The sequence below is a fragment of the Arvicola amphibius genome, chromosome 8 (genome assembly GCF_903992535.2).
Source record: "Arvicola amphibius chromosome 8, mArvAmp1.2, whole genome shotgun sequence".
NCBI lineage: Eukaryota > Metazoa > Chordata > Mammalia > Rodentia > Cricetidae > Arvicola > Arvicola amphibius.
Window position 1 is genome coordinate 84,270,592 of NC_052054.1, and position 141,154 is coordinate 84,411,745.

The window sequence follows — 141,154 nt, forward strand, 5'->3', positions numbered from 1 at the left end:
AATTCAGTTTAGTTTCCCCTGCCTATCTCTGCATTGGTATAGGCCCAAAGCAGTTTCTTTATTAATCAATGGTAATCACAGCATACAGAGGGGAATCCCACATCAGATATAGAAAGATGAGTACCACAAGATCTATTGATATGCAAACTCCTAACAAATTATTTCATCAAAGAAGAAGAAGGAAGAGTAGTTCCTAGAGGTTAGGGAGGGAAGAGATGAGAAGAGAGGATGGGGAAAAGCTGATCCAGGGGCACTAAGGAACACTTAACTAGGAGCAAGAAGTTCTGGTGTGTTATTGCACAGTAGGACCCTACAGATAACAATATATTTTACATTCCAAAAACAAGGGGGGAAAAGGAGCTTGGAAGTTTTGATTTTAAAGAAATGATAACTAGAATGTAGTAGCACATGCCTGTGATGGAAGGCCTGGGGTGGTGGAGGCAGTAGGATCAAAAGTTAAAATCAAGGCCTGGAGAGATGGCTCAGGAGTTAAGACATTGGCCGCTCTTCCATAGGACACAGGTTGGATACCCAACACCTACATGGTATTTCATTACTGTCCTTAATTCTAGTTCCATGTTGTATTCTGGCTTCACGGATATTAGGCACACACACACGGTGCATACATATGCATACAGGTAAAATACAATAAACTGCCCCCTAACACACAAAAAAAGCCAGGTGGTGACACACACCTCTAATCCCAGCACTGGGGAGGCATAGGAAGGTGGATCTCCATGAATTCAAAGCCAGCCTGGTCTACAGTGTTAATTCCAGGACAGCCAGAGCTTTTACACAGAGAAATACTGTCTCAAACAACAGCAACAGCAACAAAAACAAAAAGTTCAAAGTTGAACAGGGCTTCTTAGGAAGTTCTAAATTAGCCTGATCTATGTAAGACCCTGTTTCAAAAGCTAATCTAAACAAACAACAAAGGATAAACATTTGAGAAGATAGATACATCTGTACTGGTTTACACATTATACAATGTAATGGGTAGAACTGAACTTACAGAGCATACTAGATATATTTGTGAGTAAACCAAAGACACAGAAAATACAGTGTATACTCATGTATCATTACAGAATGGGTTGGGGTAGAAGCTGAAAAGATGGCTCAGCAGTTAAGAGTGCTTATTGCTCTTCCAGAAGACACACATCTGGTATTACACAAACTCACAAAGGCACACACACACACACACACACAAATAAATAAGTAAGCCTTTTAAAATTACATGGTATACATTAGGTTGTAGTTTTTGCTTTATTTTGTTTTTCAAGACAGTATTTTTCTGTGTAGCCCTGACTGTTCTGGAACTTGTTCTGTAGACCAGGCTGGCTTTGAACTCACAGAGATCAGGGTGTCTCTACCTTCCAAGTGCTGGAATTAAAGGTGTGCACCACCACCATCCACCCAACTTGTGTATGTTCTTATGTTCTTACATTCTTATGTATCAGGTTTCTTTGTTGTTGGGTTCTCTCTCTCTCTCTCTCTCTCTCTCTCTCTCCTCTCTCTCTCCTCTCTCTCTCTCTCTCTCTCTCTCTTGGCTTTTGGTTTTTTGAGAAAGAGGTTCTCTCTGTAACCCTGGTGGTTCCAAAACTCAATCTGTAGACAAGGCTGGTCTCAAACTCAGAGATCCACCTGCCTCTGCCTCCTTAGTGCTGGGATTTAAGTTGCTGTGCCACTATTACCTGGTTATGTATCAATTTAAGAAAGAAATAGTTATCCATTTGATTGATTATGTGTGTGTTTAACATTTATTTATCCTTGTTTTATATGTATGAGTGTTTGTCTGCTTATATGTTAGCGTACCATTGGGTGCCTGGTGCCTAGGGAATCCAAAAGGGGCTATTGAATTCTCTGAAACTAGAGACAACTGTGAGTCACCATGTGGGGGCTGAGAACTAAACCTGAAACAACAAATAATCTTTAAAACTGATCTGTCAAACCAGGTGGTGGTGGCGCATGCCTTTAATCCCAGCACTCAGGAGGCAGAGGCAGGCAAATCTCTGTGAGTTTGAGGCCAGCCTGGTCTAGTTCCAGGACAGCTAGGGCTGTTACACAGAGAAATCCCTGCCTCGATAAACCAAATTAAAAACAACAACAAAAACCGGAGCCATCTCTCCAGCCCCCACTGTGTACATATTATAAGCTAGGGAGTCACGTAGCCTAGGCTGACGTCTAACTTGGTAGATAACCACAGGTGGCCTAGAATTCCTGCTCTTCCTGCCCCCACTCTCACCCTCCCTGTGCTAGGAGGACAGGGGTGAGTCATCATGCCTGGTTTTTATGAGGTTTTGCTATATAGACCAGGCTGCCTCCAAATTTGTATCCTCCTACCTCTGCTTCTTCCCAAGGCCTGGCCACCACACTGATCAAGTACACACTCACACAGAGAGACATCTATATCTATATCTATTTATATCTATATCTATATCTATCTATCTATCTATCTATCTATCTATCTATCTATCTATCTATCGAGAGAGCTAATAACAACACTGACTACTTACATTTCGTAGGAGGGAGACTGACAGTAAAATAACAACTAAATAGATTTGGTTAAGAGCATTTGCTGCTCTTGTACAAGACCTCGGTTCTGTTCCCAGCACTCACTGATACCTGTAACTTCAGCTCCAGGGATCGGACGCTGTCTACCTGACTCCATGGCACACGTGTGGTGCACATACACACAAGCAGGCAAATGCTCATATACATAACATAAAAAACAATCCATCTTTTAAAACGAAAAATAATAACGACATAATTAAATTATATAATACGTTAGAAGGTAAGAAACACTGAGAAAACAGGAGCAGGGACTGAGAATATAGAGATTGCTTTGCGTTTTATTTCAGGGAGGATAGACCTCATGTGCTCTGGGCGAGCGCTGGACAGCTGATGTACCTCCCTTCTCCATCCTCAGCTGAGAATACTGTCTTTTCTATAGTGTTAAAGAAGGCTTCTCAGACAAAGTTACCTTTGTAAGAACAGACCTGAAGGAGCTGAGGTAGTGAGCCATGATGTGGAGGAAGAGCTCGACGCGAGAACCGGAAGTGAGCTGGGTGTGCTCCAGCGGTTGTCCTCATTGCTGAAAGGAGTTGGACAGCCTGTGAGTGGAATGGGAAAGGGAGGAATCTTTCAGCAACACCTCCTTTTCGTCTACCTTCCTATTTGTTTGATTATTTATGATAGTGTTTGATTATGTAGTCTAGGCTAACCTCTGGCTCTCTCTCCATGCCTGGTGTCTCATCTTTGGCCATGCTGCAAGCATGGGTTCTGATTTTCTCAGAGTCAGTGAATCCTTTCAGAAGTCTAGAAGGAGACCTCGCTTTTACAAATATAAGGATGACAAGAATACTGTGTGTGCGTGTGTGTGTGTGTGTGTGTGTGTGTGTGTGTGTGTGGCCCCCATCCATTCATAGTATGTGTACTGCATACCCTTATGCCTGTTCTGTTCTTTCTCATCTCCAGTTCAGAGGACTAGACAGCGGTCCCTGGGTGCACAGCTCTTTTCCGGAGGGTGGTTAGGATGGGTAGAAGATGGGAATTGGCACTGATTGCTGCTGAGGAAGTGAAGGGGCCATGGAGTTAGCTGAGGGACAGGTACATTTTGCCTCCAGACATTTGGGTGGCATCGAGCGTCTTACTGCCTTGTTCTCCCAGTACTCAGGCACATGACAGGGCCAGGATGGCTGTATAGGTAGCAATCGTAACTGAAACCCGAGTCTGCCTCGCATAGGACTAGGCCCCGGCGAAGGTGGCATTTCCTTCACAAATGAACAATTGAACTTTAAAGTGTGCTCAAGTGCAAGGAGGCGAAGTGGGAAGGCTTTTGGCCCATAGAAGCTTCCGTAGCGAGGGGGCGGAGCCCGGAAGGGAGCAGGATGGCGGCTCTGGACAGTGACAGCGAGGAGGACCTGGTCAGCTATGGGACGGGCCTGGAGCCTCTGGAGGAAGGTGAGGGTTCGATGGCCGGCACAGTCTGCGGGGCGCAGGCTGGGAGTCTAGCACGTGAGCCCAGCAACAGCTCGGCCTGGGCCTGGGCTTGCTCGCTGTGCGCACAGGAACCCGGTGGGGAGGTGTGTGCTCCGCACTCGCGTGCGTGCGGTGTTCTCGGGGCCAGAAGAGGACTCGAATGGGTGGGAGGTGCAAGAATGACTAAGCAACTTGGATATGATGGAGGGTGGTCAGGCAGACCCTTGCCGCGCGGGTACACTTGCACCCAGACTTGAAAGCAAAAGAAACGGGCCCTGGAAAGATCTGGGAAGAAACACTTGAGATAGGAAATCCCCAAAGTGGGAACCCGTTTAGCAATCGAGGGACAGTCAGGACAGGTGTGGTTGACACTTGCAATAGTAAGGAGTTGCCTGTGTATGTGTGTGTGTTTGTGTTGCTGAGGATGGAACCCATGGCCTCTTGCACGCTAGTCTTGCACTTTTAAACCGAGTTACACATCCAGCCCCAAGAATTAGACTCTTACTTTTTTTTTTTTCCAGACAGGGTCTCCAGTAGCTTGCACTACCTCAAACCCATTATATAGTGGAGACTGGCCTTGTACTCTTCTTGACCCTTCTGTCTTTGCTTTCCACGTGCTTGGTTTATAACTGTGTGCCATCACATCCAGCTAGGAGTTTGGCACACACACACACACACACACACACACACACACGATTTTTCGAGAGAGGGTTTCTCTGTAGCTTTGGAGCCTGAACTCGCTGGCCAGGCTGGCCTCGAACTCACAGAGATCCGCCTGCCTCTGTCTCCTAAGTGCTGGGATTAAAGGCATGTGCCACCACCTCCTGGGAAGTATATTAAGGATAGAGAAGTCATTGGTGCAGTTTACACAAGTTACACAAGGAGAGATGTATTTATTTTTTCTATTTTGTGTGAGACAGGGTCTTGCTATCTGCACCTGGCTGAACTCACAAAGATCCTTCTGCTTCTGCCTTCCAATTAAGGGCGTGCACTACCACTGCCTGGCTGGATGTGTAATTTAACCTTGTTAGCTTCAATTTTGAGAATAGCCTGGTTTGGGATGTGCAGAATGAAACCAGGAAAAATTAGCCAAGTTGTGCGGCCTGGAGTGTTGGCCGTGACAGCTGTTAAGTAGCCCTTTCTATGGGGAGACTTGGAAAGTGGGGTCGACTGGAGTTGCTGGTGAGGTACAGGGTGGAGGTGAGATGAATCAAGGTTCTCTGGCGTTTCTGGTCTGTTCCACTTAATGACTGGCCTTACCTACTTGGTGTCCACAACCACTGATGAACCTGCGGGGAAGACAGAGGGATCACATTGGTGGTCCTGGGCCCAGAGGTTACCTGCAGACTTTTGTTGATGAGATTTCTGCTACCGCCTCCCATACTGACCACATCCTGTTGGTTATACTTCTGAGATATTTTCACTGAGACTTTTTCTTACTAACTGTTCTTTTTTGGCAGCTGTGGATATAAGACAAGGGTCTTTCTATAGAGCCCAAACTGGCCTTGGACTTGTTAAGTATTTAGAGCAGGCTGGTCTTGAACTCAGGACAGGTTTCCTTTCTCAGCCTTCCCAGGACTGGGATTACAGATTTGCTTATCACACAGTCCCTTCTATCTTAGACAGTTCTTCTGAGGCAGTCTCACATAGCCTGGGCTAGCCCTGACTTGCTGTGTAGTTTGAGCTTCCCCCTGCTACACCTCCCAAGTGCTGAGATTGTAGGCATGTGATGCATGCCCGATTTATGTGGTGCTTAGGTGAAACACGGGCTTTTGTGCATGCTAGGGAAGCACTCTACGTCTAAGCTACACCCCAGCCCAAACAGTTTCTTTTTCTTTTCTTTTTTTTTTTTTTTTTTTTGGTTTTTCGAGACAGGGTTTCTCTGCAGCTTTTTTTTTTTTTTAGAGCCTGTCCTGGAACTAGCTCTTGTAGACCAGGCTGGCCTCGAACTCACAGAGATCCGCCTGCCTCTGCCTCCCGAGTGCTGGGATTAAAGGCGTGCGCCACCACTGCCCGGCCCAAACAGTTTTTTTTTTAAGATTTATTTATTTATTATGTATACAGTGTTCTGTGTGCATGTATGCCTTGCACGCCAGAAGAGGGTGCCAGATCTCATTACGGATGGTTGTGAGCCACCATGTGGTTGCTGGGAACTGAACTCAGGACCTCTGGAAGAGCAGCCAGTGCTCTTAACTGCTGAGCCGTTTCATTCGAAATGTTTACGGGTTTCTGGCTCTTCCCCTCCCCTCTGCTGACCAAGGAGGAGAAAGGCTAGGCTCTGGACAAGTTCTTGTATGTTTGAAGGTTGCTCTTGTGTTTCCTGAGACATCTGTTTTACACCCACCACCCTCAGTTCTGTAATAAATGTCGTTTAAAGTCCCCTCGGCCCTAATTATAGGTTTCTCCAAGCTGGCCAGGCTGTGGGGTTAAGCAGGATCATCATGCCTGTCTCTCATTCTAGACTGTTTGTTCAATACAACTAAGGTCACATTAGTTTTACTGGCAGGTGCAACACCCTATGAACATAAAGAATCGGTTGATAAAGATCTTCGACTAGAGGCGTTTCAGACTTAGTAAAGAAGAAGCTCCCAGGATTTGCAAGCACTAAAATATGTGATGTTGTTGGATCTTATCCTGCACAAGCTCACAGAGAAGCAGTAGTGATGGCCCAAGAGGGCAGGGGTCATGTGCGCATAGCTCGAGCCGTGTTGAACATCCATTCATATCATTTCTGCATTTCTTTGAGAAGAGATATGCTGTTTAGCCATCAACTGTTTGCCTTGACTTTTCTATTTTAAATTGTGTTATTATTACCGTGGGACAGTATGCACGTGCCACAGTTTGGGTGCAGAGGTTAGGGGATAGCTTTGGGGAGTCAGTTTTGTGTAGGTCCCAGAGAGTAAACTCAGGTTGTCAGCCTGGGCAACAGGTGCCTTTGTCCACTGAAGCTTCTTTCCAGACCCTCCAATTCTTCCTGTTTTTAACAGAAGTTAGAAATGAAAAACTGCTCCAACTATGCTTTTGAGGTGTAAGGAAAGGACATTGATTTGTAGACTTTTCTCTTATTTTTATCTAGAAACATTCTTTTTTCTTTTCTTTTTTGGTTTTTTGAGGAAGGGTTTCTTTGTGTAGCTTTGGCTGGCTTTGAACTCACAGAGATCCACCTGCCTCTGCCTTCCAAGTGCTGGGATTAAAGGTGTACATCACCACTGCCTGGCTAGAAACATTATTTTTTTAAGTTTTATTATATTTATGTATATGTGTATCTGTGTGGGGAGGAGATCTAGAAACATTATTTTTCTAAAAAAAGATTTATTTTATTATTTATGCATATGTGTATCTGTGTGTGTGGAGGGCTGCCAAAATAGGACATTGGATCTCTTGGAGCTTGATTTACAGGCAGTCATGAGCTGCCAGATGTAGGTCCTAGCATCTGAACTTATATCCTTGGGAAGAGCAGCAAATGCTCTTAACTGGTGAGCCATCTCTCCAGCCTCTCTGGAAACACTCTGTAAGTCCTCAGTGTTCGAAGCTTTAGAACTTTCTCCCCACGCCTACCCCTCTCCTTGCCTTCTGCCTTCCTTCCAGGGAACCCAAGGCCTTCCACACGCTGATCCCTCTCTCTCCCACCGAGCTACTTTGCAGCCCCCGATGCACTTTGAAGTTTCCGGCTGCGCTTTACGGCCCAACTAGACCACTAATCACTCTTCCTCCTGCTTTGAAGCTGTGACAGGCCAGATGAACACTGCTAGAGAACTGGCTCCTCTGACTTAATTAAACCTTAATTAAAGTTTCTGGTCCTGACAGCAGGGTTTATTGGCTAAGTATTAGCTAGGGAGTTCAGTGACGTATCAGGAGGGAAGATGTCACCAGTACCTACCTACCTACTCTTCCTTAGACACTATCCCCTCATTCTAGAATTCTCCTCTTCAACCCTGCTAGATGGATTCATTTTAGGCCAGTTTTCCTTCTCCTTGGTGCTGTGACTATCACCCTTAAAGCTGCCCACGCTTCGCAGCACAGAGCACGTCACAGGTCCCATGGCGCCATGCTCAAGGACCTTGTACTGTCTGCCTTTTCTCTGCAGCATCTCACCCTGTTCTAGTGCGACTGGACCGTCTCCTTATACCAGACAGCATGTTCTTGTTATGTGTGTGTGTTTGGGGGGGGGGGAGGATGCTGTGGATGAAACCAGGCCTTTATGCATTCTAAGCCGGAATTACTTTTAGGGTTCTTCTCTCCCCAAGTCCAGCACTGCCCTGTTAGACCTCCTGTTGGCTGATGGAAGCTAAGTTTCTGTTGGAATTGTGTCTTTACCTGTAGCTAACAACATTCCTCTCATCCTGAGGGCCTTCACTGTCAGACCCATGCGCACAGGGCTGTTGGGTTCTGTGTTTAGCTTTTTCTACCAGAGTCTAGAACTGGGTTTCCGCCAGCTGTGAGGCTCTCGTGAAAATCTAGCTGAGGAATAAGTAAGGAACAATGTGGGTGGTATGAGATCTGGCTCAGCTTTGTGCTTATTAACCGTGGACCTCGGGCAGTTCCTTAATCAGTACCCTTATCCAGGTGTGATTAATGAAGCAACTTATCGGCTCCTGATAAGGGAGGAAGTCGCTGTTATTAGTGGCAATGATTACAGTGTGGTTGGCTAAAGTATCACCTCCTCTCTGGAGTTTTCCCATCACCCTGGTTAGAGCCGGCACCATGTCCCCAGGAGTTCTATGGGCCCTGGTTGGTCACACCAGTTGACTCTCATGACTGCCTCCACTGGTCCCCCTTAGCTGTCTGCAGATATTATCCTCCCTTTCAGGATAAGAAGGCTGCATGAATTGCACCCTGTCCTGGCAGGAAGGCCTTCCTTCACCTGAGCTGCTGTTTGTTGTCCAGGTAGGGGAGGGGAGGCAGTCTGCCACAGATGCTGCTAAATATCCCACAGCACTTGGGACATCTCCCGGCAACAAAGACTCACGAAGAACAAACTGTCAGTGGTGCTGAGATTGAAAATGCCAGGAACCATACCAGGGACACACAAGGCAAGGAATGTGTCTGCTAATTTTTTAAGAAATGGAGAAATTTGTTGTTGGGATTATAACTCACTCGGCAGAGTGCTTTCCTGGCACACTTGAAGCCCTGAGTTATCCCAGCACCATATAAAGCCAGCACGTAGTCCTAACCCTGAGGAGGTAGAGGTGGGAGGGTCAGAAGTTCAAGGTCATCCTTGGCTACGTTTTAGGGGTCATCCTGGGTACTGGAGACTCTGATTTTGTCTTTGTCATTGTTTTGCTTTATAAAGAAAACAAAACAAAAGGGGAAAGTAGACTGGGATGGCCTCGAACTCACAGAGATCCGCCTGCCTCTGCCTTCCTGAGTGCTGGGATTAAAGCGTGCACCACCACCGCCCAGCTTGTAGTTCAGTTTTTTAAAATAAAAAAGGCACCATAGCTAGTATTAACTGAGTCTTGCTATGGCAATGCGTTATACATGATTTATTTGTTTATTGGTGCTGAGGATGGAGCCCAGGGTATCTTTCATCCTAGGCAAATGCTCCATCTCTGATCTGTTACCTGGCAATGTTTTTAAAACTCTTACAGTTTTAAAAGCCAAGCTCTAGAGAGATTACATCCTTTGCCCAAGACCACAAAACTAATAGTTGTACAGCAGGGGGATTTGAACTCAGACTACCTGGTCTTTTCGTATAGTTTCCTTTCTCTCTTTTTTTTTCTTTTCTCTCTTCCTTCTTTCCTTCCTTCCTTCCTTCCTTCCTTCCTTCCTTCCTTCCTTCCTTCCTTCCTTCCTTCCTTTCTTTTTATTTCTTGGTAAGAGATTGGGATGGGGTGATGTGGTTTTTGAGACAGGGTCTCATATTAGCCCAGGCTGGACTCAAACTCACAGCAACCCTGCTACCCCAGTCTCCCAAGTGCTGGGGTTGCAGGCATGCACTGCTATGCATGACTTTGTGGTTTTTTTGTTTGTTTGTTTTCTGAGACAAGGTTTTTCTGTGTAGCTCTGGCTTTCCTGGAGCTCACTTTGTAGACCACGCTGGACTTGAGCTCACAGTGATCCACCTGCCTCTGCCTCCAGAGTGTTGGAATTAAAGTCATTCACCACCACCACCCAGCATGCCTGACTTTTTTTTTTTTTTTTTTTTTTTTTTTGAGTCAGGGTTTCTCTGTATATCTCAGGCTGTCCTGGAACTCTGTAAATCAGGTTGGCCTCAAACTCACAGAGATCTGCCTGCCTCTACCTTCCTGAGTGCTGGGAGTAAAGGCGTGTGCCACCACCACCGGCTATGCCTGGCTTTTTAATTAATTAATCTTAATTAATTAATTAATAACTACTGGTTTATTTGTTAAAAAGTAAGAACTGGCTAGGCTATGGTAGGGCACGTCTTTAATCCCAGAATTTAAGAGGCAGAGGCAGACAGATCTCTGTGAGTTTGAGGCCAGCCTGGTCTACAAGAAAGAGTTCTAAGACAGTCAGAGCTATTTTACTTAAGTCATGGATATACCAAGCCTTTGGCGATCCTCACTCATGGTATAAAATGCTAATAGCAAGACAGCAGTAGCAATGCTAGCCAGCACTGTAAAAGTCCTTCCTGTGTGTCCTTCCTGCTGAGTCCCTCACAAGCAGTATCTGATTTCATACATGACTTTGAAATAGCTACCAGTTTCTGTGATATTCTCTAGCACAGAGTGCTCTGTCTTACTTCAGCAGTAGGTGGATCACAGGCCTGCTCCTGTGCCCAAGTACTAGTGGCATTCACATTTTAGAGCTGGGCAGCTGAGGCATCGAGTGGTTTAGCACTAAGGGTGCTGGAGTAAGGGTGGAGTTAGCTTCTGAGATTGTGGGACATTGTGACCATGCCCTTAACTGACCACAAACCAGCTTCCTGTCCAAACGTTTGTGGACAACAGGTGCATGCCACCACAGCTGGATTCTTTTTACATTTTAAATAAATTCAGAACTTTGGAGTTATAGGCAGCAGTTTATGTCATAACACCTAAAACTTGAAGCCTAAGGCACTTTTGCCCACATGGTAGAATGAGAAAATTGACTTTCAAAAGTTGTCCTCTGCCAGGCATGGTGGTGTATACCTTTCATCCCTGAACGTGGGAGCAGAGGCAGGCAGATCTCTGAGTTCAAGGCCAGCCTAGTCTACTGAGTTCCAAGACAACCAGGACTAGACAGAGAAACCCTGTCTTGAAAAACAAAACAGCAAAAACAAAGTTGCTGTGACCTCCACACACACTCCATGGCCTGTGCACACACAGGCAGATACATACTCCATGGCATGTGTGATATGCGGGCACACACACTTCATGGCACACACGCACTCCATGGCCTGTGCACACACAGGCAGATATGTACTCTGTGGCATGTGTGATATGCGGGTACACACACTTCATGGCACACACTCCATAGCAAGTGTGCATCCCTAGGCACATCCACATCACAGCAAGTGTGCACACACAGGCATACACTCCATAGCATGTGTGCACACAGGCACACACACACATAGATTTAAAAAGAGCACATTTATGACTAAGTGGAGATTTGCCTATGTGAAGGAAACTCCTAAGATTAGAGGGAAACGGGTAGGAACTGGAGGGAATGTTCTAGAGTCAGAGATGGTGTTCCAGAAAAGGCACGGAATTGTTCCTTTTCAGGATCAGGATATAGCTCCGCAAAATACATGCTTAGCATGCAGAAGACCCCGGGCCCCAAACAGTGCTCCTACTGTCAAAAAGCTCTTGGGGTCACGTGCCGCTCCAGCATATCACCCCCTCTGTGGCTCTCCACTCCATCTCTGCCTCCCCCAGCGCTGGCTTGTAGATGTCCGCCTTGTCTGTTACACGGGCACTGGGCCCTGCACCGCAAACGCTATCCACTGAGCCATCTCTCCAGCCCAGATTTGGATTTTGTAATGAAATTTAGTAGGAGAAGCAGAACGTTTTTATCTTTGGTGTGCTGTGTGTGTGTACATGTTTATATGTGAGAGCACATGTGTTCCATGGCATGAGTGTGGTGGACAGGATAACCTCGGGTGTAGGTCTTGGCTCTCCACCTTGTGAGACAGGCTTTCCTCGTTTGGGGCTCCTGTGCGCACCAGGCTGTGGACTTCCAGGGATCCTCCTGCGTGCAGAGGAATGCTGGGATTGCACACACGGGACAGCGCATCTGTTGCTGTGATGAACACCATGACTCAAAAACACTTCTAGAAGGGCTTATTTGGGTTTAGGGTTCTAGAGAGAGGGTCCATAATGGCAGGGAGGCATGGAAGCAGATCGCCAAAGCCTGAGAGAGCTGGCTCAACAGCAAGCACAGCAGGGGGAGTGAGCAAGAAGTCGGGGGAGATGATAAACTTTCAAAGCCTGCCCCCAGTGATGTCCCTCCAGCAGGGGCACAAGGACACACCACTGCCACCACTACCTCCACCACTACCTCCTCCTCTCCCCAACCCCATCCCAAAGACCAGGTTTCCTTGTTTAGCTCTGATTGTCTGGAACTCACTCTGTAGACCAGGCTGGCACTGAGCTCACAAGAGATCCACCTGCCTCTGCCTCCCTTGTGCTGGATTAAAGGCTTGTGCCACAATGTTTGGTAAGGCCATACCTCTTAAAGACTCCACAACCTTCACAAATACTGCCACCAGCTAGGAACCAGATATTAAAATACATGAGCCTGTGGGGGACATTTCTCATTCCAACCACCACAGTGAGTTTTGGGAATGGGAACCTGAGCTGGGGTTCTCATGCGTGTATGGCAGCACCCTGCCCATAAGCCATCTCCAGGCTTGGACTTGCAGGCTTTTTTTAAATTTAGATTTATTTATGAAGATTTGCTTGTGTCTTGTGTGTATGTATATATACTATACATATACCTGGTGCTGCGGAGGCCAGAAGAGGGCATCAAATCCCCTGAAACTGGAATTACTGATGGTTAGGAGCTGCCATATGGGTGCTGAGAATTGAATTTAGGTCCTCTGCAAGAGCAGCCAGTGCTCTTCCCCCGAGCCATCTTCCCAGCTCCCAACTTGGACATTCTTGCTGCAACATTTTTTTTTTTTTTTTTTTTTTTTTTGGTTTTTCGAGACAGGGTTTCTCTGCAGCTTTTTTAGAGCTTGTCCTGGAACTAGCTCTCGTAGACCAGGCTGGCCTCAAACTCACAGAGATCCGCCTGCCTCTGCCTCCCGAGTGCTGGGATTAAAGGTGTGCGCCACCACCGCCGGGCCTGCAACATCTTTCTTAAGAGAATAGTTTATTTTATAGACTACAAGCTAATACTAAAGTCTAGAAAGAGCAACTTCATATAAATGGTAATACACGGAGTTATAAGTGAGCAGCAATTCATTTTGTCTAAGAAGTGACATTTTCCCTCAATTCTCTCTAACTCAGCACAGCCTCCTCTCTTTTTTCATTATTTGTTTTCCAGGTGAAAGACCAAAGAAACCCGTTCCTCTTCAGGACCAGACTGTAAGGGATGAGAAAGGAAGGTATAAACGCTTTCACGGCGCCTTTAGTGGCGGCTTCTCCGCAGGATACTTCAATACTGTCGGCTCTAAAGAAGGTACGGTGCTACAGAAGCCAGAGGACCGCTCAAGCATGGCTGATAGGGCTCAAGGTTTCCACTCCGAGGTTTGCTTTGTGTAGCTCAGGCTGCCTCCCGCGTTCTGGGGTGACAGGCATGGCCTACCACGTCCAGATCCCCTCCCGGCTTTACAGAATGAAGTTGTTTAAGCATTCTGGTGCACACACCATAGAACACAGAAATATTCTGCGAACATCTGGGGCGCTCCCAGAGTTGACCTGAGTGCTGTTGGAAGTAAAGAGCTTTCCTTCTATGTTGTGGAAAATGGGGAGATTCCAGCAGGTGACTAAAACCTAATAGTGACTTCCATTCCTTCTGACTTTGCCCTAAGTGCCCTCAGGCAGACTCTCAGCTAATCACGACTGCCTCTGACTCGGTGACTAAGGACAGGTGTCACGGATTTTGCAGATGAGGCAACCAGGGGTCATAGAGGTTAAGGAGCCTCAGTATCATCAGAACTACCCAGGAACCACCTGCCACAGGACTGTAACACACCGGCTACTGCCTGCTCATGACCTGGAGAAAAAGAAATTAAAATGTCACACTAGATAGTCTAATCAATTCTATATTTAAAGTAGTACATGTTCCTTCCCTTCCCTTCCCTTCCCTTCCCCTCCCCTCCCCTCCCCCTCCCCTCCCCCCCTCCCCTCCCCTTTTGAGACAGGGTTTCACTATATAGAGCAGGTTAACCCAGAACTTGCTATGTAGACCAGGCTGGTCTTCAACTCACAGAGATCCACTTGCTCTGCCTCCTGAGTGCTGAGATTACAGGTGTTCTCCACCACCCAGTTAACTTGAATGAGTTTTTCTTTTTCTTTTTCATTTATTTAATTTTGTTTTTTTGAGACAGGGTTCCTCTGTGTAGTCCTGGCTGTCCTGGAACACACTCTGTAGACCAGGCTGGCCTCGAACTCACAGAGATCCACCTGTGTCTGCCTCCCAAGTGCTGGGATTAAAGGCCTGCACCACCACCCAGTTAACTGAATGATTCCTTATTTAGGTGCTGGGGATAGAACCCAGGACCTCGCTGCAGGTAAAGCAGGCATTCCATCACTGAGCTGCATACCTAGTCCCCAAACTGTCATGTAGGAGGAAACCCACAAACTTGAGGCTAGTCTGGTCTACCGAGTGAGCTCCTGGCTGGCCAGACTCCATCTTAATAAACAAAAGCAAACAAACAGCTGATGAAATCCTGTTTAGGATCGTTAACCACCAGAATTCCTTTCCTTCCAGGATGGACACCTTCTACCTTCGTGTCTTCAAGACAGAACAGGGCGGACAGGTCTGTTCTTGGACCTGAAGATTTTATGGATGAAGAGGTGGGTCAGGAATGACACGAGTGTCCTTGGTTGTGGCACCTTCCCTCTGCCCAGAAAGCACAGCAGAAGCTTTCCTGCTTGTCCCGAGGCTTTCGTTTGTAGAGGTTTGCGGTGCTGTGTCCTCTGCACCAGTGACTTCTCCACCACTCAAGTCGTGTCTGTGCTGGGGCAGCGGGACAGCCTCCGAAGTCAGGAATGTCATCTGCAGGCAAATGTCCTTGAAAATCTCCAGTTGCCCAACAGCATCCATGGTGCTGAGCCTGTGGCTTTTCACAGTCACCCAGAAGCTTCCCATGGTTTACAGAACCAAGAGCTAGGGTAAATCAAGCTCTCGGGACCTTAAAACCTAGGCATGGCTCTAACTGTGAGCACAGTCAAGTACAGTGCCAACAGTTAGCTGTACGCTACCAGAAGGAAAAGGAGGCCTTTCAAAACAGAACAACCGAGTCTTGCTATATGGCTTAGGTTGGTTCTGAACTTGCAACCCTCCTGCTTCATCCTCCTCTATAGGATCACAGGCAATTGCCACCATACCTGGCTTCCCCCTCCCTTAAAGTTTTTATTATTTATTTTATGCATATAGGTGTTTTGTCTGCATGTATTTATGCACATCAGTAGGTCATTGGATTACATGGAACTGCAGTTACAGATAATTGTCAGTTGCTATATGGGTGCTGGGATCAAACCCAGAACCTCTTGAAGAATAGCCAGTTCTCTGAACCACTGAATCGTCTCTCCAGTTCCCAGAGTTCTCTCTCTCTCTTGCATATCTAAAGTAATCTCTTTAAAACTTTGTTGTTTTTGTTGTTGTTTTGTGTGTGTGTGTGTGTGTGTTAGTACAAGTGCATTTGTTGCATGTGTGTAAATGAACTAATTCTGTTTTCATTTCTTCTTTGGAGGATCTTAGTGAATTCGGGATAGCGCCTAAAGCAATCGTTACCACAGATGATTTTGCTTCCAAAACCAAAGACAGAATACGGGAGAAAGCCAGGCAACTGGCAGCCGCTGCAGCCCCTATTCCTGGAGCCACGCTGCTAGATGATCTCATCACGCCGGCAAAGTGAGAAGGGTTTCATTCCGGGCGTCGGTGCTTTGCACACGAGTGGTGATCTATCTCAGGGCTAGCTCGGCTACAGGTGCAGATGCCGTCTGCCTGGGAGTCTAAGTGAAGAAAGGGTTTCACGCAGAATGTCTCCCGTGATCACTGCAGTACAATCTCCTAGAGCTCCAGCTACCAGCCAGCCGCTGGGTTCCTAGCTGGAAGGCTGTTAGAAGCTGGAGTGGCTTCCCTTCCCCACCTTCCTCACAGGTCTTGTGGGTTCAACCCCTCTTGTCCTCCCCCCCCGTCTTCTCTCCCCTCCCCCTTTCTATTCTTACTCCCTCCCCACTTCCCATTCCCCTCTCCTCTCCTTATCTTCCTTTCTCCTCAACTTCAGCTTGAGGACAATTTCACTAGAGTTTAAAAGATGCAAGCAAGGTGTGAGTCCCAGTGGCTGCCTAGAGAAGGAGACTGGAAGAGAGTATGGGGAAAAGCCATCCCCTTAAAGCTAGCGTGGGGAGCGGAGCCTTTGAGAAAGAGTAAGGAGGCCCAACATGTTGGTGAAGCCCAAGGTGCAGGGAAAGCCTAGAGGAGAGAAATTACATTTTCCTGACTGAGCGGGCAGACTTAGGAAACTGCATGGCTGTCACCAGCTTTTGATTTCTGTATACTTTGTCTTCGGCTCCTGGGTGTGTGGTCTAAAGTGCTAGCTTTAGACTTTCCTGGTATCCCTGGGCCACAGGCTTCCTTAACAAGGACTACCCAGAGTTTCTACAGGCCCACAGAGGCAGATGTGTGTCTCTGCTAGTATAGACGCGCTGCCAAGCCCAGGCTGGCCCACAGGCCCATGCCGTTGTGTTGTTACTGTGGCATGAACCAGACAGGGCAGGCAGAGGTGCTGGATCAGGAGTCGCCTATTTCTGGTGAAGTTCACTGTCAATGTTTCCATGTCCTGTCTAGACTGTCTGTTGGCTTTGAACTACTAAGAAAAATGGGTTGGAAGGAAGGACAAGGAGTTGGCCCTCGGGTGAAGAGAAAGCCACGCCGACAGAAACCGGGTAAGCCTATTGGCTGTGGCCACTGGTACGGCGCTCATTTGGGTTTGTTTGTTTGTTTAGTTTTGTTTTGTGAGACAGGGTTACAGTTTGAAGTTCAGGCTGCCTGGAGCTCTCAGCCTCCTGAGTGCTAGCATTATAGCGATGTCCCATGACATTTGACTACAGCATTTCCTCTTTTCGAGACAGGGTTTCTCTGTGTAACAGCCTTGGCTGTCTTGGAACTCACTGTGCAGACCAGGCTGGCCTCCAACTCACAGAGATCCACTTGCCTCTACCCCCCGAATGGTGTGTGTGTGTGTGTGTGTGTGTGTGTGTGTGTGTATTATTGGGAGGCAGAGGCAGGTAAATGTCTGTGAGTTGAAGTCCAGCTTGGTCTACATAGCACCAGGCTAACAAGAGCTATATAGTGAGACCTTTTCTTAAAGAAAAAAAAATTATTTCTTTATTCAATTTATGTACATATGTATTTGCCTGGTGAGTCTGTGTGTGCACCACATGTGTGCAGTGCCCTGAGAGGCCAGAAAGGAGTGTCAGAGCCACTGGAACTGGCGTTAACAGGTAGTTGTGAGCTGCCATGTGGGTGCTGGAAATAGAGCCCATGTACCCATGTGGGTAACAAGTGCCACCTCTCCATCTCTACACTGTTTTTGAAAGCTACATATCCCTAGAAACAGACTTGCTGAGTCAAGTGGCATGCACATAGTTTAAGGTTTTAGGTGTAACGCATAGTGACTTCTGGAAGGATTGTACAGTTCACATTGTCACCAGGAGTGTAAAAGTTTGCCTTCCAACCACACCTTAACTGAATCACAGTCATAGTTCATCATTATTATTTCCTCCTCCTCCTCCTTTTTATTTGTTACTTTGGTGCTGGGGATGGAGCCCAGGCCTTCACACATCCCAGGCAAGTACCACATTGCTGCGCTACCCTACACTCCCAGCTTAACACGGTTTTCTGCTTCCCCTGTGCCCTGTGTCCCCAGCTGTGAGTGAACCCTTGGGAGACAGGAATAATTTCCTCTGGGTCCATGCAGCCCGCTCTTGGCACACAGGTCAAGGTGGGCCTGTCATCCACCTGTGACCCTGAGGTCACAGTGTCTTTACAAGCGCAGCTGTGTGTCTCTGCACTTGGGACGGTGTCGGTGACTTGTTTATTTTAGTTGCTCATGACGAATACCTTTGGGATCTCTCTTGTAGACCCTGGTGTTAAGATCTATGGCTGTGCGCTGCCGCCCGGAGGCTCTGAAGGGTCTGAGGTATGTTACAGTCGGTGTGCTCCCGTATGATGCTGAGATCTTAGCGTCTCAAGCAGGGAATGTAGCTCAGCGGAAAACCTAGCATGTGCAAAGCCTGGGGTTTGATCCCAGTCAATGAGAGAAAACATCCAAACAAACAAACAAAACTGCCAAGCATGCCATACCCATATGCATATGCACACCCATAGTCTAAGTCCTAGGAAGGCTGAAAAGAAAGAAAGGTCTAACCTGAGCTATATAGTGAAACCCTGCCTCAAAAAACAGTGAGATGGCTCAGTGGGCAAAGGTGCTTGCTGCCAAGCTGGGACCCACTATGTAAGAAGAGAACCAACTCCCACAAGTTGCTCTTTGACCTTCATGTGCATTCTATGGTATCCATGCCTATGTGCACACGTAATTTCTCTCAAATAAATAAATAATTGTTACTAAAGACTAAAATGCAACAACAATAAATGATCCAGACACCCAAGAAAATAGATAAACAAATAAATAACAAGGTCATAAGCGATTTTGGAAATCTGTTAGATTCCACTATCATGAAATATCCATACCTTAAAGCTGTCATTACATGCCAGCGATACAGTCAGCAACTTGCTAGCACCGTAGATATCCCGACTCTTATTATTTATTGGTTGATTGATTGATTGATTGATTGATTGAGACAAGGTCTCTCTGTGTGGCCCTTGCTGTCCTGGAACTCACTCTGTAGACCAGGCTGGCCTTGAACTCACAGAGACCCGCTCGCCTCTGCCTCCCGAGCGCTGGGATTAAAGGCGTGTGCCACCGTGCCTTGTTTTTACTCATTTCTTGTGGTGAGGTTTGAAACTTACCATTGAGCTAAACTCCCCTTGTTTTAGATTCTTTTCTTTAAAAAAAAAAACTTTTTTTTATTTAGTGTATGTGTGTACCTGCTAGTCTGTGTGTGTGCAGGTGCCCACCAGCATTAGAAGAGGGCATCAGATCCCCTGAGCTACAGGCAGTTGTGAGCAGCCTGATGCGGGTGCTGGGCACTGAGCTCTGGTCCTCTGCAAGAGCGTGCATGCTCTTGACGGTCAGCCGTCTCTCCAGCCCGTTTAGGGTCTCACCATGGTGTTACTTCAGGGTTGGGATCTGATCATTTCTGGCAACAGAAACTTGAGTTTGGTGACTGTTCTGTTTGGAGTTAATCACTGCACTCTGAGGCCTTGACGTCCATAGTGACTCACCTTAATTCCTCACACACGTGAATAGGACGAAGATGATGACTACCTGCCTGACAATGTGACTTTTGCTCCTAAAGACGTCATGCCTGTGGATTTTACTCCTAAAGATAATGTACACGGGCTGGCCTACAAGGGCCTGGACCCCCGCCAAGCACTGTTCGGAAGGCCAGGAGAACATCTGAATCTTTTCGGTGGAGCATCTGAGGGGACGAGCCATCTTCTTGAAGATGTTGGCCTGAGTAAAGGAAGAAAATTGGGAATTTCTGGCCAGGTAAAGGTTTCTGTATTGTATAAGCAGGAACATTGAGAACTAAATACACTTCCCATCTTTGGTTATCCCCATAGTAGGCACTTTGTCCTCTCCTCCCCAGACCCCTCTTTCTCTTTCTCTCTCTGTACTTCTCTGTTTGTTTCTGTTCCAAGACTGGGGCTGGAACCCAGGGCCTCATGTACACTAGGCAGGAACTCTTTCACTGAGCCATATGCCCAGCCCCTTCTATTTCCTCGGAAGTCCTTCCTGGCCACCTGTGATGTATATCTTCCCAGTTCTTCTTTTGCTTTTAAGATTTATTTATTATATATACAGTGTTCTACCTGCATGTATGACTTGCACACCAGAAAAGGGGTTGTGAGCCACCATGTGGTTGCTGGGAATTGAACTGTGGAAGGGCAGCCAGTGCTCTTAACCTCTGAGCCATCTCTCCAGCCCCCACCATGCCTTCCTAATTTTAATAATGGTGCCCTGGTGGAAACCCGTATTCCCAGCTGGAGGACTGTTTTTTCCCTCTGTGTGGGGCCAAGCAGAAAAAAACCTTTCCAATGCTCTGCTTTAGTCTAATTGCAGTCTGGGGCCGCAAGATAGCCCAACAGAAGACTAAAGCTGCTCAGTTCTGAGCCAGCCTCCTCTGCTACTTCACACCCTGAGTCCTTTGACTTGGAGGTTGTGTTACTTTTGCAAAGATAGGAGCTTTAACTTGCTCACCTTCTCAAACGAATTCACAGATTCTCCCTTAAAAGGGATGGATCAGTGTGGCGGCACATGCCTTTACTCTGTGTACTTGGGAGGCAGAGGCAGGTGGATCTGTGTAGTCCAGGCAGCCTGGACTACATTAGCAAGTTGCAGGCCAGCCAGGGCTACATAGCGAGATCTCAAAAAAGGTTAGTTATTTTGTTTCATTGTCTTTTCTTTCTTTGCATGTCTTCCTCACTCTTCCAACAAAAAAATAAGCTTGCTCAGGCTGTTTCCCCCATGTATGTCTTCAGACCTTGACCATGCTGACTAGAGAGAGATACACGTGTCTGCCTTTCTCCTTTCAGAGCCAGTTTCTGCCTATTCAGTGCTGTGTGGGTGTTCTTCACGTCTCTGCCCGTGCTTGTGCTGGTGGCTACTGCTGCGGCTGGAGGATTGTGCCTGCACTTAAGTGTGGCATTCGCTTCTGGTCATTGCCTTCCCATAGACCCAAGGCTCCTCTAACCTGGGCTTTCTGCTCACATCTCTCTCAGTGACGTGGAAGTGCTCGTATGGCCTGCAGGGTCCTGTCCTTAATGCAGTTTCGTCCTGCGGTGCAGACAGACCCTACAGCCTGTGAGCTCTGTTTGAAACCTTGTGTTTTGTAGGCTTTTGGTGTGGGTGCCCTGGAAGAGGAAGATGATGACATCTACGCCACAGAAACTCTGTCCAAGTATGATACTGTGTTGAAGGATGAGGAGCCTGGAGATGGCCTCTATGGATGGACAGCTCCCAAACAGTACAAAAGTCAGAAAGGTAATCCTGGCAGCCGGACTGTAGGACCCATTGTCGGGCTCTCAGAACCCGGGGGTGCAGGCTCTGGTACTGGACCGCCGGACTCTGGAGAAGAAGTTATCGAAGATATAGGATGTGGGGCCGGAGTGTTGGCTCAGTGGTTAGGGCACCGGCTGCTCTTGCAGAGAACCTGGATTTGGTTCCCAGCACCCACATGGTAGCTCACAGGCACCTGTGAGTCCAGTTCCAGGGGGTCTTATGCTCTCTTCTGGCTTTCACATGCACCAGGCACCCTCATAGTATACAGACATATATTTTGGCAAAACACCCACACACATCAATTAAAACTTAATAACCTAAAAATATGCAGGGTGAAAAACTTTGGAAGCTGGTACAATGACTCTCTTATAATTCTAGCACTTGGAAAGCTGAGGCAGGAGGATTGCCTGAGTCTCACAGTGAAGTCTAGACCTACCTGGCCTGTGGTGTATAGGATATAAGAAAGAATTGGGGTTTAAGCCACAGTTAAGCCAGCAGTGAAGAGGGGGTGTACTGGGGATCTGGTCAGCCTGGGACTGGTGCCGTGTTGTGCTTAGACAGCAGTGAGGACTCAGAGTTCAGGGAACTGGCAGGTGGCAACTGCAGCCAACTTAAACAGCAGATCAGAAGACCAGGCTTGGTGACCAAGTGACAGGCCAGCAGTCTGTAGCACACCTGAGCTGGGCCTAACCTGCTCCCCTGAGCACTTAAAGGGCTCTTGTCCGCGTCAGACATGGACATTTCTCACCTAACTTTTTTTTTAAGTATTGTTTAGCAATGTAGCCCAGGCTTGTCCCAGAGTTGTGCTCTTTCTGCCCCCACTTCCCAGGTGCTAGAATTATAGAGGTAATTGTCATAATTATTAGTGTCTGTCAGCACAACTGAAATATCGAGCCAGAGTCTGTGTTGATTAAGATCCTGTGGTTAAACTGGTATTCCAGTCTTGCTGCTTAGAAATGTCACAGGGGAGTAGACAGGATGGAGAATTGGGAGCATCTAATAGAGTCAGTCAGTACAGTGCTCTCAGCTCAGTCCCAGCACCCTCCCATCCCCATGCCCAAAAGATATATAATTTCACATGTTGTAATTATAAGTGTTATTGTGTTATATTATTAATAGTTATGTGCTGATTTATTATTTATGTTATATAGCTAATGTATTGATATGCCATTGAAAATATGTTATATGTTAATTATATAATAATGTAAAATACTAATTACTAATTGAGCATACTCTAGAAACTGATAGAATGAAATTGAATAGTTATCGTAATTATATCAGTAACCAATATGTAATTAACTAAAACCAATATGCAAATTAGCCCCTCTTGGTCTTCAGTAGTTGGTAGTATATTCTAGTCTTCATGCTTATAATATAGTGCCTTTGTCCTGCTGGGCTCCCCCGGAAGCCCGAGCTACGGTTCCGAGTTCCTGGATCTTCCTGCCTGGAAGTGTCTCTTTCACATCTGTTTCCTTCACCGCTCCCAGGGCCACAAAGCCTGCAGTTCGGACTATAAGAGTTTGGGGATATTTTGTCTCTCCTTTTTAAATTTGTACATATTCACTGCATGTGCTCTGATTTTCTTTTGACTGAGTGAATATATCCTCATTCACCCAACCTCCACTGTTGACTTTTAGGATTTTCTTTCTTCCAGCAGTGAACGAGGCTGGAATGAATCTTATGTGTACCCACTCTGCAGAGCGTCATCTTGTGAATCAGAGGGCCTTTGCCACAGGGTAGTCTGCAGCCAGTGGACTGTCCCCTGCCCCAGTCCCAGGGCGTTGGTCACTCAGCTTGCTTCCTTAGTTTGTGGTCTTTATCTGCTGTTAGCATTTCGTTTGCAACAACAGTTTGTCCTAGGGTGAGATCACATCAGACCTGATTGTGTTGCCTGGGAGCCTTATTTGTGCTGTTGCTAAGGAAACTGGGAGACAGCCACCCTGGGGCACTGGTGTGAGAAATGACCCTCACAGTTAGGATTTTTTCTTTTTGCACTCTAGATGTTTTTTTTCTGAGAACTTTAACTCCATAGAAGGATGCAATGTTGCTTTCTTTGGTGGGGAGGGAAAGAACGGCTTGATGGGTTTATGCCAAGCTGTGTTTTTAGAGGTTTCAAGCCGGAGTCCTTGGGCTCCCCATGGGGCGAAACACCATGGTGTTGGCGCCTGTGCAGACGCTGTTCTTTGAGGGCCTTGCTCTGAGGACAGTGAGGGTGCTGTCTTGGCAGCGGAGGGCAGCGGGGCGAGCCTCCAGTCATTGTGTCAACAGAAGCATGAGGGCTTGAATGCCATTCTGTCCCTCAGTGCTCCTTCCCTGTGACCTCACCCAGGGCACTGTTTGTGCTCTGCAAGATAAGAAGTCTTTTGTCTGCTCTAATCACCTCAACTTCTAGAATTAATCAGTGACATCATTTTGTAGAACCAGAGCGAGAGCTTCGATATGTTGGCAAAATTTTGGAAGGATTTTCCTTGGCTTCTAAACCTCTATCTTCAAAGAAAGTAAGAAAACCTTTACATTATTTTCCTGTCTTGGTGCTTATAATGTTTATTTTATTTTAATATATATATATTCTTTATTTTAATATTTATTTATCATATTAAGTAATTAATTGAGCTATATCAATGTACTTATGGGAATTTGATATTTGTGCGTATTCTTCCTTTAAAACTCTTTAGAAGGAAGCGGGGTGTGGTGGTACACGCCTGTAATCCTAGCACATGGGAGCTGAGGCAGAAGAATGTTCTGAGCCAACCCAGGAAACTGATCAAGATCCTGTTTCAAAAAAGGGTGGGTAGGGGACACACGTCACATAGCTTAGCCAGAAAATCCTCAAGACATGAATTCAGTTCCCAAGCCCATGTCGGAAAAGCCGGTGTGGTGGCTGTCCTTGTCATCCAGTGTGTGGAGGCAGAAAAGGACAGACTCCAGGGGTTTCCTGGCCAGCTGTAAGGTCTACTTGACAGGCTTTATGCCAGGGAAAGAGGTGGGGCTGGCGAGGTGGCTCCTCGGTTAAGATCACTGGCTGCTCTGCCAGGGGACCCACGTGTGATTCCCAGGACCCATGTGGCAGCTCACATCTGTCTGCAACTCCAGTTCCTGGGAATCTGACTCCCTCTTCTGGCCTCTGGCACCAGACACACATGTTGTAGTGCACAGACACACAGGCAATACACATTAAAAAAAAAAAAAAGACATTTCTGTTAACAGAGAGACCAGACATGTGGCCCAGTGGTTAAATTCTCAGTACCACAAAACAGAGCCCCCACACCCTCGCACTGTGGTAGAAGGCTGTTCTGTTACTTTCACATCAGCTTTGTGTTTTGGGACTATTACTCAGGCAAGAGTGCTCGCCTACCGTGTGCAAGTAAACGCTTCTCCTCCCCCACCCCAAAGTGCTTAGTAATGCACAGTAATTCCACTGTGCCCTAGGGAACTTGAAACTCCCAACTGTAAGGACAGGGTACAGACTTCAGCATAGGGAAAAGTTCTCAGAACAGCGTGCATGTGAGACTGAATGCTCCACCTGGTGCCGAGGTCAGAGTTGACTTGGTTCCCACTTTCGGGAACTTCTAATTCTAGAAGTCAATGTACATGCAACTGTTAATCTGTTTGTTATACCAAGAGCAAGAGGACCGTTCAGTAGTTACTTAAAATATCTAATGACTGGGTATGTAGTGCACACCTTAATCTTAGCACTCAGGAGGCAGAGAGGCCAGCCTGGTACACAGGACACCCAGAAGAACTACATAGTATAATTCTGTTTACAAACAACAACAACAAACCTTTAAGGCTTAGGCTGTGCTGCAGCTCAGTAATAGAGACCATGTACTGTATGTGCAAGTTTCATCATCCCCCAAAGAAACAATAAAACTTCACTTCCTTTTTAACTTTTCTGTTCTACAGTCATCAATGTTTTCAGAATTATAAATCCCGAAATTTCACAAATATATGTAAATTTCAGTTTTTGTCAACTTTTCTCTCCCTACTCCTCTCTTGTTCATGCTGAGGTTTGGACCTAAGACCTCATGCACGCAAGGCAAGCACTTTAGCACTGAGCTGTACCTAGCTTGTCTTTGTCTTGTGTTGGTGATGGTGGAGGGTGGGTCTAGGGGACTGAACCCAGGGTCTTGTGCCTGAGATACTGTAACAGCCACATCCTCAGCTCCACTCAGGGTCTGAATTAAAGATACTTTGAACTAAGAAGGAAAGTCAGGGCAGGAGACTTCAGGGATGACTCAGTGGTTAAGAGCACTTGCTGCTTAATATTGAGGAGTGGGGTTTGGATCCTAGCACCCACAAATACCTGGAACTCCAGTTGCAAGGGTTCCATGTCCTCATCTGGCCGTCGTAGGCACAGCACACACACACACATTCACAAATAAAATAACAAAAATAAATACATTTTAGAAAACGAAGGTCCGAAGTTTCACTTTAGAAGTGAACCATAGCCTGAATAAAGAGTTTTGAATTTAAAACTACCTAATTTCAAGGGTTTTTTTTTTCAAAGTCTTGAATCACACATTTTAATGTTTGTCTTATAGTGGCTGGGTGTATATGTGGGGCAGGGTGGTATCGTTGGGACAGTGGTTCTGGTGCCTTCAGGGACCAGGCCATTGCTCTGCTGCCCACCTCCCAAGTGTACCCGGGCTGGTCATGTTTTCTTTATGAGGTCTCTGTGATCTTGCAGCCTGGATTTCCTGATCTTTGTTTTGTCTGGTTTTATTAAGATTTATCCACCCCCTCAACTGCCCAGAGACTATCGACCGGTGCATTACTTCAGGCCCGTGGTTGCCCCAACGTCTGAGAACGCTCACTTACTTCAGGTGTTGTCAGAGTCATCTGGGAAAGCAGGACAAGACACGGGGACGCACAGTAGGCATCAACTCAACGCCTCCAAGAGGGGGGAGTTGCTAGGAGAGATGCCTGTTCAAGGTACGTATGATGCAGGAGACTGAACTTGTTATCCAATAGGGTTTGTGGTGTTACCTGATGCCCCTGGTATGCATTCTGTATCCGCAGGCTGTAGGAGCTGTGCCATGGATTATAAACAGCATGTGGCAGTGTACACAGACTTTATTATTATTATTACTTGGTGGTAGTTGTTCTTTTTGCTGCCCTTTTTTTTTTTTTTTTTTTTAAAGATCTCATGTAGCCAAGGATGGTTTTGAGCTTCTGGCTCTGACACCTCTGTGTAGGTGGAGGTTTGTTTGTTCATTTCCCGGCTGCCCAGATCCGAAATAATCATGCAGAAACCATATTAATTGCAATACTGCTTGGCTTATTAGCTTAGGCTTCTTACTAACTAACTCTTACATCTATATTAACCCATTTCTATTATTGTATGTATTGCCATGAGGCTTGTGGTTTACCAGTAAGGTTCCAGCGTCTGTCTCTCACAAGAGAGTCTCCTGCTTCTGCCTCTCGAGTGCTGAAATTAAAGGCCTTTGCCACCGTGCTGGGTGCCCCCTCCTCCCTCCCTCCCTCCCTCCCTCCCTCCCTCCCTCTCTCTCTCTCTCTCTCTTTCTTTCTTTTTTCTTTTTTTTTGAGAAGAGTCTCACTATGTATACCCTCCACTAGTCTAGATTCTTTGTTTTGTTCTATCACCATGCCTGACACCTTTACTCTGAGTGTGTGTGTGTGTGTGTGTGTGTGTGTGTGTGTCTATGTGTGTATGTGTGTGTGTATGTGTGTGTCCATATCACCATGTCTGGCACCTTCACTGTATCTGTGTGTGTCTGTGTGTGTGTGTCTGTGTTTGTGTCTGTGTCTGTGTGTCTGTGTGTCTGTGTGCATACCACCACCCCTGTATGGAAGTCAAGGACACCTTGTAAGAGTCAGTTCTCTCCTTCCACCATGTGGGTCCTAGGAACTGAACTCAGATCGTCCCTCTGATCCATCTTACCAGCCTATTCATTTATTTAGAGACAAGGCCTTAGTCTGTAGCTCAGGTTGGCCTTGAACTCATGATAATCCCGCCTCAGCCTCCCAAATACCAGGATTACAGGTATGAACCATCACTGTTTTTCCACAGCAGGGTGCTCATTAGCTTGAGTGAGAGGAAGGACCTCACCTGCTTCATCCCCCAGGCCCTGGGCCAGCGTCTCTGGGGAGCTGGTGCCCAGTGAGCTTCTGTGACATGAGTGCTCAGTGGGAGGACTGTGGGAGTATTGTAGGAGGACTATGGGAGTACTGTGGGAGCACTGTGGGAGGACTATGGGAGCACTGTGGGAGGATTATGGGAGCACTGTGGGAGGACTGTGGGAGCACTGAGGGAGGACTGTGGGAGCACTGTGGGAGCACTGAGGGAGCACTGTGGGAGCATGACCGTAGCCACCTGTGGTTCAGAGTCCTCGTCCTGGGCACGGAACACAGGGCTTTGCATAGTCTGGGCATTTGCTCTGTCTCAGTTGTACCCATGGCCACCTGCCCCATTATTATGCGAATATATAGTCCAGAGGGATATATAAATATTGATGAGACAGTAAGCATAAACACTCATCTCTGATTATGTACATCTGTGATACTGACTGTGTACAGCAGGAGGTAAATCTGTTTTCGTCTCTTGTTATTTTTTTATCTAGGGTCAGCTACTTCAGTGTTGGAGTTTCTGTCCCAAAAAGACAAAGAAAGAATTAAAGAAATGAAGCAGGTGACTGACCTGAAGGCAGCTCAAGCCAAGGCCCGGAGTCTGGCCCAGAGCGCTTCAATCAGCAGAGCTCAGGCCTCCACGCCGGACCTTGCGGCCAGCCCATGGCACCTGGCCCCGGGCAGTGGGACAGCCACCACAAGAGCCAGCAACTTTAAGCCTTTTGCCAAAGAGCCAGAAAAGCAGAGACGATATGAAGAGTTCTTAGTACACATGAAGAAGGGTCAGAAAGGTGGGTGCTGGCCTGGCTGGGGAGACAGCCTCTCTGTGTTCCTTCTGGTCACAGACTGAGAGCTGAAACTCCCTGATCAGTCATCAACATTGCTTGCCTTGGTACAAACAGTGTGAAAGTTTTGTGCCCTCACATTTGACCCTGAAAAGCAAACATGTGGTAGAAACAGTTAAGCCTAAAACCCCAGCACCGGGGTGTCTGAGGCAACAGGATAAAAAGTTCAAGACTGGCCCCAGCTATGTAGCAAGTTCTTGTTTCAGTAAAAAACAAAACAAAATTACAGAAAAAGGATAGTTTTCTCCCCGAGCACAGGCCGTAGTTAGATGGACCAGTGTCCTCAGCCACGCATCAGTTTTCTGGATCCCTCTGTGCCATTTAATAGGTGGAAGTCAATAAAAACGTCTTACTGAATCGGGGCTGGAGAGATCGTTCAGCAGTTAGGAGCATTGGCTACTCTTGCAGAGGACCCAGATTTGTTTCCCAGCACCCACAAGGCAGTTATAACCACCCATAACTCTAGGTCCAGGGGATCCAACAGGCACACACGGTGCACAAACATGCTTGTAGGCAAAACATTCATGCACGGAAAGTAAGATGAATCTGAAAAAAGAGGAGCATCTTATGAAGGACGGAGTAATACTGCCTGCAGGTAGCTCCCAGTGCAGGCTGTCTCCAACAAGAGTCAGGACATTTGCTCCTGCACAGCACAATGGTGTCTACCCGATGCTCTCCCTCAGACACCGTGTTTTCCCGGGAGTAAAATGACGCCTCATTCCCCGGACACAGATGCTCTGGAACGTTGCCTGGACCCCAGCATGACAGAGTGGGAGCGGAGCCGAGAGCGGGAGGAGTTTGCTCGGGCAGCCCAGCTCTACGTGTCGTCCCACTCCACCCTGTCCTCCAGGTTCACGCATGCCAAGGAGGAGGACGACTCTGATCAGGTTGAAGTTCCTCGAGACCAAGAGGTCTGTCGCCATCTTGTGCCTACCTGGTGAATTTTATTTTGTGTTTTTGCGGTTGTAGGAATTGAATTGAACCCAGGCTTGTACATGTGATATGTCCACAGTCTAACCATCAGGCTACCTTTCCAAGCTCTCTAGTCAGTTTTAATTTGTGTATTTAATTTTATGTGGATGTGCAAGTGTGTCTTAGGTAATTTGATGTCTATGTACATATGTGTATATGTATATGTGCATATGTGTGCTTGTAGAATCCTAAGGTCGGCATTGAAATGTCTTTCTCAATTACTCTGTAATTTACGTAGTTTTCTGTGACAGGGTCTCATATAGGCCAGCTGGCCTAGGATTCCTGTTCGTCCTGCCTCGGCCTTCCAGTTGCTGAGATTACAGGTGTGAGCCACCACATCTGGCTTCACCTTGTTTTTTTGTTTTTGTTTTTTTTTTTTTTTTTGGTATTTTTTTCAAGACAGGGTTTCTCTGTAGCATTGGTGCCTGTCCTGGAACTAGCTCTTATAGACCAGGCTGGCCTTGAACTCAGAGATCTGCCTGCCTCTGCCTCCCGAGTGCTGGGATTAAAGGCGTACGCCACCACCGCCCGGCTCACCTTGTTTTTTTGAGGCAGGCTCTGAACTAGGAGCTCATTGATTGAGCTAGGGGGGCTAGCCAGTAAGCTGCAGGGGCCCACCTGTCTCCCCCTGCCCAGGGCTGGATTCTGGACACAGGCTCTTGTACGCAGTCTTTACATGGGTTCTGGGGATGTGAACTCGCTCCCTCATGCTTATGTGGCAAGCACTTCTGACTTAGCCATCTCTGCAGACCCTCCTAGTTATTAATTTAATTTTAAAATTAAAAACACCATGCACCTAAATATTTTAAATCAGTGAAAAGAGAAAAATGCACATAGCATAGTAGAGTAAGAAATGATTTGATGTTTAGCTTATGAGATATTAAAGCAGTGTAGCAACCCAAACTCTTTGATAGTTCAAGTTTATTTATTTATTTATTTTTGGTAAGAACAATGGAATTAAATTTAGTGATATATATATATATATATATATGTGTGTATATATATACATCTATACATACATACATACACACACACACACACACACACACACACACACACACACACACATATATATGTATGTATGAGTGTTTTTGCCTTCATGTATTTCTCTGTACCACATGTGTGCATGGTGCCCTCAGAGGTTAGACAGTATTAGATTCCCTGGAAGTATAGTTCCAGATGGTTGAACCATCCTAGTGCTAGGAATCAAACTTGGGTCCTCTGGAAGAGCAGCCAGTGTTCTTAATTACTAAGCCATCTCTCCAGCTCTGACCTTTTCTTATTTGTTTGTGTTTGAGACATGGTCTTGCTATATAGACCAGGCTAGCTTGGAACTTGCTATGTAAACAAGTCTGCTTCATACTCAGAGATCTACCTGTCTCTGTCTCCTGACATACATTTTTAAGATTATTTTCATTGGCTTTTAAAAATGCTTCAACTGGGGAGTGGTGGTGCACGCCTTTAATCCCAGCACTTGGGAGACAGAGGCAGGTGGATTTCTGTGAGTTTGAGGCCAGTCTGGTCTATAGATTGAGTTCTAGGACAGCCAGGGCTACACAGAGAAACCCTGACTCAAAAAAAAAAATCATCTTCTTATATGTGTGTATGTACATGTGAGTATTTGCAGGTGAGTGCAGTTGCCTGTGGAGGCCAGGACGGGGTTTGGATGCCCTGGAGCTGGAGTGGTTGTGAGCTGCTGGACTTGGTGTTAGGAATGGGACTTGGGTCCTCTGCAGGAGCACTGTGTTACCTTACCTGAGGATATTTCTAACACAGAAGGCTCTGACTACATCAAACAAACTGTCCATCTCTTCCTAGAATGACGTCAGTGACAAGCAGTCAGCTGTGAAGATGAAGATGTTTGGGAAGCTCACCAGAGACACTTTTGAGTGGCACCCCGACAAGCTTCTGTGTAAGAGGTTTAATGTCCCTGACCCTTATCCAGGGTAAGTTGGATTTGCCTGTGTTTACATCAGTAAAAACTGTATCCACTCTACTAAACCTCATTTAAGAAAAACATTTTTTAGATTTATTTTGTGTTTTGCCTGCATGTGGCCATTGATTCCCCTCGAACTGGAGTTATAGATGGTTGTGAGTCACCACGTGGGTGCTGGAAACCTAGCCTGGGTCCTCTGTAAGAGCAACAAGTACTCTTAACCACTGAGCCATTTTCCAGCACCATCAGGGCTCATTTTATACTCTTGCGTTCCCTTTTTCTAGAGGAACTTAACTTGTAAATATTGGGAGCTGCAAATTTTGGACATTTGCTTGAACTTTAAATTGTGTGTGTGTGTTTGTTGATGTGTATGTATCTCTCTGTGTGTATATGTGAGGTCTCAGAGTGGACAACAGAGAGTGTCAGGTCCCCTAGAGCGGGAGTTACAGGACATAGGTACTAGGAACCCAGCCCAGGTCCTCTGCAAGAGCAGTAAGCGCTCTTAACTGCTGAGCCATTGCTCCACCCCCTTTAATTTTGATTCATGTGTCTGTGCTTGCCACATATATTGTGATCTCTAAATCCATTGCTAAAATAAGATAAACTTCATTCCATTTCTTAATGGCTTCAGGTATCCTTTTTGTTTTTTGGTTTTTTGTTGTTTGTTTTTGTTGTTTGTTTGTTTCTTTTGGGACAGGGTTTCTCTGTAACAGCCCTGGCTACCCTGGAACTCACTTTGTAGATCAGGCTGGCCTCCAGCTCACAGAGGCCACCTACCTCTGTATCCCCAGTGCTAGGATTAAGGGTGTGTCCCGCCACCACCTAGCTCTGTGCCATTTAAAAATGATTCTCATACATTTTACTTTAAAAATGTTACTTACAGCTGGACATGGTGGTGCCTGCCTTTGATCCCAGCACTTGGGAGGAAGAGGCCTGGTCTATGTAATAGAGAGACTTTACGTCAAACAACTTTCCCTTTGTGTGCTTAGCAGCATGCTAGAATCAAACACAGGGCCCTGCACATGCTAGGCAAGCTCTCTGCTGCTGGGCCCCCTCTTCTGCCTAACGCCTTGTTTATTAAATTCTCTTTATACAACATTAGAAATGACTCAGTGGTTTAGAGCACTGGCTGCTCTTGCAGAGGACCAGGTTTAGTTCCCAGCAGCCACATGGTGGTTCATAGCCATCTGTAACTCCAGTCACAGGGGATCTGATGCCCTCTTCTGACCTCCATGGGCAACAGGCATATGTGTGATACACATACACACATACATACATACGTACATGTAGGTAAGCACTCACACACATAAAATGAATAAATCAATTAAAAAAATACAAGTTTAGCTTCTTATTTGATTAAAACATTCCCAGGAAGCATATACTGTAGAATACACCTTGTCTGGAAAATGTATATTCTAGCTGTGGAACGTTCCTTTAGTGTAAAGCCATTTTTGAGGTGAAAAGCTCTAGTCCTTATGCTTTTTTTCTAAGACTTTTTAAGACAAAGTCTCACTGTGTATCCTACCTGGCTTTGAACTCTCAGAGATCCGCCTGCCTCTGCCTCTTGCATGCTGGGATTAAAGGCGTGCAACACCATGCCCAGTGGTCCTTTCTCTAATAGAGAAAACTCAAGGGCTCTGAAGTCATGGGTTCTGCCTTCCTGAACCGCTTTGGGAAGTAGAAATGTTTTGAGCCCCTGTGGCCTAACTGGAGAGCCGATGAGAGACAGCAAGTCTCTTAGGAAGAGGGCTTCATCCCAGCTGTTGTTAAATTTCATCTCTTTCCATTCTTACCCCAACCCCAGCTCAACATTAGTTGGCCTACCCAGAGTGAAGCGGGACAAATACTCAGTCTTCAATTTCCTGACGCTCCCAGAGCCAACCCCTCCGCCCACAGCCCCGACACCCAGTGGAAAAGCCTCACAGCAGCAGCAACAGCAGCAGCAGCAGCAGCAACTGCAGCAGCAGCAGCAGCAGCAGCAGCAGCAGCAGCAGCAGCAGCAGCAGCAGCAGCAGCGGGGTCCTGACAGTGAGTAGAGCTCCCTGGGACCTAGGTTCTGACCCTGGTCTCAGCCCCTGACGGGCTCCAAGGAAGAGTAGGGGGTGGTCCAGCCCTAAGTGTGATTGTGATGCAGACTTCCCCCCTTGAGAATTACTTGTAACTGCTCATCAGCACCTATTAGTCAGGCCAGGCCCATGTTTAACCTTAGAGCTTGGGTCTGCCCCACACCGGCTGTATCCCCAGGGCTGTGTGCAGAGCCTGGCCCACCCAAGGTGTCCCGAGTTCTGAGCTTTGAAGAATTTGCCTTCTGTTCACTAAACCCAGTGTTCTGTCGGGTTCCTGCCTTTTAGAATCCAGGAAGCCATCACGATGGGACACATCCAAACAGGAGAAGAAGGAGGATTCCATTAGTGAGTTTTTAAGTCAGGCCAGATCAAAAGTTGGCCCGCCGAGACAAGAACCCAGCACCTCAGGAAACAAGGAGGAACAGGCCCCGGAGCCACGCCCAGACAAGGTATGGGGCCTCAGCAGTCTCTGCTGGCGACTGTGTCCTGGGCCCCTCTGTATGTGATGTGTTCTCTACTCAGTAGCAGGAGTCTGCTTAAGTAGTTGAACAGCCTCTGCTGCAACTCCCCGGTTCTGCAGTGAGTGTGAAGGATGAAGAAGACCATAGGCAGCTGTGTCAGTAGCTGAGGACACGTGTTTCTAGAACCAACAGCAGATGGGTGTGCCTCTGGGTTGTACCTGGCTTGTGCCCACTGGACTTACGACACAATCGTAGCTAAGACTATTCGAGAAAAGGCTCCATGCTTCCTCTGGCCAGGGCAGCATCCGGTTAGTATAAACCATCGAAACCAGACTTAATGTATTCATATGAGAAGATACAACTTTCTAAATGCTAAGCGGTCATTTTTGTGTCAAAGATGTCCCTGGGTTCCCTTATTTTGTTTACTGTTTGCACATATGTGGTGTTGTAAGGAGGTCGCTTGTTTGTTTCCTGACCACCTGGCAGCTCAGACCCGAAATAATCACACAGAAACTGTATTAATTAAATCACTGCTTGGCCAATTACTTAAGCATATTGCTAGCCAGCTCCTGCATCTAGAATTAACCCATCTCCATTATTTTATATTTTACCATGAGGCTTGTGGCTTACTGGCAGGGTTTCAGCATGTCTGTCTCTGGAAGAGGCTCCGTGTCTTCTCTCAACTCCGCCTTCTTTCTCCCAGCATTCAGTTTAGTTTTCCCCACCTGCCTCTGTTCTGCCCCGCTCTGCTATACGCTCAAGACAGTTTCTTTATTAACCAATGGTATTCACAACATACGGGGGGAGGGGGAATCCCACATCAATGTGGGTCAGAGGGCAGCCTATCAGAGTGGGTTCTCTCCTTCTACTGTGTGGGGCTCGGGGATTGAACTCAGGTCGTCAGGCTGGGCAGCAAGCACCTTTGTTCTCTGAACCATCTCACCAGCCTGCTTTGCCCTTTTGAGACAAGGTCTTACTGTGTAGACAGCCCGGCCCTGAACTCTTCAGCTTCCTGCTCCAACTTCCAAGTGCTGGGATGACAGGCATGTGATTACCACGCCCAGCTCAATCTTTTCACCTTTAACCCATCAATATCATTATATTTAAGTGGATTTCTTATAAATTGCATACCCTCAGGTGTTACTTAAAATGTTTTTGATAATCTTATATTTTAAATATATTAACATAATTATTGATTTTTGATTTAGTTGTCCAATTATCATATGTATAGTTTCTATACCTTTTTTCATATTCATTCTTGCTTTTGAAGACAGTCCCATGTAGCACAGGCTAGCTTCAACCTCCCTGAATTTCTAAACCTCCCACCTCCACCTCCCGAATGCTGGAATTCCAAAATGTGGACCACCACACCTGGCCTGTGTTCACTCTCCGTCTTAGTTAGTGTTGGCACCATGACCATGGCAACTCTTATAAAGGAAAACATTTAATCATGGGACTTGCAGTTCACAGGTTCAGTCTGTTATCTTCATGGTGGGACGTGGCAGCGTGCAGGCAGACATGGTGCTGGAGAAGGAACTGAGAGTCCTACATCTTGAGCCTTAGACAACAGGAAGTGGTCTGTCTCCCTGGGTGTGGCTTGAGTATATGTGAGCCCTCAAAGCCCACCTCCACAGCCCACACTGGGCTGGGCCCCCTACACAGTTAGGGAAAAAGGCAGACTCATGTTATTCTCATGACGAGCTGTTTGAGAGCCGACTGCCTCCTTCACTCCTTTGCTCCTTGCTTACGGAGTCAGGCTCATACAAAGTCACCGCCTCTTCCTTCTGTCGGCCCCAGTGCTCATCTCTCAGCCTTATTTAGGAAGGGCCCTCAGCAATTGCCAAGGAGATGTGTGGCCATTTTAACCCATGCCCTGGCTTCCTTCTTGCTTTGTGGAGAGAGAGGAGTCTCCAGATTTCTCTTAACATTTTCCACACGGCTTTTATTTGCTTTTCTGAGACAGAATTGCACTCTGTAGCTCAGGCTGGCTTCAAAGTACAATCCCCCTGCCTCTGTCTCCCCAGTGCTGGGACTGCAGGTTGTACCACATCAGCTGGTTTCTTCATTATTTTAACATTGGACACCAAAGGCCTGGATGAAGTCTTTTTTTTTTTTTTTTCTTTTTTTTTTCTTTTTTTGGTTTTTCGAGACAGGGTTTCTCTGTGGCTTTGGAGCCTGTCCTGGAACTAGCTCTTGTAGACCAGGCTGGTCTTGAACTCACAGAGATCCGCCTGCCTCTGCCTCCCGAGTGCTGGGATTAAAGGCGTACACCACCACCGCCCGGCCTGGATGAAGTCTTAAGACCACGCAGAGGCATTATCTCAGCTTCATCTGTCTGGGTCCTCCATAGATCTTGTTAATGGCCAGTCTGCAGAAAGGGCCTCAGCTGCTTATGCTTCCTGAGCGTATTCTAGACGAGCCCCACAGAGAGAGGGAAATGCGACGTGCTCAGTTAGGCAGTGGTAGTGGATACCCTAAACCGTTTTTTAAAAATGTGTTTGAGTGTTTTGCCTGCATGCACACCTGTGCATCATGTGCGTGCAGGACCTACTGAGGCCAGAAGAGGACGTCTGATCCCCGGGATGGAGTGACAGGCGGATGTGAGCTGTCATGTGGGTGCTGGAAATCGAACCAGGTTCTCCAGAAGAGCCAGCGCTCTTAACCGCTGAGCCATCTGTCCATCCCCCTAAGGCCAATCTTAACTGTGTGTTTGTGTGTGCCTATGTGTTTCAAGGCATTGAATTCCTTTATTCCTGACTCTTACTTCTCTGTTAACGCAGACTGTAGACAAAGGTGTGGATACGCAGTTGGAAGGGGAACGTAGCCGCCCTTCCATGGATATATTCAAGGCCATCTTTGCCAGTTCTTCTGATGAACAGTCTTCATCCTCAGAGGAGGAGCAAGACGACAGTGAAGACAATCAAGAACACACCGAGGAGGCCAGCTTTAAAAGTTCCCAGGAGGCTGCTGCTGGGGAGCCCCCTGTGATCCATGGTACAGTCACCTCCCTGACTGGGGCACTGAGAGGTTTAGGTATAGTCTTGTTTGTGTGTGATGAGCCAGGCTGGCAGGAAGCCCCATCTGGCCTTAAGCTTTCTGAGTCCAGGCTGGGACCTCTGATGCTCCTTTCTCCACCTCCAGGTCTTAGGACTACAGGTTTGCACCACATTTGGCTTTGCAACCTTAAACTAGGACAATTGATAGTTAGTAATCAGTGATACCTCATAATACACACACGAGTGTGCACACACAGATACTGTGTGCATTTGCATCTGTGTGCATATGTATGTGTGTGTTAATGTGTTCAGGTGTGCCTGTGTGCGTGCGTGCACACTGGGGCCAGAGATCAGCTGTAAGTGTGCCTCCTGAGCCTTGCTTTTTGGGTGTCATGCTTCCATAAACAACTACTTTGCTCTTTGAGATTAGGTCTCATGGGTACCTGGGGCTCACAAGGTTGCCTAAGCAACCTGGCTATCAAGCCCCAAGATCCTAGCTCTGAAATTACAAATGTATGCCATCACACCGGACTTTTTATGTGGGCTCTGGGCTCATGCTTGGGTGGCAAGCATTTTGGGGACTGAGCCATCTCTCCAGCATCTCTCCATCTCCATCCCTCTCATCATTATATTTGAATTTGCATGAGCAGAGTCTTGGTTACTGGTTCTTTTTAAAATCAGTTCACATCGCTGATGTATGCTTTAAAGATAGTTGTGTTTGACATTGTTGTTTTCCCAACTTAGCCTAGTTAAGAAGAATGGAAAAGTACAATTTTTCTTTTAAAAATGCTTTCCTTTTTTTTTTTTTTTTAAGGGCTGTGGGTAGAGCTCAACATCTAGCTTAGGCAAGATCCTGGATTCTTTCTCTTTCTACCTGGTTGCTGAGGGAGTGCTAGAGTTCTGGGAAAACATGGATGTTTAGATTCCACTGTCTATGGGATGTGGTAGGTTTTGGTTGGCTCAAGCGGGTATGGCCTGACATACTAATCCTTGGTAAGAGGGTCTGCTCTCATTTCTTGTTTCCACACTTGCCCAGAAAACTGGCCTGCATGTTCTGTGCATTGTCTTGAGCACTCAAAAAAAAAAAAAAAAAAAAAAAAAGAGGCCATCTGAAGTAGGAGACTTTGGGATGCTGGAGCCATGGGTGGTTTCTCATCTGCATCTCGGGAGGTTCTGTCTGCCCTGATACACCTGAGTATATCCTGAAGGCCCTTGACTAGGAAGTCACACAGGGATATGATACAATGTTTATTTTTAGATGATTGCAATATTGGCTTCTTTTTTCCTGTAGATAAACCCTTATTGTTTTAAATTATAAAGTGAATACTCGAAATCTAAAAGTTCAAAAGTAGGCTGGGCATGGTGGCACACACCTTAAATCCAAGCACTCTGGAGACAGAAGCAGATGGATCTCTAATAAAAGTTCAAGGACAGTTTTGTCTGCATAGTGAGTTCCAGGACAGCCAGCACTACACAGTGAGACCCTCTTTCAACAAAAATGTTAACAAATAACAATATAGTCATGTGGTAGAGTGCCTGCCTACCACACACATACACACACACACACACACACACACACACACACACACACACACGGGCTTAGGTTCACATAGACTGTACATGGCCCAAAACTGGTGTATAGACAGGAGGCCATCCTCAGCAACATAGCGAGTTTGGGATTAACCTGGGCTATGTAAGATTGTCTCAAGAAAAACAAAAACAAACAAACAATCAAAAAGGATCTGAAGTGCACGCCCCCAGCTATAGTGGCTTCCTGTGGACAACCTGCCATGCACTTGGTTCTCTGTGGCCTAGTATGCTGACCTCCCAGCTCCAGTGTCCACAGGCAGAGGTGGCCTCCACCATGTCCATCACTGTGTGCGCCGCACTGGCTGCTTCAGCAGAGCGAACAAAGTGCAGAGTCCAGTGGCAAAGACGCCAGGACTCAAATGCATTAGCGCTGGCAGGGGTTGAAACTAATACACTGCTCTTCCTCAGCTGCTGAGCCAGAGCCCTGTGTGCCCGCAGTGCCCTTCCCCATCCAGAAGGTACAGATGGATGAGCGAGAAGAGTTCGGACCACGGCTGCCTCCCGTCTTCTGCCCCAGTGAGTCCAGACCCCCATGTGCCGCCCCTGCAAAGGAACAGCGCTATTAATGTCCGCCCACTTGTCCCCTTGACTCCACACCCACCAAGTGTTCACATGTGTTTCCGATTACAGTCACCATGGAAACCCAGTGCTTCCACCGAGTGCCTGAGCCATGATTGTTTCTTTAAGTATCGAAGCTCAAAATGCCTTTTCTTCTCAACCTTGAGATGTTGGGAAGCATCTTAAGTTGTCATTTTACAGGGCTGATATGGTGCTATAACCCTAGCACTCGCGACACTGAGGCAGGGGGATCACAAGTTGGAGGCTAGTCAGCCCCTGCCTTAAAAATAAAAAAAAAAAAAAAAAAACAGTTTTGGAAAAGGAGAGTCAGGTGTGGTGATGCACACCTTTACTTCCAGCACTCGGGAGGCAGAGGCAGGTGGAGCTCTGTGAGTTCAAGGCCATCCTGGTCTACAGAGTGAGTACTGAGTACCCAGACAGACAGGGCTACAAGTGAGACCTTGTCTCAAAAAAAAAAAAAAAAAAAAAAAAAAAGAAAGAAAGAAAGAAAGAAAGAAAGAAAAAGATGATGGATGGGCATTGTGGACAGAAGAGTATTTCAGGTTCTGTTGGACTTTGGCTAACAGAGCAAATAAAATCAGCCTGTTCATTCGGCTGTACACCAGGCCAGCCCTCTTCCCCAGCATCTTCAGCAGCTTCTGTGCAGGGGTCACACGCTAACATCCCTGTGAAAATGTTCAGACGGGTTTCTCCCGTGGCTCTGAAGGCCAGGCTAGCAAGTACGATAGCGTGGCCCACTTAGATAAGTGGCCCATGATTCCACTGCCCACCGCGAAGCTTCCTGTGGTATTCCCGCCTAGATACTGGCGCGACTGTCGACCCCAACTTTCAAAGAATGCCAGCAAGCGTGCTTCTCTTGGCTTTGGTCCACGGATCTTTGGTCCGGGTTGATGTTAGTACTTGCTGGCTGAAGTGCTCTGTGGCTTTTTGAGGCACATTTTCCAGAATGCCCTAGCCATCCATTATACAGTGAATAATAACTTGGTCCATAGGTTACTTCGGGGATATGATTTTAAAAAAGTAGGATTAAAAAAAAAAAAAACTCTGGGGAGGTAAAACTTTGAAATATCTGACTATGAGTGTGGTTAGAAAACTGCAGAGCCTTTTAATGGTCGGTCTCCACATCTTCCCTGCTGCTCACGTGTTCATTACACTCCCAGATACTCGTCAGAAACTTGAGACACCTCAAAAAGAGAAACCTAAGAAGAGCAAAGAAAAACACAAGACCAAGAAAGAGCACAGACGGAAGAAAGAGAAGGTGAGTGCCTCCCTCCCAAGAGTGCAGAGACATGTGGGAGTGTCCTGAGAAATCCAGAGCAGTTCCTGGCCCAGGAGGGACATGGGTCCCTCGGTGCCTTGACAGACTTGTTCACATCCAATGCTAACTCTTTTTTTTTCCAGAAACCTTGTTTTTTTTCTTTTAAAGCATAAAATTATAAAAACTAAAAACTAAAAAGTGGATGGATGGGTGGGTGGGTGGGTGGGTGGGTGGGCGGATGGATGGATAGATAGAGACAGAGAGAGAGAGAGAGAGAGAGAGAGAGAGAGAGAGAGAGAGAGAGAGAGAGAGAGAGAAAGAGAGGTAGGTAAGTAGAATTTGGGGCTAGAGAGATGCCCAGTGGTAAGCATACTGGCTGCCTTTGCAGAGGAACAAAGTTTGTGTCCTGGCACCCTCAGGATGGCTCACAACTATAGCTCCAGTTCCAGGGGATCTGATGCCCTCCTCTGGCCTCTGCTGGCACAACATGCATGTGGTGCACCAACATATACACAGGCAGAACACCCATACATGTAAAAATAAAGAAAAAAGACATTAAAAAAGGATTTGAGGCACTTTATACTAAACATTAAATAATAGCACTGCTCCCAGCCGCCTCATTATTACTAAGGACTGAGCTCTTGGTCCTTAGTGGTCTTTGAAGGGAAGGTAACCTGAGAAGAAGGAACGGGATGGATTCCACTGTCACGTCCCCTCTCTTATCGTGCATGTGCTCTTTATGGCTCATAACCTACAGTTTGGTTGGTGATAGTGGTGGTACCTGTGTGGCCCAGTCCAGGCGTACAGTCCGTGAGAAGCCGCACCACACAGAGTGAAAATTCACACAGTGTTGGAAGCCAAACCCATGTGTCCTTACCCCTGCTCTCCAGTGACCACTTCCTCCTCTCTGCCTTGCCCAGTGCTCGTCCAGCCAATGAGTCAGGTGGTAGGAGGATGGAGGTGGAGTCGCAAGGATCCCGCCTGCATCTGTGTGATTCTGCTGTGTCCTTTGTGGACATGTTGGGGAGACCAGCATGTGCACAGTTTAACGTGTCACCGCTGTTAGTGTCTGACTGTCACCATTAGGCCAAAGTGCACTCCAAAGGAGAATTTTAATTTTTTTTAAGTTTTAAATAAAAAAAAAAAAAGTTTTGTTTTCCAGCAACCAAACACATGCCTGGTATAGTTGTTGGGTTTTTTTTTTCCTCTTTCTTTTCAGCCCAGGTCATTTTATATGACAGAGTTCTACCTTTGAGCCAAGTTCCCAGCTCCTCTCAGGGGAATTTTAAGCCTTTAACTGCTGAGCTATGCTGCCAGCCCCTCACTGGTGGGTTCTAGGCAAATATTCTACACCAAACAATAACCCCAACCCCACTTGGAGCTTCTAGACTAGAGCTCTAACATTAGGTCATACCCCATGCCCCTAGGTTAGTGTGTGTGTGTGTGTGTGTGTGTGTGTTTATGTGTGAAATGTGTGAGTTCAAATGTGCATTTGGAGGCCAGAGGTCAGTATCAAGCATCATACTCAATCATTCTACACCTTTTGTATGTGTGTTGGATGTGGTTTTTTTGGTTTCTTTTAGACCGGGTTTTTTAATGTAGCCCTGGCTATTCTAGATTTCACTGTGTAGACCAGGCTGGTCTTGAACTCACAGAGATCTACCTGTCTTTGCCTCCCAAGTGCTGGGATTAAAGGTATGTGCCACCTTGCCCAGCCCCCTCCACCTATTTGAGATAGGGTCTCTCACTGAACCTGGAACTTGCCACTGCTGGGACAGGACAGTAGGCCTGTACCACCCGTGTTTTTTACGCACCCGAGCTTGGTCAACGAGAACTTTGCCGTCTGAGCTACTCCCCAGCCCCTGCTTGCTCAGCTTCATTATTTCACTGAGTCATCCAGGGAAGCCCCTGTTTGTTTCTCTCACATCTAAATCCTTGTTTATATTTTCTTTTCTTCCTAGAAAAAGAAACACAAGAAGCACAAGCACAAAAGTAAGCAAAGGAATAAGAAGTCGGAGAAAAGCAGCAGTTCCGAGAGCGACAGCAGCGACAGCGGGAGCGATGAGGGGGCGATGGCGGACCTGTGCCCCCAGGAGCTGCTGAGACGGTAGCGGGGGAGGGCGGGGTGAGCTCTCAGAGGCTTTGGCTTAGGGGGGTGGCACAGGCCTCACCTGTCACCCCAGCTCTTGGGAGGCTGAGTCAGGAGGGTCTCAAGTTTGAGGACAATATGGGCCACATGGTGTGATATTGTGTCTCAAAACCTCAAAGTGGGAGTGAAGTAGAAACAGAGAAAGAGAGAAAAATTCAGGCCCAACAGAAAATGCTCTCATCTCACATTAACTTCCTCTATTGGTCCTCTGGTAACATTTAAGACTTCTGTACGAACACATATGCACACATGCACACACACACAATCATACACACATACATGCAATCATATACAGTCAATCATATACAGAAACATTAACTATATAAACAGTTATATACATACAATCATACATGCATGCAGATGCACACACATAATCATTACTTTGTTTTCTTTTTTTGGTTTTTCGAGACAGGGTTTCTCTGTGGCTTTGGAGCCTGTCCTGGAACTAGCTCTTGTAGACCAGGCTGGTCTCGAACTCACAGAGATCCGCCTGCCTCTGCCTCCCGAGTGCTGGGATTAAAGGCGTGCGCCACCACCACCCGGCTGCACACACATAATCATATAAACACACTCATACACTCACACATGGGCACAGTCCTATACACAATCATACACACACGCAGTTATAAACGCACATCATATACACATTGTGGTGCATGTTTAATATATTTATTTCAAGATTGATTTATTTTATGTGTGTGAACGTTTCCCTGAACGTGCATGCAGTGCACCCAGGGGCCAGGAGCGGGTGCTGGATCCTTGGAGCTAGACTACAGTGGTTAGCTGCTATGCCGGCACCTCAACCTGGACCAGGTCCTCTGCAAGAGAAGCCAGTGTTCCTAATCTCAGAGCCATCTCTCCAGCCCACCCCAGCCTCCTTTTCCAGACTATAGCACTAATGACCTCTAGCCCAGTTCCCAAGAGAGGCCTTGTTCCCCTCTGAAAGCTCATGCCTGGTCTCTGCCATCCTGCCTTCTGGCCTTCCACACTCCCACCAGACAGTCTATGAAGGTCTACTACAGCCTTTTAGGGTGTCTCTATCTTGCAGCTCCTAACACATTCCTCCCACAAACCAGTTCTAAAGACCTGTGAACCCCATGGTCGGGGGCCCCACCCCTTGGCAGCTATTTTCTGCCTCTTTTCTATGCTGTGATAAAATAAGGGACAGAGAGCAAATTGAGAGGGCTTTTTGGCTCTCAGTCTGATGGTGTGGTCCATCGTGTAGGATGAGCAGCTGATCACACCTGCCTGGATCTGGTAGCAGAGAGACGAAGGCTGGCACTCAGCCAGCTTCCTTCTCTATCCCTTTTTGTTCAGTGTGGGACCCCAGCCCTTGGGATGTTGCCACCTACATCCAGGGTGAATCTTCTCAGTTAAACAACTCTAGGATTACCTTCACAGAAGGCCTAGGATGTGTCTCCTAGGTGATGCCAAATCCAGTCATGTTAACAATGCAAATTAACCACACACCTATTAGTTAGCTCCACTCACACCCAGTTCTGCCCTCCTTGTTTGAGACAGATCTCACTCTCTAAGCTCAGCCAGCTTGGAATTCACTATGTCTTCCAGGTTGGCCTGAAAGCCATGGTGACTCTGCTTTTCCCTGTAGAATGCTGGGTTTGCAGATGTGAGCCCTGACATCTTCAGATGAGCAGGGCTGCCATGGGCAGGACTCTGCTGTGGGAGACTCACCCCGGCACAAGGGATCACCCAGGCAGAACACCCAAACACCCAGGCAGGTGGCTTTGTGCTGCTTGACATGTAAAACTTCTGTAAAGTCTATGGGTGTGGTGGTGCCTGTATTTCCAGCACCTAAAAGGGGGAGGCAAGAGGATCAGGAGTTCAAAGTCATCCTGACCTGCATAGCAAGTTTGGGGTCAACCTGGGCTACAGGAGATCTTATCTCAAAAAAACCAAAAACAACAACAAAAAAGAACAAAACCAAGGAGACAAACACAAGGGACAGAGCCCGAGGGGCAGGGATGTGGTGTGTGCTGTTGGTCTTCGGCCTTCAGATTGCTCTAGACACCCTGTGCTTTCAATCACTGTAACAAATACCCAAGGTAACAACTTGTAGTGAGAAAAGGAGCCTGGGCTCTCAGTTTTAGAGGGTTCAGCTGATGCTCAGATGCCCCTGTTGATTTGGACCTGAAATGAGGCAGCAAACCGGGGTGGGAATGTGGAGCAGAGCGAAAAGGGAGAGGCCAGAGTACCACTGTCTGCCTTAAGGGCAAAAGAGAGTCCTCCAATGACCCGAGACCCTCACTGTCCACCAGCCAACAGTGGGACTTACGTGTGGGTTCCAGAGATCAGACTCAGGTCGCGAGGCTTGGGGCAGGTGCCCTCACCTTCGGAACCATCTTGCCTGCCTTCTTCTTTTGTCCTTTTCCAAAATAGTATCTCAGCCAGGCCACGGTGGTGCACACCATTAATCCCAGCATTCAGGAGGCAGAGGCAGGCGGATCTCTGAATTTGAGGCCAACCTGTCTACAGAGTGAGTTCCAGGATAGCCAAGGCTACACAGAGAAACCCTGTCTCAAAAAAACAATCAAACAAAAGAGATAGTATCTCATTATTTAGCCCAGGCTGGCCTGGACCAGCCTCCTCCATCAGTCCTCTGAGTGCTGCCCAGCTCCTACTAAAGTTTTGTTTTATTTAAAGGAACCATGTGCAATTTAGTTGTGTGAGCTTTTTCCCTTGTTGTATTTACAGTGCTGAGGATTAGACCCAGGATCTCATGCACCTTAGTGCTGTACACTGCTCTAGCTCCTCAAGTCCTGATCGGATTGTGTTATATAAGCTCTCAACAGCTGGGTTAGGAGATGCTTCTGTGTTATCTAGGCAACGGTAGCTGGTTGGTCCTTGACTGTGTAGTGTTCCTTTATGTAAATTAAAAATAGAGTGTTGCCTGTTCTGTCCTTGGTTTTCTCTCTAGAGTGAAGCCCTACTCTGTGTTGAGTCAAGGGGCCATGGACTTCCTTTGCGATCATCTCTTCCTTTTGTTCTTTCTTTTTGGGAGAAGTCTTGCTATGTAGCCCATTCTGGCCTCTAACTTCTGATCTTCTTGGCCCCTGAGTGCTGGGACTATAGGCGTGTACCACCATGCCCAGCACCTACTTTCTTGTATTTTGAAGTTGACATTTCTGACTGATCACTCGAAAGCTTTGGGCCCTGAAGTGACATTTTTGTTCCTTCCTAAAAGTCGTATGTGAGTGTGAAGCCGGCATCAGAAGCTGCTGTTAGAAACTGATCCTGATGCAAGATGTAGGTTTGTGGGTCTCGCTATGTACCCTGAAAATAGTGGAAGAAAGAGTTTACAATAAGGACTAAAGAGCTAGAGAGGCAGCTCATCAGCTCTGCTCTTACAGAGGATCCTAGTCTTGTTCCCAGCATCCAGAGCAAGCGGCTCATTGCTGCTGCCTGTAACTCCAGTTCTAGAGTTCTAGGGGAGCTGATGTCCTCCTCCGGACTCTGAGTACCTGCACACACACACACACACACACACACACACGCATGCACACAAATATACACACACACACATGCACACACACACATAGACACATAATGTAAAAATGATAATAATAAATCTGAACAAATTAAAGCCAGCCGTGGTGATTCATACTTGCAATCGCAGCACTTGGGAGCTGAGACAGGAGGATTTCTGTGCATGTGGGGCTGGCCTGGGCTCTAGTCTAAGCCTGTATTAAGGGTTAGAAGGGGTAGGGGTATGGCACAGTTGTGTCTCATCCACTCCGTCTCTCCTGTTTCCTTCTGCAGACTGAAGAGTCTCCCGCTAAGGAGGCAGTAATGGAGTCCTGCCCTGGCCTGCCTCAGCCTGGAATCGCTTCCATGATGAAGTCCCTTGATTTCCCAGCTCACACATTGTACAGAATGTATTTATATGTAAATCTTGCTGTAAAATAAGTTTTTAAACCTTGACATTTCACAGGCTGCCCTGAAAGGTTGCAGAAATTGATTCCTATTTTTAACTTCAGTCCCTGTTATGGGGCGAGACGACTGAACAGTTTAATTAAAGTGGCTTTTTTTCTATGTGCTTCTTGATTTCTCTTGGGATTTCCTGGAGGTCTTAAAAAGGAGAGGGGCGTGAAGGCTTTTCCTTTGACTGGTGAGTCCATTGAGGGCAGCTGGGTCTCGGAAGAGGAGGGGTGGAGGAGGAGCTCGCCAAGATGGCGTGGGCCCCTCCTGTTGGCGGTGCCTGGAGCAACCTGGGTCCCGCTGGGGAGGCGGGGTGGTAGAACTTCCCTGAACCAGGCTCCGATTTCATCCTAGCACCTTGGTGGTGGGGTGATGACCAAAGTTCAGAGGACTTTACAATCAAACAGAACAACTTCAAAAGAAGCAAGAAGATCCATGCTTTGTTTAACCACATGAGAATTCTCTTTCTCTCTCTCTCTCTCTCTCTCTCTCTCTCTCTCTCTCTCTCTCTCTCTCTCTCTCTCTCTCTCTCTCGTTGTCATTGGAATTGTAACGAATCTTTCCCTTGTAAATACACTAATGGTCTGACCCTGTACCCAGAAGCTGTGTCCTGTTCCATGCAGGTCATTCCATAGCTTATGGACCATTTGTTAGTCACTACCAGACACAAAGTGGGTGTGTTGTGATTTCCTACACAGGTGAAAGACAGAGCCAGGCTCCAGGAGGGCTCAAGGGTAAGGTCCCTGGTTTTGACCTTCAGTCTCCTCCTTCCTCATGTGACCAGAGATCATTTTTTAGGGGTACTCTGCATTGGGGGGGCATCTTCTATTCACCCCCCGCCGCCCCCACTTTCCTCCTGGCTTTCCCTCCCTTCTCTCTATCAAGATTGGGTCTTGTTATGTAGCCCAGGCTAGCCCGGAAAGGAGCAGTCCTGCCTGAGTCAGGAACGGGGCAGGAAAATGGCAGAACCCGATGCAGCACGTGAATCCCAAGGACTCAGCGCGGGTGTGGGCACGCGGTGCCACCGTTCCCTGCTGTGCCTGTGACTGGCCTGCGGAGCAGGACAGGCTCCAAGATGGCCTCACCACCAGCCCCCCGGAAAATCTCGGGGGACGCCAGGAAAGGTTCTGTAGATAACTGGAAGGGTTCAGCAGAAACTAGAAAGGGTTCTAGAGACAGGAAGAAATCTATTGAGATGAAAAAAGACCCTTCCGAGGCCCAGAAGGGTCCTGGCGAGGCCCAGAAGGGTCCTGGAGAGGCCCAGAAGGATTCTGGCGAGGCCAGGAGGAGGAATTTTTCACGGAGGGGATCCACGGGGTCCAAGAAGTTGAGTTTTGGCGAGGACAGGAGGGGTTCGGTGGATAGCGGAAAGGTTTCGGTAGATAAGAGGGTTTCGGTCGTTAGGAGGGTTTCAATCGATAGCAGGAGGGGCTCTAGCGAGAACAGGCGGGGATCCAGTGAGGGCAAGAGGGGTTCAAGAGAGGACAGGGACAACTTGTCGTCCACCCCTACCAGTGCGCGACCCAACAAGTTGCCATGGGTAACTCTGATGAGAGCCTTGGGTCGCTTCAAGCTGTCACTCCCGGATATCCGTCGGGACTATATGCTGACCTCTCGCGACCCCCTGGCTGTGGATAAGGATCTTGGGCCACGTGTGAAGTACCACAAGGTGGTGAGGAGGCTCTGGGGCAACCAACAGCCTCTTGCCAAGGTCAGAACCACCCGCCAAGGTCAGAGGACCCAGATGACCTTCCCACCATCTGAGTGCCCCTGGGTCCACTCTGCACCCTCCCACTGCCAGCCTCTGTGGAGGGCAGAGGTGCAGCACCCCTGAGGGCATGCATGAGGCTACCCGTGCCACATGCCACTTGCTCCCTCTGGTAGTGAAACCTGGAGACTCCTGGAGGCTCCTGGTAGCCAGTGTCTCACCCTACATTCCCAGCCCTATGCACCCCTTCACATGCCAGAGGCCCCTACAACTCTGGTGACTTCATCCATCCCCACCTTCCTGGAAGCAGAGAACAAAGCCTTTTGTCTCCTTCCCTCCATTTGTTTGTGCTCCATCAACTCAGCACCCCGAATCCTGGCACACGGGTACCCCATGATTCTTAGCTATGAGAGGAACAGGGTAAGGGGTGGGCTGTTTTCATCTTATTCCCCCTATCTTTGCTTTTCAGCGTTATTTTATAATTCTTGAATCATACAGTCCCACTGAGCAAGGCATAAATTGAAAAAAATGTCTTTTTTTTTAACATTTTCACATTGTATAACTGTCACAGCTTTGGAACATTTGTTATAAAAATTTATTTTATGTGTACAAGTGTTTACCTGCATATATGTGTGTGCCCCATGTGTGGCAGTGCCTGTAGACACCAGAAGAGGGTGTTATAGACAATTATAGACCCTAGAATGGGGAGTTATAGACAGTTGTGAGTTTTCATATGGGTTCTGGGAATTGAACCTGGGTCCTCTGCAAGAGCAGCCAGTACTGTTAACAATGAGCCATTTCTCCAGCCCCCACATGTTTAACTTAAAAAAAAGATTTGTCTCTAAGTCTATATGTGTGTCTGTATGAATGCATGCCATGTGACTACATACCTGACAAGACCTGAAAGTCTAGTTGTGAGCCACCTGGCGCAGGTGCTGGGAACTGAATTTGGGTCCTCTGCAAGAGCAAGAAGCACTCTTTGTTTTGGTTTTCTCAAGACGGTTTCTGTAGGTGGAGTTTTCCTGTCCCAGGAATGGCTTCCAAATTAACACACAGAGGCTTAATATTATTTATAAATGCTTGGCCAACAGCTCAGGCTTACTACTAGCTAACTCTTACACTTAAATTAACTCATGTTTCTTATCTATGCTTTACCATGTGGCTCATGGCTTGTTACCTCATTTTCTATATGTCCTGCTTCCTCAGGCCGGCTGGCATCTCTTGATTCTGTCCTTCCTCCTCCCAGAGTCCTCTCTGTCTGACTGTCCCACCTATACTTTCTGTCTGACTACTAGCCTGTCAGCTTTTTATTAACCAATGAGAGTGATACATATTCACAGTGTACAGAAGGATTATTCTACAGCATTTCCCCTTTTTGTCTTAATTAAAAAGGTAGGTTTTTTTTTTAACATAGTAAAGCTATGTGTATAACAACAGTTATTAAGTAAGAATTACAGTTACAAACTATCTCAGTTGGTAAAGCATGAGACTCTTAATCTCATGGTCATGGGTTCAAGCCCCACAGTGGGCACCAGTGAAAAGTGTTATTCTAATTATTATAATTATTCTTTATCAATAAAAATTCGGAAGTCAGATATTGGGGTAGGAGCCTGAGAGATCAGAGGAGCAGAGAAGCCACCAGCCTTCCCTACCTGCTCCATTCCTTCCTCCAGACAGAGAGCCATATCCCCTTGCAGCCTGCCTTTACTACTTCTAGCCTCAGTTTTACAAAACTGTGGTTAATTTTGGTCAGCTAGTGGCTAGCTCCACCTTCTAACTCCAAGGAACCTTTATTGTCAGAACACAATCAAAATACCACACAACAGGTCTCACTGTGAATCCCTGGCTGTCCTGGAACTCACTGTGTAGAGCAGGTTAGCTTTCGAATCACAGAGATCTGCCTGCCGCTGCCTCTCTAGTGCTGATTTTAAGACCTATGCCACCGTGCCTGGCACAAGAAGCCCTCTTAACTGTTGAGATGTCTCTCTGGTCCCCATGTTTAACTTTCTAAAGAACTGTTTAACCGTTTTCTGAAGCGGCTACCCATTTTTACATTCCTCCCAGCAATGCGTGTGGCTCTAATTTGTCCACAAACTTGCCGACATTTATTAAGCAATCATAATGCATATGACGTGCTGTCACTCTAAGGCTCGTGGTTGCATTTCCTGGTTGACTAATGATGCTGACAATCTCACCCATCACTGGGATGTCTTTGGAGAAACCTCTATTCAGGTCCTCAGCTCACTTGTTGGTAGAACAACGGTCTATCTGCCTGCCATGTTCAAGACACTGTGTTCAATCCTCAGCATTTCATATGACAGGCACGTGGTACGCGGTGGTAATGTCCGCACTCAGGAGGTCGAGGCAGGAAGGTCGGAAGTTGAATGTTGCGTGTGCAAGACGGTGCAGCAGGTAAAGGCTACCAAGCCTCTTGGCCTGAGTTCAATCCCCAGCCCCACATGATGGAAAGAGAGACTCAGGCCCCTCACTTGTGTTCTGACGGCCACATGTGTACCATTGCACAGTGCTCCCTCACACATACTAAATAAACGTAATAAATAAAGGAAGGGAATTCAAGGTTATCATTGACTATGTAGCAAGTCCAGGGCTAGCTTGGGCTACATGAGACATCTCAATTAAAAAAGAAAGGAAGGAAGGAAACTGGGGCTGTGGGGATGACTCAGTAGTTCAAGTGCTTAGAGTGCAAACAAGAGGACTGGAGTCTGGAACCCTCGGACACATGTGAACTCTGAGAGGGTGTGGGAGCCCAATGGCAATCTCAGTCTCAGCACACCTAGATCAAGCTGGCTGGCTAGCCACGCTAGCCCTACCTGTAAGCTTTGTGTTTGGTGGAAGATCTTTGATTGAGAGACCTTGCCTCAAAAAATAGGGTAGAAGGGGTTGGAGAGATGGCTCAGAGGTTAAGAGCACTGACTGCTCTTCCAGAGGTCCTGAGTTCAATTCCCAGCAACCACATGGTGGCTCACAGCCTTCTGTAGTGAGGTCTGGTGCCCTCTCCTGGCCTGCAAGCATACAGACAGGACACTATATAGATAATAAATAAGTAAATCTTTTTTTTTTTTTTTTTGGTTTTTCGAGACAGGGTTTCCCTGTAGTTTCTACAGCCTGTCCTGGAGCTAGCTCTTGTAGACCAGGCTGGCCTCGAACTCAGAGATCCGCCTGCCTCTGCCTCCCGAGTGCTGGGATTAAAGGTGTGCGCCACCACCGCCCGGCTAAGTAAATCTTTAAAAAAAAAAATAGGGTAGAAGATTTTCCTAATATAAGCTGGGGTCTCCACATGTACACATACACAGTGCACCTCCACAGGGTGAATATGTATATATGCTAATGCACCACACACACACACACACACACACACACACACACACAAAGAAGAAAATAATACAATTAGATAGAATTTGTTTGTTTTTAATCATCGAGTTCTGAGTCCTTTAGCATTTTAAACTCATGCTCCATAGGAAATATTTAATTTCTTGATGGGATCCTTTGTAGCACAAGGGTTTTGAATTGAACTGAATTGAATTCATTTATCTTTTTTGAGACAGGGTCTCAGGTACTTTCGTTTCTGATGCAGAGTTTTAAGACTTGCCACCTTCCTGTTGTTGCTCCCCCTGCGGAGAACACAGGCACAAATGTTTTCAACTGTGGTGATGTCAGCTCAGTCTATTTTTGTTGTTGTCATTTGCACTTTTGGTGTCAGAGCTACAAGGCCACCCCTAAGGCAAGAATGTGAACATTTACACCTTGGCTCCCTTCCAAGAGCCTTGGAGTTTCAGTACGTGGCATTTAAGCCTTTGGTCCAGTTTGATCTTATTTCTGTGCGTGGTGTGAGGTATGTATCCTACCTGTTTTCTTATGTGTAAGAAACCAGTTTTCCCAGAAAAAAAAAAGTGCTTAAAAGGTTTATTCTCTCCTCTTTGTGTGTGTGTGCCATGTATGATAACATATATGTGTTTGTGTGCGTGTGCATTCGTGCGTGTGTGTGTGTGTGTGTGTGTGTGTTCATGTGCGTATAGGCCAGAGATCAACCTTAAGATTCCTCAAACCTCATCTGCCTTGGATTTTTTTTGTTGTTATTAATTTATTTATTATTAGCGTGTGGAGGAGGAGTGTGCACATATGAATGACAGAGGACACTTTTGGGGGACTGGGTTCTCTCTCTCCACCATCTGGGTACTGGTGATTGGGCTCAGGATGGGATCAGCTCTGCCCACTGAGTGCTCAGCAGTCGCGACCTGGGTGTTTTCTGTTTGTTTGGTTTTTTTTGAGACAAGATTTCTAGCTGGACCTGGGGCTCACCAGCTCACCAGGTAGGCTAGGCTGGGTGACCAACGAGTCCCAGGGCTTCACTGTCTGCCATCCATCTTTGTCTTTTTTAAAGACTGTGTTGGTAGTTGAGATCATTCTCCCCATTTATTTGTTTATTTGTGTGTGTGTGTGTGTGTGGCAAACTACATGGCTTCTCTCTCTCCACCCTTCTTTCTCCCAGCATTCAGCTTAGCCTTCCCCGCCTACCTAAGTTCTGCCCTATCAACAGGCCCAAAGCAGCTTCTTTATTTATTAACCAATAAAAGCAGCACATAGACAGGGCCTCCCACACCAGGCTTCCACACATTTTTTCCAGGTCACGTGTTTAGAAGCACTGTTGGGTTTTGCATCTCTTCCCTGAGTCCTGCAACACTAAACCGTATCCATCCTTGTGTTTAGATCCCGTATAAAATTCTGAGCGGGCACGACCAAACCGTGAGCTCCTGCCACTTCTGTATGGACGACACAAGGCTCCTCAGTAGCTCCTATGACTGCTCGGTGAAGCTGTGGGTAGGTGGCCGGGTGACGGGCTCTCCCACTGCGAAGATTTCTCATATGCTCAAGGCGCCTCTCTGGAGAATTCTCCCGCACTGAGTCCCCTGACTAAGGCCCCCAGGTTTTCCAAGGCTTAGGTGCAAGATAAAGGAACCCACCCTAGTGTCAAGTCCTCAGAAAGAGCTTAATGCGGGGACAGGCAGCCCAGGGCTTCTGGACACAGTAGCGGAGGGGGAGGAGACTGATAGCCCCAGCTTTGGGAAGGGGTCCTGGGTTGTTCCTGCACTCTGCTTGGGAGTCACTGATTTATACTTTATTTTAGATGTATTTATTGTATTTGCATGGGTATTTTGCCTGCCATCACATGTGTGCAGTACCTACGGGGGCCAGAGGGGGCATTATATTTTCTCCTGGAAATGGAGTTGTGAGCCTCCATGTGGGTGCTGGGAATTGAACTTGGGTCCTCTGGAAGAGCAGCCAGTGCTCTTAACTGCTGAGTCATCTCTCCAGTCCCAAGTTGAATTTGTTTTTTTGGAGGCAGGCTTTTGCTAATGTAACTCAGATTGGCTTTGCACTCATGGTCCTCCTGCCTCCCACATACAGGAATTAGAGTCCTGTGGCATCCCACCCTTGGGTGGACTGTTACTTCTCTGGGTCTCCTTTGCATCCGGAAAGCTCAGTCTTAGTATGCTGATCTTGTATCCTATGGTCATGTTAAACTGTTTTTGTCTACCCTGTTTTCATTTCATTTTTATTTGTGTGTGTGTGTGTGTGTGTCTGTATGAGTGCATGCCAAGTGCAGACAGGTGTTCTCGCTGGCCAGAGAAGGCCCTGGGCTTTCTGGAATCGGAGCTAGAGGTGTTTGTGATATGCCCAGTGTGGGTGCTGAGAACTGACCTTAGGTCCTCTGGAAGAACAGAAGGTGCTTTTAACCATGGAGCCATCTCTCTTCAGTGCCTTGGTATTTTAGGTCCTATACAAAATTCCTATAGGGCTTAAGCCATTGTGAATTCCTGCTACTTCCATGATGTCCAGACCTTGGGTGCTCACAGAGGACAGATGGGGTTTCAGGTCTGGGACCTGCTCAAGAGGGATGGATGAGGGAGGCAAGCGTGGGGTAAATGAATGCCTGGCCGAGCAGCAGCAGGCCAAGGGATAAGGGTGTTGTTCAGGCAGGGCTACAGAGGGGCAGCCTCTAGACTGCTTCTAGGGCTTCCTGTTTGTGCCTGACAGGCCCCCACGGTCTGTACAAGATGGCAGCGCTGCTGGAGGAGAGGGAACAAGGTGGAGGGCAGCCTCAGCCCTCAAGGGCTTGGCTGAAGGGGACTGTGGGGCTGGGGCCGTAGGGGAGGATGCTCCGTCCTGGAGTTTGCTGTCTTCTGGTTTGAGCTGAGTAGAGGGCAAGATGGAAGACTGTCAAGGCTGGTTCAGCTTCTGGGTTGAGTAACTGGACAGGTTAGATCCCCTGATCCTACAAATGACCGCGGAGGGATATCTTGTCATCTGTGGTTGCTAAGGCCCAGGCCGATCAGATCAGTGTTTAGGACTATTCCAGGTTAGCTCACACCCTGTATTGGGGACCCTGGGTGGTTTCTACGACCTCCTGAGATCTTCTGAATGGCCCCAGGCTCAAAGGACCAGCTGTGTGCTGGGACTGTACCAGGGCTTACCTCGCTCACCTCTGACCCCATGCCCCCACCCCACCCCCCCACGGGCTCCCCACACCCTCTCTGCTGCAGACATCGTTGTCCTCAGAGCCCAGGATGTCACCATTTGGAAAACTGCAGCTTTCTCCGGGTCCCTTAAAGCCTTTCCTAGCCCTCAGTAGTCAGCAGGGGTTCCCAAGGCAAGGGACAGGGGACCTGTCACTGTATACATTTGTTGTTCTCTTCATCTGTTGACCCAGCTCTTGTCTCTCCATCAGTGTGTAACTGCTTGGCTTTTGTTTTTTGTTACACACACACACACACACACACACACACACACACACGTTCATTTAAAGAACTGAGACCACCCAGAAATACTGACAATGAAAGTATAATAAATTTTGACTCCACCAATTTATCACCGTCCCCCCAACCCCCCCCTCCCGATTTTCCTGAGAGTTAATAATTACCTTTCCTCCCTTCCTCATTCAAAACCTGCCTAGTGCCCTGGGGGCTATAGCTCAGAGGTAGAGCGTTTGTCTAACGTGCACAAGGCCCTGCTGGGTTCCATCCCCATCACGAAGAGAAAGCAAGATTTAAAGCTTCCTGGAAAATTAACCAGAACCTGATCAGTATTTGCCCTTCAAACGATCTCACTTTGGAAGCCGTGTCTTTTCAGACGGCCAAGTTGGAGCCTCATCCGTGGCTGCTGTTCCGACTTTTGACCACATGGAGGCACTATTGAATACTTAATCAGCGCAACCTCATAAGGCCTTGAAGCTTAGAATTCCTTGGGTTTTTGTTTTCCCCTGGAGAAACACACCAGCCAGGGAGACTAGATCCCAGGTAGTTCGTACTAACTCTTCTTCCCGAGCCCAGGACACCATCCTGAGTGCCCTGCTTCCCTGAGTTCTATTTGGGGAACTCAGGGCGGCCCTTATCTTTCACTGAGCTTGGAAACGGGCCCATTGGGATTTCCTGAATGCTACCATGTACCTTGTGGCACAGGCATAGGTGGCTGGGCGTGCGCAGAGGACCATTCATAGCAGTCCTGGGACCACCCGGTTTGTAAAAGTCACCGGTAAGCCAGCTTGTGAAAACTACCTTCCCGGAATTGGGGCGCTAATTACGCAGTGTCCGTGGGACTGGTCCCTTTCCGCACACTCTCAAGTTCTGGGCTCTGGCACACACCTTTCTGGTAGACACCATTTCACATGCGCTGCTGCAGGCTGTTGCTGGAGAGGCCGATCCCCAAGCTTGCCCATGAGAAGACTGGTCCGGCATCCTCTGGACTTTGGCCCCAGAACCTTATTTCTTGCTGCTCTTTTCTGTCGTTGTTAGCGCAGGGGACTTGAGGGTTTTGCTTGCGTGAACCCGTATGTGCGCCATGTGCAAGCCTGGGCCTGCTGAGGCCAGAAGAGGGAGTCAGGGTCCTGGAACTGGAGTTACAGATAACGGTGGGCCTGGGAGATGACCTGGGTCCTCTGGGCAGGAGTGCTCGTAACCACTGAGCCATCTCTCCAGTCCTACATAAATCTTTACTTTAAAAAAGTTACATTTTGTGTGTGTGTGTGTGTGTATGTGTGTGAGTGTGTCAAGTGTGTGTGTGTGTGTGTGTGTGTGAAGTCGGAGGACACATTTCTGGAGTGGGTGCTCTCCTTTCACCACGTGGGTGCCTTTACCCTCCGAGCCATCTCACAGGCCCGTATACTTACATGTCTTTAACCACAAATCTGGTTATTATTTCCTTCGGAGGGACACTTCGGAGTAGAATTACTGGGTCAAAGGGCGTGGAATTATATGTAAAATTATTGAGGGTACTGACAATGTGGAGCCTCTTTGGCCAGTACAAAATGAGAAAATGATCGCGAGTCGACTCCCAGCATGGCCAGGGTCCATCAGTGCCTGTGGAACTGTGTGTATATGTGTGTGTGTGGGGGGGGAGTATTTATTGAGGATACTGTGGGTGATGGAGTGTCCCTCACACCTAGGATGTGGGAAAGCCCCAGAGCTTTGCTACAGGCTAGCTAGGAACTTCGGCTGACCCAAGTTCATGACTTTCACACCTGAGCCTTGACCCTGTCTCTCCTCTCTCCCCCGGCTCACTGGAGGACTCTGAGGATGGAACGGTGATGTGGGACTTTCAGCCACGCCCCAACGCTCCTGTTTTAGAATGCAGTATCACGGCTGACAGCAGAAGGTGACATCCGGTCTCTTTTACACTGGTTGGGAAAAGTGAGAGTCAGCGGGCAGGCCAAGGTACCTGTAGGGCAGTGACAGGTTTCTGTTTGTTTGTTTAAGCAAATACACCAACCACTTTTCCCTGTGTGGGCTTCAGTGTTTCCATGGTCTCTGAACAACAAGTGGGTGTAACAAGGTAGCAACATATAGAATATTTACTGTAGTTAAGTACCTAGTCTTCCCTTTCTTTCCTTCCTTCCTTTTTCTCCTTACGCTCCTCCCCCTCCTTCTCCCCCGCTTTTCCCTCCTCCTCATTTTCCCCCTCCTCCTCAACCCCTCCTTCTGCTTCTTTGAGACAGGGCCTCCTCACTCTACAGAACCCGAAACTCACTATGTAACCCAGCCTGCCTCAAACTTGGAGCAGTCCTCCTGCCTCAGCCCCTCCAGGCGCTGGGATGACAGGCATGGCCCATGAAACTTTGCTTGAATTTCCCTCACAAAGGGTCTTTTCTATGGTCACACGAAGCCCGTGGCGGCTACACCAGAGCTCCGTGGTCTAACCTGGGCTCTTGTCTTAGTCAGAATCACTATTGCTGTGACAAGACAACCATGGCCAAAAATCAAGTTGGGGAGGGGAGGGTTTATTGGGCTTACACATTGCAGTCCGTCACTGAAGGAGGTCGGGACAGGAACTCAAACAGGTCAGGAACCCGAGGCAGAAGCTGATGTAGAGGCCATGGTGGGGCGGGGGGAGCTGCTTACTGGCTTGCTCCTCATGGCTTGTTCAGCCTGCTTTCTTACAGCACCCAGGGATGGAACCACCTACAATGGTGTTTTCTCAATTGAGGTTCCTCCTTTTGGATTACTCTAGCTTGTGACAAGTTGATATAAAATTAGCCTCGTTCTTTTTTTTTTTTTTTTGGTTTGGATTTATTTATTTTTACTTTATGTGTATGTGTGTTTTGCTCAGGGCTTGGGAGGCAGTGCACACACTTCAGGCTGGGTTTATTTTAATTTATCCTTAAGTCCATTCACACAGGTGGGAGATGGGCCTTTAACAGACGGGAGAATCAACTGTAAAGTGGATTCGCTGGGCTGGAGGGATGGCTCAGAACCTGCCAGGGGTTTCTCACAACCTCCTGGAACTCCAGCTCCAAGGGTCTCTGACTCCTCTGGCTTCTGCAGCCACTTGAACTCACGTGCATACGCCTGTACACAGACACACACTATGCGCAATTCTTTAGACAACACATCTTTAAGGCAAGTGTGGCACATTCAGGCTTCATGGGGATCTTTTTCTTTTCCTGAGACAGGGTTTCTCTGTGTAGTCTTGGCTGTCCTGAAACTTGCTCTGTAGACCAGGCTAGCCTCGAACTCACAGAGAGTCCACATGCCTCTGCCTGCTGGGATTAAAGGCATGTCCCACCACCAGCCAGTTGGAGTTCTTTTGTTTTTTGTTTTTAGATTTATTTATAATGTATAGTGTTCTGCCTGCATGTACACCTGCACGCCAGAAGAGGGCACCAGACCTTTGGTTGTGAGCCACCATGTGGTTCCTGGGAATTGAACTCAGGACCTCTTGAAGAGCAACCAGTGTTCTTAACCTCTGAGCCAGATCTTTAGCCCCCTGGAGACCTTTATAAGAGGAAAATCTTGGCCATATGCCACAGATTAGACAAAAGTACACATGCTAGTCAGAATTTTTGCCACTGGGACAAATCCTGAGAAGAAAAACCTTGGGGAAGAAAGGTTTGTTCGAGCTCATGATTTTACAGGGGACACCACCATTTGACCAGAGGTAGAGCGTGATGTCACAGCAGGAGGACCCAGTGTGGCAAAAGCACTCACTTCACAACAGGCCAGGAGCAGAGACACAGAACTAAGCCAGGAACAAGATCTGCCCTTCCAAAACATGACCACAGTGGTCACCTCCTGTAACCTGTCTCACACCCTAGTTCACACCACCCCCCAATAATACCACCAAAATATGAATCCATCTGTGGATTAACCCTGAGTAAAGACAGACCCCCCCGCCCCAGCCGCACCACCAGCTGGGCACCAGGCCTTCAACTCTTAGAAGGCAGTTCCTCCCACCCAAAACCCAACGGGACATTTATGTGCATGTCTCTGACTGTATGAGAGAATTTCAGAACATAGCAAGCTGTCCGGGATAGCGTCTTCCTGTACAAAGACACACGTGAGCAGAGGGGAATCTGTGCAATCCTTACGAGTTGGAAAGATGACCTTAGAGGAAAATAGCAAATGACAGAAGAAATTTTGTATCTTTCCATATATTTTTTTTTTGTTTTAAAGTTTTGTGCGTACGTGTGTGTGTGTTGCCCACGGTGTGTCGTGTGTGTGGCGCCTGTGGCGGTCAGAAGCGAGTGTTGGGTCTCCAGTCAGATGCTGTGGGCCACCATGGAGGTGCTGGGAATGGACCCAGGCCCTCTGGAAGAGCAGCCAGTGCTCTTACCAAGTGAGCCATCTCTCCAACCCCTAAAATGTTATTTTTATAACCCTAAATATAGAAGTCTATCTTGGAGTGTCTGGAAGGTAAGGAAGACAATGGTGCCAGATTGTCTTTGGTGCTATTAGGTACCATTTTTGGGGGGGGGGGGGGATGCACAAGTCCCCAGTGTAGTTTGCAAAGAAAGATCAATCTTGTTCCTAAATCATAAAAGGGGGAAAGAGCCCTCGTAGGAACCACAGGCTCCAGTGATGCTCTTGCTAAGGTGTAATGTGTGTTCAATTTTTCCAGGATGGTCGCATCATCGTATGATAAAACCGTGAGGGCTTGGGACGTCGAGACGGGTCAGCTTCTGGTACGTATGCCCTGTCTCAGTGAGGGCGCCACAGTACAAGATCATGACTGGGCTTTGGTGGCTGTGGGCTGGACCTAGGATTGGGGACAATGACAGAAGCCCCAGCTTCCGGGGAGGACATATTCTCATCTGCAGGGTTAGAGGATGCACTGACGGAAGGGTGGGTATTGGGCAAGAACAGCTTCCACCCCAGGCAGGTCAAGACACCAAGACTGGGTTGGCCATGGCACCCCAAGTTCCCCTGTGAGTCATTTGGAGCAGGAAGTGGGACTGAGGCCACAGAGCAAAGACAGCTGATGTGCCAAAGCTTTAGGCTTTTTCCAGTCTCTTCTCTCTGTGTCACAGATGGGCCCACTACCCGCCTCTCCCCACAGTCCTCTCTCCTGCTCTCCACAGCCCTAGGCTGTCTCAGCCCTGCTCAGGGGTCTTCTGGCACCTCCTGTCCCACACCTCACTTCCCCTGCTTCTATCTCTCAGTCGGTCTTCCTCACCTCCCTCTCTCTCTCCATTTTTTTAAAGACAATCTTTCTAGCCAGGCAGTGGCGGCGCACACCTTTAATTCCAGCACTCAGGAGGCAGAGGCAGTTCAAGGCCAGCCTGGTCTACAGAGTGAGACCTTCTCTCCAAAACAGACACACAGGTTTCTAAATTGGTGCAGTGGTGGTATACACCTATAATCCCAGCATTGGGCAGACAGAAGCAGGAGGAGCCCATTTTCAAGACTAGCATGGGCTGCATAGAAAAACTGAGTAATAGTGTGTTGGAGGAAGGCCGCCCAGAGCCAAAATAACCACCCAGAAACTGTATTAATTAAATCACTGCTTGGCCCATTAGCTCTAGCTTCTTATTAACTAGCTCTTAATTTAACCCATTTCTATTAATCTGTGTTGCCACATGGCTGTGGTTTACTGGCTAAAGTTCTGGCGACTGTCTCCAGCAGGGCTACGTGGCTTCTCTCTGACTCTGCCCTTCTTTCTCCCAGCATTCAGTTTAGTCTTCACAGCCTACCTAAGTTCTGCCCTATCAACAGGCCCAGAGCAGCTTCTTCATTAGCCAGTGGTATTCACAACATACAGAGGGGAATCCCACATCACTATAGGACTGGAGGAATGATACTTATGGCTCTTTCAGAGGACCCAGATTTGGTTCTTAGCACCCATACGGTGGCTCACAGCCTCCTGTAGCTCCAGTTCCAGGAGATGTGGCGCCCTCTTCTGAACCTCACGGGTACTTCACACATGTGGTGCACATGCACACATGCAGGCAAACCACTCAAACACAAAAAAATAAATAAATCTTAAGAGGGAGAAGGAGGAACAAAACCCTGAATATTCAACTTTTCCCCATTGTGAACATTTTTAGTATTATTCATGGACTAAACATCTTGGTGTGTCTTTTCCTGTACACATTTGCACTTTTGTTTGTTTTTGTCTTGCTATGCAGCCCAGGCTAGCCTAGAACTCTTGATCTTCCTGCCTCGGCCTTCGAGGGCTGGGATTCCAGCATGACCACCATGGCTGATTTCTGTCACCCTTTCTGATCAATGCACAGAACTTAGTATAGATGGGGTAGGTCCTGCCTCTCCATCCCCTACAATAGGGACCATATACTGTGTGTGTGTGTGTGTATGCACGTGTGTGTGTGCACACACGCACGCGCCTGTGCACTCGCCATGGCATATAGATGGAGGTCAAAGGACAGCTTGTCAAAGTTGATTCTCTCCTTCCACCATGTGGGTTCTGAGAATCCGACTCAGGTTTCCCAGCTTGTCATCCTTTTCCTCCTGAGCCGTTGCTCCTGCCTGGCTGACACAGCTACTGCTAAGCAAAGTAGGCATGCATTTATTATTGTTGTTGTTATTTTAAATCTCTGTGTGTGTGTGTGTGTGTGTGTGTGTGTGTGTGTGTGTGTGTGTGTGCAGTCAGAGGAAAACACTGGGTGTTGGTCCTTATGTTCCATCATTCTTGACACAAGGTTGTTTTCCCTCTCTCTCTCTCTCTGTCTCTGTCTCTCTCTCTCTCTCTCTCTCTCAATACACCAGCATAGCTTCTCTTAAGCCTCTGGGATTCCTGTCTCTGCCCCCATCTCCCTGTTGAAGAGCTGGGATTACAGAGGCTCGCTACCTCCTCTGACTTTTACTTGCAATCTGGGGGATCCAGACTCTGGTCCTCACATTTTCCTGGAATATGCTTTACCTCCTGAGCCATCTCCCTAGCTCTGCCTAGACAGATACACACATATGTACAGATATGATTGATTGATTGATCAACTGATTATGTGTGTAGGCATGTGTACCCTAGTGTATATATGCGTACCCCATGAGTACAGATACCTCTAACAGCCAGAAGAGGGCGGTATATCCCCTGGAGCGGAAGTTATAGGGAATTGTAATCTGCTTGATATGGATGCTGAAACTGAACCCAGTCCCCTGTAAATGTAACAGGTGTGCATAACCGCTGAGCCATCTCCCCAGCCCTGCATATGTACGTATGTACGTATGTACGTATGTACGTATGTACGTATGTGTATATACACACACACACACACACACACATAATCTCTTCAGGTATATATGGCTAGATTTATTGCTAATGTAAGCAGTATAGAAACACAAGCCTTAATTTAATCTTTCCAGATAGCTGTGCCAACTCACAGCCTAGGCATTCAAGAAGGGGGTTCTCTCTCCCCCATCCCACAGGCCAGGTGTCATAAACTTCAAAGAATTAGCCAACGTGGTAGGTTAAAAAAAATAAAACTTCTATGTATTATTCCTGACTTTGAGCATTTTTTCCAAGTGTCTATTTTTTTTTTCTGCTGCAATTTTCCCACTGCCGTCTTTGGCTTGCATTTCTATTTCAAGCACCTTTCTTTTTTTATAAAGTCCTTTTATTTATTTTTATTGCACAAATCACCCATGACCCTGGCCAGCATTTGGAATGACTTAGTGAGTGAAGGCTGCTTGACAAATGGCTCCAAAACTTGGTTGCCTTGAACAGCCAACATTTCTTTTTTCCAATCTCACACAGTTTCTGGAAATCTAGAAGCAGCTTACCGGGGTGGTTCTGGCTTCAGTCTCTTCTTAAGTCCCAGCGATGGTGTCATCTGGGGCTACAGTTGCACTAAGGCCCCACTGGGGCAGAAGGATCCCCTTCCAAGATGGCTCATCCCAAAGATGCTGGCAAGAGTCCTCTGCTCATATCCTTGTGGGTCCCCAGGGCCACGTGGAGCTGTGTGTGTGTCTTTAGGACATGACAGTTAACGCTCATAGAGCGTGTGATCCAAGAAAGAACAAAGAACAAGCCACAGTTATCCCCACCCTCTCTCCATCTTTCCCCACCCTGCTCTCTCTTTCCTTCTGATATTCAGGTTTGCCTTGAATTCAGAATCCTCCTGCCTCAGCCTGCCACATCCTGGGATTACAGGCATAATGCACCATGCCCAACTTCTTTTTATTTTATTTTTCCTTTTTTTTTTGGATGCTGGGACTATAATCAGGGCCCCAAGATGGCTAAATCAACGCATCCATACCATACCACGGAACTACTCCACAGCGCTACGCACTCTAATCTCTCTCTCTCTCCTCTCTCTCCTCTCTCTCTCTCTCTCTCTCTCTCTCTCTCTCTCTCTCTCTCTCTCTCTCTCTCTCTCTCTCTCCCCTCCCCTTTCTCCTTTCTTCCCCCCCTCTCCTTTCCTCCCTTCCTGTCTCTTTGAGATAGGATCTCACTTGTAGCCCAGGTTGACTTTGAAGTTGCCAACCTCCCGCTTCAGCCTCCCAAAGCTGGGATTACAGATGTGCTGCAACACACCCAGCGCCACTGATTTCTTTCTTAATGTAGTGCCACGTGGTCCCTTCTGCCATATTCTGTCCAGCAGAAGTGAGCTCTGGGTCTGGCCCCATTTAATAAGGTCACGGCTGGGCTCAGTCCATTGAAAGAACTCTGAGAGCACCCCTTGGAGATGGCTGAGCAGCTGCGCTGTCCTCTTTGGGCTCTGCCTCATTCCAGTGGAAAGTCAGGCACGACACCTTCGTCGTGTGCTGTAAATTCTCTCCCGACGGAAAGTACGTGCTCTCAGCCTTGGATGTGGATCGTGGCATCTGCCTGATGGATCCAGAAAACATCACCACCGTGATCCAGATCAAAGGTGAGGGGGCCGGGCTCCCTACACACAGCAGCAAGGATCTTCAGCGGGTGAGGGCCACACTATGAGCCCCACATGCACACCAAAAATTGTACCACGTGGAGTCAGGAGGGTGAGGAGTTCAAGATGATCTCTTAAGCCCCACACCTACATGTTTGAAGTATAAAAACAACAGTCACCACGCATCATTTTCCTGGGTGACACCATGCTATCGCAATGTAGGGTGTAACTATGGGGGGAAGCATGCAGGGTTTCTCTGTTATTTCTTATATTTATATGGTAACTTTGCAGTTGAAAACCCTTCATTGTTTAAAAAAACAAAACCAAAAACCAATAAGTAAAAGGTGGCGGAACCTGTTTTGTATTCTTCTTGGTAGTATTTATTGCTGTTGGAATCAGGGTTTGGCACATCCCAAGCAAGTGCTCTACCACTGAGCCACACCCCAGCCCCTCACTGGGGGATTCTAGGCAGGGGCTCTACCACTGAGCCACACCACAGCCCCTCACTGGTGGATTCTAGGCAGGGGCTCTGCCACTGAGTAATGCCCCAGCCCAGAGGTATTATTAATAGTGCATTGCTAGGTGACCTTTTTGACTTGTGTGTGTGTATCTCCCAAACGTCTTTGGTTTTTATGGTCTCACCTTTCAGCATTTTGTACTTTCCTATTAATGGATCCCTTCCTAGCCTCCCCTGCCCTCACACTCCCAAGTCCCAGTTGCATGCCCACCTTCTTTACACGCCATCCCATCTCCAGAAATAACACTGTGGATGATTTAGAGGTTCCTTCCAGCCAGGAACTACCATGCACTCCTCTCGTGGCTCTTGGCATGCAGCAGGTCACACCAAGGGGCTTCTCTCCCATTGAACTGGGAGCTGTGTGGTTGTGTGTAGTCAGTCAGCTGGGCTGAATGCCTGGCACACGGTAGGCGATCAGGAAATGCTCGCGCAGGTGGACAGTCCCTTGGTGAAAACTGGGGTTGTTCCTATAGTATCACTGGGTGGTAGGGTTCTCCGGGTCTTTCCCTTGAGGTCATATGTCACTTTGCTTGTGTGTAGATCATCACAAAAGGTCCATCACAGCGTGCTGCTTTGACCCTGACAGCCAGAAGGTGGCCTCTGTCTCCATGGACAGGTGCATCAAGATCTGGGATATCACATCCCAAGCCACGATGTTTACCATACCCAAGTGAGAAGGGTTCTGGTGGGCGGGTGGGGGGTGCTGGTGTGGGCAGCAGTATCCTGCAGCAGGAAGGTGGGAGAGATGTCTCTGCATTTTTTCCTGGATTCCCAATAAAGACATCTTCAGGGTGGTCCCAAGATGGGGGAGAGGGGTCCCAGGAGACCAGAGAGAAGCCATCACTGTAGCTTAGGGGCTGAGCCAGGCAGGGTCTCAGATGCATTTGTTCCTGGGTGAACTCTTACTAGTAAACATGCCCAGAGTCTCCGTGAAAATACGAAGCTCGGGGCCAGGGGTGGTGATGCACGTCTCTAATCGCAGTGCCGAGGGCACAGAGGCAGGCAGATTTCTGCGAGTTTGAGAGTTTATCCTGGTCTACAACCCAACAGCCAGAGCTACACAGTGAAAACACTGTCTCCAAACAACCGCACAGTGGAGTTCAGCCAGGCACAGTGGCGCTATCTCTGATTCCATCACTAGAGACAGGGAGGCGGAGGACTGAAAATTCAAGGCCAGTCTAGACTCCATACTGAGACTCGACTCTAAAATGGGAAGATCCGGATCCAGGTGACCCTTGCTGGTGGCCGCTGTCTAGTGGGGGGAGCCCTCTGTAGCAGGTGCTGTGTCAAGATCACAGATCGTGTACACACCTGTCACCCTGCCTGCCCCGCTCAGCTCCCCCTTCCTGGGTCAGAGACTGTGAGCGTGAACCTGGGTTTCCTCACCTTTTGAAATGAGCAGAGGTACGGCAGAGGAAGAACGGTCCTCAGCGTGTGCCATGTCACACGGATGTTTAGGGGGACACGGAGGCAGGAGGCTGTGCTCCCCTCTTCCACTGCTCCTTAGAGCCACTCTGTGCTGGCACCAAAGAGATGGGGTAGCAGAGGCTGCCCGAGCACAGGCTGTGGGCGGACACCCTGGTCCATTTTGAACCCAACAGAGGCAGCAGGTGGGTTAAAGCCAGGTTAAATGCAGGCCTGGAAGTGTAGCTTTTAGCAGGAGAAAGGAGAGGTGAGTGAGGGTCTCAGAGTTTCAGCGCTGGGGTTTGCCTTCCGGGATGAGGCCTCTGGGGTCATGCAAGAGACTATGCTTCATTTCACGTGATGCTGTTGACGTAGCTAAATTCCTAGCAACTTTTTGACAAGACCATATGGCTTTTTTTTTTTTAAAAAAAAACACATATAAATGTATATGAGAATTGAGACAGAGCACAGCGAGTTTGAAAGGTACAAGGGAAGAAGCTGCATGGTGAAGAACGTCTCTGGTCTTGTAGGCGTTCAGTTTCCTTCCTTAGCAGTTACTACCCTACCTCCTCCTTACCTGTCTGTCACACTAGACCACCCATCCATTTAGAATAACTTTAGGGGTCAGTGAGATGGTTGAGCTGCTGGAGGGGCTTGCCACCAGCACCAGTGCTTTGAGTTCGACCCCTAGGACTCACAGATAGAAGGAGAAGACCGAGTCCTGTAAGTTGAGCTCTGATCAGCAACACTCATTGGGTTACACATACATGCCCTCACACACACACACACACACACACAATAATAAATGTAACAAAAAATAAAAACTAACCAAGTAGTTTAGGGGAGATGGCGTTTTCATTATTTATGATGAAATGCATGCAACATAAATTCTGACCATTCTTTTGGTGCACAGTGCATTGGATGAATTACACTCGCAGTGTTTTGCAACCTTCAATATCTATTTCCAAAATGTTTCGCCACACCAAAGGGAAACTGTATCCGTTAAGCAATGACTTCCCGCTCCCTGAAGCCCCTGGGAGCCCTTATTTCACTTTCTGCCTCTATGAATTTGCCTAGTTTAGATATTTATATAAATGAAATCATATTTGTCCTCAAGTAACTGACTCCTTTCACTTAGGGTCTTCAGGGTTCATCCCTGTAGCAGCACATGGCAGAGCTTCGTTTCTTGCTAGCTGCATATTACTCCATTATATATATGAATATGCATACATACACATACATATTGATACAAATACATACCATTTGTTTATTGGTTTGCTGATGGTTACTGGCTTTATATATATAAATATATAAAAACATATCATAATTCTTTATTGATGGGAATTTCACATCATGCTCCTGAATCCCGCTCACCTCCCAGTCCCTCCATATCTGCCTCTCCCCACTTCCGTATCTCCCACTAAAAGAAAATCCCCCCAAATTAATTGAAAACAAAACAGAACAAACAAATCACCTCACTCCTCTATCCTTCCCGTCTCTGGGACACCTCTTCATTGGTCCTGGTGGCACTGGGCGCTGTGGTGTGTCACACAGGATAGCCTTTTGTCCAATCAACCTCATCAGCTCTGGGCCCTCACCGAAACGCCTCTCAGGCATACTGTGTGAGTCCCTGTTTTCAGCTCTGTTGGAAGAGAGCTAACAGGGGAAATGGTGGGTCAAATGGCAGTACTATGCAATGTTTAGCTCTTTTATTTTTTTTTAAAGTTTTACTTATTATTTTATGTGAATGGATATTTGGCCTGCATTTATGTCTGTGTACTACGTGTGTGCAGTGCCTCGTGGAGGCCATAAGAGGGCGCTGGACCCTCTGGAATTGGATTTACAAACGGTTGTGTACAGCCATCAACCGTCACTAGAAAATTCAAGGCAAGGGAAATCTGGATTTGCGTGTCACTTCTTCCGTGTCTAGCTTCTTGTCTAATGTTTTAAGTTCTCTTTGTTCGTTAGTCCTTTCTACTTAGAAAACAACCTTTTTGAGTGGCTGGAGAGATGACTCAGGTTTAGAGCATTGGCTGCTTGCTCTTCCAGGGGACCTGAGTTTGATTTCCAGCAACCATATGGTGGCTCACAACCATCTGTAACGAGATCTGGTGCTCTCTTCTGGCGTGCAGACATATAGGCAGAACACTGTATACATCATTTAAAAAAATCTTAAAAAAAAGAAAGAGAAAGACTCTTGAGTTTACTTCTTTTTTCCATTTTTAAAAAAATTACAACAGGGTTTCTCTGTGTAGCAGGCTGTCCTGGAACTCGCTCTGTAGACCAGGCTGGCCTTGAACTCAGAGATCCACCACTACCAATAGGTTTTTCTTGAGCCATTTAAAAAACAAAAACAAATTTTTAAAACAATTATTTACCTTAGTGCATGAGAGAGAGAGGAGAGGAAGAGAGAAAGGGAGGAGGAAGACACACACACACACACACACACACACACACACAGAGTTGTGTATTCCTGTGCCACATGCATGCCACAGTGAGGACGAACTGTAGAAGTTGGTTCTCCTCCCTCCATGTGAGTCCTGGGAACCAAAGTCAGGTCATGGGCTGTTGGAGTTTGTCTGCGCCTTCAGAGGCTGAGCCGTAGCCTGCTCATGAGTATCTTGCTGGCCCACTATTTTGAGAGCAATAAATTCTGTTTTTAAAATATTTATTTATTACGTATACAGTATTCTGTCTGTGTGTATGTCTGAGGCCAGAAGAGAGCGCCAGATCTCATTACAGATGGTCGTGAGCCACCATGTGGTTGTTGGGAATTGAACTCAGGACCTTTGGAAGAGCAGGCAGTGCTCTTAACCTCTGAGCGATCTCTCCAGCCTGAGAGCATCTTAAGACCTTCTATCTAGGGGGGCTAGGTGGCTCCCATCTTTCATCCCAGCACTCAGGAGGCAGAGGTAGGAGGATCTTCAGGGCAACTCTGGTCTACACAGCAAATCCCAAGACAGTCAGAGCTACACAGTGAGACCACGTGGGAAGAACTTTCATCTGACAAAGTCTCAATGTATCTTTCACTTCTGGAGTATACCTGGCTGGGTGTTTTCTTGGTTAACATTCCTTTCCCCTTCCCCCATCCCCTTTTTAAAAAGTCTGGTCTCACTGTGTTATCCCATGCTGACCTCAAGCTCATAGCTCAGTCTGGTTTCAAAGTTGCAGCGTCACTGGCTCCTGCCTCTGCCTCTTAGAGGCTGGGATTGCAGGCGTGGGGCATCACACTGTGCTGATGGCAGTTTTCTGCAGTAAACTGTTGGGTCACTTTCTTATGGCTCCAGGACTACTACTACTACTTCTTCTTCTTCTTCTTCTTCTTCTTCTTCTTCTTCTTCTTCTTCTTCTTCTTCTTCTTCTTCTTCTTCTTCTTCTTCTTCTTCTATTATCTTTACTCCTTTAATCTATGACTGTATCTTCTTTTTTTAATATCTATTTGGTCCATCAAGACAGGGTTTCTCTGTAGCCCTAGTTGATCTGTAAATAGCTTTGTAGACCAGGCTGGCCTCGAACTCACAGAGATCCACCTACCTCTGCCTCCCAATTGCTGGATTTAAAGGCACACGCCACCACCACCCAGTAATAATTTTTTTTTTAATTATTTTATGTGTGCACTATGTGCTTGGCGCCCGTGGAGGGGGATAGGAAAAGGTGTCAGGGTCTTTGGAAATGGAGTTTTGCACCACCACGTGGGTGCTGGAAATTGAACCCATATCTTCTGGAAGCACAGCCAGCACTCTTAACCGCTCCCCAGCCCCTCCAGGGTTTTGATGAGAAATCGGTCATTGCAAGTATCTCCTGCTGTTTTCAAGAGGTTTTCTTTAGGAGGTGACATTCCCCTCTCCACCCAGGGTCCCATCAGGAGTGTTCGTGTGTCTCCTGGCATGGTATGCTAGCATGCACCCCACCTTTGTTTCAGGGCGCACACCAATACCATCTCAGACTGCTGCTTCACCTTCAGCGGCCACTTCCTGTGCACCAGCTCCTGGGATAAAAACATAAAAATATGGAATATCCACACGGGGGAGTTTCGAAACCGTGGCGCCTGTGTGACTCTGATGAAGGGCCATGAGGGCTGCGTGAGTTCCTGCTGCATTTCCAGAGACAGTAAGTGACCAGCATGCACTGGGAACCCCCGCCTCTCCCTCTTCTCTCCCCTTCGCTTTCTGCTTTCTCCTCCCCACTTCCTTGCATGTGGCATCCTGAGGGTTGGAATGGAAATGTGAGGCACAGTGAAGCCAGATTCACCCTCCTTTACCACACACATGCTGGAAGAGAGAACTCAGCTGGCTCCTTCATAGTCACTTTCCTGGGTGCAGAAAAGAGGTGACTTCCCAGGATTCTAGCAGGAAGGGTGGTGCTCCCCTCATCCCTCCCCAAGCACCCCAAGCCAGGGGAGGAATTCATGGACACATGCTTTACAGTGGCAGGAACCCCAGCTCAAAGTGTCTTAAACCACAAAAGAAACCTTTAATGTTTTGAGCATATATAAACTATTATACAGATTGCCTTAAAGTGGTGTTTCTCGAAGCGTGGTTGATCTTTAAATAATTTGCTTGCTGAAATACAGTTATCTGACTCTCAAACCAGCCGAACAGAATTCCAGTCTTTGGAGAGGGGTTGCAAGATTCTGCATTTTGATAAGCTCCCCCAGGTGCATATAAACAACAAGAACCATTGCCTTAAAGGAAACACTTGCCAAAGTCTGCGATTCCGTCAGGTTTTTATCCTGAGTACGGAGGGAAGGATGCTTCCTACCACGGTCTCGCACACCAGTCTTCTTCCTCCGGCCCCTTCTGCTTCTCCCTTATTCAGCTTTCCCCTTCGGGAGGAAAGGGTGACCTCGCGGGTTTCCAAGCCACTCTGGTTCTGGCCCCCGGCATTCCTCAAGAAGTGCATTTCTGCCTGATGAGGTCAACACCGAGTCCTAGGCTCAGTTTGGGACAAACCCATCTCTGAGCCAATCACATAGCAGTGGATGACAGGCTCTGATTGGCCAGAATTGGGTCTACCTCCAGAGTTAGAGGTTGGGGGTTAGTACCCTGTAAGCCAGAGGTACTGGGAACAAGAGGGGGCTCTTTCTTTTCTTTTTTTTTGTTTTTTTTTTGTTTTTCGAGACAGGGTTTCCCTGTAGTTTCTAGAGCCTGTCCTGGAACTAGCTCTTGTAGACCAGGCTGGCCTCGAACTCAGAGATCCGCCTGCCTCTGCCTCCCGAGTGCTGGGATTAAAGGCGTGCGCCACCACTGCCCGGGGCCAAGGGGGCTCTTTCTTTACAGGAAGTTGAGGTGTTGCTGTCGGGTGAAATGACATGGGGGTGAAAGGGAACAATGACAAGAAGCCGTCTTCTGTAATGGAGGTGCAGCCAGGGCCCTTTGAGGGAAGCGGCTGTTTAGGAGTGCCCAATTCTTAGCGCGCGCACACACACATACATGCTTTTAAATTATGTGCATGTCGAGCCAGGCGGTGGTAGTGCAATCCTCTAATCTTAGTACTTAGAAGGCAGAGGCAGGCAGATCTATGGGAGCTCAAGGCCAGCCTTGTCTACAGAGCTAGTTCCAGGACAGTCAGGACTACACAAAGAAACCCTGTCTCAATAAACAAACAAACAAATAAATATAATAATAAATAAATAAATAAATAAATAAATAAAAACTGTGTGTGTGTGTGTTTGGGTATGTGCACGTGTGGCCTATGGAAGCCAGGGAGATCAGATCCCCCGGAGCTGGCATTACAGGCAGTTGTGAGCTGCCTGATGTGGGTGCTGGGAACTGAACCCAGGTCCTCTGCAAGAGCAGTGTGCGCTCCTAACCACCGGACTGTTTCCTGCAGCTCCATCCATACTCACCCACTTTTGCAGATATTTTTTACTGTTTTAAACTCAAACTGAGGGGCGAAATGCTGTCGAATGCCTCTAAGCGCAGGAGCACCGTGGTCGGCTTTATGGAGAAAACACACAGCGTACTGAGTTTCGCTGAGGCCTGAGATAACAGTGACAATCAACAACATGTATTAGATAGGATGCCTTCCCAGAAATGCAAGCATCGATGGATTAATTTATGGAGACATTGTGACAAGAGACTTGGTTTTTTTAAATTGTTCTTTTTTCCATCTTTCATGTGTAAATGTGTGGGTGCGTGTACACGTGCGTGGGGCGCATGTACCTGTGTATGTGCATGCCCCAGGTCTCCATCACTCTGTCTCATTTTCTGAAACAGGGTCTCTCAATCAAACCCAGAGCTCACGGATCAGGTTAGTCTTGCTGGCCACCTTCTTCTAGGGATGGCCTGTCTTCATCTGGGGCTGGAATTACAGGCGGGCCAACATGCTTGCCCGGCACTTATGTGGGTTACTGGGGACCCAAGCTCCAGACCCCAAGCTTGTGTGGCAAGTGTTTGAACCACTGAGCCATCTCCCCAGCTCCCTGGTTTTTGTCTGTTTGCTTGGTTTTGGGGTGCTTTCCCCCTTGGATTTTGGTTTGTTTTTAAAATAAGGTTTTGGAGTATTTGAGACGGCTTCATGGGTAAAGTCACTTATTGCCAGGTCTGATGACCTGAGTTCAATCCCTGGGCCCATATGATGAGAGAGAGATAAGGAGTCTCAAAAATTGTCTTTTGGTACTGTGCGAACATGTACACACACACACACACACACACACACACACACACACACACACGTAATAATTAACAAAATAAAGCAAGGCATGTTCTGTAGCCCAGGTTGGCCTCAGATTCCCCTCTCCCCCAGCAACTCCCAGTACTGGAATTATAAGCATTCACCACCATATCTAACATGAGCACACACTGACAGGAACTTAAGCCTGCACGGCTCCTAGGAGCAGGGGGGCTCAGTGGCTGAGATTCTCAGGGGTTGGCTGACTACCCCGAGTAACAAAGGAAGGGCTATAACTGACTGGGCATCACTGAGTAGCACCAGGAAAGGGCCCCGATGTTTTCAGCATGAGCCGTGCCAGTGCCACCCGGGCCTGCTTTAGCCTTGCCACAGCGTGGAGGAGGCACTGGATGGAGGAAGGCAACTCTGTCCCCACTCCCTCCCTTTGTATTGCAGGCTCTTTTCTCATTTCTGGTGGATTTGACAATACTGTGGCTATTTGGGATGTAGGAGATGGCTACCGGAAGCTGTCACTGAAGGTACTATGCCTGCACGACATGGCAAATCTGGTTTCCTCCCTCCCTCCCTCCCTCCCTCCCTCCCTCCCTTTCTGCCTTTCATTTTTTTCGATTTTTGAGACAGGGTTTCTCTGTAGCTTTGGAGCCTGTCCTGGAACTCGCTCTGTAGACCAGGCTGGCCTCGAACTCAGAGATCCGCCTGCCTCTGCCTCCTGAGTGCTGGGATTAAAGGCCTGTACCACCACTGCCCAGGTCTAACTTTCCTTTTTGGTGGGGGAAAGGAGGTGGGGAAGGAGTAGGATCTTGCTATGTAGCCCAGGTTAATCTCAAATTTACGATCCGTTTCAGCCTCCCTGGTGCCGGGATTATGGGTGTGGTCTGTCACTCCTGGTAGTGAGGCTAAGGCAATGAGACAGACCTAGACACTTCCCCAGTGTCCTGACGCCTTTGTGAGGAAGGACAAAGACATCAGCAAATTAACCACCAACGGTGATGAGGGGGAGAGAGAAATAACCGAGCCATGTGACAGAGAGGGATTTAGGGATTAATCCACAGAGGGCGTGGGGCAGGCTACATAGAGGGAGCTCAAGATTTGAGATCTGGATGGCAATAGAGAGACCTGCGGGAAAGACACTGTGTAGGTAGGGAAGACCCTGAGACCCTGTGTAGACTCAGAGGCCACCATGAGGACTTGCCACAGCTGCAGGGCTCCTGCCACCAGCAGAGAAGGCCTGCATCCTGGGGTCTTCTGCATCCAGTGGTCTCCACAGTCAGCGGGGTGTTATCCAGCCCAGCAAGAATCCAGTGCTGGAGTTCTTACCCTTGATCCCATCACTCGGTCATCTTTGACTTTCAGCCTCCGAGTCTCCAGGGACCCTATGTCTGTACTTCTTGAGTAGCCCATGTTCACCCCACCCCTATCCCATACACCCGAGGCTAGACCGTCTAAGCTGGGGTCTAGAGAATGCCAGGACAAAGGGAGTTTCCATGTTCGCAAACAAACAGCTCCGTGCTGAACGCTAGCCCTACTGTGCTTAAAATGCCATTGTCCCCACTCAGATTGTTCTAGACTCTCTTCTCTGCTTTCTGTCCTCCCACCCTTGTCAATTTCATCATCGCGTGTACCTGCAGAGTGTGTGAAGACACACCCATGGCACGGTGCACACGTGGAGGTCCAAGGAGAGCTCTGTTGGGTGAGCCCTCTCCTCCTCCTTTTACATAAGTTACAGGAATCAAACTTGGATCCCCCGGCTTGTGTGGTAAGCACTTTACCCATTATGTACCCATTTTGTCAGCTCCCTTGCCCTTTTGCTGAGTATGGCAACCCTACCTCTCCTGTTCCTTTTCTTCTTATGCTACTCTGCTGCCTCACAGAGACAGAAAGATGCTGAAGGAGAGCCAGACATCACAGACGTCACAGAGCCGGGGGCACCTGTCTCCTCTGGTTTTATTTATTATTATTAGGATGATGATGATGTTTCTTCAAGACAGGGTTTTTCTGTGTTGCCCTGGCTGTCCTGAAGCTCACTCTGTAAATCGACCAGGCTGGTCTCCAGCTCACAGAGATCCATCTGCCTCTGCCTCCCAAGTGCTAGGATCAAAGGTGTGCCACCGCCACCACCACCAGCAGCTCAGCTCAGGCTTTACTTTGACCTGAGGAACACAGCCCCTCATTTGCTTAAGTTGCTGTGGATAATTCTACAGCTCCAGTCTCTCGAAGCCCAGAGCCCCTCCCTGGTAGAGCCTTCAAGAGGCACTTTCTCGAGCAACAGGCAAGCAAAGACCTGGGACAGAGGAGAATATAGTCTTTTATTTCCTTCTTCTTCTGAGCCTTGTGGTATGATTTTAAGAAAAACATGTTTACAGTAACCTGATAGAGGCACATAGGCCCCATCTTCATGGCTTGTATTCCACCTTCAGTGTTGATGGAACCAAGGATAAGCAAAGGCTTGCTGACTTTTTGTTTCTGTCATTTTTATAAAGCATTTCTCCTAGGTCTTTGTTAAACTGGTTTTTTTTGTTTTGTTTTTTTGTTTGTTTTTGTTTTTGTTCAGGGCCATGAGGACTGGGTGACAGATGTTGCCATTAGCAGCAATAAGAAATGGCTCCTCTCTGCCTCAAAGGTAAAAGCAAGCAAGTTTTGGCAGACTTAAAATGTTGATCGTGTTTGTCAGGACTTGAGATAGGGGAAGTGGTCGTCTCAAGTATGAAATTCCTGGGCAATCCGGACTCAGGTTTGCATGCCTGTAATCCCAGCATTTGGGAGGCGGAGGCAAGGCGGGGGGTGGGGGTCATTGAGATGGGTTATTAGGTAAAGGTGCCTTCCGCCAAGCTTGCCAACCTGGGGCTCGATCCTCAGGACCCACACAGTGGAAAAGAACTTGTAAAAGTTGCGCTCTGATCGCCATGCATATGTTGCACATGCCCCTACCCTTAGCCTCCAGCAAATAAATACATAAAAGTGTTGGGTTTTTTGGGTTTTGGTTTTTCCCAAGACAGAGTTTTTCTGTGTAGCCCTGGCTGTCCTAGAACTCACTTTGTATAGGCTGGGCTGGCTTAGAGCTCAGAAACCCGCCTGCCTCTGCTCGCTCCTGGCCCCAGCACTGGGATTAAAAGGTATGTGTTACCACTCATGGCTCACTTAAAAAAAAATGAAACACACACACCACACACACACACACACACACACACACACACACACAAAACAAAAGGCAAACAATTATTCCCAGGCAGGCTCAGTACAATACCTGCACCTAGGAGCTGCCCAGGAATATGGTGCGCAGTCTTTCCTGTCATCTGTGAAGCTGGGGATCGCCTCATAGGTCTGGTCTGTATCATCAATGTTTGAGCTTTGCTGGAGAAGGAAGGGGCAAGCCTGGCTGTCAGTGGCAGAGCCAACAGCAGACTTTGGAGGGCAGACACCAGCTCAGAGCTGAACAGCAGCATCCACCAGAGGTCCCGGGTGGGATCCCCCCTCCACGGCACTCATCTGGGGACACCCATTCTAGTGGCACACAACAACTAACCACTCACCCCAGAGACTATCCTCCAGGAGAGAGCTTCAGAGAAGTGGGGCTCCACCTCGACCTCTGACCTTTAATAGAGCCTTTTGTTCTGAATGTTGGAGGCTTCTGAATGTTCTGTCCTGTGAAACGGGTGGTTGAGACACGATCTGATAAGCCGTTTTGCCCTGTGACAGGATCTTGCTATGTAGCCCGGACTATCCTCCAACTAATGACGTCCTGCTTCAGCTTCCCGAGCCCTGGGATTGTTGGTGTGCACCACAGAGAAGAGCGTAGGGCAGACACTGCAGACTAAGCACCCATAATCAACACTCACTAGCGTGGGGTGAAGGTCGTCTGGCATGTGCCGCGCGGCCTTAGCAGGAAATCGGAAAGATGTTCCGGTTACTCACAACTCTGTTATTCTGTATTTTTTACATTTCTGTTGTGGCAGTGCTGTCATTTGAACAAAAAAACCCACAAGGCCAGGCGAATGACAGCTTGAGTGACAGACACAGAACTATTTGAACAAATGTGTTCAAGGAAAGCATGGAAATACTTTGATATAAGAATGTCCTTGCTATATCATATTATATTACATAACATTATAATAGAGTGATTACTATATAATAACATACTATACACATATATTGTGATATGTATTGCATATTAAATATGGTAGATTATATTCTAATGTGCACATTATAGTGCATATTACATTATGTGTTATAATGTATTATGTTAGATTAATTAAATATCCAATAAGGACATTGCAATTATATATGCTTGTTATATACCACATATCATAAAGTATATGGATATTATATAAAGTGAGTATATAATTATAACATTTTATTGGGTACTTAATTTTCATAGAGTATATGATTATACATTCCTTTTTTAAAAATTGCTTTTTTATTATACATTCTTGCTCGACTGTTTGAGACGGGGTCTTACCATATACTCTAGGCTGGCCTCAAACTCATGATCCTCCCAAGTGCTGGAATATAGATGTCGCTCCTGTAACCAGCCGTTGTTACATCTTTAAGATACAGAAATATATGATTATTTTATGAAGAGAACATAAACACGGTGACGAAACAGGCTACTTACAAGTGGCCACCCGTGGCGGTACACATCTGTAGTCCCAGCTTCCAGAGTGTTCTACAGGTTCAGTATAATCCCTATCAAAATGCCAATAGCTCTTCCATACCCGCCTCCATGACAAAGTTGGTCTTCACGTTCACAGGAACCCATATAGGATTTCTGAGTACCCAAAATAATCTTGAATAGTAATATTCACTATAATGTTATTGGTGGGCTCGTACTCCCCAAATTCCAAACTTAACTAAATTTATAATAATTAACACAATGATAAGTGGCATTGGGACAGAAAAGCAGTTCAGTGGGACAGACCAGCAAATCGATCAATAAGCCACGATTTATTTGATCTGATGGTTTTGGAGAAAGGACAATCTTCACACACAGAGTTAGGAGACGTCCACACACTGGGCATTTACATGCAAACGAATGAAACTGGCCCCTTGCCTTATCCCACATACCATCGTCCTTCCATATTTGTGGGTTTCAACCCACAGATTTAATCAACCTGAATTGAAAATAGTAAAAAATATCTCGTCGGCATAGCGGTGCACATCTTTAATCCTACACTCGGGAGGCAGAGACTGGCAGATTTCTGTGAGTTCAAGGACAGCCTGGCCTAGTAGAGAGACCCTACATTAAAAAAAAATCCCCAAGGGCTGGGATTAAAGGTATGCACCACCACTGCCTGGCCACACACACACACACACACACACACACACACTACACACACTACACACACACACACACACACACCAGAACTGTATCTATACCCGACACACACAGACCTTGTTTCCTAAACAATAGTCTAACATCCATTTGCAGCTTCTCACACATTATATGCAACTTAGAGATGACATAAAGAATACAGGAGTATGGATGTAAATTACATGCAACTACGACACCATTTATGCAGAGGACCGGAGCATTTTCTGTTGTTGGTGTCCTTCATTGTGGGAGGTCTGGGAACAATTCTTCATGGACACTGAGGGACCACTGTACAAAATAAAGGAAATGTTGGCGAGAAACTACATGACTCTGAGTTTGCAGTGAGTTCAGGAGTATGGCAACAAAAGCACAGGAAAGCATGCACTTGGAGAGATGGCTCAGGTTAAGAGCACTGGCTGCTCTTCCAGAGGTCCTGAGTTCAATTCCCAGCACTAACATGTCACAACCATCAGTAATTCCAGTTGCAGGGCACCTGGTGCCCCCAATAGGCTTCTGTAGGCACACGATGCGTATAAACTCACAAGCACACACATGTCTATGTAAGAATAACTAAAAATATTTAAAGCAAGGAAACAATTAAAAATAGAAAAATTGGATTTTATCAAAATTAATAACTTCTTTTGTGTCAAAAGGCTAGGCACAAGGGGCACAGTGGGACACAGTGGGACATACCTGTAATCCCAGATCCTGGGAGGCCCAGGCAAAATGGGGAGATTCAGACCAGCCTGGGCTGCACAGAGAGACCTTGTTTCAAAAAACAAGCAAGATGACATGAGTTTGGCAGTAAACAGTATATAAACTGGTGTTATTATTCATTTTGTCTGCTTTGCTTTTTAAAGATAGACTCTCATACATCCCACTTGGTCTCAAACTTAGTATGTAGCCCGGGATGACCTAGAACTCCTGATCCTCCATCCTCTGCCTCCCGAGTGCTGGGATTACAGGTGTGTGTTGCCACACTCAGCTTTATTACTAATTTTCTATCCTCATCCTCACTACATTATAGAGTTATGGATGTTCTTGTCCCATACCATAATAATACAAATTTCTGACAAGCTAACAGTTAGCATCATTTCAAAGTCCAGAAATGATAGCTAGCTTATAGACACGTGTTCAAAGAAGTTGTTACCTTCCATTTCCAGAGCAAAAAATTCATAAAGGAACTGGAGAGATGGCTCAGTCCACAAAGCATAAAGCTGCCAAGTATGAGGGCCCAGGTTCGGGTCCCAGAACCCACATAAAAGCAAGGTGCTATGTTTGTAACCCCAGCTCTGGGATGTCAAAGTGGCGGCCCCCATTCAACTTTTCATTTGCTTTGATAAAAAGTTGACAGAGTGCATGGAATTTGTTAAAATGTTCATCTGTGCTGTGTGCTGAATGTGCAGATGAGTTAGAAAAGTCCGATTTGAAGTTGGAAGTGCTGGCCCACGCCTTTGATCCAAGCACTCAGGAGCCAGAGGCAGGTGGATCTCTGTGAGTTCGAGGCCAGCCTGGTCTACAGAGTGAGTTCCAGAGCAGCCAGGGTTGCACAGTGAAACCCTGTCTCAAAAGGAAAAACAAAACAAAAGCCCAAACACCACGACAACAACAAGAAGAAAGTCTGGATTGAATTAGGTAGTTCCCAGCAAGCGTTTGCTTTATGTCTCCTGCATTTTTATTAAAATCTTCACAGGAAGCCAGAAAAGGATTTGAAACTCCAGTGTGTTTGTCAAAGTATCTAAACGCTGAAGGGCTGAGGGCTGACATATATATAATTTGTGTGTGTGCATGCACGCACAGGCATCACATGTATGCCCTCCCTCAGAGGCCAGAAAGGGGAGTGATCTGTGGTGATAGGCTCCACGTGGGTGCTGGAAAGTGAACTCCAGTCCTTTGCAAGAACAGTCAGTGCTCTTAACCAATGAGTCATCTCTCCAGCCCTGACGTTTGCTTGTGTTTGGTTTTCTGAGAGGTCTCATTGTGGGGTCCTGTAGCCTGGACTGGCCATGTTGCCAGGACTTCCTGATGCATGGTAGGAACTGACTATTGGTAAAGCCTGTGGCTTCTCCTGTGTAGGGACCAGTATGACTGTTTCCCAAATTTCAGCTTCTGACTCTCTATAAGACATTTAGTCTCAACTGCCTAATTAGGAAATGTAACACAACACACTTCATATGATTTTTAGAGCTGCTTTAATAAGTGGACACAGTCGGGAGGTGATGGCACACGCCCTTAATACCAGCTCTTGGAGGCAGAGGCAGGTGGATCTCTGTGAGTTCGAGGTCAGCCTGGTCCACAGAGTGAGTTCCAGGACAGACTCCAAAGCTACAGAGAAGTCCTGTCTCAAAAAAAAAAAAAAAGCTAATAAATGAATAAATGGACACAATGTACAAATATAAATTCAGTATCTTATAATTCCAAAGGATGGCAGTCCAAGAAAGTGAATCTTGCTGGGGTAAAATCAAGACAACTGCATTTCTTTCTGGAATTTTATTTTATTTATTATTTATGGGAGAAATCAAATTACATGGAGCTGGAGTTACAGGCAGTTGTGAGCTGCCTGATGTGGGCACTGGGAATAGAACTCAGGTCCTCTGCAAGAACAGCATGTGTGCTTAACCACTGAGCCATCTCTCCAGCCTGGGATTTATTTTTGTTAGAAAAAAAAAAAGTCCAGAGCTCACAATGTTATGTTCTCTTCTCCCCACCTCAGGCTTGCTTATCACTCAGTCAGGTTGGCCGGAAGCTTCTAAGTCTCCTGCCTCAGCCTCCTGGGTGCTAGGGTTAGTGTGTATCACCTTGGGTTTTATTATTATTATTATTTTGTATGTTCTACGAGATTAGTCAAATACATGCCGTAGTTACAGCAGCCTACAGAACTAACTATAGAGTTTTTCTGCCTGAAAACTCCTCATGCTCTGCTCACTCAGCCCCTTCGGCCCCACAATCCCTGTCAGCGCTGTTTCTTCTTTACCATCTCTTATCACACACATGCACACACACCAAACAGCAAATACAACATAAAACATACCACAGACACAACACACAGCAACACAACACACAGAACACATACCGTACATACATATCACGCAGAACACATACTACACATCCTACACACAACACACATATATACAACATACAACACTCACAATATGCACATATCACACATCACATACAACACACAGAACACACTACACATCCTACACCCAACACACATACACAACATACAATGCCCACAACACGCACATACTACACATCACACACAATAAAGGACACAGACCACACAACAACACATACATATCACACATCACTAAGAATACGCAGAATACATATCACACACACTTATCACCTATATCACACATCACACAGAACACACACTACTATACACGACTCAGACTATACACAACACACACAACATACAACACGCACACATCACATACAGCACACAGAACACATACTACAACACAGCACACATGTCACACAGAACACACACTATGCATATTACACACAACATGCACAACACACAACACACACTCAAATGTAACTCTCATCTCAAACTCCCATCAGATCGTTTATTCTGAAGTCAAACATGAGTGACCGTGGCGCAGGAGCACAGACTCGGGTCAGCACACATTCTATGCTCTACCGTGGCAACAGTTTCCATAATAACAGAACAAAGTCAAGTCCAAATAAATGGGTGGAGGGTCACAGATACCCGGGGACGGCTCGTCTCCAGGCCTCAGGTACTATCTTAGCCTTTTGGTCCACAGAAGTGAGGGGTCTGTCCGTACATCCCAAAGGACTTACTTCACAGTCACAGCGACCTTAGGTGACATCAGAGGTGGGTCGTGAAGGAATGTTAAAGATGCGAGAAGAGCCGGCTTGTGATGCTCTGACTTTGGACTTGCAGCATTCCAGCCTCTCCACGGCCTTTGCGCTCTAATCTGTTAATGAGCCTTGCAGCAGGCTTAGTGGAAGGTGTGGCGGTTTTTGTTTTGCCTTCCTCCGGGAACCTGTGTTCATACTCAATCTATATCATTGTTTTCCTAGAATGCTGGAGAGGTGAAATTTGCAGCCTGTAGTAGCCTTTTCGGGCTGGCTTCTTTCGCTCAACAAGATGCGTTTTTGCATTTTCCATCTCTGGTTTTTGCGGGGGTGGGGGGACTGGCAGCTCATTTATTCTGAACACGGAATGCTATCCCATTGCATGGCTGCACCACAGGTCCTAGTGTAGCCCAGGCTGGCCCTGAACTCCTGATCCTCCTGCCTCAGCTTCCCACGTGCTGGGATTACAGGTGCCATCACAGCTCTTTTATGTGCTGCTGAAGGCTGAGCTTATAGCCGTAGCCTCCATAGTGGCTTAGCTTGCTTGTCTGTGTGTTTGCTTGTTTGTGTGACCCCTGGCCTGCTGTGTGACTTGTTCTAGGATTGCTCCTTGAGACTGTGGAATATTGAAGAGATTGACACCATCCCTCTGGTCACTGAGAACAAAAGGACTATGGGCTGCAAGGTCCAGCAGGTTGGTATCAGGTAAAATTAAGGCCAGTGAAGTCATCCGTTAACCGTCACCAATTCAGTTTCTTGCCTGAGCAAACATTTCCTGGACCCCTGGCGACACAGCCATAGACAAACAGTGGAATCCCAGCCTCGTGGGTGCTTAAATCTCCAAAGGTGAGACAGGTGCACAGACCCAAGGGAAATACCTGCCAACGTGGTAAGCACTACCTTTTAGAAACACGGGAGGGAAGGGGTGCGTGTTGGGGCGGTTATTTATTTATTTATATTCATTTGGTTTTCTGAGACACATGCTTGATATATATCCTAGGCTAGCCTGGAACTCTTGATTCTCTTCCCTTACTCTTCTAAATACTGGGTTATAAGTGTACACACAGCCTGTGATTTGTTTGTTTATTTATTGGGCTAGGGTTAGAGACCAGAGTCTTTCATGGCATGGGCTAAGTGAGCACTCTCCCATTGAAATAAAACTATAATCATCATCATCATCATCATTGTTTTGAGATAGCATCTAACTACAACCCTGCAATATAGACCAGGCTGACCTTGAACTTATAGAGTTCTTAAGGGGCTCAAAGCTGGGCAGAAACCTATGTCTGGTCTTCTGCTCCCAGCCTGCCCTGGACAGTTTGTGGGGTGAGAGACTCCGGAAACGCAGGCCTCCCCTTGGCTCAGCCCAAGCTAGTTAGGTGGTGGGATACGAGACTCTGCCCTCACAGCTTCCTCTGCTCTGACCTGCACAACGTTTCTGTTTTCTGGAAAATATCTCACTGCAGTGCAAAAGTTGTGACCAGATTTTCCCCACCTTTGAAAGTGACACCTCTTCTAAACTACACAGCCGGTGTCCGTTCTGCCGGAGAAACGAGGAGAGCTTAGGGCAGCTTTCTTCGTCGTCATCATCGGAGGAGATTAAGGAGTGCTAATGGCGGCTCGTGCACAATGTACCTGCTAAGAAGTTTGTGGCATTCTGCAGGGACCTGAGTCCCCTCCCAGTTGAGTGGACCTATCAAACTGAGGCCGGGGTCAGGCCCTCACTAGACTCTCAGCATGGTGCTGCCTCTTTGACCCCGCCCCACCCCAGAACCCTTTAACAGTGAGCACTTCAGTTTGAATAGAGAATAAATCTAGATTCCTTTGGAAAACAAGTTTGTGGGGAAATCGGAGAAGCAATTGGCTACTTCCGAGCTCCGAAACCCACTGTCCAGCCGTCTCATTCTTGGAACGTCTGGAGCCGCCCCATAACGTGGCCCTGGGACTGGCGTGTGACGTCTCAAACATGTCAGGTGACTATGATGTGTGGGGCCCGCTCTGTGGACGAGGATGGCAAGGCACTGTGATTGTTTTGGTTTGGGTATGGTTTCTCCCTTCCAGCTTCAAGAGTTAGGGGCTTGGTCCTCTCTGTTACGGTGTCAAGGGGTAGTGGGACTTCTCAGGTAGTAGTTTCTCTCCTTGTGTTTATGGGTGTTTTGCCTGTACGTATGTATGTGCCTCATATGTATTCAGTGCCCATAGAGCCCATAAAACGGGGTAGATTCCCTGGAAAAGACGGTTGTGAGCTTCCCTGTGGGTTCTGGGAATTGAACCTGGGTCCTACTGGGCACTGAGTTCTCTCTCCAGCCCACTTCCAGATAGTTTTGAGGTCGCTTTCATTATGAAAACCACGATGAGTATATTCATCACGTTAGCCTGGGGTTGATTAGAACGCTCGCACCCACACTGTCCCCAACGATGGGCACCTAGGTTATTAGAACACTAGCCAAACGTTTCTGGGCACATTGCATTCACTTTTGCAAAGATCAGCGAATGAGTCTCCCACTGCTGTAAGGCCAGAAGGATGCATCAGCAGTGCTTGGCTTTGTTGCCAAAGGTAAGTCTGGCATGGAGACCCCAGAGTGACCGTGAAGCATGCATGGGGAGGGCCTTGACTTAGTCATACAACCGAAACTCCCACACACATCGTGTGGGGTCTTCGAATTGCCCGGAGTCAGCTCAGGATCCTGTGTCCAGAAGTTATGGGCCTGGGCTGGCAAGGATGGCCGCAGCTCACTTGCCATCCAAGGAACTAAGCAGCCCGTCCTGGGGTGTCTCTGGGGCAGTTGCGGGCTCCGCTGAGATTCCCAGCAAACGATCCGCAGAAGATAGTGCACAAAAAGGGATGCTACTGTGACCGACCCGGAAACTAGGCCCGCCCCATCCTGCTTGCTCCGTGAAGCTAATTATAATTTTCCCAGTTCCTTCAGAGGGCCACAAACAAGCAAGGCGCATGCGCGCCACGGTCAGCCCAGGAATGCGTACGCATGCGCGAAGCTCATGAGGTCACTAGAAATGGGAACTGGTTTCTCGCACTGCTCGTGCGGGTGGCGCCGTGGCTTAGTTGGTTAAAGCGCCTGTCTAGTAAACAGGAGATCCTGGGTTCGAATCCCAGCGGTGCCTCAACGGAGCGTATTCGCTCTGATTTTGTGTCTCAACTTTTAGTTTTGCAAGAGTTCTCATAGGACCGCTTCTCTGTCAGCGAGAGTGAGCCGGGAAAGACATTTAGCTGAAGATGTTGTAGTATTGCCTGCTAGCCCCTGCCTCTTGAGGAGGTCTCCAGATAGCTGCTTCCACAGGGGTGGCGATCTTCTGCAGTCTCTTGGCTTCTCAACTTTGCAAAGAATGCTTCTTCCTGCAGCCGCACAGTGGGTACCATCGCTCTGCATACTGAGGACAGTTTGGCGAGACCAAGTGAGTCCCCAAAGTGGCCCCTGTAGCATCAGATCCGACCAGTCGATCTGCATCTGCAGAACACATAAAAACAAAACAAAACAACAACAACAACAAAACCCTACGAGTGGAGAATGGTCCCGAAAGTCTCTGGGTCCTAGTGTGGGGCCTGACCCTAAGGCCTGGGCTGTGTTGCCAAATACCAGGATGCCCCAGGCACATGGAACTTCTTTGAGAGCCTTTGTGACCAAAGCTTTGGAGGGTGGGGAGACTTTGAAGTTTAAAGAATGTTCTCGGGAGCCGGGCGGTGGTGGCGCACGCCTTTAATCCCAGCACTCGGGAGGCAGAGGCAGGCGGATCTCTGTGAGTTGGAGACCAGCCTGGTCTACAAGAGCTAGTTCCAGGACAGGCTCCAAAGCCACAGAGAAACCCTGTCTCGACAAACCAAAAAAAAAAAAAAAAAAAAAAAAAAAAAGAATGTTCACGGGGATACACTTAAGTCCAAACAAACCCAGCATGATAGGCCCAGCGAACTTTAGAAAATGCAAGTGTGACCTGACGCCTTTCCAACTCGGATACTCTTTCTTTGACAATTGAGGTTACAACCCTATAAATCATTTTAAACCAGTGTTAAGGACTGCTCTGGTGAGATGGCTCAGTGGATAAAGATGCTTTGCTGCTCACCCTGATTCCCTGAGTTCAATCCCTGGGGTCTCACGGGGTGAAAGGCAAGAACTGACCCCTGAAAATTGTCTTCTGGCCTGTGAGTCCACGCGCATGCTGCGGCTCATGTGTAACCCCCCCCCCCCACACACACACACATACAACAAATAAATAAATGTAATAGGAAAAAAAAGTCTTAAGTTAAAAAGCGACAAAGTAATTGCGTTAACATGCAGGACGTGCATGGGCCTTTGCTTAGATAGGGCAGGATATGAAAACACACAATGCCCAGAAAAATATGTCAGTGCTGCTGCCGTGGGACTCCTGGGAGGGGAGGGGATTGTGGGACGTCTCTGTAGCCGGGGAAAAGACTGAGATTTAAAAACAGGTTTTTACTTGAGCACTAGGGTCCAGTTGACAATACTGAGTAAGCTCACGTGTCCCAGAGGCAACTGTCTCTGCTTCCCCATAGGTCTGGGTTTATTGTGTGGTTTTATGTTTACTTGTTTGTTCGTTTCGGTCACTTCCGGCCCTTTGCAACTTCCTTGTTTTGGCTGGCATTGCCGAGGAAAGTGTAGGGGGATATTTCCCACATTTTGCAGAGCTAACAGGGGTGTTCAGCTGAATCCAATTAGCAAAGGGTTTATTGGAAACTACACTCGAGTCTTTCTAGGGCTGACTTAGTCCTAGCTCATCTGTGGGTCCTGGGGTTTGGGGTGCTGCCTTTTAGATGCTGTTAAGCTTTGAAATGTCTGTCACGGGATCATGTGACCAGCCTGCTCCAGGCTGGTGGTGCTGTTTGGGAGGCTGCAGAGACTTTGGGAAGTGAGGCCCAACAGAAGGGTGGGGGTCGGTTGAGGGGATGGTGTCAGTTCCTCAGAAGTGATCTCATCCTCATCTCTCCCTCTCTCTCCTCCTCCCCTGTCAACCATGGACTGAAATGGCTGAAATTGTGTCCCTAATCCTCTTTTTAAGTAATTACAGATATTTTTCTACAGTAGTGAAAAGCTAGCTAATTCAGGGGACCAAGCGGAAATACTAGCTGGCTTGTGAGTTTGGGGCTTAGGAGGGGCTCTCAGCTCCAAGGAAAAGCATTTGTGAGCGGCAGCTGTGAGTTGGAAGCCATCTGTTTGGGCGAGCATCCCCAAGCAGTAAGCAAAGCCAGAAGAGAAACAGGCCTGCTTTAACCAATCTGTTTCTGTCCCTTTAAAACTACTGAGGCGTCCCCTGTCTCAGGGTCTCTGCATTTAGTGTGGTGGTGGTGGTGGGGTGGTTGGGAAGCTGTTTCCAGGGTCCTCCATGGGAAAAGTCCACGTCATCAGTGAGCCTTCAGGCAGTGTGTCATCTCTCCCCCCCGCCCCCACCTCTCTCTTTGTTGTTGTTGTTTTTTGATTTTTCAAGACAGGGTTTCTCTGTGTATCTCTGGCTGTTCCGAAACTTGCTCTGTAGCCCAGGCTGGCCTCGAACTCACAGAGATCGGATGGTCTCTGCCTCCTGAGTGCTGGGATTAAAGGCATGTGCTGCCGCCAGTGTGTCATCTCTAAGGGAGAGTGCCTGGCACAATCCCTGATCCAGCCTCTCCCAGGCTCCCATTGCAGCCACTTGCTTCTTCCTTTTACAGGATCTCTTCATAGTCATCACCCAAAATAACACATCACAGCACACTGGGTGGGAACAGCTATTGACAGTCCTTCCGTGAGGCCATGTAAAACGACCTTTTCCTTCACACGGAGCTTTGTTTTATGTTGTAAATAGTTTTGTAAAAGTGCGATTTGTGTCAACATGTAATTGGCAAATCACCATTATTTTTTAAATCGATAGATATTTTTCCTCAGATTATCTTCTAGTGCTTTCACTGTTGAGATTACTGCGCGCACACACACACACACAAGATCTAAATGAAATAAGCAGTAACTTGGAGCCCTCGGTAATTAAAAAAAAAAATCTTAAAATTTCTTTTATGTTTGTGCACCATGTGTATGCAATACCCATGGAGGCCAGAAGAGGGCACCAGTTCCCTGGAACTGGAATTACTAAATGGTTGTGAGCTGACCGGTGGGTGGTGAAAACGGAACCCTGATCCTCTCCAGAGGCAGAAACTGCTCTTAACTACTGAGCCCCACTTCCACTATCCCCTCAGAAAACGTTAAGACTTGCGATAAAACATTTGAGAATCACTCTTTAGATGTAAAGGCTTAAAAATGGGTTTATTGCATTAGAGTGTGTGTGTGAGTGAGTGTGTGTGTGTGTGAGTGTGTGTGTGTGTGTGAGTGTGTGTGTGTGTGTGTGAGTGTGTGTGTGAGTGTGTGTGTGGTGTGTGTGAGTGTGTGTGTGTGAGTGTGTGTGTGGTGTGTGTGTGTGTGAGTGTGTGTGTGAGTGTGTGTGTGTGTGTGAGTGTGTGTGTGAGTGTGTGTGTGTGTGGTGTGTGTGTGTGTGTGGTAAAAGACATATAACATGAATTTCACTATTTTAACCAACCATCTTTTTCCACTCTCTCCTTGCTGGGAATCAAATGCCAGATAAAAAGCCACAGAACCATCACTGGGCCACTATAGCTCTCTCGCTGAGCCACACCCCAGCCCCTCACGGGGGGGATTCTAGGCAGGGGCTCCACCACTGAGCCACACCCCAGCCCCTCACTGGGGGATTCTGGGCAGGTTTAGACACCATGACCATGGTAAAACTTATAAAAGAAAACATTTAATTGGGAGCTTATAGTCTCAGAAAGTTAGACCCCTACCATCAGAGAACATGGAGACATGAAGGCATGGTGCCGGGCAAGTAGCTGAGAGCTACATCCTGCTCCACAGGCAGCAGGGAGAGAGTGTGTGTGTGTGTAAGGGAGAGAGACAGACAGACAGAGATAAAGGAAGGGTGGGCCTCTCACCCTCTACTCGTGGTCCTGCTCTGCTGAAACCTAAGGCCCACGTCAGCGCCTCTGAGGATGGACAGGGTACTTGCTTCTCTCCCTCTCAACACAGAATTTCTCGTTAAGTTCCTTTACACCTATCAACCACGTCTTCCTTTTGCTCTCTCTGGAGTGAGTCGAGTTGACATGTGGAACCTGGGACCTGTTTAACAGCCCTCGCCTGCAGCCCTCCGTACCTGTATGTACAGGGGCTGAGCCAAGAAGTTCTGCAGAAGTATTCAAAAGAAGACTGGCTGAAGGTGTGGCTCAGTGATAGGGCCCCTGCCTAGAATCCCCCGGTGAGGGGCTGGGGCATGGTTCAGTGGTACAGTATTTACTGAGTATGTTCCTATAAGGTCCTGGTTTTCATCTATAACCAGTACAGACTAAAGGGATAAAATCTCTCTCTCTCTCTTTCTTTCTCTCTCTCTCTCTCTCTCTCTCTCTCTCTCTCTCTCTCTCTCTCTCTCTCTCTCTCTCTCTCTCTCTCTCTCTCTCTCTCTCTCTCTGTGTGTGTGTGTGTGCCTATAGGGAATATATTGCTTTCTCATATTTTGGGGAATACAAATACCTACCAGCAGATGTCAACGACTGAAGTCAGTAATGAAATGAAACAGGTTCCAGCTGAGAATCCCAGATAGGCGCACGGGGGCTCTTCTTTCTGGGTGTGAGCACTCCTGAGGTTGACCCTTGATTGTGGCCCTGGATGCCACAGATAGCATCTTGTTGCTGCTCACATACCCTGGCCTGCGGAGCTAAGCTCACTTGTGCCCTCTTCTGGACACAAGCTGCCAGGTGCATGTTGAAGCAGGGGCTCCCCCATTCAGGCTGAAGGCACTTCTGTGGTGGTTCAAGGCAGCATAGGCCCTGTTTGGCTGCTTAAGGAAGTGGGAACACTAGAAAGAATTCACAGAGATATTTCCATCTAGTCTCAGAAACCACCGTTAAGATCAAGCACAGGCTGATAGAATAGCGTGGGGTAGACTGCTGGGGCTTTATGAGTCTACCCGTGTGAGCAAGAAATGCTGGACAAATGGGAAGAGCTAATTTAAGAAAACCAGGCGAGATTAACCCACAGGGCTGGGCCACAACCCCAACCCACCCCTGTCCATCTGTTTGGGACAGAATACTTTCTTACAAACACTTTTGGGTAGGTGCAAGCAGTACTGGAGATTGAATCCTAGGCAGGGGCTCTACCACTGAGCCACACCCCAACCCCTCACTGGGGATTCTAGGCAGGGGCTCTACTCCTAAGCTATAGCTCAGGTGTTTTGAGACAGTGTCCTACAATGCATCTCAGGGTAGTCTTGAATTCACCCTGTAACTGAAGCTGGTCATGAACTTAAACCCCTCCTGGCTCAGTCTTTCCAGTCTATGATGTCATATTTAGCAAGTGTAGTTCTAAACAGTGAACCTGTGGCTCATTTGAACAGAGGTTAGCCTGAGGAGGTGAGGGAAAATACTAGATTTGGGAGGCTTTTGAGAAGAATGTTAAATTAAATTATTAGTTCAGAAAAATACTGATTACATGTTGAAATGATACTATTTTGATAATATTTTAAGTGTATCATTAAGTCTTATTGATTAATTTTGTTAAGATTTATTAAGACTAAGCATGTGTGTGAGTGTGTGGAAGTGTGTACAGGTGCCCACAGAGGCCAAAAGAGAATGCCAGATCCCCTGGAGCTGGAGATGAAGTGACTGTGGCTTCCAATGTGGCTGCTGGGTCCCGAACTCAGGTCCTCACGCTTAGCTGGTGGGCCTTCTCTCCAGTCCCAATTCCTTTATTGTTTTTGTTTGTCTGTTTTGGTATTGGTGCTCAAATGAGGGGCTCACACGTGTTAAGCACATACTGTGTCCCAGGACTACACCCAGCCCTGCTTTTGCTTTAAATATTTCCCTGAGGCCTCCCATGTGGTTCCCATGCCACCTATGAGATAGCCCTGGTTGGAGAAGACATTAACGGGGCTGACATGCAGTGTCTCTACCAGGACTGTGCAAGTTGCAGGGCTATTTACTGCTACTATGTTGCTCTTCAGTTTCTTGATGGCTGTTCTATGTAGCGAATATGCATTGTGTAAGAAGCAAAAGTAACGACAATGCAAACGAAGACCACCGTGAGCATCTCAGAGCAGAGAGCTTCGGGAACACACCAGGAGGCTCGGCAAGGCTCATGCTCAGCCCCCTCGGAACAGGAGGGCTTGGAAGCTAATTTATTTTGTTGCAATTATCATTAGTTGTGTGCATATGTGTTTGTCCATGTATAGAGACGTGCATATGACTGTGGACGGTGGTGAGAGGCGTCAGATGCCCTGGAGCTAGCTGGAGTTACAGGTGGTTGTGAGCTATGTGACATGACTGTCCGGAAATGGGCTCTGGAAGAATAGGAAGTGCTTTTTACTGCTAAGCTACCCGTCTGCCTCTCCCCACCTGCTGCTTTTCATGTCTTTTTCTTTTCCTTCCTTCCTTCCCTTCTTTTTTCTCTCTTTCTTTCTGTTTTAGTACAGGGTTTCATGCAGTCCAGGCTGACCTCAAAGCTGTAGTCTATAGCCAAGGTTGGCCTTGAACACCTGATTCTCCTGCCTTTACTTCTAAAGGACTGGGATTACAGGTGTGAGTCACCATGCCCAGTCCAGCACCTCATTTTTATCAGCTCCCTGTCCCTTGCATGCAAAATTAGAACCACAGCCTAGGCCTGAACTGACCATTAGAATCCCATCCACCCCATTAGAATCCCATCACCTGGCCCTGTCTGACTCACCTGGGTGTGGACACTCCTGATTCCATCACTCAGGAGGCTGAAACAGAGCCTGACTAGTGAGTTCTAGGCTAACCTGGGCTACAAAGTGAGACTCTGTCACAACAAACATCAGTGACAGGTGACACGGAAGAAAGGCAGATCTCTTTAAAGATGAATTTCTAAAGAAAACATGAATTTTCCCAGGCAGGAGCATGATTCCAGGTCCTGCTGCAACAGGCCCTCAGACCTTAGCACAACTGACCCCATTCAGGCCATAGCGCTCAGCGTGTAGACAGCACCACCTGCCAGAACCTAAGCCATCAAAGTCCATAGTTCTAGGAAAGTCTCTCAATGGGCTAATCTTGCTTTTTGGCTTTTGTTGCTCTGCTCCTGGTTAACTGTTCTTGTTAACTGAAGTGCCAACCTAGGACATCGTTTTTGTGTTTAGAAGCTCATCCTAGGAAAGGGTCAGTGTTACACTGGGATCCTAAACACCCAGTGTAGCGGCCGGCCAGCTCATAAAGACTATCTAATGTCTGCGTGGTCTTCTCTTGTGGATACCCCACAACACTGTCTAGTAGGTAATCGATACTAACCGTTGAAGCCGTTGTGGCCGCGGCAAACCACGCTGTCCTCACTGTGGTCTTTGATGGGTGAGGGGAACTGTAAGGTAAAAAGGTCTAAGCCAACTCTGAGGTTTGAAAACCTACCAAAACCCACCAATCCCTGGGCTTGGCTTGAAATCTCACCACCCTGGAAATTTCCCCTGGAAAGCTCCTCTCCCAAGAAACTCTGTATAAGCCTGTCTCCCGCTCAGTTCCCTGCTGCTTCTCACTTGAGCAGAAGCAGCTCCCCTCTGTGTCTTTCCCAATAAATCTCTTGTGTGAGGGTTTGTTGTATGGTGTGACTTTGTGGTCTTCCTTGACTCCCAACTGCCAGGATGCTGTTCCCTTCAGAGCTGTAACACTGGCATAAAGGAAACTGTAAGGGGCTTCAGAGTTGGCACAGAACACAGCCAGACACCAAATTCTCAGCACAAGGGAGATTTATTAACCAACCAGGAAGGACAAGCAGGGTGGGGATTGAGGATGGGGGGGGTGGGTAGAGGTGGGGCTGCCTCTGGAACTGACAAGGGCAGCAACATGTGTATTTGAAGAAGTGGATTTTAAGAAGGAAGGGGAGTCTGTGTGAGGATGTTGGTAAGTTTTGATTGGACCTGTTAGCCAGTGGATCTTGATTGTCGGACCTTGGTGTTTTGATAGGTAGTCTTTGGAATTTTAGTCAGATACAATGAAGTGGCCAAATAAGGGGATAGACCTTAGTGGTTAGCTTTAGGAATGTAAGCTAATGGTTTAGCAAGAAAGAGGGAAGGGGAAAGAGCCAGGCTTCCAGTGGCGTGTTTGCCATGCTTAGGCCTGTATAGAGCCTTTTAGATACCTTTGCCCTCCGAGTCCTAACGCTTATGGGAATTCTCTTTGATTTCACCAGTGTAAGAATCTTACCTGGGCAGGTGCTTGGATGACAGGCACAGTGATGACATAAGAGCAGACACAAGACTCCAGAAAGTGTCTGAATTTGGGGATACACACACACACACACACACACACACACATATCAGAATCAGTGAGTCTTCCCAGGATCAGGAAAACGAACCGAGAGCTCACAACTGTTCTTGGTGGGCTCATTCTCTGCCCATCACATGAACTTTACAGCTTCATAGCCACCTTGGGCCATACATCACACACAATCTAATTAAACGTTGGCTCTTGCCAACAAAATTAAGGCAAATGGGATTACTTCTCTTTGGTGATTAAAAAAAGAAATGGAAAAACCTTAAAAATACAGGGCACTCTCTTTGCTTTGTAAACAGAACAGGATGCTGTCTAAATAAGAATCGAATGAATGAATGTTGGAGATGAGTGTGTCCAAGGCCCGTTGTCTGGAGTTGAGGTGGGTGGGCTGTAACACATCAAAACTTTCTCTAGGGGAGATGCAACACACATCTATTCAGTCCAGATAGGGAGCCACGACAGACCAAAGTGTGGATACCACCAAAGTCCAACTTGGGGAATCAATGGGTTGTACTGGTGTTACTTACAGGAATATGAGTGAGAGGTTACTTACAGGAGCAGAAATGACTCAAAGACAGTTGTATCGCCAAATTCTAGCCAGCACACAAAAGCTGGGAACCTGGAGCACACTCCCCAGCCTGCAGGCAGCTCAAAAGGCTTGAGGGTGTCCTTTTCCAGATACCACAGCTGATCTGAGATTCTTCCAGGCAGTTGGACTGGTTTCTGCTTCTTCAGGGCAGCAGGTGTAATCTCAGTTTTCTTTGTAGCTTGGTTTGATTACTCTTGGGAAGGGGTGGGGGGCACCTAGAGAATCTGGTCAGCTTCAGGGACTTCCTGAAGTTACTTGAGTTGTTTACCTTCCTGTTCAAGGAGCTTCCCAGCAAAATGTAATGTTTCAATCTTGGAGGAAATGGATACACAACGGAAACAATTACTCTCCCTTCAATGTGACTGTCCTGGAACTTATTATGTTGACTAGACTAGTTTCGAACTCATGGAGATCCATCTGCCTCTGCCTGCAGAACGCTGGGATAAAAGGAGTGAGCCACCATGCCTGGTTTACTCCCTTGTTGTTGTTGTTGGGGTTTTTGTTTGTTTATTTTTAACTCATGAAAAATAGAAGGATTCAGTGGGTGGACTTGGTGACCTCAATCTGCACTTTGTCCCCTCAGGGCCAACGACAGTGCTACAAACCTGGGACTTGGCATGAGCTGTCTATGGGAATGTAAATTTGCCTCTCCATTGAGGAATACCTTTCCATTTTTTTTTTGGTTGTTATTTTAGATTTAGGAGCTGGAAGGACACCAAGAAGTTTTCTGGCATGATTATTTCAGCTGCTGTGATATTAATGATTCACTAATTGAAAAATAAAATCCCCTGGAAGCCCTTTGCTGAGGGAGGTAGTCATGCCTGGGGACAAGACACCTAAGGAGGCACAGTGTCTTTCTGTTCCCGTGGGGGTTTGTTATTGTTGTGGCTTGTTTGTTTTTGAGGCATAGTTCTGCTATGTAGGCCTGACTGTCAGGGAACTTTCTATATAGACCAAGCTGGCCTCAAACTCATAGAGACCAATCTGCTTTCTGCCCCCCAGATCCCAGGGTTAAAGGTACACATTGCCCCCACCACACACACACGCTCTGTTCTCTTCCAGTTTCTAAAGATTTGTTTCTTCCCCAAATCACACTGAAAGGCAAGTGGAAATATATGGAAGTGTGCTCGATCAAGTACATGCAAATTGAACCAGCTGTTTTTTTTTTTTTTTTGGTCCCATAAGCCACCAGCCTTGTAGTCCCTGCCCTTTCTATCCCATTTTCCCCGCACTGTGCTTTGTGGATGTCTGTAGTCTTTCCAAGTTGAAGGTCTGTATAACCTGGCAGTGAGGAAGTTTATTAGGGCCATGTTCCCAACGGCGCATATGGTCTGTGGCGGCAATCAAGTGGTGTTTGATTAAGGCGTGCACCCTGGATTTTTAAACATCTACTGTTCTTGCAATTACTACAACACAGCCTCGTGCCAGAAAGCCTGTGTGACTCGCCTTGTCATGATATCTGTTTCAGTGCATCGGTCGGCAATGGAGCTTGAAGTTTCTTGCAGTGATGTTGGTGTCATATGAAAACAAGCCAAATCCAGAATCACCTGAGAGAACAAGCATGCTTTGAGCTCCGAGGGTTGGGGGACATGGAAATGGGCCCACCCTCTAAGCGCATCCTGATCATGTGTGTCATACTGAAAGGTGAGGTTTTTTTTCCCCTCAAAGGAAACCTCTAGGGAGAGGTTGGGTCCGTGAATGCACTGCTGTCTGTGCAGAGCAGAAGCTAAAACTTGAAGCTGCAGACCTTTGTATGAGAATGTGGAGGGCCACTGCAACAATATCAAGCCACGGAACCGCTTCCTGTGAGCCCGTTTCTGTAAATAATATGTTTATGACCATTTCCAAAAGCAATCGGGCCAGTCCCAGAAGGGCAGATGCCACATGATTCCAGTTAGGTGAGCTATGAATGCTGGGATGGCACGTGCCAGGGGCTAAGGGGAAGTGGGGTGAGGGATAACTTGTTTGAAAGAAGTTTAAAGAAGATGGGGAAAGTTCTGGAGGCGGATGGTGGTGAGACATCTCATAATGTGGTCAAATTTCTCAAAATAATTTTTGTTATTTTCAGTTATGCGTATGTGTGTACATGTGGATACATGCCTGTGAATGCGGGTGCTTGAGAAGGCCAGAGACATCAGATCCTATGGGGCTGGAGTTACAGACAGTGTGAGCCACTTGACATGGATGCTGGGGCCCCAACTAAGTGTTCTTAACTACTGAGCCATTTCTCCAGTCCTGTGATTAAAAAAGCTGTATTTATTTTTATTTTATAGGTATGAGTGTTTGCATGCATGCATGCATGCGTGTGTGTGTGTGTGTGTGTGCACCATATGCACACAGTGCCCAAGGAGGCCAGAAGACGGCATCATGGTCCACCATGAGAGCAGATGAATCATCTCTCCAGTACCTATGTATGTTTCAGGTGAAGCATGAAGGTAGACAGAGGGACTGAGTGGGGGACATAAAGAGGTCTAGAGGGGGAGGGAAACAGAACAGGAGGAGGTGATGGGAGAAAAGGAAAAACATGTGGCGTGTTTTCCCGTACATACACTCTCTCTGCTATATATGTATATATGTACATACACATATGTATATATACATATCTACACACATATACAGGGTTGTTTGGGAGAGGATGGGGATCAGTGAGAGCTGGGGGCAGGAGACAAACAGTAGAGGGTGGCTATGAGCAGAGTACAGGGGCACACACATATGGAAATGTCATGATGTAACCCATCAGTATGTATACCAACTAAAAAAATTAGAAATAGGGATGAAAACCCAACTCAATAGGAGAGAGGAAAGAGTGCTGAAATAACAAAAAAGGATTGCTGAAATTAGCGAAACTAACAGCGCTGCTCTTGGGTGGTCCTTTTGTTTACTTTACAGCAAACATATGTCACTTCTATATCCAGTGAGCTCATTCTGGCCAGCCTGTGAGCCTTAGAATCAGTGGGTATCCCGTCCCCATTTAAAATCCAAAAAACGGTGTCTTCTCGGTTTGGAACCTGCCTCCCAGATGCTGCCAAGCATTTCTGTCTGGCAAGTGTAACTTAGAAGCAAATGTCTAATCCCCATCCTTTTCCCGACCTCTACCCCTGTAGATTCTAACTTCCCAAGTGACTGGAGGCCATTTCTTAGAAAAGCCACTGACCACCAGGGGACGTATGTGTGCATTAGGCTCTTCAAAACTGGCCTTGGCAAGGACCGGGACACCTCAGCTGCTTGCAGTTGCTTCTCACCTTTGCATTCCCAACTTTTCGGCTTCACCTCCAAAGAGACGCACAGGTGGCGCAGGCGCCACCTGCTGGAGCACGGACTGACAGACCCTTTATTTACCTCTCAGCGGGGGCAGGGCTCTCTACCAAAGGGTTTTCTCAGCCGGAGGCGGGGCGCGGGGGGGGGGGGGGGTAGGGGAGGCGGGGGAGGGGACAAACTCCCACATCTTTAGTTTTATTTTCTCCTGAGTACTTTCTCTGTGCCCGTGGTGTGCTTGTTTGCTTACCTACATGCCCTCGTAAATGGCATGAGCTAGAGCCCTGGTCCTCTCCTCCAGGGCTCTATCACCAGACCCAAGACTGCGTCGAACCGGCAGAGGGTTTCGATAGCATGAAGTGTAAAAAAAGAATGAGTAAAGACTAGAGTAGAGTCATGAGCTAAGGATATGTTCAATTTGATGACAGTGCCATCCCCAGGCTCCTCTGAGACTAGGGATGTGGCCAAGGAAAAGCTCAGTATTCAACACTGAGAATAGAGAGAACCAGCCTTGTGCATGTGAGTGCATCCGTATATAGACAAGTTGCCTACCACTGCACACCAAACAAAGCACCCCCATACTTAGTGCCTTAAAAAATAGCATTAATTGCCGGGCGGTGGTGGCGCAGGCCTTTAATCCCAGCACTCGGGAGGCAGAGGCAGGCGGATCTCTGAGTTCGAGGCCAGCCTGGTCTACAAGAGCTAGTTCCAGGACAGGCTCTAGAAACTACAGGGAAACCCTGTCTCGAAAAACAAACAAACAAACAAAAAAATAGCAGTAATGGATGGGGTTGGAGAGATGGCTTAGCTGTTAAAAGTGTTGAGTGCCCTTGCAGAGGACCTGAGTTCAGTTCCCAGAACCCAGCTCCCAGCTGCTTGAAACTCCAGTTTCAAGAGGTTTGACACCATCTCCTGGACTTTGCGGGGACACACACACACACACACACACACACACACACACACGAAGGGGGGGGGGGGTGGAGACAGACAGACAAACAGGTAGCCAGGCAGACAGGCAGAGACGGAGAGACTTGGGACAGTTTGCAATGTGGCCTTCCTCAGGGTGAGCTGCCCAGGATGAGCAAGAAGAGAGCAAGAGAAGGCAATCTAAGATGGAAGACTCATACATGCGTATACAAGCTTTTTGTTTTCGGTACTGAGAATTGAACCCAAGTAACAAACAGCCCCTACTAAGCCCCACTTTACCACTGAGCCATGCTCCCAGTCCCTCACAGGTGGGCTCTAGGTGAGTGCTCTACCATTAAGCCATGCCAAAGGGTCTTTCCTATTCAGGAGGTGGAGGACCCTTTCCCCACAGGTCTCTTATCCATCTTGCCAGTCTTAGTGCCCCAGGACCTTTACTTGTGTCTTTGGCTCCGGGATGCCTCCACACACAATCTTTATTCCCATGGAAACAGCAGAGTTAGCTCATCTTGGGAATTCTTCTCCATTAATTCAGGTACACTGGATATGGATGGACTCCCCCCAGCCAAGTCAGCACCTCAGTGACCAGTGTTTCAACACACTTCCCAGTGCTCCAGCAAGCCCAGGGGAGGCTCTTGATTGAAGTATGGAGCTGCACTCAGAAGGCTACACAGCCCAAGGTGCGCTGGTGCCTACATTCTATGACAATAAAGGCCACTGTGTGTGCGTGCACGTGTGTGTCTCTGTGTGTGTGCATGTGCATGCATATGTGTTCATGCATGCATGTGTGTGTACATGCGTGTCTCTGAATAGTGCTTTCATAACATACTTCCTCTCATTAGCCAAGCCTATTTTTAAAAATTACTGCTTAGTATTGAAGGAAAACTGATTTTATTGCTTCTGGTCTATGGTAGTGAGTGTTGTAGAATACTAGTTGAAGATGTGTTACATTTGTTTATGCTGTGAAATATTTGTTTAATGATGCAAAGAATGATTGCATTCTTTTTTTTTATATTGCATTGGTTTAACTCCGTGAAGCTGTGTTACTTTGCCTGTCTAAAACACCTGATTAGTCTAATAAAGAGATGAACAGCCAATAGCAAGGCTGGAGTGCGGTCAGCCATGTCAGAGGAGCAGCAAGTTGCAATTGAAGATCAGGTGTCAACCCACTAGAAGGGATTCCTCTGATGGGCCAATCTCATTTAGGCAAGGCCACGGGGCTACAGACCTCAGAATGTCTTTTGCTTCTGCTGTGCCCTTACACGTTTACTGAAGCTCCCTTTCTCTGGTATCTAGCATGGTGTGAGTGGATGTGGATGCCTGTAATATAGTATGTTTAACTCTTGGAAATATCCCGTTCTACTGGGCGTTTTTACCTGTGGATTGTCGAGAAGATGACCCCTCCCTAAGCTGCACTGTCTAATTTGATAATAATAATGACAGCTTATGCAGAGTTTTGATGAATAAAAATAAATACAAGGATAAATTTCACAGCCAGAGCCTGTGAGTCTCAGCTAAGGAGCTGCATGGATTGCAGCTCAAGTTAACGACTAACAGTGGAGTCCCAACAGCCCAGTCGGTTTAAATTCTTTTAACCTTAATATTCACAGGTCTCAGAGTGCATCACAGCTGAAACAAAATTTTGAAAATAATGAAGTTAGACTAAGATGTTTTTGTCAAATAACTTTGAGGTGAAAAAACCCAAGGAGACAATCTAAAGTTGTAGAAAGGCACAGAGTTGGATGTGGGACTCTTTAGGGTAAGGGAACGAGAACAAAGGAGCCCAATTATTACTGGCTGACGTACTCTCCTTGCTAGATTTGGTTGATGACCAAAGATGATTAGTTCCTTATACCCATTTATGCCCTCAATCTCCTGATGTAAAAAACTATTAATGAATGGATATGTACCCTAAAGATTTGATGTAGAGCTTTTTCATGTATAAAAGTTTAGGTGTGTGATTTCTTTAAGATTTCTTATAAGATTATCTCTCAAGATACATAATAAAGTAATTGGCCCTTTCTTTGTAACTGCAAAATGTACCCTGCCAGTAAAAGACCTGACAAGAACACCTTGTTTGCTCACATGGTTAATCTATAACAAGTTGCTTTGGTGTGAATGTGTGTGGGTTCCTGGGATAATTTGTTTTACACCTGCAATTCATAAAATGTTTAATCACGTGAGGGAGATAAAAAAACATGTTTTTACCTATAATCATTCGCTTAAAACATGGAATGCAACTGTTCTGACTCTTGCACTGCCTGGAGAGAGAGAAAATAAAGAGAAGAATAAGGAAGGAAACCATCAAGAGAGTTTGTGAGTGTCTTTCCCCTAACCTCCCTCAGATAGAAAAGATTAGCTTCCCTGACTCTGTGGATTCCTGTCAAAGCCCTGTGCTGCTGGAGGCTGCCCCCAGACAGCAGTACAGGGGAAAGGATAGGCAGGGCTCTGGTGGTCAGAGAGAATAAATAGAAGGAGAAAAAGAGAGAAAGGGGATCAGGGAACAAGAAAAAGAGGAGAGGAGCCAGGGGCCAGCCAACCAGCCACCCAGCCACCCAGCCCACATGGAATAAGAAGGAAAGAAAAGATATACAGAAATAGAGAAAGGGACAAGCCCAGAGGCGAAGGAGAGATGGGGTAAGTAAGGAACGCTGGCTAGAAGCAAGGCAAGCTAAGGCCGGACATTTATAAGAAAGACTAAGCCTCTGTGTGGGATTGATTTATTTGGGAGCTGGGTGGCGGGTCCCCGGAAAGAGTAAAAAGCAACCAACTACAAACGGAGCTTGGGGAGACAGCTCCTTGGGTAAAGGTGCTCACCAAGAGTCTGATGACCCACACGGTTGTCCTCTGACCCCGACGCGCACCACGACGTGCACACAAAATATATAGATGAGCTAAAAACGTAAACAGATGACAACGGCTTTAAGAGTGTGGCTAGACACACTGGGCTATGAAGGTTCCTGCAGAGGAGCAGGGCTCGATAGGTGACCACGGCCTGGGCACCTCACATGGTAACCACAACTGTGTTCTGAGCCTTGACCTCCCCACCCTGCAAGACCAAGGCCCTTGGATGACAGAGACACTGGGAACCTGTCCTAAGTCATCAACAGCCACCCAGGAGGCTGCTACCCTACTCCTACAGTTCACATGTAACTCATATTGTTACAACCAAGTAAGTACCCTGATAGTTTGCTTTTAGTGAATTTTAATTTTGTAATGGTGGTAAGAGACACATAATATATTTGCCATCTTAAATTCTTTTTTTAAAAGTGATGGTGATCAAGCCCAGGGTTACACATGCTGGGCAGGGGCTCTACCACTGAGCCACACCCCGGCCCCTCACTGGGGGATTCTAGGCAGGGGCTCTACCACTGAGCCACACCCCAGCCTCTCACTGGGGGATTCTAGGCAGGGGTTCTACCACTGAGTTACACCCCAGCCCCTCACTGGCGGATTCTAGGCAAGCACTCTACCACTGAACTGTAGCCCCATAGCTCCATTAACCATTTAAAAACCACAAAATAGACTGTGTAGATGGATTCATATTGTCACACAGCCACCGTCACTGTCCATTTATAGACCTTGATTTTCCCAAACCGAAACACTGCCTCCAGTAAACAGGTTTTTTTCTTCCTCCAGCCACTACTCTGCTTTCAGTGTGTATGATTTCCACTACTCTAGGTTCCCCATTTGAGCGGAGTCATATACTGTCTGTCCTTTCGTGATTGATTTGTTTTACTTGCTCAAGGTTCAGCCATGAGGCACCTTAGGTCAGAATGTCCGTCTCTCTAAAGTCCCACCACACAGTTATGTGTGCCACATCCCATCTGCTCATTCGTCTGCCAAAGGATACTTGGGTTACGTCCATGTTTTAGCTACTACTAATAACTCAGTTATCAGTAATGGTGTACAAGTCTTACTCAAGCCCCTCATTTAAACTCTTTTCAGTATGTACCCAGCAATGGAAATCCTGGGTTACACAGTAGTTTCATTAAGTCTTTTGAGGATCCACACCATACTATTTACTTTCAAAGGTGGTGCAGCATCTGACCTCAAACTTACAGAGATTCCCTTTGTCTCTTCCCAGATCACGGGATTGAAGAACGTGCAGAGCTGGCATGTGCCACCAAGTATTTTGCCTGCACATACCTATGTGTGCCATGCATGTACTTGGTGCCCAAGGAAGCCGGAGAAGGGTCTCAGATCCCCTGTGATTGAGTTGGGAACCAATGTGGGTGCTGGGAACCCAACTGCACTCATCTGGAAGTTCAACAAGAGCTCTTAACCAGTGTTAACCCTTTAACACTCCCTAAAGAAGTCTGTTTTGGAATAATTACAAAAGAACGGCAAGAACAAGAAAACACAGACAAACTCAAGCGTCTCCCCAAACGAGTACTTTCGGTTTCTGCACAGTGGGAGTGAATTTCAGCCTTCATAACGGATGGGTGATGAACGCCCGTGAGAGCACGCACTCACACTCAGGAGCATGCGTGTGGGAGCCGAGGCTCACCTGGGCTGGGGGAGCCTCCTCGCCAAGGAGTCTCTGGGCACCTCCGTTTAGTATCAGTTATAAAGGACAGCTGATCTCGACTGAGCCTAACTCCTCGTTTCTTCTCTCAAGCCCATTCTCGCTTTTGCTTCCCCTGAATTCAACCCCTTGGTTTACAGGTCGTCTCCAAAGGACAGGTCCACACTTGGAAAGCATGCATCACCGCAGTTCCCTAGAAGATGAGGGGTTACTGAGCCGGTCAGGGACAAAGATGGGTTTCCAGAGACCTCTCAGAATTCTCACTAATGTTCCTTTATAGGCCTCACTTTTCAAAAGTGAGTCACTTTAGGGTCAGGATGAGGTAAATGAGGAGGGCAGACCACCTAGGAATGTATTACATTAGGATGAAGTCAGGCCTCAGCTCTGCCCCTCCGGTCCCCATGCATTGTCCTGGTCCCTCAGCCGCCCTTTCAGTGCCACCCCACCTCTCTTGACCCTCTGTCTCCCTCTCTCCCCAGCACAGTAGCCAGGGGTCCTGGCTTCGGGAGAGAAAACAGATCTTGGGATCAAGAGGCCAGGCGAGCGCTGCCCAGGACTCCAGGCGCAGTGCCAGCCCTAATCTCAGGGTCCAGGGTCCGGAGCTAGAGGGGCCCCGCCAGAGCCGCGTGCGTGGAGCTGTCCAGCACCCCGAGGCGGGGCGTGTGCCCCCCGGCCCGCCCCAGCCGCCTCCGCCCGCCCTGTCAGCGCCACTGCGGCTCGGCGGGCGCGTCACGTGGCTGGCGCGGCGCGGCCTCCCGGCTCCAGGCTCAAGCGAGGGGCCGGGCGGGAGGACAGACGCGGACCCACCGACGCACCCTCGGTGGCACCGTGCGGGCGGCGCAGCGAGGGGCGACCCGGGGACCCGACGGGCAGGGCGCGCCGGGGCATGGGCGTGCCGGGGGTGTCGGTGCACAGGCCGGGCTGGGCGAGCCGGCCGGGGCTTGGGGACAGCGGCGGCCGAGGGTCCTCCCTGGCGACCGCCGCTGAGCCCCCGCGGGGCCCGTGACGCCGCGGCCGATGTGGCCCCGAGCGTTGCGGGCCTGCACCGCCGCCGCACAAAGACGCCGCCGCAGCCGCCGCCCGCAGCCGGGTCGCAGTCGCCGAGCCAGCCCTAGCCCCAGGCGGAGCCCGGGCCGCAGGGCAGCGGGAGCCCGCGCGCGGCTCGCCCCGGCATGGAGAAGCGCGCGGCCGCGGGGCCGGAGGGGGCGCCGGGCGCCAGGGCGCCGCTCGCAGTCGTCTGCCTGGGTGAGTGGGCCGCGCGGGGTCGGACAGGGGAGGGCTTGGAGCCCGCACCGCGATGGTTCCCGTGCCCAGGCTGCGGAGCCCCCTTGGGCTACCGAGGAGGGGGACTCCCACAAAGCAGCACTCCAGACCCGGAGCTGGGGGTGCGGTGGGAGAGCCAGAACGCCGGCCTTGGGTTCCTGGGGGAGGCTGGGGTTTGCCTGTCGCCTTCAGACCGCCCGCCTGAGCTGCGGCCTCCAAAGCTGCGGACAAAGGCCTGGACTGCTGCTCCCTGAAGAAGAAACCGTTTCCTGCTTGGAGTCAGGGCAGGCCTGGGAGCTAGCCAAAGATGGGGACTCTGCATGGGGGTTGAGGGTTTGGGGGAGGCAGATGTGAGAACTCATTTTCCCATTGTGTCTTCCTGGACCCAGATGGCCCTGGGTCTGTTCAGCCCTGATGGGGGTGGGAGTCTGTTCTGGGGAGGGCTAAGAACCTGCCTGGACTGGTTAGAAGGCTCCTTTCCTGACCAGGAAATTTTTCTGTCCACTTTCCTGGGGCCCACTGCAGGGGAGGGAAGGAAAGAGTTAAATCCTCTACCCACATGGCTCTTTATTTACCTTGATGAAGGAGGGAGGCCCTGAAGAACTGGGGTCATTAGGGGACACCCGGTGATGTCACCCTTGCGATCCCAGGAACCTGACAGCCTCCCTAAAGCCACTGACATGTTAAGCTGGGGTGGAGGAGGAAAGCTTGCTTGTTTTAAGTTGTAACTCTCTTCTAGCCCCCAAGAATAGAGAAGGAGTGAGTGTTGGGGGGGAGGGGCTACTGCATACATAGGCCCTGTGAGGTAATCGAAGAAGTGGCATATGCCCAATGTGCCTGGTTCCCATGCTGTGGGTGGTCATGGCATCTGGGTCCCTGCTGTGTGTTTCCCAGGTGGGCAGGGCAGAGGTAAGGTCCTCCTGGCTCAGGGGGTGTCCATGTCTGGGCCTAGAAGATCCTGAATTCCCTGGGGTGGGGATGGGGTGAATACCCCATTTTTTCACCAAATGGAGAATGACTGCTCCAGAGATGAAGGCCTCATCCAGGGAGGGAGTACCCTAATCCATAGGAAGTTAGAGGTGCTTCTCACTTGGCCTAGACTCTCTGTCTCCGTCTGGAGCCCTTGAAGCAAAACATTAGATCGAAGCTAAGGATACTCTGTGGAGGTGGACATGTACTGTGGCGGTAGCAGGAGAACCTTGCCTTTAGGACAGTGGGGTACAGGGAAGAGGATGGTATCATCACCCCAAATGTCCATCAAGGGAGGAAGCCCTTCGAGGTGGTAGGAATCCTTTTGAAAGGCGAAGGTCTTGGGAGTGAGTCTGTGTGACCGGTAGCCTCAAGCCTGACAGAAACCCAGCTAATTCTGAGGAGTGTCATGAGGGGACGATCCAGTTGGGCTACCACACTGCTGTCTCAGGCTGTGGGTGTATGAGGGTCTTGAGACCCTCTGAGTTCCTAGCCTTTGCCTATCCCAGAAGGAAGAGGTGGCAGGGAGGTTCTCTGGCACAGTGAGGTAAAGGGGGCCTTGACTTCAACTGTATTGTCTGGTGTTCACTGCTAGCCCAGACATGTGCTCTGGACCCCAAGAGCTACTGTCCTGTACTGACACCTCTTTGTGTCTTCCACAGTGAATCTCTTTTTTACTGGGAGGCTCAGCAGTGCAGTCCCTGCCTTAGGTGAGTAAGCCCCTTTCTCCTGCCTGCCCGGGGTTAGCGACCTCTAAGGATGGGCCTTCAGTCTTGGCTGTACCCCGTGGCCATCAGGCCTCTGGTTGGGCAAACCTTCCCTTCTGCACCTTTACAACATCACAAAGGAGCTGTTGGTGGCAAGTGAATTTAAGTTTAGTGAGCCTTCATTTCTTTGCTAAAATAGGTGAAATGCCAGACTACCCCAAACCTGGCCTAATGGGTCCATTGAAGCAACGGCCCAGGATGTTCACGAAGGGGCCGGGTGCTCTGTGACTTGGTACCACTGTTGACATCCACAGCCCTGTCCATTTGATAGATGTGCCTCTGTGGGCTGTGGCATTCCTGAGGGACACTGGATGCTTGTGTGTATTAAATAATGCCTAGGGTTTACTTCTAGAGGTAAAATTAATGTTGCCACAGAGGCCAGTACCACTGAGGAAAAAAAATCAGACCTTTAAAACTATTTTGGAAGCACAGGCCTATAATTCCAGCTACTCCGGAGACTGGAGCAGAAGATTGAAGTTAAGACCTGCCTAGGTTACAGAGTAAGTTCAAGGAAAGTCTGGCTAACTTTATGAGACTCTGTCTAAAACTTTTTCTTTTAAAGGGCTGGAGATGTAGCTCAGTAGTAGAGCACTTGCCTAGAATCCACCAATGAGGAGCAGGGGCGTGGCTCAGTGGGTGCACTTGCCTAGAATCCACCAATGAGGAGCAGGGGCGTGGCTCAGTGGTGGAGCCCTGCCTAGCCAGGGCTTCAAGCTGGGGGTTCAAGGGTTGGCCAGGCTGACTCAGGATGAGGGGAACCACAGCTTTCATCGAGGTTTCCAGGAGAAAGGCAAGGCAATCAGGCAAACAGCTTGACAGCTCACAATGGCCTGTTTGAGTCGTTCTGGAGGCTAAATCCTCAGGCATCTCTGACTGGCAGGTATCTAGCCCTGGGATTCTTCATGGGAGAACAGTGTATGGACTTGTGTGGGAGGGTCAGGAGGATGGTGGATAAGAACAGCCCCAGATCTACAGCTCTGCATGTGAAAGGCTTGTTCCAGGCAACTCACAGCAGCAGAGAGGTTGACACATAAGGTGTGAGGAAGCAGCGAGAAGCCCTGTGGTGGCCTCCTGCCTGTCAGTGCTGCCTGGCCATCTGACGGCCAGCTTTGAGCTCTGAACTGGTGTCAAGAAAGGGAAGAGCAGCCACAGATGTGGCTGTTCTTCTCCTTGGCTGTGGAGAGGCCCCTGCTGTTTGGAGAATAAATAGCTCGGATAGTTGTAAGGCAGGTGACTGAGGGAGCCTGCTCTATCACTAATACATCATGAGCCTTGCTGTCTCTTGCTTCTTTAGTCAATGTATGGCCATCTTCAGCAAACCCTAAAATGGTGTATAGTTCCATGTGTAGTGTTGCATGCCTGTAATCCTAGCACTGGGGAGGCTGAGGCAGGAGGATTGCAAGTTCCAGGTCAGTCTGGGCTACATAAAGAGACCCTGCCTCAAAAGTAAGCCAGAGCTTCCAAAGGCTAAATAATTAGCAGAAGTACATTGTGGTCAGTAAGGATGTGTGACCCCAAGTCTGGGGGACCTAGAGCTTGTGTTGTCTCTTGCACCACACGGTGAAGCAGGAGCTACGTGGGGTTTCTGGTTTTAGTCTACCACTGAGTCCACTGAGACTCAAGGTGCATAGATCTAGCTGGAGCTGATCACAAGGATTATGGGAGGTGGGCAGAGGCATGGTAGAGATATTCACGGAGTCCAGTTTCTCTGCTTGTCTGGAAGACTGGGCTTCTGCCCCCGCCCCATCCTCTCTGTACCCCAACTCTGTGTTTTTCTGCAGCTGGGCCTCCTCTGCTGACCCAGGCTGGCCCAGGGCCCTGTCTTAGTCAGCACCGACCAACCCCGCCCCGCCTGATGTACTGACCACAAAGGACAGCCCAGTTTCACATCCCGATTCCAGGAAAGAGTTGGGTCCCGTGTCTGTGGCCAGGGTACAGTGCAGGAAGTGGGCTGAGAGAACACTGATATCTTGCAAGCATGAGCCCCAGACCAGCCCTTCTGCTGCTGGTGGGTGGGTGGCCATTGTTGTCCCAGATGTGTCCCCAGGTTTGCAGAGCAATGCTCGAGCGACAAGGCTTACTCATTGTGCACTGGAGAGAACGACCCAGGTCCTCATGTTTGGCCTTCCTAGCAGACTATGGTCACTCACCAGCAGGGATGGTCGTTCACCCATTGCTGCCTGTGTGTGGTACTCCTGATGTTGGGAGCTGAATGTGCAGCTTGCATGGCAGTGGCAGGTATTAGGGTGGGTCCCAGTGTCCCTGGATCCAGCTCTGAGCCCTCTGGTATTGCTGACTAGCTTCTCCCCGGCCTACCTGACCTCTCCTAGCATGGACCTCATGGTTGTATTTCCAAATACTTTCTCTATGTTCCTACTGTCTCCTAGCCCTTTCTCTGCCTGCACCAGAGACATTCTGGTCCCTCAGTCCATCCCTTGCTCCTCCTCTGTCAGGTCCTCCCTGGATCAAAAGACCTACCTCTCGAGTCCTGCATGCCCCACTCCCCTCTGTGATGCTAGGGTCGGCCTGGATAAGCTTCTACTGTCTTCTACTCAGATATGCACATGGCCATATGCCCGGGGGAGAGAGGAGCCGGGCTCCCTGCTGTCAGGTTACAACATGCGGGTTTTCCAGGTTGCCGATAGCCTCTGGAAATCAGATCTACAAGTCTGCATCAGGCCCTGCCGCTGTCCTCTCAGGGGGGTGTGACAATGGTTCCGACCCACAATTCATACCTTTCCTACACAATCACTGAGAGCTCAGACAGCCTTCTGTAAGGGCGAAGGCTAGTCTCCACTCTAAGCTCAGAGGGCCCTCCCTGACAGCCCAAACACTCCCAGGGATCTCTCCTATACTACTATCCCATGAACAGTTCGGTTTCTGCTCTGACAGTTATATACCCTGTCAAATCCTAACTTCCTACAAGACATTTCTTTAGACTCCTCTGCCCCACTGGTCTGTCCATCACATGACTGTCTGCCTCAAGACTGTCCCTTTCTTTTCTTTCTTTCTCTCTTTTCTTTTTTCTTTCTCTGTAGCTTTGGAGCCTGTCCTGGAACTTCTCTGTAGACCAGGCTGGCCTCGAACTCACAGAGATCCGCCTGCCTCTGCCTCCTGAGTGCTGGGATTAAAGGCGTGCGCCATCACCACCGGGTAACTGTCACTTTCTTGATTGTCTCCAACCACAGCAGCACGTAATGACTCTATTTCACAGACGCATAAGATGCATCCTCACATCCTCACACAGGGATTATATATGGCCATGGAGGTTTAGGCCTGGGCCCTCACGTTGTACATTGGGGTGGAAATGAAGTCCCTGTCTTGGAAAGCTGGGTTTTGGGGTGTGTTGACTAAGATAGACACATTTCCAAGCTTACTGCCAAGTGGTATCTAATCAAGGGCCCCTCGTGGTGCTTCTGGATCCCAGAGCACCCCCATTTCTCCCTCTTCATGTGAGATCCAAGTGGTAGTTGTAGAATCATGGTCCAGTACCCATGACACCCTCCAGAGATGAGGGAACAGTTAACAGCGATGCTCCATGGGGCTTACAGGATAGAGGGTTTGCAAAAAGACTGAGCTGGGCTGACGGTGGTTCAGTCATCTGGACAGACAAGCCACCCACCTAAACCCTGAATAAATGTAGGCACACAGGGACAAGTGTCCTGGATGAGGTAGGAAGAGAGTGAGATATCTACTTAGAACCTTGGTAGAGTCTTGGTAGGAGGAAGACATGCCCAAATCTCACTGGGCTCTGCCTGTCAGGAACCACTCACCTTGCATCTCATGAAAGAGAAATCCTCCAGGTCACATCAGGTAGACACCTAGGTCTCTTAGGATTCTCCAGGTAGTGGCTTTATTTATTCACAAGAGCCAGGCTCAGGCTGGGGGTACCTTGCAGATTCTCTTGAGACCCTATTCCTCTAGCTTTGTCTCCTGGGCTGGGAGTCGAGTGCACCAGCTGTTTCCTTGGTGAAGCACCTGAAATTGGGGAGGCTGCATCCTAGGGCCACATGTGAGCATCAGGAACAGAGGAACTGGCAAATACCTCAGTGAGCTGGGACCTTTAATGCTATAAAGGATGAAGCTCTGAGGATGGCCATTCCCACAAAGCACAAAGGTGGCCTTTCCATCCCTCCCTATGTTTCCCCTTCCCCTTTCTTTCTGTCTCTTTCTCCTTCCCATCTTCCCCGCTCAAATCCATTTTCTTTCTTTCCTTCCTTCCTTCCTTCCTTCCTTCTTTTCTTCTTTTCTCTCTGTCCTTTCCTTCTTTCTTTTTTTTCTCAGGATCTCATGTAGCTCATGCCAGCCTAGAACTCACTATGTAGCCCAGGCTGGCCTCAAACTCCATCTCCTGTGTGCTAGTGTTACAGTTGTATGCTACCACGCCTTGTTCAAAGATGGCATTTCTGACTCAGCTCTTTGATGTTCTTGTGAGTAGATTGGATAACCAAGACCCCCATGGTCCTGGCTGGCAGAGTGGGTGTGATCCCTTAGAACGCTCAGAAGGCACTAGACTGACCCTGCGGGGCACCCACTGTATGTCAGACACTGTGTTGGCCCCTGGGTACCAGGCCAGAGTGTCCCAGCCTGCCCTCCTATGGGGGGTTGATGTCAAACAAATTATGTAGCAATAGGTAAGTCATTATGGTGACAGAAGCCAAGAAGGAAAGGAGGGGCAAAGGATAGAGGCTGGCTCCCCTGGAGGTGACATGGTGAGGGCTTCTTTACAAAGGGGTCCCACAGAGCTGAAGCTGAGGGAAGTAAAGAGTTAGTGGGCTAGGAGAGTGGGGAACAGCCTTCCTTTCCATGGGGGGAGCTCTTGGGGGCGAGGGAAGCAAGGATGCAGGAGGAAGTTTGGTAGACAGACGACTGTGTCATCTCCCTGAGAGACTGGGATGCAGAGGATTGGAGTAGGGTCCTCCTGCAGCAGCCACCCAGCCCGAAGCCACAGCTGGAGAGAGTCCAGCTTCAGAGGCACCGTCACAGGTGCCTGTGGTGCGAGGATGAGAACGTAGACTCGGAGAAAAGGTTTATGGTTTGCTTCCTGAGCCTTGCTCTTCCATCTGTAAAGTATGCCTAGCCTTTGTGACAGGTTGGATTAGATAAATGTTAGGATTGTAGCCACGTGTCAGGGTACCCTGCCTGGCCCTGAGAGAGCCCAGACAGCAGGGCAGGTGTGGTGTCTCTCACTCATGCTGGCTAATGATCGCTTTATCTTCATCCCTCATGTGGCATACTGTTGGTGCCCCATAAATGCTTGTGAACTCAGTCCTGCGGTGAGAGGCTGAGCCCAGCAGAGGCCAAAGCGAATCCTGACTCTGCCACTAGCTGACTGTGTGCCCGGAGTCATTTGCGTTCTCTGAGCCTCAGTTCCTTATCTGGTTAGAATATCTACCTCCAGTGTCTTTTCACATATATTGAGATAAAATCCCAAATTTTAAATTTTTTTTAAAAAAAGGATTCATGTTTACATATGTGTATAATGTGTGTGTTGGAGGACATGTTGTACACACATGTGCAGGAGGCTAGATGAGGGCATTGGATCCCCTTGAGCTGGAGTTACAGGTAGCTGTGAGTTGCCCACTGTGGGTATTGGGAGCAAAACGTTGGTCCTACACAAGAGAAGCAAGTGCTTTTAAACACTGAGCCATCTCTCCAGCCCCTAAACCCCAGTTTCATACAAGATGTACTGAGACCCAGACTACACCGTCAGCCAGGTCTGGACATTGCCATCTTCCTTCTTGTTACCAGGATTCTGTATACATTTTGTGTGTTTTCACCTTCAACCTGTGAGATTCACAGGGAAGGTTTTCAGATTTGCTTATTCAGCATGCCTGTTACTTTTGCTTGGTGCATAGTAGGTGTCCAGTAAATATGTATCAGAGGGCACAGCCCTTCTTTTCCTGGTCTGTGGTTTTCTTTAATATTTATCTATTTAATTTTATGTGCACATGTGTGTTCCCGAGCATATGTTTGTACACTGTATGCATGCAGGAGCCCATGGAGGTCAGAACAGGGCACTGAATCCCCTGGAACTGGAGTTATCGATGGTTCTGAGCAGTCATGTGGGTGCTAAGAATTGAACCTGGGTCCTCTGCAAGAGCAGAATATGTTCTTAACTGCCTACCACTCTCTCCAGCTCCCCTGGGGCTGTGATCCACATGGATATGCAGGGACTCTAGTGTGTAGGCCTATATGCAGAGGGTCCACTTGTAAGATCTCCACCTAGCTGAAGTCTTGAGGCCTCACAATGCATGTGTTGGATGCCAAGGGGAATTAAAAATGTCTTGCTCTTAGCACTACTTAGATGGGGGAAGAACTGAACACACAGGATCAAGACTCCAATATACTGCAGGGATGGGGCTATACTGCCTCGAGTCTGGAGGGTCCCTCCTTGAACCCCACCCACACACGACTTCCATGAAGACTTGAACTGTAGACCGGCTGGCCTTAGTGGAAGCTCATGTTCAAGCCATGAGCAGGGACACCACCCCACAAAACCTGCTTTCCACCCCAAAGGTGAGAGGACATTCCTCGGCCTTCTCTCCCAACAGCCGCCTGCAGTGGGAAACTGGAACAGCACACTGAACGTCGTGGGGTCATCTACAGCCCAGCCTGGCCCCTCAACTACCCACCGGGCACCAACTGCAGCTGGTACATTCAGGGTGACCGTGGTGACATGATCACCATCAGGTAAGGAGAGCTTCTGTGCGTTTGTGTGTGTATGCCTAGCAGGTGTGGAGGGCACATGGGTGTGGGACAGGTGTGATGTACACAAGCACAGGTCTTAGCAGTCATGACAAGTGTGTGTGTGTGTGTGTGAGAGAGAGAGAGAGAGAGAGAGAGAGAGAGAGAGAGAGAGAGAGAGAGAGAGAGAGAGAGAGAGAGGGGCACGTGTATGTTTAGGTGTATAGACACATTTAGAAACAGGAATCTGAGAGATCTGCATGGCCACAGTTGTAAGCTGTAAGCATGTGTGTGCTTGTGAGTGTATGATCATTTAATTGACCACATTCTTGGCTAGGTGCTCTGAGCTTGGTCACTTCCTCTACTGAGTCTTTTCTTTTTAGTCCCCAAAAGTGAGCCTTAGGAGCTGGTGGGGGGTGGGGGCACGGACTAGCTGCTTAAGGTGGCAACGGTGTCTGTTTCTGCCCTGAGGAGTGACCTGAGGCCAGGCTGGCATGGAACCCAGGTCAGGGTTTCTTCAGGGAGCTCAGGTAGTCTCTCAGGGAAGGGAGCTGTGGGTAGAGTAGAGGTAGACAGGAGAAGGTTCTAGAGAGTGTCACAGAAGAGCTAGAAACCCGGACCTAGGGTGATCATGGGCACATTTGGCTGGGGGCAGGGTCACCATGGCTTCTGTCTGCCATACTTCTAAACTCCAGAAGCCGGCCCACCGTCCAGGTGTAATTTCTCCATAGATCTGAAGGACAGGAATGGGATGGGCATGAGCAGAGGCTCTTCTTGGTTTCTGAGCCCATTTTGCTCAGCTCTGGTGCCAGTGTTTCGCCTGGGCAGCTTGTAGTCGGTCACCCAGTGGTAGCACTGGGTGACTCGTAGGCAGAGCCCTGGGAATTTGCACTGTTCAGTTGAGTCAGGATGAGAGGGCTCTCTGAGCCCTTGATCACCACCACCCTGAAGGGGAACGTGTCAGAGCTGCTGGCACTTCACACTCAGTTTTGCCCTGGGGATGTTGCGTGTGTGCTCCTGGGGCAGAGAGCTGGAAGGGAGCTGGACTGATGGATGCAGCCCATGAATGTCATGATTCCTCACAGAGCTGCTTTTGGACCCTGGGGTAGGGGCAGAGTTGACCCTGAGGGGCCCAGAGCACAGAGCCAGGCAATTTGAGATATACAAGGAGGGCCACTGGGTGGGACAGAGCTAGCTAGCTGCCTTTGCCATTGCTGGTCAGTCCTGAGCCAGGAGGCCCCTGTCCAGCTACCCATCCCTCTGATCCTCTCGGCCCCCGCAGTTTCCGCAACTTTGATGTGGAGGAATCTCACCAGTGCTCCCTGGACTGGCTGCTGCTGGGCCCAGCAGCTCCACCTCGCCAGGAGGCCTTTCGCCTCTGTGGCTCAGCCATCCCGCCCGCCTTCATCTCTGCCCGTGACCATGTCTGGATCTTCTTCCACTCAGACGCCTCCAGCTCCGGCCAGGCCCAGGGCTTCCGCCTCTCCTATATCCGAGGTGATGCAACAAGCTTTTCCTCTGGCCCCAGTTTTCTGCAGAGGCTCCCCTTACCAGCCCTGCTAATTCTAGGGTGGGAGTGGGACTGATGTCTGGGTCGGCTCCACTTTGCTGGACATGAACCCCAGCCTAAGCCCAGCCCTGATACTGAATCTAGCCTTCCATCCATGAGTCTGCCCCATAGGTGGCCCTACTTCTTGGTACAGAGGCTCAGTTGGGACTGAACCCATTTGCCTGCTCCCAGCCTCCAGCCTGGTGCTGGGAAGGAGGCGGCTCATCCTGTCACCTCTTCGCCTCCAGGGAAACTGGGCCAGACATCCTGCCAGACAGACGAGTTCCGCTGTGACAATGGCAAGTGCCTGCCCGGTCCTTGGCAGTGCAACATGTTGGACGAGTGTGGGGACGGCTCGGACGAGGGTAACTGCTCAGCACCTGCCTCAGAGCCACCAGGCAGCTTGTGCCCCGGGGGGACCTTCCCGTGCAGCGGAGCCCGCTCCACACGCTGCCTTCCGGTGGAGAGGCGCTGTGACGGCACACAGGACTGCGGCGATGGCTCTGATGAGGCTGGCTGCCCCGACCTAGCATGTGGCCGGCGGCTGGGCAGCTTCTATGGTTCCTTCGCCTCCCCAGACCTGTTTGGTGCTGCCCGTGGGCCTTCGGACCTTCACTGCACGTGGCTGGTGGACACCCAGGACCCTCGGCGTGTGCTTCTGCAGCTGGAGCTACGGCTGGGCTACGATGACTACGTCCAAGTGTATGAAGGCCTGGGCGAGCGTGGCGATCGTCTGCTGCAGACGTTGTCCTACCGCAGCAACCACCGGCCCGTGAGCCTCGAGGCAGCACAGGGCCGCCTCACCGTGGCCTACCATGCTCGTGCCCGCAGTGCTGGTCACGGCTTTAATGCCACATACCAGGTGAAGGGCTACTGCCTTCCGTGGGAGCAGCCATGTGGGGGCAGCAGCGAGGGAGATGACAGCAGCACCGGGGAGCAGGGCTGCTTCTCAGAGCCACAGCGCTGCGACGGCTGGTGGCACTGTGCCAGTGGCCGGGATGAGCAGGGCTGCCCCGCATGCCCTCCGGACCAGTATCCCTGCGAGGGTGGCAGCGGCCTGTGCTATGCGCCCGCCGATCGTTGCAACAACCAGAAAAGCTGCCCCGATGGCGCCGATGAGAAGAACTGCTTTTCCTGCCAGCCGGGCACCTTCCACTGTGGTACCAACCTGTGTATCTTTGAGACGTGGCGCTGTGATGGCCAGGAGGACTGCCAGGATGGCAGCGACGAGCATGGCTGTCTGGCCGCCGTGCCCCGCAAGGTCATCACCGCTGCTCTCATTGGCAGCCTGGTGTGTGGACTGCTGCTTGTCATCGCCCTAGGCTGTGCCTTCAAACTCTACTCCCTGCGCACGCAGGAGTACAGGTGGGCACCACGTGTACAGGTGGTCCAGAGCCCCAGTTCCTCCATCTCTTCTGAGCTATGGGTTTGGGTCATTCCAATACAGGAGGACTGTTCCTGTGTGTACATGCAGGGGCCCAGATGAAAGGGTGGGGTCCTTAAATCCTGCTGTTAAGGCAGGTCTCTATCATACTTCCCTTCTGCCCGTTGCTTCCAGGGCCTTTGAGACCCAAATGACACGGTTAGAGGCAGAGTTTGTGCGGCGGGAGGCCCCCCCATCCTACGGCCAGCTCATCGCGCAGGGCCTCATCCCACCCGTGGAGGATTTTCCCGTCTACAGTGCATCCCAGGTAAGCCTCCATGGGTATGAGATCCCTGCCAGGGCCTGAGAGCTCCCAAGACCAGGAGGCCTAGGGGCCAGCTAGGGCTAGAATATCTGGAGGGGAAAGGTGGAGGAAGCTCAGATTAGTCTCTGGTCTGGAAGGGGGTTGTTCCTGAATGGCCTGGCCCTACCTTAGCTGCTGCCCCACCCCCAGGCTTCAGTGCTACAGAACCTTCGCACAGCCATGCGACGACAGATGCGTAGGCATGCCTCCCGCAGGGGGCCATCCCGCCGCAGGCTCGGCCGCCTCTGGAACAGGCTCTTCCACCGCCCACGGGCACCTCGAGGCCAGATCCCGTTGCTGACGGCTGCGCGGACCTCACAGACCGTGCTGGGTGACGGGCTCCTCCAGTCGGCACCAGGGGCTGCCCCAGATCCCCCAGCACCTCACACAGACACAAGCAGCTCCAGGGAAGCTGGAGATGGGCCTCCCAGTGGCCCTGGCCATGTACCAGAAGTGGGGCCTTCAGTGCCACCCCCACCCTTGAACCCGCGAGACCCAGAGTACAGGCCAGAGGACAAGGAGAGAAAAGCCTGTGAGGACCCTCCGGAAGAAAGCCCAGCCCCTGTGGACACACCTCCAGAGCCCTGCTTGACCCAAGATCTCTACCCCCAGACTCCCACTGCCAGCAGCACGCAAGATCCCCACTCGCCAGAGTCATCGGGGGTCTGCAGAAGCCCCCCGCCACCCTGCTCCCCAATATTGGAGGCTAGTGACGACGAGGCCCTGCTGGTCTGCTGACCCATTGGACATGCTGGTGACTGCCACAGCCCCGCTTTGTAACCAGGGAATACACAGTCATTTCTACCCTGCCTCTGCATTATTTCTTATAAACAGAGACCCACCTAGCAGTTCTGGTGGAAGGCCTGGGCGCCCAGCCAGTGGGCTACCTCTGCAAGCCTATGGCCCTGATGGGTATCGCTGGCAGGGGCTTAGGGGCCCATTAGTTGGCCTGGGAAGGGGGGTGGAGTGATAAGACCACCTTGGAGGCGGGCAAGAGCCCAGCCCCTTGGAGTCGCACGTCACATTGTTCTCTGCAACTCTAACCTGGGGATTCATTTCCAGAAAAGCAGAGAAGCCAGAACCAGGCTTTCTGCAATATTTTCTGTGGCTTCTCGGTTCATTCAGCCGGCAGCGGCACCAGCTGCCCATCCCAGAACTCTGCCAGAAGCTGTGGTTGAGGCCTGAGAAGGTCATGGGGGGGTGTTGGACCTCATTCATGGTGAGTGCACAGGGCCCTTGGGGGAGACTCGTAGCTTCTGTCCCATCCTCATGCCTGGGCCCGGCTAGGCTGGGGCACTCTGCCCACTGGCTGCTGGGTCAGTCCCTATGCATGATGGTGAGACTGGAAATAGGAGCGAGGACGACCATGAGAGAAGCCATTCTGTGCTTTCTCAGGATAGGGAAGTCAAAGCACTGAGTGACAGTGGTAACGTCCATCCCGTCCTGCCTCAGCCTCCCCACCTGAAGCAAGAGCGCTGTTGTGCTATCAGAAGTGGCAGCATTCGCTCTGGTGATTTACGGGATAGGGCAGTCACAGCTGGGGACGTCTGGGTTCTCCTGGAGGGTCATAGATGGAGCCTCACTGTCTCCTATGGGCCCCATGGAGTCAGCCTCAAGTTCCAGCAGCATAACCCACCAGAAACCTCCTCCACAGCACCTTCCTAGCTAGCAGCTGATACACCATGCTGAGTCCCCATGGACTCCCCTCGCACACAGCAACAGCCAGCCCTGTTTATTCCCAGGCTTTTCAGGAGAAGCTAGCAGGGCAGTCTAAGGCAGGAAGCCTGACCCCAGTGGCCGGTCCCTTACAGCAGGCCTCTAAGGGTCGGGTCTCTTTTTTTTTTCCCAGAATTTTTTTTTGAAAACAAAACAAAACACAAAACCCTCCTTAATAAACAACATGTAAACAGAATCAGCTGTTTCAGTCTCTGCACGGTCTCATTGTGTCTTCAAGGGCTTGTCCGTGATGGGCATTGGAGAGGGCTGGCCCATGGGGCCATTTTCCTCTTCCTCCAGGGAGCCCTGGGGGTAAACCACGAAACACAGCTCCTGGCCCCAGCGTGTCATGGACTCTAAGAACAGACAGATAGATCATGGGAAGCAGGGTGTTGATCCTTTGAGGCAGGGATGACCCTAACTCTTGATACCTCCTTTGGGCAAAGAGCTGCTTCCTTTGCAGATGCATCCTGGCCACATCTACACATAGCAGGATGTTTTGAGGGAAGTCACTGGGTCCTTTGTCACCAGCCAGGCTGGTAGAGGCCCCTGTTCTTGGGTGGGATCAAAGAGATGCTCACTCTAATCCCCAAGAGGCATGGTGGCAAAACCTGGCTCACCTATGAGTCTGTGCACACACTTTGGTTTGCTTCTCCAGAATACTCCCAGGAAGAAGATGGGGACCCCAGTGAGGATGATGATGACGCCGACCCCACAGACCATGGGCTCCGAGATGAAGCTGAAGACCAGTAGGAATGCCCAGAACACCAAGTACACAACAGGAATGAGGAGGTTCACCTAACAGAGAAAGGAAGGACAGGAGCACCTGGGGAGGGGCATCACCCTAGCTCTCCTTTCTGAACCACCATGGGGATCAGAGGCACTTTCTCCATCTCTTGGGAACTAGGGCCTGCACTGGCACCCGCTGGTTGCAGCCCAGTGCACTGGAGAGCCATCCCTGGGTTGACCAGTTGGCTGAACTGCTGAGGCTGTCTATTTGAGCGGTGTGCTGAGCTATCCATTGCCGTTATCCACAGAATGCTGTTTGCATTTGGCTGCAGCTCAACTATTTTTTTTGGTGCTCCATCTTTCAGGCAGTCTTCAGGATTTATATACAGAAGGGGGGGCTTTTCTGTCACTCTTTCATGTGAGAGCATGAGAATGCCAGGCCCTGTCATTGGCACCCCCATGTGACCTTCGTCTCATTGTCCCCGTCTGTGGACTGGGAATATTAAAAGCACATGCTTCCTGGGGTTGTGAGGAGAGACTTTGTTAGTGCATGGGAAGCCCTGCGCTCTGCGAATGCTGTGGTCCTCCTGGCCATTGTCACCCACACCTGCCTTGGGTGCTCAACCGAGATGAAGGCGGCCCTGGTTCTTTCCAGCCTCACCTTGATGGGCCTGTGGAGTGCTGGCCGCCTCCAGCGCAGCACGAGCAGGCCCAGGATAGTGACTCCGTAGCAGAGGTAGTTGATGAAGGACACATAGTTGATGAGTGTGTATGTGTCACCCACGAGCATGATGACCGCTGTGGCCCCGCACTGGGAGAGGACCGAGGGCTGACGGCTGGCCTCCCACCTGCTTCTGGCCATCCCTGCGGGCTGCTCTGGGCCTTCCCACTCAGGTCAGGAGGTCAGGTGAGTCCCAGCCCTTTCCCACCCTCCACGGCTTTTCTACCATAGGCAGGGAATGAGTTTTTGCTATTATCTTAAAAAGAAAGCCATTACTAGGTGTTTCTGGCTATGTGCACTGGATGGTCAGGGTTTCAGACTTACACAGACAAGAAGGGCAGGGATTGGGGTACAGCGTCTGACATGGATCATGGCCAGCAAGCTGGGTAAGTGTCCCTCTCGGGCTCCAGAGAAGCATAGCCTAGGCACAGGGAGGGCAATGGATAAGCCAGAGCAGGCGTTGGATCTTCTCTGTGGCTTGCTAGGACCCAGCTGTCACCTTTGCCCTCGGCCCTTCAGGCCCTACGAGCTCTTCTCATGTAGTCTGCCTCTTGGCTTTCTTACCCTCAAGATTGGGATCAGACATTTGTTACTGGACAATTCATTGCCTCCGCTTTCCTTTCCCATGGTCCCTAGTACAGCCTGCACACAGAAAGTCACCTGCCCAGTCTTACCTATACCACCCTCTCCCCCTTTCCTCAGTCTAGTCACCTGGATGAGGTGAACAGGTAGCCATTGATCCCTCCAAAAGTCGATAGTGCCACAGAGACAGGCATGACCCACGCGAAGTAGCCCAACAGCTTCTCACCAAAGGTCTGTGTGGGCACAGAAGAGAGGTCAAGTATGAGGCTGGGGATGGGGTGCCGGCAGGGGCTGCAGAGAGGGCCGAGGTCCCCACTCACCACAGCCACTGCGTTGGAGGACAGCAGCTCCTGGGGGGACATGGCGGTGAAGTAGGCAACGTTGGTGAATGTGTACACGAAGGTGACCAAGGGGATGGAAATGAAGATGGCACGAGGTAGGTTTCTGGGGACAGAGACCGGAGTGTCAGTTTCCAATGCAAGAATGGGGCACTGGGGACACAATAACGGGAGAGTCTTAGAGTCTCATGTGTGCCCAGGTGGGAGCCGCTTCAGGCAGGAAAGAGACCAGCACTGCTACTGGGGCCAGGGACATACTCCTGTCTGCCTTGCCCCCTGCACCTAACGGAAGGAGGGACACATGATGATGAGGCCACTGGGATGAGGACACGTCATCCCCTGAGGGCAGAATCTAATTAATGTCTGAATAGAAAGGAAAAATTGCATATAGCCAAAGTCAGCCTAGAAAATCTCCCAGATGCCTTCAGAGCTCAGCCGTCAAGTCTGAGATCTCCCTGGGGATTCTCCACCCAACCCTGCCCCTCTTAGCTGCCACTGTCCCTGCCAAGGTCCCTGACTGAGCATCAGATGGAGTGTTGTGGGCTCTATCCTTCAGGACCATGTTGTGTGCATATGGACAATGTTGGACCAAATGTAAATCACTAAACACAGCAGTGTAACGATATTCAAGTCTTCCCCAGGCCCTACAAGGGGTCCATCTGCAGCTGCAGACACAGACAGGGAAGAACACGGCTTCAGGGCTCTCCTTCGAGCCTGTTGTCATGGCAGCAAGTGTGGCCAGTGGATGGCCATTCGGGGCCTCCCTTGGGTGACAACAGATCTTTGGGGACAGCTGCTTCTCCTCCCGGTGCCTGCCCAGGCAGCTTCACTCACTTGCGAGGGTCAACTAGCTCCTCGGTGACGTAATTGAGGAAGTTCCAGCCACTGAAGGCAAAAGAGCCTTGCAGGAAAGCCAGGGCAAGGTGACCCACAGACGGTGTCATCCAGAACGTGAAGGCATTGGTGGGCCTCAGCTCTTCGAAGTGTCCTGGGGAGCCCAGATGTCAGGGATTAGCACAGTGCGCCCCCCCATTCTCTCCAACGCTCCCACCCTGCTTCTTACCTTGGAAGAACTGGACAAAGCCAACACCAATGATGAGCGCCAGGGCCAGCAGCTTCCCACCAGTGAAGATATCCTGGATGCGCGTGGCCCAGCGAACACTGGAGCTGTTCACCCACGTCAGGAGCACTAGAGAAGAAAGGAGCGTGGGCACCTGAGGCCAAATCTAGGCCAGACAACAAGGGCAGAGTCTTCAGCAGCCAGAAGCCCGGGGCTTGAGATAAGTGTTACAGGTGATAGCAGCTGGGGGCTCCCACTCAGCTTTCCTCCCGTCTGCGTGGACGGAGAGTATCACGAGGTGGGGGGCAGCCAGCTGCTGAGAGGACAGAGGCTCAAGACCACTCACTCAGGCAGGCCATGGAGAGCACTCGGGAGGCCGTGGCTGGGGGGATGCAGTTGGGGAAGACGGGCTGAAGCACGTAGTTGGAGAAAGTCATGGAGATGACAGCCAAGCTGGTGGGGTACATGATGAGAACAGCACTCCAGAGCAGCAGGAATCTGTGAGTGGTGAGAGCCAGCATGGCACTGGCACTCTCGGTTCCCCTACCCATGCTGGCCTGGCTCGGATGTGAGGGTCTGGGATAGATGAGCCCCCTCCACCCCAGAGCTGGTGGACTGCAGAGGCTGGGGAGGTAGCAATCGGAACAACTGGAAACTGATCCCAGGCTGCCCCCTGAGTCCAGGCAGGCAAATCCCAGCCCTTAAGCTATAGCACTGTCTGGGGCTCTTGGCACTTTATGGTTGATGCTGAGCGGTGCTCCTGCCTTGATTTTGGAAGAGTGATTTATGTCCCTTATACCTCGCCTCTGCCGTATCCCGTGAGGGACCGGGACTCTCCGCTTAGGTATATGCTCAAGGACTGCCTTCTTCCAGACAGGTGCTTCTGCCTGTAACCTGGGGGATGGTTTTAGCCAGCTCCTGGCTCGCCACTGAGGCTCCTTGGGACAGGCCTCTTAATGTTCATCTTTGATCCACCCCCACCTTTTTGCGCAGCCCAACCCCTTGGCTTCTCAGGCATTATGGATCGATAGCCCATCCCTTCTGCTCATCTTGCATTCTGGTTGCCCATGAAGTGGAGTCCAGGGCCATTTTTCTGTCACCTTCTCCCTGACTATTATCTCCAGGCCCACAGTAACAGACTTCTGCTTTTCTGGATCCCAGACTTTCTACCCAAGGCCCAACTAAGCACCTCCTTCAATGTGCCACAGACCTTCACGATGGTACAAGTCTTGCCCCAAGAGCTTCCGTCTACTGAGACCATCATCTATGGGGGCCTTTAAAGTGGGAAGTGAGTGTCACTCTTGCTGCACATACTTGACCCTCATGACACATTGGCTACTGTGTCCTCCTGGGTTAGGTTGTTAAATGACTAAGATAGGTTGGGGTCTTAAGCATCTTCATTGAACGCGTCTGGACAACTACAGCAACTTCAATTCCCTATCTCCTCCACTCCTGCTCTGAAGCTGGCCTGGCCTCTACCCACCGCAGACAGACACCCTACTCAGCCCACCACATCCTCTGGCCATGCTCTCGGGGCCTGGAAAGGATGCTCTCCTTGCTGCGGGGGCTGATACAAACCACATCTTTTTTTATAAGGCTGTGTAAGCTGGGTTTCCCTGCCCGGCATGCACCCACTCTGTGCTGCATCGCTGCTGACTGTGGCCACATTCTCAGAGCAAGGATCTTTTAAGTTGAATCCCATTTGAAGGACTGTTCTGCTTTGTGAAAAACTTGAGGTTGGGGACAATTGTGTGTGTGTGTGTGTGTGTGTGTGTGTGTGGTATCCCAGCTCAAACAGGTGTGGGAAGATATGTCATGCCCCCTCTCCCTCCTCTTGCAGCAATTGACTTTACTAAAGACCTTCCTCACCTGAGCCACTCATCTAGTGGCTTCAGAGAGTAAGAGCGTCCCTCCCTCCATAATCACCCCAAAGTGAGTAGAGCTGAAAGGGAGTTCCACAGAAGTGGGGGCCCTGTTTCTGGCAGGCCTTGATCCCCAGTGGAGAGGTACATGCAGGAGGACTGTGAGTTGAAGGTCCACTTGGGTTATATAGACAGATTCTGTCCCAGAATACCAGACCCAGGAAGAGAAAAGAACAAGGCAACGCAAAGGAAACACAGAGAGGGCAAGGATCTGAGACCAGAGAAATGAAGTGGGCATTGGTGCTACCCACCCTAGCTAGGGAAGGCTGCCAGACACCCCCAGTCACTATTTCCATCTACCCTCACCCCTGCCAGGACTTCACACTCACCCAGCCAGGCCCCCGAAGATCTCAGTGACATAGGCGTAGTCCCCACCAGACTTGGGGATGGCGACACCCAGCTCTGCATAGCAGAGTGAGCCCAGAGCCGTCACACCCCCACCCAGGACCCAGACGAAGAGGGCCAAACCCACGGAGCCCGAGTGTTCCAGGACACCTTTGGGTGAGATGAAGATGCCTGAGCCAATGATGTTTCCTGCAGAGAGAGAGAGAGAGACAGGGGGTATCAGACTGAGGCACCAGTCAGGGGCTCGGGCTTCTAAAAGGCCCAAGATACTTCGCTGAAGAAGGGAGCCTGGCCAGCCCTGGAGGAATGAAGGCAGGTGATCTAGAGGCATGGGCTGTCGCTGAGACTCTCGGACCTGGGCAGGGCCACTCTGGGATCACCACTGGCTTTTTTCAGTCTCTGACTGGGGAATGGCACCTTGTCCAGCTAGCCAGTATTGGTTACTGAGTTCTCCCGTTCCCTGACTTTTACTCCAGGTGAGAGTGAGGTGTGCTAGCCATCTGAACAATGGCAGAGAATGGGCACTGGTCTGTAATCCACATACCCAGGACAGCCAAGGCTCAGGCCCTCAGCTCCTGCCATCTGTTGCCCTCCCACCCGCTGGCCAGAGCTGGCCTCCCACAGCAAAACCTTGACCCATCTTCCATCTGCCTGCCCTTCTCCTATTAGCCTCATCTGGCCCGCAGATCGGTGTCTTCATCGGGCACCTCCACCAGCAGGCGGTGGGGCACCTGTCTGCACTCAGCTCTGCACCGGTACTCACTGCAGGTGCCAAGTCCCACAGTCCCCAGACACGGCCCCACCCCGCTCTGTCTGTTGAAAAGTATGAGGCTAAATAGATGCTGAGAACTCATTCAGTCCAGTGTCTGCTCTGCGGAGACCTTTGAACATCCCTGAAACTGGTGGACCAGACTTCCTTCCCAGATACCCAGAAGCCACAGTTGTATTCCCTACTCCATGGGTGAGTAGATGACGCCTTTGCACCAGCAAGCCCTTCTAAACCCCAGGAGCTTCCCCTTGCATGAAGCCTCAGGACCCCAACTCTCTCCACTCCTCCACAGACACCCACACCAGCCATGGACAGAAACTTCTGTCTCCACCTTACAAATGAGGAGCCAGCATCCTTCGTGCCTATGCCTGGAGGCCACGTGGGACATCAGGATGATTTGTCGTCTGTTTGTTTACTCTGCACCTGCAGTGAGCCCGGTGCAGGGCCCAGGACCGAGGGAAGGCAGGTGCCCTCACTGCCTGCTGCTGAACGTCCCGGTAAAGACACCTGAACCATATGAGGACCCCATGCCTGCGCTCTTTGAGCCTTTACCGTAGGCCATTTTGCAGACAGGTCTCTAAGCCCCGGCTTCACACCGTGTAATAGGCAGCAGAGGGTCAGTGGTCTGTGCCTGAACCCCACGTGGGAAAAACCCCAGGAAGTACACTAGTGTCTGTGCAAATCCCAGGATGTGCACTAGTGTCTGTCCAGACCTCAGGATGTGCACTAGTGTCTGTCCAGACCCCAGGATGTACAATAGTGTCTGTGCAAACCCCAGGATGTGCACTAGTGTCTGTCCAAACTTCAGGAAGTGCACTAGTGTCTGTCCAAACCTCAGGAAGTGCACTAGTGTCTGTGCAAACCCCAGGATGTACACGAGTGTCTGTGCAAACCCCAGGATGTACACTAGTGTCTGTGCAAACCCCAGGATGTGCACTAGAGCCTGCCCACAGGAAAGAATTCCAGTCACTGGCTGTATGTACACATGTACGATAGAGCTAGCACTGGTGGGGCATCAGCTCAGCCCCCTCCTAGTACGGCAATGTATGTATGTGCATGTGCATGTGCGTGTGCGTGTGTGTAGTCTGCTCACTTCACCTGTCAGGTCCACAGGCGGGGCTGGCAGAGGACACAGCTGTGGTTGCCAATCTGCATTCACTCCAGGTCCACCCTGCCATCCCCACCCCCGCCCCCAGTCGACACAGATTTCCAGTCTGGACAGCCACGATACCCTACTTGGTGTTCTGGTCACATCCCAGGAGCCCTAAATACATCCAGATAAGGATGGAATAATTCCTGTGCCCCAATCCCCAGAGGTAAGCTGTAACCCTCGTCAGCTTTGTAGGAATGGGGCTGGGCTTGGGGAAATTGGGGAGGAGCTACCTTCCATATCTCAGACAAGGGGCCCGAGGTCTGGGTGGGCTGTTGCATTTGTAAAGAGTTTTTGAGCTCACTCCATCCCGGCTGCAGTTCTCAGGACCTGGCGGAACAGGATTTGCCAAAAGCCAGTTGAGTTTGAAGCCAACGGGGGCTGGGTGGCCTTGGAAGGCACTGGGTATGTTGGAGCTGGGAGCATTCAAGGCTCTGAGGCAACCCCCCTTCCTGTGGAGACCCCATTGCTCTACACAACTCCCGCCTCACAGGGTCTTCGGGGTCAGGGACGCATCACTAGCCCTGAGCCAATAGCTGAGACCCCAGTGCTGGACTGGGCGCGTTGGAAATGCATGATTGTTGTGGACACGTGGCTTCAGGCGACCATTCAGAACTTCTCCCCTGTGGCCCAAACACCTGGGCCCTGCACCGGTATCCACTGCAGGTGCAGAGTAAACTAACAGATGACCAATCACCCCGATGTCCCACGTGGCCTCCAGACAAGGGCGAGAAGGATGACGGTTCCTCGTTTGTAAGGTGTATGTGTCTCTGAGGGCCTGTGGAGGAGCACAGAGCTCTGCCAGGCAGGAAAACCTGGAGCACCTGCTCCAGGCTCATGCTTGAAAATGGCAAAAAAAACCACGACACCGCGTTGGATGCTCTGGGTACCATGTGGGTGGGGTGGACGCAGGCAGCCACAGGGTGGTGGGCTTGGGTAAGCAGCAGAGGGCAACAAGGGGGTGGGTGGCGGGATGCTGAGGACAGGGCTAAGGAGGGTGGTCCTAAGTGTCTGAGTGATTATGGATGTGAGGAGAGTCCCTAGAGCTGATGTTTTAGAGCAATGGTTCTCCATCTTCCTAATGCTGGGACCCTTTAATACAGTCCCTCATGTTGTGGTAACCCCCCAACCATAAAATTATTTTGGTTGCTACTTCATAACTGTAGTTTTGCTACTCTTATGAATTGTAATATAAATATTTTTGGAGATAGAGGTTTGCTGGAGGGGTCATGACCCACAGGCTGAGAACCACTGCTTTAAAGTGTTCTTTCTACCAGGGGTAGGTTAAGAACTTTGTTCTTGGGTCCCACATTCAAGTCCAGTAGATCTGTCTTATGGAAAGAAACTGCAATGAACACACCAGCCCTTGAGGAATTCTGCATTGGAGGAGGAGGAGGAGGAAGAGGAGGAAGGAGGGAAAGGAGGAGGAAAAGAAAGAGGAGGAGGAGAAAGAGGAGAAAAAAAAGAAGTAAGAAGAAGAAGAAGAGGAAGGGTGAGACCCAGGGCTCAGCAGGACCAAGATATGAAGATATGGAATGAAGGTATTATAGAGTCCTTGGGTGGGCATCTGACTGACAGCTAGAGAGAGGCGGGTCCTGAGGCCTCTACATTCCTGTCCATTCAATGGGACAGCAGCCCTCTGGTTCCTGTTGGTCCTTCCAGGCAGGCAGGTGGGAGGACCTCTTGAGTGTTCTCCCATCCCCCTTCCTTGTGCTGTCTCGGGTAGTTTTATCACATTAAGATGTTTGGCCTGATGGGGCTTACTTGCCTCCAGGAGGAATGAAGAAAGGGCCATTGTTCCCTGTGGCTACGGTGCTTGCTGACCTATTTCTGTGAGGCAGTGCAGACCATAGAGGTCATAGGGGTAGGCTGTGGAGGTCAAGTCTGCAGAATGAGCCACTTGCTTACACATGGCTCAATAGCGTGTGTGCGCGCGCATGCATGTGTGTGTGTGTGTGTGTGTGTGCGCATGCGTGCATGCATGTAGTCTGATTGAGGAGGTATGGGGAGGTCACGACACTGGCAACATTCCTATCCTTAGAAACATACCATACAGGATTATACATCTAGCAAGTGCTCTCTTCTGGGACTCAGTTTCTCCATCTGCTAGTGAGGCCCCACGCTCAGCAGAGAACTAGTTTCATCTGACTTGTCCAGAGAAGAAGCATGTTGTTAGGTTCTTGATCCTGATCAGGCTCCCTGTCCCCTGCTGTTGTGAACATCTCTGGCCACCAGACATCTAAGCAGCACCCCTCCCTCGTCCAGGTAGCTCTCCAAATCACCCACCTGGGCCCCAAGAATCTGATTGCTGCCTCCTTCTCATAGCTCAGGGGGTAGGTGGAAAGGGACTCATTAATACCTAGGCATTGGCATGCTTTGTTTGGCACAACAAGGGAAGTACTTATGATCTCACTATTTTTATAAACCCAGGAGATCCCTGTGCCCCACACAACTTTCCCTCTGGAGACCCAATTCCCAGAGGGACCCCAACATCCCGGGGTGAGCACTCAGAATTTTGCTGAGGCCTGGATGAAGTCTGCCCTCTTCTTCCGGGTCTTTCTAGTAAGAGAGTGTCCTTCCCTGGTGTGATAGTGGCCCCACTGAGGTCTTGGTAGAATACCAAGGAGGTGAGTGGGGACATCCAGGACGTGCCCTGGTTGCTAATCAGCCAGCTTGCACCTCCAGCTTAATCCAGTTTCCTTTGGAGAGAGGATGAACAGATATGTGGGGACCTCCCAGTCTGGCCTTCCCAGTCTAGTCCTGTCAAGCCGGCTACACTTGCCAGTGCCCAGTCTCCAGGCCCAGACTTGTCAGGGTCACTAACAAACTCTATGATACTGATTCTGACCCTCAAGCCCCAGACCGCATCTTCCACAATTAAATGATGTTACGTAGCAGGTTAGTACATGCTGCTCCCTTAGCATCCCAGCCATGCTACTGAGATGTTGGTTTCCCTGGCTTTTTTTATTTGTTTGAGCAAAGTCTGAATATGCAGCTCAGGCTGCTCTTGAACTCATGGTCCTGTTGAGTGCAGGGGTGACAGGTGGATACCTCCACGCCCTGTTTCTTGGAATCCTTTGCAGCTTCCTGACTTTTAACCACTGGGTGCCCAGAGCTCAGTCCAGGGCCCCTGACCCTCCCTATTACTATCCTGCCCACTATGGCAATTCCCAAACTTCTAACCAGAGCAGGGACCTCCCACTAAACTCAGACTAGGCTACAAACTTCCCACTAGTGAGCCTCTCCCACGTAACTCCAAGCAGAACCCCCAACTTCCTGTCCCTTCTGTGGATCTGTTCCTTTCTGAAGTTGTCCTGACCAATCAGAGACAAACCGTCCTCCCTACTGCTCAGGCCACCACCTCTGTTACGGTCCCCTCCTGCCCCACGTCCAGGCTGTCACAAACACTGACCTGAACTTTCTCTCTGCCTTCCACAGCTGTCCCATCTGAAGCCACCCTTGCCTCTGTCCCAGTGGCTTCCTGCCTGGCCTCCCTTCTGTCACCTTAATCCCCATGGCCTCTCCTCCATAGTGAGCTGAGTTCCATCACATCTTTCTTCAGGTCACCCCCTCGCCCCACAGCCCCCACCTCCTTTACCATAGCTCACAACCCACCAGGAAGCCCTGTCAGACTCCACCCCCACCCCAGGACGACCTGCCCTCCTTCCTGCCTCCTCGTGGCCACTGGTTGCGCATCTGGCTGTTTCTTTTGTGTGCTGACTGTCCGCACTGGGGCATCAGCCCCAGCAGAGGGATCAGCCTGCCTTGTGTCCTGTTGGATGTCCAACGTTGGATGTCCAACACACCTGGCATCGGTAAACAGGTGCACGGGAATCTCTGGGGTCAGCCTTGTGGCTGCAGCTGCCTCGATTTCCAATGGTGTCCCTTCACTGTCTATCCTAAGGACATCTGATCTTGAGTAGGTTGCCGCTCAGGGCCTCAGTTTCTTCATTTGTAAGTGGGACTGGGCTTATCCTCAGGACCCGTAAGCAAGAGTGTCTCTGAAGACACCCATTGACTTATGGCCCTGGAGATTGTGGACAAGAAAGCAGAGGGCTGGATGACGAGGGATTGGCCTCTAGAAAGATGTGGTTTGTGCACTAGCTCCTCACATCCCCGCACACGTTTGAGCCTGACATTCAGACGCCTACATGAGCTAGACACTTGAGTCCCAGAAGGAGAGTGGAGAAGCAGTGGCCTGGGTGGCAAAGCCGCAGTGACTCGGTCTGTTAGGCTTGGGCAAGTTGCTGTGGCTTGTGTGAGGGGGATCTGTCTACTCTAGCTCAGTCCCCAGCCACCCTCCATCAACAGGGTTGAGTCAGGCCTTCATTTTGCCAAACCTTCATCACACAAACGACTCTGGAAACTTGAATCCAAATTCTGAACTCACCAATTGAGAACAGTACCATTTACCTCTCAACCTCAGTTTTCCCAACTGCCTAATGGGTACAAAACTTGCCATCCCACAGGGTGGGCATGAGAATCAAAAGAGGTAAAGTAAATCCATACTATATAAGAGTTGGCTACAGGGAAACCCTGTCTCGAAAAACCAAAAAGAAAAAAAAAAAAAGAGTTGGCACTCTGAACAGGTATCTGATGCGCTGGTGTCCTGCAAAGCCCTGCCTCTGCGGGCTGCTTCCTTCCTGCCTCGTCCCCTCCAGGTTTGGCTGTGAGCACAGTCCTACAGCTGAGGGGCAGTCTCATCCTCTCTGCAGCCAGTCTTCCATGTCCCCATCCCCCAAAGCTCCACTTCTCTGCTGGGCTGAGGCAGACAATGTATCGAGGAGTGAATCACAGAACCAATGGGAGGCTCCACTGAACTCTTTGGAAATATCCGGTGAGTGACAGCTAACTGACAGAGACAGGTCACTCACAGATGAGGAGGTGACTTTTTCCAGATGTGTATGTCAAAGTATGAGCTTCCCGGGTTAGGAATGGAGAAGAAGCAGGCACACCCAAAACTGGGAGCCGTGCTATGTGCGAAGCAGCCACAGGGCCTTGTGTGGAAGAAGGGGACCCTTGGGGCATCCGGAGGTGAAGATCTGGCCTCCTCCCACTTGGTTTGTCCACTGCCTGGTCCAGTGTCGAGGCTGAAACTCTTCAGAGCTCTGTGAGCACGGCCCACGGGAGACCACCAGTACCCTGGACTGGAGATGATCATCTGAGCTCTGTCCCTATGTCTACCATCACTGCTTAGCCGAGTTGACTTTCACCCTCCTCTGCCTTCAGAATCTGGAGGCCAAGGGAGAGCCATGGAGCAAGAATGAGCTGAAAGGGTGAAGGGAACTGGCGGACAGACCCAGACTCCAGGGCACAGGTCTTCCAACACCTGTGCCTGAGAAGGAGCAAGATGGCGGGGCTCCTCTTCTACTCTCTGTATGGCCACTGTCACCCTCTTCTTGAGGCTGGAACCCTGGCAGCCTCTGACTGACTTGAGGGGGACAGGACCATAATGGGACAATGCCAGGTTTTACGTCTCTCTGGGAACCTCTCGGGCACTGTAGCCAGCCCCAGACATGGGCAGCCTCTTGACTCACTAGCCCACCAGCGATATGTAGGCTTTCTCTTTTTTGTGGGGGTGCAGCCCCTACAAAGGGTATTGGTTGCAGGAAAAGCTCTAACCAGTACTCTCTGGCCAAACCCCAAACTCAACCCTTTCTATTATCAGACAGCCAGGCAGGGGTTCCCAGAGGTACATCAGCACCATTCTAGAGGACAAGATGATGGGACTGGATTCAGGAGTGACTCTAGGTATGAGGATGCTGGGTACCCAGGAGATATTACATCTCTCCAGCTGCAGTGTCTCATCAAGGGGCAGGAAGCCAGAAAAGGTCTGCCTGACCCAGTGAGCCCCTCAGCCTTTCTCTATCTCCAGGGGTCAAAGGGCAGAAGGGCAAAGCTGTGGCTGTAGCTCCCACTGGCTGGGGAAGAGGACAGTCAAGGCCCTAATTAATTATTGATCTTCTAGACCCCCAACTCCTGGGCACAGGGGAAGAGAAAACGTCTCTCCCAAGAGGGTTAACCCAGTTCTCCTTCAGAAGTCAAGGGACAGAGGCGTGTGTGTGTGTGTGTGTGTGTGTGTGTGTGTGTGTGTGTAGGGGCAACACCACTGTCCCTGTCTCCAAGCGTTCTACCTACCCAACGGGCCCCATCTGTAAGGAGAGCAAGAGGGCCAGACCATGAGAGCACCCACTCAGATGCCATCAGGCCGCTAGACCACCCACTCAGGTCTCAGGGCTGAACGGGAGCTCTCCTGGAGGCTTGGTCTGCTCCTGGTAGTGCTGTTGCTGGCTACTCCACTGCCTCTCCCTGGATTCTGTCGCCACATCTGCGAGGAAGGACCGCTGGGAGGCAATTTCCTCTCGATTTAAGCTCTGTCTGGCCATTTACCCACAGTCCTTCCCGCTTTCCCAGAAGAAATGGCCTCGCTGCCCTGGCGCTTGAACCCGCCAGGCAGTAGGGATATAGACAGCCTGCCCTGCAATCCAGAGCTTGCCACAAAAAGCAGGCCTGGTCATTAATTCCGTTTCCTAGATGGAAGCAGCATAATTGCCTTGACAAAGCCCCACAGAGAAATGAAGGCCAGGGGAGGTTGCAGAAGGAGATTTCCCCCCCCCCCCACACCCGTGCCTCGCGCGCGCCGCCACCTCCACGCTCAAATTTCCAGAGAGATTGGGGAAATGGGGGCAAAAGGATCTGCGGCCACTATGCCAGGCCTTGTTCCCAGAGGGGTCAAGTGTATTCTGCAGCCATTGCAACAGGTGCTCCAAGGGTTTCTTTGACCCTGAGAGGGAGAAATTCCAAGGGGATCCCCAGAGCTTTCCACCCTGTGTGCGCCCTGCTCACCGATGATGATGGTGCAGGCGCTCACCAGCCCGATCTCTTTCTTGAGCGTCACCCGCTCCGAGGTGCCCGGGCCGGGTCCAGGACCCGGGGAAGGCGAGGGCGTAGGGCCGGGGTTCCCGCGCCCTCCGGGCTGCTGTATGTGGTCTGTCATGTCGCTGTCCCGCCTTTTCCCAGCTCCCTGTGCTACCCCGTCTGTCCGGCCCGCCGCCAGTCTGTCGGTCGGCCCGTCTGTCGGTGCGCTCGCGGCCCTCGCAGCCCGGGACAGCGCCCACAGACGGGCGCATGCGCTGGCACGCAGCCCGGGCCCCCGGGGCCCCCGAGCGGTTGGATCCAGGGAGGGACGGAAGGAGGGCCCGCCGGCAGCCCCCTCCCCCACCGCCCTTAAAGGGAACTCCCTTTCCCCCCCCCCCCCCAACCCCAGCCTGGGGAGACAGGAGGGGGCTTGGATCAAAGTTACGGAGTACTTCCTAGTTGAGTGAACCAAGGGGCTACACCCTGTCTTGGGTGAGGTGGGGGAGCAGAGCTCAAAGATTAGAATGGCCCTGCCCTCAAGGAGTCTATGCAAGGCACGCGGGGGCGGGGGGAGTAAGGGATGCTGCATGCCACGACATGTACTTTTTAAATCCCTCGTGCCCCATTAGTGAAGGATGGTCATCGCACAGGTGAGAATTGCGACCCAGAGGCAAGTTACCTCACAGCCTCAGCGCAAACTTTGTCTAATGGCTCCCTGGCCTCTAGGGGTTATAGGATGCAGGGGGGGCGGGGGAGTGGGGTGGGGTGGGAAGCTGTCCCTAGAACAGTTCTGGAGGTCAAAGGCTTGCGGAGAGATGAAGACCTCAGAGACCCTAGAGGTCACTTAGGGGGTCCCAGGGCATCTTGGGACACCCCCATCAATCCCTGCCTCTCTGAATCTCCCAATCCCTTTAGGGTTCAGCCTTATGGCCCCACCGCACACTCCTCTGCACAGGTCAGAGCCAGGGCTCGGTGGACTAGGATGTTGGCCCAGGTCCCATGCTGTCCAGCATGGCCCAAGGTGACTAGGCTACTGGAAGTGCCAGGGAGTCATGAAGGAGCAATTATGGTACAAGGAGGTCTTGGAGCTCAGGGTCCAGGGGAGCCTGCCTCCTCCCGGAAGCCATCGGATGGTGCAGCCAGTCTCGTGGGGCAGATAAATGCATGAGGAGGAGGGGGAGCCCGTCTAGGCCACCAGAGCGGCGGGCGGAGCGAGGCTGGCACGGTGTGGCCCGCGGCGGAACAGTCTTTGTGTGCTGCTGGCGATCGCTGCTTCGCACCGTCTCCTGCATGTGGATGAGGCCACGCGGGGCCACCGGTCCTTCCCCCGATCGCGGCCTCAGGCTTGCTGGGGAAGGACAGGGAGGACCCTGGAGGGAACTATCGCTGAAGTCCAAGAGCCTGAACTGGAGGCGGAGCATGGAGGTGGGATCTTGGCCAAGGCCCAGCTCTACTGGCTGGAGGGAACTTCGAAGTTGGGGCGGGGACTTGATAAATAGAAGAGGGAGGATTCTGGAGGGACTGGGGGGAGCCACCCGGCAGAGCTACATCCTTCGCACTCCCGACGGAGCCCAACATTCTTGGCGACCTCTGCCTCCCGCCCCAGAGACGCGTTGAGTTGAACGTGGCGGGCTCTCTTAAAGGAACATCGCGCGGAGTGGGGTGGAAGAGAGGTCCTGATTCCTCAGGACACTCATGATTGTCGCAGGGGACAAGGACCCGAGAGCCTTGACTTTCTGGTTTGACTGACACTACAGTGCCAAGGTCTGCTGGACGAGGGTCCCGCCAGAAGTATTCCACCAAGGCTAGCTGCCAAGGGGCAGAGGACGACATCAGAGTCACAGTGCAAAAGCCAGTGGTTTTTCAAAGTGGACCCTCTCCTGGGACTTGAAATAAGGAGTTTGTGTCCCAGAGGAAAGGCTGAATCTGGGGCTCTGCGCCGGTGGAGTGTGCATGTCTCTGTCCTGGAGCATAGCGCAGGAGGTCGTTTTAGTTGAATAGAATCTGCAAACTGAAACAGGACTCAAAAAGTCAGTAAGACTAGACTAAGAGGCCAGTGCGGGACCTTCTCAACAGATGGTCATCCATGACTTAACAAAGCAATCTGCAAAACTCTCAGCAAGTTAGAAACACAGCTGCCTTCACCTGAAAAAAGCAGAGAGCCCAGGAAGCAAAAAACAATCTCAACAGCTGCCATCGTGCTGAAAGGGCGAAATAGCAAATGCTGTACCACAGACACTGGAGGAAGGGGAGAAAGGAACACTTGTCAGTTCTATGAAATACAATGTGAGCCAGTGTCACAAGGGGGAAAAGGAGGAGGAGGAGGAGGAGGAGGAGGAGGAGGAGGAGGAGGAGGAGGAGGAGGAGGAGGAGGAGGAGAAAAGCAGTTTGAAGACAGGGGAAAAGGCAAAAGCTGTCATTCACATGGGATATGACTGGGTGCATAGAAACTAAAATAGAATGGTAAATTGCAAGTCGATAAATTTATTTGGTCCAGTAACTGGATACAAGCTCAATATACAGAAATGAATTATATATCTGTATACCAGCAGCAATTAAAAAAGTTTATAATTGCATAAAAACAAATACTCTGGCTAAAGAGATGATGACTCATGGGTTAAGAGCACTTGCCACTCTTGCAGAGAACCCTAGTTCAGTTCCCAGTCCACACAGAAAGGCCCAAACCCTCCGTATCTCCAGTACCTTAGAGTCTAGCACCCTCTTCTGGCCACTACTGGAATTGCACATAATGTATATAAACACACGTAAATATTAAGAAAAATCTTTTTTTTTAAAAGACGGGGTTTCTTTATGTAGCCTTGGCTGTCCTGTAGCTAGTTCCATACACAAGACTGGCCTCAAACTCACAGAGTTATGCCTGCCTCTGCCTTGTGGTTGCTGGGATCAAAGACGTGTGCACCAACTACTCCATAAGAAAATCTTTAGAAAACACTCAAGAATACACTAGGTTTTGGTTGTTGGAATTTAAAATAGCTTTTTCCTACTGAGAATGATATTGCATGCCTTCAATCATAGCATTCAGGAGACAGAAGCAGGCAGATCTCTGTGAGTTTGAGGTCAGCCTGATCTATGTAGTGAGAGTTCTAAACCTGGAATTACACAGCATGAATTCATCAGAAAAAAAACACAACAAAACAAAAGATTGTAGACAGAAGTTTTCCTGTCCCACAGCTGCTCTCAAACAAACACACCGAGGCTTATACTAGTTATAAGTGCTCAGCTGATAGCCCAGGCTTGCTACCAGCTCTTACATTTAAATTAACCCATTATTCTAGTTACGCTTTGCTACATGGCTCATGGCTTGCTGCCTTGTTCTCTACACATCCTGCTCACTAGGTGACTGGCTCGCATCTCCCTTGACTCCCCCTTTCCTCCTCCCAGAGTCCTCTGTGTCTGGCTGCCCCACCTGTACTTCCTGTCTGGCTCCAGGTCTGTCAGGTTTTTTTTTTGGTTTTTTTTTTTTGGTTTTTCGAGACAGGGTTTCTCTGTAGCTTTGGAGCCTGTCCTGGAACTAGCTCTTGTAGACCAGGCTGGTCTCGAACTCACAGAGATCCGCCTGCCTCTGCCTCCCGAGTGCTGGGATTAAAGGTGTGCGCCACCGCCGCCCGGCTTGTCAGTTTTTTATTAACCAACAAGAGTAATATATATTCACAGTGTACAGAAGGATTATTCCACAACAAAGGGCTTTGACAAATTATCCTTAGAATAGATTGATAGTTGACACATCTCAATATCTTTGTGTTTATTTGGTCCCCCCTCATGGGGGGCGGGGTAGATGGCAAGCTGATATTGAAACATATGTAAAGTCGACTAACATTGGAAGGTGTACACCCTAGTGTGGAAGACACATGGTATTGAGGCAAAGGCAAGCTAATGCACCATAGCGGTGAGTATGAATTCATAAAAACAAGACCGATCCTAGAGCGCTCCCCGCTCTGGGTTCTCACCACCAGATGGCACTGCAGAGCAGTGGAGCCAAGACACCAGGACAGGTAGGTGTCTCCGTATCTGTATAGGGTGGGGCAGCAAAACTCTCTCAACTTTGCTTCACACTTTACCCTATCTGCATTAGCTTCTCAAACTGTAACGCCTGAGAATTAGCTTAGAAAGTATTTATTCATTTTACAAATGTTTTGATTAGTGGGTCTCATGGTAAAGTTTTTATATGCGTCTATTATTGTACCTTGCCTATATTTGTGCCTCAGCACCCTTCCTCACCCCTCCCGTGCACCCCTCACTGGTCCCCTTCCTCTCCTCAAAGGGACCTCTTTTTATTTTATGTCAGAAATACATGCACACCTATGTATGTATGTATGTGTGTATGTATGTATGTGTGTATGTATGTATGTATGTATGTACATGGTCAGACTCCACATATGTGAGAAAACAGGTGGTATTCTGTCTCACTACCCTATCACCCTTTCCTGTTCTCTTCTTTTTTTAACTCTTTTTTATAATCTTTTTTTAGATTGATATCTATTGAGCTCTACATTTTTCTCTGCTCTCCTCCCTGCCTCCCCCCTCCCCCCTTCAATCCTCCCCCAAGGTCCCCATGCTCCCAATTTACTCAGGAGATCTTGTCTTTTTTTTTTTACTTTTCCTTTCTTTCTTTTCTTTTCTTTTCTTTTCTTTTCTTTTTTTTTATGAGACAGGATTTCTCTGTAGCTTTGAAGCCTAGCTTTTGTAGACCAGGCTGACCTTGAACTCACAGAGTTCTGCCTGCCTCAGCCTCCTGAGTGCTGGGATTAAAGGTGTGCACCACAACCACACAGCTTCCATTAATTTTCTTACAAATGACAGAATTTAAGTTTTCTTTACAGCCGAATCAAATTCCATTGTATCCTTTATCTATTCATTGTTGATGGCCATTTAGGCTGTTTGATTATCGTGAGTGGCACAGCCACGAACACGGGTGTACCAGTATTCCTATGGAGTGTTGACAGAATCCTCCAGCAGGACTGAGGTAGCTGAATCCTACAGCAGTTCTGCTTTTAGACTCCATAGTGATTTCCACAGTGGCTGCATCAGTTGGCAGTCCCATCAGCACCACGCAGCATCCCTTACCCTGCCTCCCGTCCTCGATGATGGCCATGCTGACCGGATGAGAGGAAATCTCAAAGCTGCGTGATTTGCATTTCCCTGGTGGCTAAGGATGTTTAAAGTCTTTTGCTTTCAAATATTTATGGCCATTTGTCTTTAATCTCCTGAGAACTATTTGTTCAACTCATTTGCTCATCTATGGATGAGACAGTCTGGGATTTTTGTGTTTGTCAAGCACTTAGTAGAATCTAGATATTAACCCTCTGTCTCATGTCTAGCTAACGAAGATCTTTTTCCCTCTCCCATTCGGTAGGCTGACTTTTCACGCTAGTTCTTTCTTTGCTGTGCAGAATTTTTTTTTTAAGTCCATGCGATACCATTTGCCAGTCCTTAGGGTTGCTTTCTGGGCTCCTGGGGTCCTGTTAGAAGTCCTTGTTATGACCGCACCTTGAAATGCCTTTCCCCAGCCGCTCTGGAGTTGCAAGTCTTTGATCCATTTTGCATTGATTTGCATGGTTTCTTCTATACGGCGTGTGTTCTTCGTTTCCTGTTGCTATGTTCAAAACATCTCCACCAAAAGCAGCTTAAGAAGGAGAGAAGTGAGTTTGGCTTACATTTCAGAGATCAGAGTCCATCCACGCCAGGGGAGCCTGGCAGCAAGCAGCAGGCCTGCAAAGGAAGCTGAGCTCACAACTCAACCACAAGGACAAAGCAGGGAGCAAATTGAAAGCAATTTGAGGCTTTTAATCTCAGAGTTCACCTGTGGTGGTTTGAAAGAAAATGACCCCCCCCCCAAGGGAGTGGCACTATTAGGAGGTGTGGCCTTGTGGGAGGAAATGTGTCACTGTGGAGGCGGGCTTTGAGGTCTCTTTTTCTCAAGTGTCCCTCAGTGTGACAGTCAGTTGATTTCCTGTTGCCTTCGAGTCAAGATGTAGGACTCTCGGCTCCAGCACCTTATCTGCCTGCATGCCACCATGCTCCTCACCATGATGATAACGAACCGAGCCTCTGAAACTGTAAGTGAGCCCCTTGAATTAAGTGTTTCCTTTAGAAAAGTTGCCATGGTCACGGTGTCTCTTCATAGCAACAGAAACCGTAACAGAGACACTACCCCAATGCCATTGATCTGGAAGCCAGTGTATGTAAGTAGGTATCGGAAGTCTGTTTGAGACATATAGGAGAGCTACTAACTTTTACACATTAATTTTGCTTTCTGCTACTTTGCTGGAAGTGTTCCTAGGTCTCAGAGTTTTCTGGGAGTTTCCAGGCCTCTGCGTGGGATAGTCTCCCTTCTGCCCATTCCCATTCTCCGATCGCTCATCTCTTCCTTGGCATATTACTTTGGCTGAGACTTAAAGTTCTGGGCTCATCTTGTTTGTGATTTTAGAGGAAAAACTTTTAATCGTCCCCAATTTAGCATAAAGTCATCTATAGGTTATTGTATTCGGTCTCTGGTGTGCTGAGGCATGCCCCTTGTGTTCCTGCTTTCATCAGGGCTCTTTTCATAAGACACTGAACTTTGGCAAAGGCCTTTTATCCAATAAAAAAGGATATATTTTAGCAGCTATCTTTGGAGGTTCTGTCCATAATGGATTAGCCCCATGATCATTGGGCCTGTACTCAGGCAGCACCACAGGGTGAAGCCAAGCTGCTTACCACATGGTAACAAGGAGGAAGGGGAAAAGAGAGGAAAGAAATAAAATGCTTTTAAAAACTATTTTTGGGGAGTTGTAGAGAGACAACTCAGCAGTCAAGAGCCATGGCTGTTTTTGCAGAGGACTCAGGTTGGATTCCTAGCACACACATGGTGTCTCACAACCATTGATAGCTCCAGTTCCAGGGGATCTGATGCCCTCTTCTGGCCATCACAGGCACTGCATGCATGTAGGACAAGACACACACACACACACACACACACACATATCAAGCAAAACACCCATACACATAAAATGAAAATTGAAAACCCTGTTTTCTCAGATTTATCTAAAGATTGTACAGCAGCTCCGTGTTAAGCCACTATTTGTTCCTCGGGACTGCTATGACCAACCTCTGTGTATTCAATAACCACAGGAGTCAATGAGAGCGAAGTCAGGGAAGACAGGGTGGCCAAAAGGACAGCTGATATCGTGTCCCCCGCCTCAGATGAGCCAGGCCATAGGGAATCAAGAGATGACAGGACACCTCTAGGAGACTTAAACTTCAGGTAAGTATCCTGTCCTATTGGTTTAAAAGGCCAGGGACAAGCACAGGTAAGCCACTTCCTACAAAGGGTAGAGCCAATGTCCTCACTGCTTCCGAGGGAAGTCACATGACCAGCAAGGCAGAGCCATCTTCCCAGGTGGCCCAACCAGGACAGAAGAGGTAAAGGGGTGAAGGGATGCTTCTTAAGTTCCTCGTTACAACCCTTTGGTGGTTAATATTATCACAACCTCCAGGCATGTATCTGAGGGAGCCTCTAGATGGGGCTAACTGATGTAGGAAGGCTCACCGCAAGTGTGTGAGGCTGGCACCATCCCATGGCTAGAGAAAAGAGTGGCAGCATTCACCTTTCCCTGCTTCCCAGCTGGGGATGCCAGGGGGCCAGCAGCCTCCCTCTCCTGCTGTCTCTGCTTCTCTTCCCTAAAGGGCTGCACCCTAAAACTGGAAGCCAGAATTCAACCCTACTCCCCCAAATCGATTTTGGTGAGCCTCTTACCATAGCGACAGAGAAAACACTGGGACACTGACCTAGCCACGCTGACGCACTACACGCTCGAATTCAGGTACACTCACACAGTCACGCTGAGAAGCCACACTCTTGAATTCCGGTACACCCACCCAGACTCGATCATACCCACACCTTGCACAGACACATTCTCACACAAATTCAAATACGCATTCACTGTCACACGTGTGGACATGCGTGCCACGGGTTACCCAGTCTTCTCTTCATATGAGGGCCTCGTTGCTCACACCTCTGCCCCACTAGCTGTCAAACTTAGACACCTTGGACGCTGAGATTGAGAAACGTCATGACGCAATGCAGGTGACGCCCCGCCTCCCCGTCGTGGTGGTAGTCATGGTAGCAACCACAGTGTCAGTCATCTGGCCCAGGCACCACGCCGTGTGTGGTCCGGCTCCACGTCTGTCAGTGCTTTTAGAATGACCCGAGGACGTCACTCCCAGGTTTCTGGAGTGGTCAGATGCAACAAAGCACCAGCTTCCTCCTGTGTTCGGGACCCAGAGCCTAGTGCGCCTGCCCAGAAGGCTAACTGCCACCCCTTTACGCCCATACACCCCACACCGTTTTTTTGAAGTGGACAGTGGCTTTCTTCCTGCTGCTTCAGAGGGCACATTTCGTCCCCTCCCCCACCCCAAGTCATCTTGCTGGTGCTGCCCTAGGTGACAAGAATCCCCACCCCCACGATGAGGTTTTGGCAGCCAAGCCATTCATATTCCCAATGGAAATGATTTTTAAGATTAAAAAAAGTCACTATTAACAATTAATCTAGGGCACGGGTATGAGGCAAGGTATTGACACAAGCTGGGCATGTGGTCACTGTTTTTTATTAATTTATTTAATTTGATGGTACAGGGTCACACTATGCATCCCTGACTTGCCTGAGACTCTCTTTGTCGACCAGGCTGACAGCAAACTCTTAGAGATCTGCCTGTCTCTACCACCCAAGTGCTGGGATTAAAGCCCACACCCAGGCTTGGTCACTCTGCTCTGCACATGAGAATTGGCTTACGCAGCCGGTGAGTCGGGGTTTTGTCTCTCCAGGAGGCCTTCCCAGTCCCCAGAGTGAATAGTGGGTGCCCACTTTGCTGTTCAAGGGGTGGTCTTGAACAGGTCTCCAAAGAAGCATTTGACCCAGGAGTCATCTTCTGTAGTGATATTTTGTTTGTGTTTTAAATAAAGCTTGCCGGAAGATCAGAGTGCAGAGCTATGCCACTAGAGGCCAGGCAGTGGTGAGACACACATTTAATCCTGCTACTTGGGAGACAGAGGCAGAGGGATCTCTGTTAGTTCAAGGCCCCCCTGGACCACACAAGATTAAGTCTGTCTAAAAGAGAAACAGAGCTCACCCAAAGGTGATCTCAGCACTTGGGATCCCACGCCTTTAATGCCAGCACTAGGGAGGTGGAGACGGGAGTGATATGGCTGGGCAGAGAGGAATATAAGGCAGAAGGAGGCAAGAGCTCAGTGCAGTCTGAGGTTTGGTGGAGACAGATGCAGTACCGTCTGAGGACAGGATCGCCTCTTTAGTCTGAGCATTGGTAGAGGTAGAAGGTTCTAGTGGCTGACCACACTACCTCTCTAATCTCTCTGCTTTCACCCCCTAATATCTGACTTCGGGTTTTGTTTATTAAGATCAATTAGAATTTGAGCTACAGTCTTCACCCTAGCTCTGCCTCGTCTTGTAGCTGGATGTAGGAGTCCCTGTTCTGTGTGACAGAGCACGTGGTCTCTCTGAGTATTTCAGGTGGCAAATTCTGTGGACTCCTTCCTGGCCTCCAAGCTCTGGAGGCGCAGGGCTTTCTAGGCCTCCTGCCCTCCACCCTGGGGTCATCGTGAGTTACACGGATCTGTAAGGAACTCCGACAAGGTGGGTTTGGGGGTTCTGATCTGGAACCTGGAACTTTTTTTCTTCTCAAGAGGTCCCAACTTGAACTGAGCCAGACCAGTTTTTTTGACTGGGAGTGGGGATGAGGTAGAGAACCCCTACTCCATGGACCTTTATGCTTTGTCTTTTATTCAAAGGCACGGTCCGTTCCAAATATAGACACTAGAGGGCAGTGTGTCTCTCAGACTTCACCGCCTGAAAGTCTCAGCTGGACCTCCACCTTCTGCGTGGTTAAGGGTGCTGGATGCGGTAGAGGGTTCAGGAGAGCAGGCGCGGTGATCTGGCTTCTTTGAAGACACTCAGAGGTCGTGAAGGCCAGGCGGCAGTCCCCGAGGCACCTTCATGCTGCAGCCCCAGTGGGGTTTGCCTCCTGGCCTGGAAGGTGTAGAGGAGGCCCCCTGAGAGGGGCCGTGGGTGCTGGCCTGGGGCGGGAAACTCATAGTGAAACCTTGAATGATCTGGTAGCGAGATTCATTCCGTGCAGCACACCTGCCCCGGGCCAAGCCTGGGAGGGCCTAGGAGGCCATATGGCGGCCCAGGTGGCTGTTGGGGCTGCCCCAGCCTTATCTGATGGGCTTGGACTTTTCTCACAGCGTAGTGGAACATAGTGGAACGGCCCTGCCAGAGCCATCATGGAGGTCTCGCGCAGTGAGTGCT

General features: G+C 49.1%; 4 protein-coding genes and 1 non-coding gene across 7 annotated transcripts; 4 read left to right on the forward strand and 1 right to left on the reverse strand.

Moving 5' to 3' along the window:
* Window positions 1–3,864: 3,864 nt before the first annotated feature.
* Gpatch1 (G-patch domain containing 1) lies at window positions 3,865–46,212 on the forward strand. Of its 2 annotated transcripts, none has more exons than XM_038340310.1 (20): window positions 3,865–3,960; window positions 13,411–13,545; window positions 14,800–14,885; window positions 15,793–15,945; window positions 16,885–16,982; window positions 18,180–18,238; window positions 19,469–19,711; window positions 21,058–21,205; window positions 23,642–23,721; window positions 25,951–26,155; window positions 27,805–28,101; window positions 28,888–29,066; window positions 30,946–31,073; window positions 32,868–33,091; window positions 33,415–33,578; window positions 36,371–36,584; window positions 38,585–38,692; window positions 39,916–40,013; window positions 41,975–42,120; window positions 45,940–46,212. In XM_038340310.1, exons 2-20 carry the CDS (start codon window positions 13,459–13,461, stop codon window positions 45,968–45,970), a joined length of 2,748 nt encoding a protein of 915 aa, XP_038196238.1. In that variant the 5' UTR covers window positions 3,865–3,960; window positions 13,411–13,458; the 3' UTR covers window positions 45,971–46,212. The 2 variants fall into 2 exon arrangements, with proteins under 2 accessions (XP_038196238.1, XP_038196237.1); XM_038340309.1 differs by having other exon boundaries at window positions 3,871–3,960; window positions 15,785–15,945.
* A 961-nt stretch (window positions 46,213–47,173) lies between these two features.
* Wdr88 (WD repeat domain 88) lies at window positions 47,174–82,719 on the forward strand. Its single transcript, XM_038340998.1, has 11 exons — window positions 47,174–47,809; window positions 52,535–52,645; window positions 56,388–56,476; window positions 59,216–59,279; window positions 63,284–63,422; window positions 64,477–64,606; window positions 69,263–69,450; window positions 72,409–72,491; window positions 74,525–74,593; window positions 81,708–81,800; window positions 82,573–82,719. Exons 1-11 carry the CDS (start codon window positions 47,174–47,176, stop codon window positions 82,717–82,719), a joined length of 1,749 nt encoding a protein of 582 aa, XP_038196926.1.
* Window positions 82,720–84,155: 1,436 nt separating this feature from the next.
* Window positions 84,156–84,229, forward strand: Trnat-agu. The gene has a single exon. It is a non-coding gene; the product is annotated as a tRNA-Thr (tRNA).
* An 18,576-nt stretch (window positions 84,230–102,805) lies between these two features.
* On the forward strand, window positions 102,806–116,551 carry Lrp3 (LDL receptor related protein 3). 2 transcript variants are annotated; one of them, XM_038340176.1, is made up of 8 exons: window positions 102,806–102,922; window positions 104,572–104,619; window positions 111,231–111,369; window positions 112,646–112,860; window positions 113,161–114,277; window positions 114,471–114,603; window positions 114,790–115,171; window positions 115,252–116,551. In XM_038340176.1, exons 1-8 carry the CDS (start codon window positions 102,850–102,852, stop codon window positions 115,347–115,349), a joined length of 2,205 nt encoding a protein of 734 aa, XP_038196104.1. In that variant the 5' UTR covers window positions 102,806–102,849; the 3' UTR covers window positions 115,350–116,551. The 2 variants fall into 2 exon arrangements, with proteins under 2 accessions (XP_038196104.1, XP_038196102.1); XM_038340174.1 differs by having other exon boundaries at window positions 102,807–102,922; window positions 114,790–116,551.
* Window positions 116,552–116,577: 26 nt separating this feature from the next.
* Window positions 116,578–130,977, reverse strand: Slc7a10 (solute carrier family 7 member 10). Its single transcript, XM_038340177.1, has 11 exons — window positions 130,818–130,977; window positions 122,037–122,241; window positions 120,132–120,283; window positions 119,789–119,914; window positions 119,560–119,713; window positions 118,708–118,831; window positions 118,517–118,620; window positions 118,130–118,226; window positions 117,746–117,895; window positions 116,976–117,153; window positions 116,578–116,711 (listed from the first exon to the last, which is right to left on the reverse strand). The coding sequence occupies exons 1-11, from the start codon at window positions 130,966–130,968 to the stop codon at window positions 116,578–116,580; spliced, it is 1,575 nt and encodes a 524-aa protein (XP_038196105.1). The 5' UTR covers window positions 130,969–130,977.
* Between the last annotated feature and the right edge of the window lie 10,177 nt (window positions 130,978–141,154).

Coding starts and splice junctions, on each gene's coding strand:
- Gpatch1 (XM_038340309.1), top strand. CDS start 3,888: ATGGCGGCTCTGGACAGTGACAGCGAGGAGGACCTGGTCAGCTATGGG. Junction 16,983..18,179: donor GCCACGCCGACAGAAACCGG/GTAAGCCTATTG, acceptor TCTCTCTTGTAG/ACCCTGGTGTTAAGATCTAT. Junction 40,014..41,974: donor ACAGACGGAAGAAAGAGAAG/GTGAGTGCCTCC, acceptor TTTTCTTCCTAG/AAAAAGAAACACAAGAAGCA.
- Wdr88 (XM_038340998.1), top strand. CDS start 47,174: ATGGCCTCACCACCAGCCCCCCGGAAAATCTCGGGGGACGCCAGGAAA. Junction 56,477..59,215: donor ATCACGGCTGACAGCAGAAG/GTGACATCCGGT, acceptor CAATTTTTCCAG/GATGGTCGCATCATCGTATG. Junction 74,594..81,707: donor GGCTCCTCTCTGCCTCAAAG/GTAAAAGCAAGC, acceptor GACTTGTTCTAG/GATTGCTCCTTGAGACTGTG.
- Lrp3 (XM_038340174.1), top strand. CDS start 102,850: ATGGAGAAGCGCGCGGCCGCGGGGCCGGAGGGGGCGCCGGGCGCCAGG. Junction 102,923..104,571: donor GCTCGCAGTCGTCTGCCTGG/GTGAGTGGGCCG, acceptor TGTCTTCCACAG/TGAATCTCTTTTTTACTGGG. Junction 112,861..113,160: donor CCGCCTCTCCTATATCCGAG/GTGATGCAACAA, acceptor CTTCGCCTCCAG/GGAAACTGGGCCAGACATCC.
- Slc7a10 (XM_038340177.1), bottom strand. CDS start 130,968: ATGACAGACCACATACAGCAGCCCGGAGGGCGCGGGAACCCCGGCCCT. Junction 120,284..122,036: donor ATCTTCGGGGGCCTGGCTGG/GTGAGTGTGAAG, acceptor CACCACTCACAG/ATTCCTGCTGCTCTGGAGTG. Junction 117,154..117,745: donor CACTCCACAGGCCCATCAAG/GTGAGGCTGGAA, acceptor TTTCTCTGTTAG/GTGAACCTCCTCATTCCTGT.